Consider the following 144179-nt stretch of genomic DNA (forward strand, 5'->3'; position numbering starts at 1 on the left):
AAATTCCTGGAATGATGGGGCATGCCGACCTCTCTGCTGGTGCCTCTGACGGAGTTCCCAAATTACTTTGTTTGGGTCATCCAGGTCCCTTGCTTGATCCATGAAGCTAAGACATGCTGTAGTTGCTCTGCTTCCCTGAATGCAAATCCGGAAGACAAAATGGCATTTGGAAATGGCCTAACCCTTCGGTATTTGGAAAATGCATTGAGCTATGTTGGAAGTATGGCTATTCAGTGACTGGGAACAGATCAAATGGCACAGATATCAGTCTGTCTATTCAGTCCAGCCAGGCTCAGGCTGGAACTGAGTCTCATGCTACTACAGTAGTAGAAGATCAAAGACTTCTGATTTTTTAAAAAAAATTTCACGGCCCTCGTGCTGGAAAGGTTAAGGAAGCACAGCATTATGTACTATCGGTAGCTGGTAGGGGTGAGTGGGCTGGGGTTCAGGTTGCTAAATCCCAAATTGGGCAGTTTTGACAGTGTCAGGATCCCAGAATTTAGGAAAAAATAGTACATTTTAAGTTAGATAAGAATCAGCTATGGTGGAATAAGCTGCCTTTGAAAAGAGCCATAATTCTGATGAGTTCAGGATCTGGCAGTAAAACCTTAAAGTAACCAGATGAATAAGGAATGAAAAGGAGATGTGAAACAAAACTCAGATAACAAAGTATGTGTTCCCCCCCGCCCCGCCCCCGGGCTCCTGTGATTTTTCTGACCAACTGGCCAGAAAGGGATGCTGGTTGGGTCTTCCTCTCCCTTATCTCACCATTGTTTACTTCTGCTCTTTGTTTTGCTTCCTCCTCGTCCTTCAGTTTGAAACCGCCTTGCTAGTTTGCGCATCTTTACATCCAAAGGCTGCCTTCCCGACTGCCCACAGTGCCCCCTAATGGCAAGATTTTTTTCAGGAAGGAGCCACCTGCAATGACCCAGCATTAAGGGAAATCATGGCTCATCCATGGTCTACTTTCAATCTTCTCTAGTATGCAGTCTGTTAGGCTACCAGAGCAGGGACACGGTGGCTCAGTGGCTAAGATGCTGAGCTGGTTGATCAAAAGGTTGGCAGTTCAGCAGTGCGAATCCCTTGTCCCAGCTTCTGCAACCTAGCAGTTTGAAAGCACGTAAAAAATGCAAGTAGAAAAATAGGGGCCACCTTTGGTGGGAAGGTAAAGCGTTCCATATGCCTTTGGCGTTTAGTCATGCCGGCCACATGACCACGGAGACATCTTCAGACAGCGCTGGCTCTTCGGCTTTGAAACGGAGATGAGCACCGCCCCCTAGAGTCGGGAACAACTAGGACCGTGATGGCGAACCTATGGCACGCATGCCAGAAGTGGCACGCAGCGCTCTCTTTGATGGCACGCAAGCCGTCACCCCAGTTCAGCTCTCCTGCACTCCCGCTGGCTAGCTGGTCTTTGGGTCTCTGCGGAGCATGCAAGGGGAAGCGCAAGCATGCGTGGGGTGGAGTGCATGTGCAGGGACCGCACGCACATTGCATTTTGGGGGTTCAGGCGCGTGCACTTTGGGCACTCAGTCTGGACAAGGTTAGCCATCACTGAACTAGGACATATGTGCGAGGGGAACCTTTACCTTTTAGGCTACCAGACTGTTGCTGCCAGTCTAGATTTTAAGCTTCACATTCATGAATCTCAAACAGAGGAAAAACAAAATTATTTTATGGGCATGTTTTAAAATGAGTTAAAGTAGAGTTGAAAGAGGATCTGCAGCCATTTTAATCTCTGCTTTAAAAAGTTTGTACAAAGATGATAGTTGCACAAAGAATTTATGTGTTGGGCTGCAGCAGCAGAGAATTATAAAAAGCAGTGTTTGAAATACTGTCCATTCTCCAATCAATGATTAAGCCGAAAAGCACCCTTTACAAAAGCACTTTTTAAAAAACAAACATCCTTTTCCCATTCTGTTCCTGGTGAACAGCAAAAGTAAGGCTGAACAAAAATTCAGGGCACAGTATTAGAAGGGACTTGAGACATTTTGGGGCAGTTAGGAAAACCTATATTTATACGTGCAGCAAAGTACTCTGCTCTGAAGATTATTTTATAGATTTTTTTTATTTTGTTTGTTTTGCATAAAGAAAAGCTTCAACAATAGATTGGAGTGATGGCTATTTAGCTTCATAATGAAGCCTTCTGTGCATTTCCTTCTGTATGCAAAGCTTTTATTCCTATTTAATCTTAAGGTTGCTACAGTGATAGTTCAAAGTTTCTCATTTTAGTCTGGGTTTTATGACCCTTCCTGCTTGATAGAAGGCTCTGTAGCAGAAAAACAGGATACTGCCCTTTCAAAATGATATTCAAAATGGACTTGATGTAATGCTTCCAAAACAATCTTTGCCAGAGATAAACAATGGAATGGATATATCTTATGGACTTTGATTTGTCTTGATCACTTGTAGGCATCTGATGTCCTCTAAATCTATTCTGCATAATTAACATCAACATGAGTCAAAATGAATGGTGGGGCAAGGGATTGTGGAACCACCAATGGTTCCCAATCTGTAGAGGACAAAGGTCCTCCAGGATGGGCTGTAAAGTATGCACATGAACATACACACACAGTTCAAATCTAGCGAGATTATAAAACCTTGTGAAAGGGAGCGAGCTATTGCTGACAACCACATAAGATTCTGACATTACTTTGGGTTTTTTATTTTAAGATTAAAACTAATTTTTATTTGGTTTAGGAATCCCATGTACTGTGTGTGTTGGGAGCAGGGGTCACGTACCATGGTGAGTGCAGGCACCACATGGCTGATCTGTGGCTTATGTGGCAGGCCTAAAAAAGAACCTTTCCATTGTTGGGCTTCAAATTAAGGAAAAAATGAGAGTCACTTGGAAGGCACCAGCATGTTTTTGATTCTTGGAACCATCAACTCTGAATCTGCGACTCTCTCAAAATGACTTTAGAGATGGTTATAGTACAAGTAGCTGACTATTTTTGGGCTGTGGGGATTGAGCATTGCTATGCTACTTGCATTGGGATTGTACTTTGGACTTTTTCCCCAAATCTGTAAGGGGACAGGCAGGACCTGGTCTTATTTGGAATGCTTCTGCTATTTTAAAATATATTTTATTCAAAGCTATGCTGATTCTTTGTTTCAATGAAGATAATATGGCTATAATTCTGTACAATGTCATGTCCACGAATGAAGCCAAGTGTCCCAGGATAATGTTGTAGGATCCAATCTAAGTCGGTCACCGGGACTAGAGTTTTAGCCTTCCAAGCTTTCAGACTCTTGCTAGAGCCCATCTATTGTCATGTCCCTCTCCCTGCCCTTTGGTGGAAGATATACAACCCCTTAAAGAAGAAAATTGAGAGAAGTAAAATACTTCTGAATATCTGGAGCAGAGCAAGGAATTCCTGATTCCTTCCTGATAAACCCCTCAGACCTCCCTCATTTTGCGGAAAACATCAACAGGTATTGAATAATTAACTGAGCAATCCCTCAGCATTTGGGAGCACAGCAGCAGAAGGCAGAGGCATAATTGTTGAAACAATGCCCATTTGGAAAAACAAACAAACCTGCTGATGAGTATTGCCAAGTAAAGCAGTCCTCATGAGTTGGAATATTCAAAGGCAACTTTGCATAGTAGTCAGCCAAACCCTGTGCGGAGTTTTGGAAATCAGATTTAAATGTGTTTGTATCAGGGATGCAGGTTCAACCGAGTTTTTTTTTAGATCAGCCCTCAATTTGTGGGACTCATTTTGCTGCATTTCTTAGGTAGGTTCTGCTATGTACTTAGCAGAATGCAGACATGCATGCACATATACATATGTGCTAGTAAAGTAGACCCACAGATCCTATTTCTAAGGAAACATAGTTACCGGTATGTCCTGACGTAGTTAACCGGAGATTAGAAGGATCAATAGTAATAGAGGACACCCCCACCCAACACTATTAATACCACCTGCATACAGTCCCTTCTGTGTTACAATTATCAGAATTCTTCAATCTTTTCTCAATTGTGGAAAAATAATTGGAAAATACTAGGCTGGGGAAGATGTCGTCCACCAAATGTTGTTGAATCAAGATCCTGTCAATTCTAGTCAACACGATAAAAACATAGGAATGAGTTGAGGTTATAACCGGACATCTATTTTTTTTAAAAAAAAATCACAGCAGGATTATTTTGTGCTAAAATCTACAGAGATCAATGTCTCTTTTGTCCCTCTTTGTTCATTTAGTATAATAATTAAACTGTTGGATGAAGATAGAAGTTGGGTGAATAACACTATCTTCACCTCAAAGAGATATTGTGAAGATAATTTCAGAGCAATCCTATGTACTAAATGCAACATAGAAACCGACATGTGTAAATAGATAATGTTTACATGGATAAATCATTTATGAATTGTAATTTTAAATTTAAATTTTTCTTTCACTTTCTTCTTGGGTTAGGAAGAGATTGGGAAAGATGGCATAAATGATTATATTATATAATATACATAATTTTTACTAAAGGAATTTTTAAATAATAAAAGCAATACAAATTTTGAGAGAAAAAAGTAAGGAAAATAAGGAAAAATAATAAGCGAAAATAGAGAAGACAGGAAAGTTATAAAGAAGATGTTTCTGATTTTCTTAACAGCCATTGCAAATACCCTCTCTCTATGATTACAGCAGAATTTGCTTCTACCTTTTCTAATCATCAAGTCCATAAATCACAACTTCATTTTTTCTTGTTTCAGCAAAAAATCCATAAGTGATTTCCAGTCACAAATCAGTATAATTATTGTCCTTTCGTCAGGCAACTAAATTTCTTGATCTCATAAGTCTGTCATCCTCACCAGCCATTCCTGAATTGTGCATATTTCAGAGTCTTTCCATTTTTGTGTATATAATAATCTTCTAGCAGTGGTTGTATGTAAAAGCAACCTTTTTTAAAAAAAATATCTATCCATTAGTCCTAATACAAAAAGTTCTGGTTTCAATTGAACAGCAGATTTATGATCTAGGTACCCAAATACTGTTCTTTGCTAAGTTATCTAAACCAGAGATCTTCAAACTTGTCAGATTTAAGACTTGTGGACTTCGACTCCCAGAATTCTCCAGCCAGCTATCCCAGAGATGTCCTTGACTTTCTGAGAAAGGAATGTTATTATGATTATATATCATCCTAGCTCCATACAATCCCCCCTCCCAGTTTCCCACAGTTGTAAATGTGGCAGGCCTGAAGATCCAATGGAAGAGATGGCTTCCAGGCCTGACACAAATATTTATGATTTTTGTGTGTGGATCTCCATGATCAATCAGGAAAGACAACTTTTAAGTATTCACTCTAGGACTGAGATCTGGTTAAGAGTGCTAGTAGAACTTGTGAAAACTATTTTTTGCTATCAAAACTATCTCAAGAATCATAAAGAGGGAATAAAACAAATGAAAGGCTTTCAGCAAAGTTTTCTCTGTGTTTTGGTAGGCAGCTTCACCTATCATAACACAGAGGCCCCAACTTTCTTTGTCCTGACTTTGCATGCGGAACATTTAGTTTCTTCCCATAACCGCTTCCCCTTCTCCAATTACAACAGGAATTGTAGCATAAAACACATCTTTTATATTATAGTAATTATAATATATTATACCCTGTTACAGTAATACAAATCCTGGGGCTTCACTTCCTGGGATATTGCTCCCTGTCCTTGTAGAGTGAATATCTCAATGATTCTCTTCTTTAAATAGGCTGCAAGAGTTGACAGATTTTTAGGTAAGGATGAAGGACAGTCAGATATAATAATGTTATATTGATATATAACTAGGGGTGAAATCCAGCTGGTTCTATCTGGCTCGGGCAAACCTGAAGCGGCGGCTGTGGGAGGCTCTTTTTTGCGACATTTTAAGCCTCTGCGCAAGTGATGGGTTGCTACTGTTTCGCACTGGATCAGGGGAACCGGTAGCAGCAGCGGTGGGAGGCTCTGCCCACCTGCCCGGATGCTTCTGCACATGCGCAGAAATGCTCTATGCACGCACAAGTGCATGTACGAACTGGTAGTGATGGGATTTGGAACTCGCCCCTGCTCTGCATATGCGCAGAAGGCTTTGCGCATGTGCAGATGACGGCACATGAACATTGGCAAACCAGTAGGGAAGGTAAGTAAATTTCACCCCTGCATATAAAATTATATGTATAACAACAAATATAATGCATATCATGCTTTGGACCTTCTTCCAAACAATGAGATAATTTTAAGAAGCAATTTTGAAAGATATTTTCATTTACTCTTCTATTTTGCCATGTCAATAAAAATAAAAATGTTTATTTTTTACTATCTATATATTACATATAAATATTAATAAATATTGATGTTACGTATAAATATATATTATTTATAAAAGAAGATTGAGATATTTTCTAAGATAAATAAGCAATTGAGCAGCTATTGTAATGTTTAGGCTGCAGGAAACATTTAATGATGGGGAAATGTTCAGCTTAATACAGGACTGTCAAACTCCCGGCCCATGGGCCGGATGTGTCATGCACTGGCCACGCCCACAGGCCGGTTTAGTAAAGGGGGGGAAAGTCCCGATACATCACGTGATGCTGCCATGATGTGAGTTCGACACCCCTGGTTTAGCATTTCTTCCTTTCTGCTAACTTTAAAGAAAGAGAATCATCTTAGCTTCTGGGTTACAAGGATGAGTAATTTCACTCATATTCTGTCAATAGTTAACATGTTTTCTGTTATCTTCTGGTTTCATATCTGCCTCTTTTTCTGCTCATTCGTATTTTCTCTCTTACGTAAATGTTTGCAGTGGGGGGAAAACTAAATTAAAATGATCTGTGAAAAATGAAACATAGGTAATATAAATAAAAATAATCTTGGAACATTTGCAAAACAGTTGAATCTCAGTCCCTTTGGCATTGTTGATATAATTAACCTTATGTGTAATTGTTGAGAAATAGTATTAAATCTGATAAAATTCAAGTTCTGCTTTGAAAGCCCACCTGAAATCAGTGAAAATGCCTTGGAAAGCTCACGGAAAACATGAACCAGTTCAGAAGTGAAAAATTCTATATATGAGTAAGTAAATGTAGACTAGAATAGAAGTAGCAGGTTTACCTTTGCCTTTAAAAAGATAACAACAGGTGGCAGCCCTTAGCCAAATTTGACTAGCTCGGAATAGCATGGCTAGTTTTTGGATGAGAAGCTACCATGAATCTCAGTCAGAGATAGACTTGGAAGCTGAAAATAAAATATTTGGAAGAAGGTACTGGTAAACCATTTCTGTCTCCTGTTGCCAAGATCGTGATATGGTCATTCATGTTCACAAAGTCAACAAGATTTATAGTTTCAGTCAAAGATTCTTTAGTTACAACAAAAACAGGCTAATTAAAATGGTTAATTTTAAGTGATTGCTTCATCATGGATTTCTAACTTGTGCGAATAAAAAAACAAAAAAGCAGGAGGGAAATGGAAGACAGTACAACTCTCTTTCTAAGTTACAGTGGCTTAGTCTTTGTACAGGAAGCTATTGACTTATAAAAATAATCAAGTACAGCTGTTCTTCCCAGATTCTTTCATAGAACTATCAGAGACTAAAAACTATTGCAAGCTAAAGCTGCCTTTCAGCTGGAGGGAATTCTTTTTTTAACCAATTAAATTTATGCAATATTTCATACTTACTACTGTTGGAAGACTTAAGACCAGGTTAGCGACAAATCCTCCCTGAGAATAGCTATGTGGTTGCTAAGAATCAACAACGAATTGATGGAAAATAACCAATCAAATAGTAACCACGCAATTCAGTACTTTTTCCTAGGTTATGCATGCACAGCAGGATTGTAGTAAAGGTAGATCTAAATTTACCTGCGGTTTACGTGGAATGCCTTTGGGGTGGGACACGTCATTTTTCTTACGAGGGGATTTTAAATTAGAGAATTAACTTAGATGAATATATACTAAGAAGAAGAAAAAACAGCAAAGTTTACGCGTGACGGCGCCCCGCAATACCCTGAGGGCGTGGATACAGATTCACCTTAGGATCCCGCCTGGCCTATCCGATGAGCTCGTTGGCCGAAAAAGGAGAGTCTCCTCACGCAGCTCTACCCCTGCAGAGAGGCGGGGATCCAGTTTAACCACTGTGGCCAGTTAATTCTTGGGACTTGCGAAATAGGGACCCACCGCCCCACCCCCCTCGCTTCGCCTCCTCCGTTCCTTTGCAAGGGATCCTGTTCACACTCCCAGCCACAGACGGCCGGGATCTCCCCGGCTGCGTGACCCAGACGTATTTATTACGAGTAGGTTAAGACTCGGTGGTCTCCAACCTTGGCAACTTTAAGCCTGGAGGACTTCAACTCCCAGAATTCTGGGAGTTGAAGTCCTCCAAGGCTTAAAGTTGTCAAGGTTGGAGATCCCTGGGTTAAGCGGTCGTCTCCTAGAACTGCGGCAGCGAAAAGGTTAATGCACTCCCTTCGCTTCTCCCCGTCCCCTTTTTCCCCCCTTCGGCTGAATTGATCTATTAACCAGCTGCCACATTAGCTGGGGCGGGGGGTGGGGCAAGGACGGGGCGGGGGGGTTACAATAGCTGCCTCTCGCAGCCGGAGACAATCGATCAGCTCAGCCCAGCCCTCTTCGCGGGAGTGACATCATCCCTTTCCAAATACCAACCGGCACTGCCATTGGCTGGCCAGGTAACTGAGCTGGGCATTTCTGCTTTTCCCCCCCACCCACCCTCCGCCCAGTGTCTACTTTGCGGCGGCGGCGCTGTTGCTCGTCCTCTACACACGCCCAGTGCGAGCGGCCGCCCGGCACCAGCAAAGCAAAGCGGCACCGGCCGGCCTCTTATTATTAGAGTTCGCTCAGGTCTGCGCTGCACGAACGGTGAAGCGCTGCTCCCCGCCGCAAGGCAAAGCGAGGTAAACAACCGTCCACATGCCCTGGGCTTGGGGAGGGGTGGGATGGGATGGGATGGGGGGGCGATGCGGAAGCCGAAGCTCCGGGGCTGGCGAGGCGGTTCCCGGCCGGGGCCGAAGGAACTGCAAGCAGGAGGGTCGGGGGTGGGGGTGGAGGGAGGGACGCTGGATGACTCTCTCTGTCTCCCCCTGGCTTGGCGCTTTCGGGGGCTTCGCTTGTGAGAAGCGGGGGACGGGCGGGCAGCGTGGTGGAGAGAACTAGGCGGCGGCTGCCGCGCGTCTAGAGGCGCCTCGCTTGCAGGTGCAGCGGGAGACCGAGCCGCGCCTTGTTTGAGTGGATGGGTGGGCTGGGCTGTTGGCTTTGTTAAACTGGGCAGTTTTTGCACGGCTTCTTTGCCTTCCGGCCGAAAGGAAAAAGTCAGGCAATGGATCCGGAGTCTCGAACCACGCTCGCCTTTGTGGCTACCCCGTTGGGGGTGGCTGGATGGGAGGGAGGGAGGGAAGAATCGCGTTTTAACCCCCGTCAGTTTTCCATCCCGCCTTCGTCTGCCTTGGTTGCTGCCCTGCTGAACTTAAAAAAAAAAAAAAAGGATGGTTGTTTGTTTGCCATCTGCGTTTTGCGGCTGGTTTGTTGGGTGGCTTGATCCGGGGTTACTTTTTAGAAACGGAATTCAGACGGTCATCAGGGCTGAAAGGGGATGGGGTCGGTTGGAAGACGCTTGGCGGAGAAATAAAAAAAACAACATAACCGGACCGCCCGAACAGTCCCCATCTCGAAGTCTCCATTTAGAGTAGGGAGGGGGGTCAGAGGCGCGGTCGCCGGTCCGTTTTCTTTGTTAAGGGAGGGGTCTACAGTGGTAATGGGCGGCAGCCTCGCCCTATGCTGCTTTGTTGGAAAGAATAGTTCTTTTTTGTTCCCCTCCTTTTTGAGTAAATCTCTTTTTTAAAAAAATGAGAGTATGTATTCCCACAGTTAAAAAAAAAACACAAGCTGATCAGAATTATTTGCTCATTCACCAGCATCCAATTGATTTTTTTAAAAAATCTTCACATGGGCTCTTGCAGCTTCCATGAAACAAAGGAGTTGTGCTCTTCTGGGAGAGAAATATATAAAGGCACCTCTAGTCTTTGCCCTTAAACTGGCGATAGGTGAACATTTTGTATTAAAAATAGAGTCCCTGCTCCTCTGAGTTGGAGTAAGGGCTGTAGTAGCTAAATTATTGTAATGCTAATAACATGCTGAGTAGAATTGAAGTAAAATGAGGCTCTTAATGAATTAGCAGTTCTTAAAATGATGTGAGCTGTTTTAAAGAAGAAGAAAAACACTCTGATGGTTAAGATAAATGGATGCTTCTTTAACCTCATATTTTCCAGCTGGCACATCTGGAGGGCAGGGAAAAGGTGCCCTAACTCTGTTGCCAAAGAAACAGAATGAAGGATTTTAAAAAAGCGTTGATGAGGTCAAGAAGGTGGGCGATGGAAAAGAGGCAGTGTCCAAACAACTGGTTTTAGATAGTGGTAGAAAAGAGAAAATGGTTTCCAACTTGAACTATTGGCAACAGATGATGGGAAAGGTTATAAAACTTAATTCAAGAAGGTCATGTGAAGAAACACAGATATTGAAATTGATTGTGACTTAAGTGTAAGGAAATGGTGCTGCAGAGAAAGAGATCCACTAAATGCACTCTGTTTGCACTGAACAATCCTTTTACTAGCTCTGTTTTGCATCAGCTCCACTTCTCCCCACCCCCCACCCCCCAAAAAAGACAAGAGCTAATGCTTGGGAGTTGTTCCCACTGCAAGAATCAAACATATGGATGAGATGGTTCAGCTGACTCTTTAGTAGAGGCAAATGCAGACTCTTATTGCCCTTAAGTTCCTTCATGGCATTGAGTAGCTGTGTTCTCCCAAGTGGGCTTTTGGACCCAGTTTGCAAAGCCAATTAACACAGACTAGAGATTAAATGACTTTATTTGTGCAAATAAAGTGTGGCAGGAAAAATGTTCCAAAGCTTGTATACTCTAAGCCTTAAATAAGCTTAGGATGGATTCTTGCAAGGAAACAAAATTAAAACATTTTTTTCCCCCTGTACGGTTTTGTCCATAGACACTCATGCCCGTGTAACCTCTCAGTTGGATTACTGCAATGTGCTCTACAGGGGGCTGCCCTTGAAGAGCATGTAGAAGCATGTGGTGCAGAATGTTGAATGCAGTTGCACGGGTAGTAAATGGTGTCAGATAGTCAACATATGTAACACCCCTGCTGCTTGAGCTGCCTTGGCTGCAGGTCTGCTTCCAGGTGCAATTCACGATGTTGGTTATCACTTTTAAAGCCCTTCATGGCTTGGGAATGGATTACCTAAAGCAGGGGTCTCCAACTTTGGTCCCTTTAAGACTTGTGGACTTCAACTCCCAGAGTCCCTCAGCCAGCAAAGCTGGCTGAGGGACTCTGGGAGTTGAAGTCCACAAGTCTTAAAGGGACCAAGGTTGGAGACCCCTGACCTAAAGATCCATCTTCTCCCAGTGGTTTCTTTCTGTCCAGCTCAGTCTGTTATGGGCCCTGTCAGCCAAGGAATATTTGCTGGCAGAGACCAGGAGACCTGTCTTCTCTGCTGCAGCACCATTCTCCCCTCTGAGATTAGGATAAGCCTGCCTGTCCCTGCTGGCCTTGAAGCCCTGGCTATATGCCAAGCCTGGGGCCTCCAGTGGAGTTGTTTTTAATTATTTTTGTGGCGTATGCTGCCCAGAGTCACTTGCTGAGACTTCATCTATGGAGATTCATCTATGGAGTCATCCACGTCATGGTTGTCCCAAAGGTGCTTTTTTTCAAGAGGCAACTGGCCTTCCTTTGTTTTCCCTTGAAGATGTTTCACTTCTCATTCAAGAGCTGCTTCAATTCTGAAGTTGTTGAGACTATAGAAATAGGACGGATATAGAAATCATACCTATCCTATCCTTCCATTCCCCTCCAGTACCACCTTCACAACCAGTGGAATTTCTTGGATAAGAAACAAAACATTTTGTTGTTCTTCTGCAAGGGGGAAAAAAAAAGTCCAGTTGCTTTTTGAAAAAGCACCTTTGAGACAACTGTGACCTGGGTGGCTTGAGACTCTCCACAGACTATAGAAATAAAATAAAATGCCATAAATTATTAGGTCTTTGATCACAGTGATGTTTGTTTTTGCTGCCTCTCTGTTCTCACCACAAATGTTAATAGGAACCTACAATTAACTTGTTCTCAGCTTATCTCTTTCCTACGGAAATTGTCTGTTCGCTCCCAGTTATCTTGTTCAGTAATGGGCAGAACGATCGTGAGTGTCTTTTCCTCCTCCAATTCCAGCTGCACATGGAACCATAACAGCTTCCTCCCTTTTTATTCCCATGTATTCTATTATCTCTGTTCCCCTTCAGAACTCTTAAGCTACAAGGGCCTCTCGTTGCCCTTTCTGAATCCAATCTGCAAAAAGGTCATGGCTGAAGGATAGCTAAGTAAACTATTTCAACAGCTGGGCAGAGGAGGGAATAAAATACATTCTTGAATCAAGGGGGATGGTGTGGTATCTTGTGACCCTGGTTTACTATGTGTATAAAAAGCTTTATTATGTTAATTAAAATTGCATTTCCACATGATATTCTCTAACTTCTGCATGTACATTCTGTACACTGAGGAGGTTTTCCTGTGAATTTTCTTAAATTTCTGCCTTCTAACTACTTAACCGATTTCCTTCAATCACTGGTACATTTGCCAGATGCCTTCCCACCCACCCACCCACACACACACCCCACAGCAGCTTTCTTCAGTCTTGGCACATCTTATCTCTAGAAGTAGCCAGGTTCGCTGGAAACAGTGGAAGGTGCATTCCCAACACATCTACCCAGCATGAAGATCAGGAAGTCTTCTCTTCTTGTATGCTGTACTAACAGTTGCTATGAATGATCCCAAAATGCTTGGGTGCACAGGTTGACCATGAGGCTGATCACTCAGATGAGAATTGGGGAAAATAAAGAAAACCAGGGATGATGTATTTCTCCTTTGGATAGTCCTAGTTATATAAGTGTTGCCCTTTGGTTACCAGGTTGACTTTGGGTACTTGGGTTGGCATGACAGTTACTAGAGCACATATTAGTAGCTAGCAACTAATGTATTGTAGCTTTATAAAGTAGCTTTGTATTCTTTTTGAAAAGCATTTTACTAGGATGATGGGCCAAAGGAGCCCAGAGATATTCTGGTAAAACTAGACAACAACTTTATTCAACACAATTTCTCGTGAACTAGTAGAGAAGATGACAATGTGGGCTGGACTATGTTAATTGAGACTAGAGTTGTTGAACACTTATACATCAAAGGAAGTACTGAGTGGCATACCACAGGGCTCTGTTTTAGGCACTGTGCTATTGAACATGTTTATTATTTAGATTATTGTTTTAAAAATTGTATTATCTTTGCAGATAATATTAGGGGGGTAGCAATGTCTTTGGAGGACAATTTCAAAACTGAATGGGATCTTGTACAATGGAACATTGGACGAAATAAAAAAAAATTCAGTAGAAACACATTTATTTAAATTTAATGGCTGTGCAATGCTAGTGGACTCTGGGCAACATACAAAATTTAAAAATCATAACAGTGAGAAATGTTAAATCAAAAGGCAGCCCATGATAAAATATTCACAAAACAAAGCCCACAAAACAAAAGAGAAGAGCCATTAACAATGAGAACTGTCAACCCCAGGCCTGGGACCAGTGCCAGGTTTTTAAGGCTTTCCAGACTCCTAGGAGAGAGAAAAGATCCTTATCTCTTGGGGGAGGGGGTGCAAATGCTGTTCCAGCGGGTGGGGGCTGTAACAGAGAAGGCCCACTTGGTAAGTCCCACAAGATAACCATATTTAATGGAGGAGACCTGAGTGCACCTGCTCTGTCCGCTTCAATGCACTGGGCGGGTGGAAACTATTGGAGATAAGTGGTCTCTCAGATATCCAGGCTCTGTGCCATACAATGTGAATGAAAAGTGTTACATTTAGGTAGGAAAATCAGAGTATAGTGAAGGATGACAGAGACAGACATAGAAATATATCTGAATGGCAGTCATGTACCCTGTTTCCCCCAAAATAAGACATCCCCTGATAATAAGCTCAATCGGGATTTTGAGTGCATGGTAATAAGGCCAAGCACTTATTTCAGGGTTCAAAAAAACATAAGACAGGGTCTTATTTTTGGGGAAACACGGTAGACTATGGAACAGGTAAAGTTGATCCAGAAGACATGGCACATGAGAATGGTTTAAATTATATGGGAATAGATTTTGGTTGGACATCAAGAAAAATTTCCTAAGCTGGGAAGGGAAGAGATTGCTTTGGGAGTTTCAGGAAGGGCTGGATAACCTTCTGTTGGGGCTTTTATAGTTGTTGATTCATGCATTGGATGAGAGAGAGCATGGGATAAGGGTGATCTCTTCCAACTCTGACCTTCCATGATTGTGTGATAACTGCAGCCTTGCTTATTATATCCTCAAACCAAATTAGATCAGAGATTAGTTAAGGAAACTTGTCCTGCTAAGCTCTCATTTGGAGTGCTTTGTGTTGAAGGGAAAGATAGGACATAAATGTGGTGTATTCTTGTCTGTCTGTGTATGTATAGTAGTTGGTCCAAGCAGTATATATGCATGTGCTGTGAGTGGTTTGGACTCCTTTCTGCATTAAAGTTAGCCTGAATCTAATAGTTGCTGATTCTTGTTGTAAGTAGTGATGTTTCTGCCTTATTTCATAGATAGCGATTCACAAATTAGCAGAGATACTAGGGGCATAAGTAAGATCAACACTAATCTAGGGAACTTGTGTTGTGGGCCAGTTATTAAATTTGTATGCCTCTCACAGATAAATATGCATCGATGCTTTCTGGGGTAACAATAAGAGAGAAGAAAAGCTCCCATTTTCCCATTCAGTATCGGCAACATTGTAGATTTTGGAGGGGCAAAGCCTCCTGATTCAGAAAGCTATTTTTTTTTAATTTGCATTTATATCCCGCCCTTCTCCGAAGACTCAGGGCGGCTTACAATGTGTTAAGCAATAGTCTTCATCCATTTGTCTATTATATACAAAGTCAACTTTTATTGCCCCCAACAATTTGGGTCCTCATTTTACCTATCTTATAAAGGATGGAATGCTGAATCAACCTTGGGCCTGGTGGGACTTGAACCTGCAGTAATTGCAAGCAGCTGTGTTAATAACAAACTGTCTTAGCAGTCTGAGCCACCAGAGGCCCTAATTGCTTCTGCCTCTACCCACCCACCCGCCCCATATATACACACATTCGTGTTCATATATATCATAGGACAGTTGAGTCAATTTCTTTTGCCATGTTCTTTTTATAGGTAGTAGTACTTAGAGGAGGGCAGAAGTATGAATATGCTTTCGATCAGGGGTCTCCAACCTTGGCAACTTTAAGACTTGTGGACTTCAACTCTTTGCTGGCTGAGGAATTCTGGGAGTTGAAGTCCACAAGTCTTAAAGTTGCCAAGGTTGGAGACCCCTTCTTTAGATAAAAATGAATCGACTGTGTGTATAGGAATCTAATTTCAGTCTTTTAAACTGAACTTTGACCTGGGTCCATCTGTTTTTTTTGGAATGCAGCTCCTGACAGTGTGGCATCTGAATGAGGTTGTTTACCCTTGCCACAGCAAGCTGAAAGTCACTTTGCTCTGACGTGACCTCCCTAGAAGGTGAGTTTTGTGGTACTCTAGCTATTTCAGATATGAATATTATTGTAAAAGTCTGTGACAATAAAGTAAGGATAGTAGTACCGGTGAACAGATGACGGCATATTCGGATTTCCTTGTGTGTTTTGTCAGTACTGACTTCAATCCCATTTGCATCCAGTGTCATCTTCCACAATCAGTAAGGAAGATAGTCACAGTCTCTCTCTCTATGAGTCTTCTTGGGTATCCAGCCAGAGGTGGGTTTCTGACCAGTTCTGGAGAACCGGTAGTGGAAATTTTGAGTAGTTTGGAGAACTGGTAGTAAAAATTCTGACTGGCCCTGCCACCATCTATTCTCTGCCTCCCAATTCCCAGCTGATTGGGAAGAAATGGGGATTTTGCAGTATCCTTCCCCGGAGTGGGGTGGGAATGGAGATTTTACAGTATCCTTCCCTTGCCACGCCCATCAAGCTACACCCACCAAGCTATGCCACACCTACCAAGCCTCACCCACAGAACCGGTAGTAAAATTTTTTGAAACCCACCATTGGATCCAGCAGTGGGTATGGTTTGGGTCACCTTGGTCGTGCTCCTCTTTTTCAGGACCAAAGTGAAAACCGCAACCTGCCAAGCCATTCAGACACATACCACCCGCCTGGAGCCTGTGAATGTGAAGATGGATGACGGTGGAAGAGCTGCTAGCGGAGCCTCAGTTTCGCAGACCAGTGGGGTGGCAACCGCTAGGAAGGGCGTGCCAACTGCTTGTCCCCCTGCTACCAAGCAAAAGGCCAGCAAGTCATCCCATCCACCAAACAAGGTTCCCAACAAGAAGCAGCCAACGGCCCCTGTAGCTGGTTCTTCAATTCCTAGTGGAGCTTCCAGAACACTTGGAAATGGACCTGCTCGGAAGGCCAACATGCAGCAGCCCAAGCAGCCGGCATCCAAGACTAGTAACGTTGACAACTTGTCTGCTAGAGCGACAATGAAAAAGGCAACAGGGGACAAGGCAGGTGGACCGAAGACTTCAGAAAAGACGGCTACAGAGAAGGAAGTGCAGCAGAAACCCCCAAAAGTGACCACACAGCCCATAGGTATGCTTGCCTGTTTTTCAGCATGGAGTAATTAATCCTGGACTTGATTCATTCCTGCATCTTTGGAGGATGCTTTTAGTCATGTTTTTCAAAGTGTACGAAGTGTTCTAAACCAGTGGTCACCAACTGGTGGTCCGCTAGAAATTTTTGATGGTCCACAGAAAGATTATTTGCATTTTTTATACTGCACTAAATACTATTTATCTTTTTAAAAAAAATCATATTAGTGGTCCGCGGGATTTAAAATTATGAATTTGGTGGTCCCTGAGGTCTGAAAGGTTGGTGACCCCTGTTCTAAACTTACTGTTGTTTTTTTATTCGGAAAAAAGCTTTGAGAGCCGTCTAATATTAGTGGTTGGGAAGAATGCAAGAACTATATGGATCTCTTTTCCTAGATCACTAGATACTGGGATGGCAAAAGCGGTATTCCCAGCAATAAACTGTTAGCCATAAGACTAAAATTCTGAGGATGCCGCACCTTCTCTATTTTCTCTGATGCTTCTCTAAAAGCCATGATTACTGTTTAATCCTGTGAAAAAGAAACCCTCCCTTGCCCTACATTCATTAGATAATTCTTGCATGTGTTCATTGCAAGTTGTCAATTAATTGTTAAGCTGTTGCCTTTTTTTTTCTTCCATCAGCATCTAAAGCACCTTCAACAAAGCCCAGCAGAACTGAACAGACTAAAACTTCCAGGTATTGGCTTTGGGTATCAAGTTTAAGATGCACCCGTCAAAGAGTTGGGATTTTAAATGTTCTGTATGAGTGTGCTGATTTGTGCAGAAATGCCAGGATTTGAGGTTCAAAGCAAAGTCTTGGTGGAGGGAATAGTTGTGAAATTATGGTGGGAGCAATTGTTTGTACATCAATATAATGCATTCCTTCAGACAGGTCAGGTTGGATACATGGAAAGCATACGCATGTGTCCTATTAAAGCAATCCTTGTAGTGTATGAGTGTCAAGAGCCGCATGAAAAAGTGCTGCTGAGTTTTGTCCAAACCAGTCCCTTAGATTTTGAAGCCATGATGATGTTCTTCTTCCTGGACCTCATTTGCCTTCAATCTTTCCCTGGAGGATTAAGTGAAGGATGCTGTATTTTTCTGGGTGTCACATCACATGTCCAAAATATTCTAACTTTAGCTTTTTAATGGCTTTGATGATTTCCCTTTGCTTTCCCAGGCGTCTTATCACATCCTCATTTGTGATTTTGTTTTCCAAGTTCCATTTATTAGAGTAGGTATATTGGCACATCTGGGAAAACCTGAATTTGAGAGTTCCGGGTTTTCCGTCAGTAAATCAAAATCCCCAAAACCATCCCCTCACTCATCAGTCCATCACATGGTCCAATCAGCCTCTGTCCCATCTTGAGACATCACTCCAACCATTCCTTCTCCAGATGCAGGATTGTCCTGACCTTGACTGAAAGGAAGAATGCTATTATGTCTAACTATATTCCCTCTACTAAATCCCCCCTCCTACTTTCCCACACACAAGAATGTGGCAGCATGGCAGCGTCTGCTCTATTATGGCTTCCAAAGCTGACAACAGCCGTTTGTAAATCCACATTTCAAATGCTTCTAGTTTCTTCAGCCACAGAGGCTGATTTTTAGGCCCTGCACATGCAGAAGGATAGATATGGTACCCCTTGTTTTACCTCAAAGCAGCTGTCCAGAAGTAGAGGGAATGTATATTATCCCTTTGCCATGATTAGATCACATCCTCGCCCAAATGAAATCGACAGTCACCCTTTTGGATTATACTGCAGTCTTGCCATGTTAGTTGAAATTCCTTTTGGCCTGTGACAATGAAATGGACAGGATGCTTTCCAGGGGATAGCCTCTGCCACTTGGGGTCTGGACCCTTGTCCTTCCTGTGTCTGAGAGTGACTGGGGAAGAGGGGCTTACGTGAATCTAGGAAGTAGTCAACATTATTAGGGGAGTGGGGCTGCCAGTAGTTTGAAAGGTGGGGAGAAAGAGGGGCTGGGGTCAGGAGGCAATAGGTCAGGCAGGAAAACCAGGATTATACCAGGACCACATGTGACGTTCCAATTAAACTGATTTATTGCTCATGCCTATGCACAGGAATCTAGTCAACTAAAGATTAGCACTATTTTGGCACTACAGTAGATAAAAGTTAATGGAATTCAAGGGAGGTTGGATTTAGTTTGAGGCTACCTAGAATCTCTAGGGGTGAGCTCCCATTACTTGGCCCAGCTTCTGCCAACCTAGCAGTTTCGAAAGCACGTAAAACATAGAAAAATAGGGACCACCTTTGGTGGGAAGGTAACAGCGTTCTGTGTTCCTTTGGTGTTGAGTCATGCCAGCCACATGACCACGGAGACGTCTTCGGACAGCGCTGGCTACTCGGCTTTGAAACGGAGATGAGCACCGCCCCCTAGAGTTGGGAATGACTAGCATGACTGTGCGAGGGGAACCTTTACCTATACCATCTCTAGGCTGATTTCTCTTTTGACTTTGCCCCCATGTTCTGCCACTCCTTCTCTTACACAATGCTTCTCAGCACCAGCCTTTTGAAATGGCATCCTGGTTAGAATTCGATTAGCGCTCTCTATAACAGCCTTCTACAAACAGGTTAAAACAGAGTTTTTTTCATATAATGTTTGAGGAGCGACACCACTGATAGTTACGTTTGTTTATATTTGTTTTTCTATTATGTTATTTTTTACTTTGACAGATTTAATCATATATATGTTTAGCTGTGCACCAGTATGAGATCTTAATTAGATTATGTAAGATATAAATGAAATAATTGGCTAAACACTAACTTAGTGGTACGGTATTTAGCCTCATAGTCTCTAAAGTATTACAGTCATTCTGATAAAGAAGGAATATGTAGTTTTGTCACATTTGGATTCCTTAGAGAAGCCCATCAGATTAGCTAATTCAGCCTTCCTGCAACTTGGTGTCTTTCAGAAATGTTTCTGACTATAGCTTAGAATTCTCGATCAGTAAGCAAAACTGGAGTGATAATTAACACATCTAAAGGGCAAGTTAGGAAAGACTGGATTAAACCACACCCTGAACTGTATTTGGGGTTGTGTTAGTTGTGTAGAAGTGAGATGGTTATCTGAAAGAGAATTCTCAGTCCAGCCTTAAATGCCAGTCTCGGAGAATGCAATTGGAAACAAAGGTTTGGGCAGAGATCAAACATTCTGAAATTTTACTTGCTCCAAATTAAAGATAATTGAATATGCACTCTGATTATATTGCTGCCATCTCACATTTTTAGCCTCAGCAAAAATTAGAAGGAGGAGGAGATGGGTGAACAGTAAAGGAATAAGAGTAGGTTAGAATATATGCCAGATGCATGGAATCTGAAATCACTCCAGTTCAGATACTGAAAATAATTGGAGGAAATGGCTCCATTGCTGTTTTGTATTTTTTTTCTCCCTTGCCCCAGTTTATTTGAATACTGGAAGATGCCATCTGATGCAAGAGGGAGGTGGGTAGCTAGAAGGAATATATTTCAAGCTATTAACAAAAATGGAAACATCCTGTCTGGTTCTTGATCTAATGGCTGAGATAATTGAAGGTTGTTGTTTTTTAAAACTGTAGTCCTTTTCTCTTTACTTCAAGTGTTAAAAGCTGGTACTTTTCAGGATAAACTTGGCTCATAGACTGAACTGGCAAAAGTTTCAAGTGCATTTGTATTGAGGCACTAGATTGCTGAGACAATTGTGCCTTCTATGTTTTCTAAAGATTTGGACAAGGTTTTCTGCTGTGCATAATTGTTTGCTGTCTGTTTCAGGACTTGGTTGCCAGGAACAAAGAATTCAACCTCATCCTCTTTAAACAGAACTGCCACTAATGATAAGAATGTGGGCAAATATAAGGCAACACCACCACCTGCTGGTCAGGCCACATCAGCACAGCAGCAGAAAAACACTCTGGCAACACAGAGAGGTACATAGCTTATGGTCACAACACAAATGCCCCATCTGCCTTACCAAAACCTGAACTTTCCATGTCTAAATGGGAAAGGTCATACTTCACAGAAATATTAGATACTACAGGCAGATCATGATATAAATGTTTTTTTCAATATTTTTATAGCGATTTTAGTTTTCAAAACATAGTGCATTATTTTACAATTCAAAGATCATAACTCTCTAAGATCAATCAGAATTATCTACGTTGCAAATGAGTATCAGGGCGGCAAAGGGTAGCTTCACTAAGCACACCTAGTAAGTTCTTGGCAGGGTTGTTCCACCGTTTAGAGAATTAGAACTATGTTTCCATTTCATCATTTTCCCCTAATGCTTTCCAATGTGTTTTACTTCAGCTTCCATAATTTCCAGTCATAGTGGCTTTTGTTGGCACATAGCAGGTTTTGTTGGTTTGGCTTCCGAAGAGATTGTGCTGAATTCTGTGGCAGCCACTTGTTATGGCAATACTGTGCCATAACAAGTGGCTAGCAAAATCACAAGTGATTGGAATAGTTAATATTCCATATCTGGAGAAGTTAGGGAGGTCACACTAAGCATTGAATACTTTAAAAATAGCAGCTTATTCCAGAACAGACTTGGGGCCTGCCAAGTACAAGGAGAAAAAAATTACATCATCGGTAAGCCCATTGAGAAAGGTAAGCCACTGAAGCATGACCACTATATTATTCTTATGATATGATATGATATGATATGATATGATTATGAACGAATCAGTTCTAAAATGGAAGATCGTGTTCAATTGCCAGGGAATATGAACCTTAAAGCAGAAGGGCAGAAATGGGCCTTAGGCTGCTGGAGGGGGTTTCAGGTATTCTGCATAGATTACATGTTAGCTTTCTTAGTCCAAACAAATATGTAAGATGTCTTTTCTTACTCCAGATGCCTCTAGAGCTGCCACAGTTCTAAAGGCCAAGGTTTCAAGCTCCAACTCCTCCGTGAAGATGACACCTGCCTTAAAGCATCCAAAACACTCGGCCTCCAAATCACAATCTGAGCAAAATCTCGGAGAGAAGAATGTGACTGCACCTGTGAACAGCAGGTTTGCAACGAAGAAATTTTCAGAGCCCAGTAAGCCCCAAATTCCAGCCAAGGCAACTGGTGGGAGTCTCCATCCAACCACTGTTCCAAGAGCCTTTGCTGCTTCTCCCAAATCTCTGCCGCCTCCAGGCAAGAAGCTTCTGAAGAAAGATAGTCTTTCCAGTCGTGAGCAGGTCTCCCCGCAAAAGAAGCCTCAAGAGACAATTGCCAAGGAAGGGAATGGCAAGAAAACCATCAAGGAAGCAGAAAGTGCTTCAAACCAGGATACAAAGTTTCTAGAAAAGTTGGAATCTACAGCAGCAGAAGAAACTGTTGACCAGCCACTCTCCCAGGAGACTGCAAACGGTTGCATAAAAGTAGTAGGGATGGAGCAGATGGAACCAGGAGACTTGGAAGAAGGCAGAGCTGAACAGACAAACATTAATGCTTCAGAAGAGCTGCTTCCAGCATTCCTTGAAGCACCTCTGGTCTGCCCTGGACCACAAGATATTGGTATATCCTCTGTTAGTGAGATGCCTCACTTGACCGCTCCTGACGTCCTGGAGGTATATTGTGGTAGTGATGAAACACATAATTTAGAGCCAGAACTCCCCTGTGAAACATCTTCTCCCATTCAGTTGGAACGTTCTCACCAATCTTCTCCAACAGAAACCTTATGGCATGAAGAAGGAGGCATGGACTCTGAGCATCTCAGAAAACAAGCATCTCATTTTGATGCTCCAGTGGCTATTGAGCAGCCCCATTTCTTGTGCAACCCTGACACATCTTCTCTTGATGTACATCGTATTTCAGCAACATCCTTTCCAGCTGAGGATTCCCAGATTTTAATAAATGAGTCTATTCCTATGCTCGAGAGATCTCCTTCTTCTGAGTCCTTGACCTTAGAGTCTGAATTGCTTGAAGAGACTCAAACTATAAAGCTACTAGTTCCAGCAGAGCCACAGGAGGATCCCAGTCTTTCAGCAGAACACTCTCTTTCAGTTAGCCAGTTTGATCCTACCTTAAAAACTGTAACGGAGTCTCTGGCAGCGAGCCACAATGACAGCATTGAATTGGAAATGGTGAACAGGGTATTGAATTTGTGTCAGAACTCGGAGGAAGAACTGCAGAAGGAAGTGGTATCTCTAGAGGTAGGAAATGAAAGCCCCCTAGATCTTGCAACTAAAGATAGTCAGCTTACACAGAAAGTCGTCACTTCTCAGCAGATGGAGGATGTGCATTGTGTCCCTATTCATGCTGAAAATGAAGAACTAATGGAAGTTCTGCAAGTGGCAGATCATTTAATAATGGGAGCCACTACTCAGTACCAAACCCGTCTCCCTGTGTTTGTGGCAGCAACCTCAATTCCTACACAATTGCCTGGAGAGCCTTTTGAAGGCTATGATGATCAGTCTAGCAGCTTAGATGAATATCCCACCATTGGAGAACTTGAGGATGATGCAGTCATTCCAGAAGAATGCATGAGTAATGTGAAGCAAGAAGAGGCCACCCAATACGAAACTCCAGACTTCTTGTTTCATCCTTCAGGGGAGCTCTCACCAAATAGTGGTATTGCTCAGCTGTCAATGCACAAACCTCAGACCTTGCCTTTGAAGAGCTTGGAGTTGTTACAAGAATACCCAACTGAGTTAACTGAAATGCCAGAGTTGCTGTTAAGTAGTGCAGGGCTGAAAGCTCTCTCCCCAGAGAAGGGAGGCTCATCTTCCAAATCCAGCACCTTAAGTGGGCCTGATCTAGCAGGGAAGAGCAGCAGTGAAACTAGCACACCTGAAGAGCTACGGGAGTATGACAGTAGCTCTGGAGTTGAGTCTAAGTCAGATGAGAAACTGGAACAAACTTGTCATCAGCTCCTGAGTCCCTTGGAGGACCTCCCTGGTGAGCTTGATCTGGGCATCCACATGGAAAAGGGAGATGATGAGGCAGAGACCCTGCCAGCCGATGAAGTCCTTGGAGATCCACCTACTGAACCCACTGTATCCTCCGAGGAGGAAGCCGAACTGGATGCAGATCTTCTGAAGGAAGCAGGCTTTCCCAAAACAGTATGCCTCTTGACATCACCTCTCCCAACCAAGTCACATTTGCCCCATTCGGTAGACGAGTCTGATGAGCCAGGTTCTGGTGATGCTGGCACAGAAACCCCAGCCTCAACCAACTCTGCAGCTTCCTGTGATGTTTTTGGTGCCTTCCATCTCCATTCAACTGACAGCTGTGGCAAAAGCCCCGGCCTCTCTTCCCTGGACAGCGAAGAACATTCCACTGAGGGCACTAAGGAGACCTGCAGCAAGATCCCCATGGATTGGGAGCAACACTTGCACCTCACCCCAACGCCCTTGAAGACTGGAGGGCATGAAGAAGAACCGTCACAGCCTTTCCCTGCCGCTCATAGTCTGGCTGCAGGTAATGTATAGAAATCCTGCCCTGTCTGTGTTGGATGGGCCAACCTGTGGTATGTTAATGTGCAATAGTATCCTGTAGGAAATGGAGATGGCTTCCTTCCTCCTTGTGTATCTGTTCCATCTGTGTCTCTAGCCAAACGGGCATTTTCTTGTTTTTGTGTGTCTTAAAATCTTTTCTCTCAACTTCTTACAGACTTCTTTTGGGAAAGTTGTGTATATTTTAGTGCTTTTCTTAGTGGTGGTGGTGATGGTGGGAATAAACTTCTTAGCCTTTCAATATGTAAAATAAAGCATCACTTTGTCTATCTGATGTGGCCTGTATTGTTTTTCCAGGGAATCTGTCTTCTCCACCTACCTGTCCATACCACTTGCAGTTTTTAACTTGGAAAGAAGGGTGCCAAATAAAGTAGCTGTAATGATTGGTTTCTGATGTCCCACCAGGATGCTGTGGGTATTAAGAAAGAAAATAACAAATAGTATCTAGAATGCAAAAAAGAAATCACGGGGTTTGCTGTATATGAACTGGACAAATATATGAGTGGCATATGGGAGAAGCAAACTTTATTTAGAATATATGAATAAGTATCAGGAAAGTTTGATCCATGAGAATAGCCTGAGGTCCTCATCCTGCTCAGCAGCCATGAGCTCCCGGGGGATGTCTTCTTTAATTATCCTTTGGTAAAGGTTCCTTTTTGCAATTTCTTCATGCCATTGGATTTTGCATCTTTTGGTGTATTGGGCTCTGAGAACATTTAGAGAGCAGAACAGAACAGGGACTAAGCAGCATAATAGAGTTAAGAGTTCCACAAAATGCTTTGGCTGCTAGATGTCTTATGGGGCTCACAATTAATTTGAACCAAGTTGTCCAGCAGTCTGAACCTGCCTTTCCTTTGGAATCATGCACGTTCCTGTGTTTAGGCGAATATCCTAACCTGGGGTGGATTCATTAACATACTGAGCCAAAACCATACATGCCATACTGAAGTTTAGGATAACACAAACCCAGCCATAAAAAGCATATTTATTGTCTATACCCTAGAAATCAGGGCTAAATTTAATAGATTTTTGATTGAATGTTAAGAAAAATATTCCCACAACAAAAAGAGATGAGCATAAGAAATAAATAATTGAAACTACCATGATACTACCATTTGTTAAGAATACCCTACTTTCCTGGAATGAATGAAAGATTGATTGGGTTAAAAGTCCCTTGCTAATTAACCAAGGCAGATTTCCTTTAATGAAATCTTAGTCATTACATGTAATAAATGATCACAATTTTTCTATAGGAGATAGATTGCATCTAGATCTTTTCAGGCCATAGATGCATTGGAATAGCAGGAAGGCCATTGAGGAAAACTCACATTGCAATTGCCTATCTTAGCATGTTTGTATGCTGAAAGATTCCTGGATTCAAAAATGATTCAGCTCTGATATCTGCTTTAGTATTCATAATTAGATAAATAATTTCGGTTCACTAATCGGTTTGCTAATAGAAGCTGAGAAACAAATTAAATCCTCAAGTCCTTCAACTTCTCTTTGCTTCATTATTGCTGGTTGATTGATTGAACCTGGACCCAAGCAGTCTATAGATAAATTCGATCTTGATAAAATGAAGTTTTAATCAGTCCCGAGAACCCTTGCATCTCTCTCTGACTCTGAGAAAGTTTGAGGTGATCGATGTGAACAGTTCCTAGGAGGGAAAGTTAGCCCTAGCAGTTCTCATTCATAGCCAGTGGAGCCAACTAGCAGTACACAAGCATGCAAAAATTTATCTAGTACTGGAGACATGCCCCAATACAATCTCTGAACCCATTTTAAAATGAATTAGTTGGGAAGACAACATTTATCAGCCGAGCATTGGCACTAAAACTGCAATGGAATGTATTTCTTGCAAATCTGAGAAGCATCTCCTTTTTTTCCCCCTTTAAAACCTAGCCTCTTTCCACTTTCCCTTTTCTTTTTTGTTCTTGTCTGTCACTTCCTTTCTGTCTGTTGTGACCACTACCAATCCTGAGGGCCATCCTTTCCAACCCAAGCTCCTTGCCCTATTTGTAGGTGACAATGGGGCTGGCTTGCCCTTCCCCTGGGATCCATGTCCATCAGAGATCCTCTCCACTATCTATGAAGTAGAAAGTGGTGCTGAAACACCTGGCCCAGATGAAGAGGATGGGAGCCGTTGCTTGCGTGCCGCCTCCCGAGAACAGGCTCTTCAGCTAGGAAACATCCAGGCTACAGTCGTACAGCAGCTAATCAGCCGAGCCCTGCTCTTCCCAGCAGAAGCACCTCCTGGGGCTGTCAGTGGGAAGGGGGCCGTGAACAGCGAAGCAGAGATTGGCAAGTGGACAGAACTGATCTCCCCTTTGGAAGAATCTCGAGCCAGCATCACTTCTGTGACAAGCTTCTCCCCAGAGGACATGTCATCCCCCCATGGGGATTGGACTGTGGTAGAGGTAGAATCCTTCCATTGATTACTTTCCCCCTCACAAGTTATATATACAAGGCATTTTTTTGGAGGTCATCCAAGTGTATCGATTAAATGTCCAGGAAGGGTCGAGTATTAGCTGACTGGAGATACTGCTCTCCCCTTAGTCTTCAGCAGCTAATAGTATGAATAGTTAAGCACTTGTGAATCATAATTACTTTTGCCCCAGGCAGTTTTAGGCCTTGGATTGTTTTTGGTTCAGCAGACTGACCAACCTTTCATGTTTGGGACTTCCAGGGAATATGTTTATTTCCAGAGGGTAAGGCCCATCTTTATTTAGTCATAATGTGATTGTGCCAATTATTGATATCACTATCTGTCAAACATGATAAAAACTAAATCTCCCCCCCCCCATACTTTGATAAGCACTCCAATATTCTTCATTAATGAAAGCTATCAATAACAGAAGATGCTAGTGGCCCTGATTACTGACACCTCCTCATGGAAAGGTATCAACATTTGGTTGCCAGGCTTCCAATATTTGATTATTATTTTTTTTGGGGTCATAGTAAACTTTGACAAAGTTTACTTTGACCAAAACCGAATTTCCTGGCAAAGGTGTTTTACCTCGAGAAGTTTTTTTAAGGAAGTAGCATCTCAAAATGTTCTGCCCACACAATACACTTAGGATGAGACCTAACAGATGAATTTGTATATTATCAAACAGCCTCAATTTGCACAATATGTTTGGTACAAGGACATGGATTAGTTCAAAAAGTAGCTTAAATGGGTTGTGTGAATGTAGTCAGCATGGAAATTTACAAATGAGGACATCAAGTGTTTTTGAATGATTGGTGTATCTACTATTTAGAATGTGGTTACTCTATGCCTCTTGTCTACTTCTATGAAATGGACAACTCAATAACATATGCAACCTATACAGTGGCCGGAAGATACCTTGGATTCAAAGGGAGATGTACTTTAGCATCCTAAACAAGACTAGGTAAGAAAAGGCTGCTAAAGAATCGGTTTTGGAATTTTTTTTCAAAGATGCAATTTTCAGACCACTTAAATTTATCAGAAATGGAAAAGTTTAGAAAATGTAGCAACCAAGTTTCATTTTGATGCAACAGAGTCTTATACTTGCTGTAGCCCAAGCTCCATGCTAATGTAGCTGTAGGCCACTCTTTTTTTTTTTCTTTGTGCCAGGAGTTATGCCTGGCCAAGTAGAGCTGTATGTGTGTCATTTTGAGGGGTTTCCTGACTTGATTGGGGCCAATGCAGTAGTGGGATGAGGAACGTCTGACACAACTCTTAAGTTGTGAATTTCAATTCCAAGCAGCCTCTGTCAATTTGTGTAACTGTTCAACGTTAAGACATTTTTCAATAGCATCTAGTCATAGATTGGCAGTGAAACCATGCTAGTTTTGCTCTGGCATTTGTTAGTAAGAGTAGTATGAAACTGCAGCAGCATGAATAGATAAACTGATTCCATCACACAACAGTAATTGTTTAACATTCCCTTTAGCCCTGCCATTTTTTTTTGTTACCACATTTGAGTCTACATTAAACTGCCTAAATTCAGAGCAGAGTTCACTATCTAAAAGTTAGGCTGCCCTTCTAACCTACTACCAGATAAACAATGTGAAAAAGCTTTTTCTAATTGCCATATTTAAAAGAGGTACTGTACTCATGAAGCTAATCTGTTGCAATACTGCTTCTCTCCTGAAAACTGAATGTGAAATGTGTTTTTAAAAATGTTAATCTTGGTAACTGCCATCTTCCTATACCTGCCTTCCCAGTAGTTCCACTAGTTAACATTGATATAGAGCCTTATTGTCTGTAACAAAGTATTGATGTGTGCAACTTTTTTTTGTAACGTAGCAAAGTGTGATAAATTAGATTTTTTTAAAAAATAAAAATAAATTTGAGGTTATTCTGCTGGCCCTCTTTGAACATTGTTTGTTTTTTAATAGTCAGAATGCAGTGCAAATTTGGTTACACTTTTAATGGCTCAGGGCCTCTTGAGTCTACCTAAAACGAAATAGTTGATTACTTGACTAATTCTTGAGAAGCCACTCTGCAGATTAAAAGTTCTGCTGCCGAATCATAGCTTTGTTAAAAGATACAGGTCAGGTCTACTTTTGTGTAGAAAACAAATGGCTAAACTGCAATGGCTGTAACTGTGCTTTAAATTCATAAAAATTCTAGGTAGGCTTGAAGAAGTTAACAATCTGAATTTCCAATGCTAGGTACTCATGATTGCACAGACATGTGGAATTAAGTCTTCTTCCATGGCGGAAATCTCTCTCTAGCCCTTTTTCACTTAAGCTGCTGTACAATCGTAACAAATGTCACTTGCCAAACAAAAATAGCTGAGATAGTTCTAATTTTTTAACTGGGATTAGTCCATGAATCAGAGAGTAAGGGTGAGTTTAAAAGATTATACCAAACACACTAAACTTGATACAGCATCTCCCCCTCAGCCTGCTGATAGTAGATGAGTATCTTGAACTGCAGAGGAATGGACAGTACTGATAGTCCTTGACTTGCGAACTTTTGACGTTACAGAGGACTCCACCCAAAGATAAAACCCAGTTCCAAAGTTTCAATGCCCTGCCACATGACTGCATTTTGGCGCTTGGCAACCGATCCATCTTTACAGATGTTCACAGTGCCCCATGGTCACTGCAGATGGTTACAATTTACGTTTTTTGCCATAAAAGGGGGTTTATTTCTGGGTTTTGGAAAAAATGTCCTGTTAGTGAACAAGAGGTCTGCTTCACCACCACCACAAAAAAAGATGGGGTTGATGATATGGGTGTACCGCTCTACAATCATTACAACTTATGACTCTTAATGGACAGAATCCATTACGGTTGTTAAATACAGTACGGAAATATTCCCATCTTTCCTATCCACTTTCCTGTACTAAACTATATTGTGGTAACCTTTGCCTGGGACCGAGAAGTTTTCAGCCTTCCATATGTAAATCATTCAACAGGTGATATTCACATGTAGCTTGCAAAACCTAAGTATTTTTGCATGTTCTGCTACTAATTTTGTGTTCTTTAAAGCATGTAATATGCTATGCATACTTACTACATAACCTTTTAATCAATTGGTATTCTCAGTGAAAAGCTCTCCATAATGAAATAGGAAGTTGTATCATGTTTCCCTATTCCTTGCCTCCCCCCCCACCACAACAAGATTGAGCACTGTTACTTCTGAGCTGAGATACCCAGAAAGTTCGGTTCAGAAAGACTAAATCTATAGTCTGTGAATTACAAGTCAGGCTCTATTAAGGAAGATTGTTGGTTTGTCTGGCTGCTTAAAAACTGAATCCTGTTATGTAAGGAACAAAGAACTGCATAACCAAAAAGTTTATTCTACTCCAGCAAGGGCTCATTATTGCCCACGGTACTGTTCAAACACTTGAAGGCAATTTCTCAAGATGGCTGCAAACACAACCCTACACCTGAAGCTGATTTCCTATGGTAGCTTAACAGGCATATGAGATGAGTTGAAAGCTTGGAGGACGTTTGAGAAATGAATTATATGTTTTGAAGTGGAGTTTACCTTTAGAGGCACAGCAAAGGTATTTATTGGAAATCTTTGCAAGAGATGGCATCAGCCCTATTATTGTCTGCATTGAAAAATAAACTCATGAAAAGGAACATTAAAAAATTCTGCTGGATTATATCATAGATATGCCCAAATCAGCATCCTATTTTTGCAGGCAAATGCTCCAAGACAATCTCCCACCTCGCCCCCAACATCCATGTTCTGCTTCCAAGTTGAAAATTCTTTTAAAGTTATCATGGGGCTAACTACAAGGAAGAGTCCTAGTCTCTCTAAAGGTGGTACATTTTAGGAAAGGAAATTCAACCAATTCATTGTAGCATATGGTAAAGTAGTTCTGAACAGCAGAGACTGTCCATCATTACAATTAGATGCCTCTGTGTAATTTCGGAAAGAAATGCCCATTTTTTTCCATCCCACAGAAAATTAATAATTTTTGTCCTTCTCTAGTTCAACAAAAAGTTGCAATGTTTTCACCTTTCCAACATAAAGGATAACTCTTTGATCAAGTTGGCTACTTAACTGTTTTTGTAATAAGGCATAGCATGGTGCAGGGACATCTCATAGAACCCCCAAGTCAATTACTATATATCCAAAATATTCTTGCTGAAGTAAATACACCATTATATTAATTGGGATAAACTTCTGCTAGTTCTGCATTTATACACAATGCGCACCAGCAACTGAAGTTCTGTAGATACTCATAATTAATATCCAGCACACCTTTTTAAATGTCAGAAAGTGATTTTTTTTAAAGATAAAAGATAGGTTACTTAGGTGGAACCAAAGATGGACACTTAACAGGAACACCCAGATGAACTAGAGATAAAACTATTTTGAGACTAGACCCATGTCCACTTATATGGGAATAAATTCTACTAAACCTGAGATTATCGGGGGCGAGGGAACAGAATGCAACAATAGATGGTCCTAAGGCAATTCCAGCCCTTGTTATTTGCACATGGAATATACCTTATTCAGAAATCGAGCTTAAGCACAGGTGCAGTTTGTTAGATTCATATTCCTAAAGAGCCACCATCCACTTTTATGTAGGAAAGTGAGCTTGGATGGTATCGTGGCTTCACTGTGAGTAGTCACATTCGATCAAGGTAGCCAAGATTCACTTATCAAAGATGACCACCATCCAACCACCACTCCCCAAATACCTCTTTCAGCATTACCCTGAAATGAAAATAGTTCGGATGCAATTGTGCTGACCTGAGACTTAGCCAATGCAAGGAAGAAACCTTTGTAAGATTTTGAGCAGGTAATCTCAAACATTTAAAATTTTCTGCTAATGATTACTATGCCTTCAAAGGTGCTATAATAAAGATTTGCATATATCATAAAGTAGCTTCCTCTGTGGAAAAAAATGGATGAAATGAGTGAAAAAATCAACACGTGCCCAACTCACAATTCAGTAATAGATCTTTGGTCAAATCTATCATTTCATATTTTCAAGATTTTTTACATTATGATTTGAGCACATGAAGAAACCAAAGTCATTTTCATCAGTGTATGATAATCATGAGTATTACATATTAGTCTTAAGTCTGAGAAAAATTCATGTATGTATCAACACAAAGCTGCTACCAGCTTTTTAATCTTTCATTGCAAAGGTATGCCTTAAGTTGCTCCTTAAAACGTTTAAGTTACACCAGTACAATACTCACTTCAATTTGGCCTCACTGAGCTTTCTGTATATATATTTTAATTTACCTACTGCAGTTTAATCTTTCATTTTGTCTGGAACGAGTAAGAGTGAACCAAGAGCTCCATATCTATTACCAAAAGGAGTGAGCAAGATCAAAAGCCATGCGAGCTGCTGCTGGATCAGCCAGTGTTCTACACTGTATTGTGTATTACTTCTTGCACACAGCAAGTTTCTAATAGACAAAATACAAGGGGTTAAGACTGGTTAGAACTTAAAAATTTTGGTTTTTTTATTCCCAGCTCTGGACAAAAAAATAGGGCCTAGTGCAATAGAGAGGAATGTGTCGCCAGTATGTAAGCCCCTGAGGCACTTCTGTGCTAAAACATCAAGAACCTGTGTTATCAAAGTTCAAAGTATAGGTTTCTAGCCCTCGTGGGTTGAAGGAAAATGTTGAGAACGTAAAATTCAATGTGCTCATATCTGCATTCTTCCTTTTAAGCAAATTGAAGTTTCCTTCTCTCTTTGCAGTTACCGGTATGTAGTTTTCTGTTCCTAATGCACAGCTAAACAGAGTAGGTATAAATTTTTCTCTCTCTCTCAGCAAGATCCCCTTTACATTCCTAATTTATACCAGTTAAAGTGATCTGTCATGATTCTCCAATGAGGAGTTTTGGAAATGATGTTCTGTATACAGTCTAAGATCCTATTCTAAAGAATTCCCATTGTTTTTAATGCAAAACCGAAACTGACTTCCAATTGTGAAACAGATGTTTCCTAGCCAACATTAAGTACAATGTGTCTTCAAAACCACTGAGAATCTGAAATGTTGTATAAGGTGCCCACCATAATGCCTCCATCACCTGATTTTTACAAGTTTACCAAGAATAATTCTTCATATTGTACAGTGTCCTCTTGGCATTGCAATCTTTTAGGATTTAGCCTGCTTAAACAGGAAGAAGCCAATCCTAAAGACAGGAAAACCATCACCTGGGTTTTTGATAGAAAAAAAAATGATTCTGACCAATTCCATCCTTTTCTATCTCCCCAAAGCATTAATATTGGTGGTATGGTCTATTATAGTCCTCATATAAGAACACTCACTGCTAATGAAAATACATACACACGCACGCACATAGTTATAACTCTCTGCCCACTGGAAAGAGCCCATCTATAAATCCTACATTTATTTTAGACTTTTTGGTGATTATGTAAAGGTTACCGCGCTTTTATCCCACGGATTACAATACTGAAAATTAAGGTGGAACCCTTAAAGTCTATTCCCATCTATGGACTAGACAGAAGATAATCTATTCCCACTTGCTTTCTTCTTTCCAAAACTTGGTTGCCAGATGACACTTCTCCCTAGAGCAGAACTCAAATCTGGAGCCCTCTTGCACTCTTTTGCCCTTTAAACATACAGTCATTTCAGCTGTTCCGTTACCCTTTGTAGAGGGCTAAGGTATCTGGGAATACTAAATCATTTTTTTCCAGTTTAAATATTTATATTTTTAAAAAACGGGGAAGAAAATAATAATAATAAAAAGCAATCGACTTTGGGCAACAATCATGAAAATTGGAAGAAAAGGCTACCTGAACAGAAAAGAGAATAAAAAGCTATTTGATTAAAACCTCCTGGCACCTCCAGCAAGCTCTTTTTCTTGCCAATCACCAAAAGAAAAGGAGGAGCAATCAGGGCTATCAAATGCTACTGTTGGGGAGAGGGAAGGGAGAAGCCATTTGGGTGCTGAAGCATAAATTATTTCAGCTCAGGTGAAGATTGGGAAGAGGAGGAAAACCATATTGCCTCATCTTTCCCCCAAACAGACAATGCACTATGGTGAGTGAAAAGCTTGGGATCGGGTCAGATAGGCAAGATGAGAGAAGGAAGTGAGCTTTTAGTCCTCTGAGCCCAGTCTTTTGGATCACCAGATAACTGGGATAGGGATGCCACGAAAGCTGGGTCATCATTTCTGCCTCCCTCCTCTCACCAGATATGGTCCAAGCCCTTGCCCTTCCCCACAACGTTGTCTTGTTTTCAGAGGCAAAGGAAGGCTGAAATGGCTGAGACAGTAGCGTTGACAGAGTCCCTCTTCTCTCCCTCCCCCTCACTGGCTTGGCCCGTTCTCCTCAGCCCATGAAGGAGTCGCCCTCGTCTTCTTCGAAGTGGCACTGCTGGAGGACCTTGATGTGATACTCGTAGATCTTGAGGGCCGGTCCCAGGCGGATAGAGAGGCCAGTAAGCACATCAGTGCGCTGCATCAGCAGCAGAGATTTCCCATCAATCTCCTGGGGAGGGGGAGGGATACACAAAAACAGAATGTCATGAGATCAGTGCACCGGCAGCACACTAGGAAGAGGTTTCTTCCTTTCTATAAAGCAGGAGAAGAGTTCCAAGTCTAGTTGATTAAAACAACACTGAGGCATCCATCCATGCGTGCCTACGTACACATGTGCACTGCACATATGCGTTATCTCTCACCAGTCTGTGAGCTGAGAAGAGCCATTACAGAATCACCGCTGCCTAATTGCGAAGGGACTCTCCAAGACATCTAGTCCATTACTCTGCTTAGCACAGGGATCTACTAAAGAAAATGTGTTCTAGAAAATGTTGGATAACCATCTGACTGAGATGGTGAAGGGATCCTGCCTGGGCAGGGGGTTGGACTAGAAGACCTCCAAGGTCCCTTCCAACTCTGTTGTTATGTTATGTTATGTTATGTTATGTTATGTTATGTTATGTTATGTTATGTTATGTTATGTTAGATATGGCTGCAACTACTCTCTCAATAATACAGGTATTTTTAATTAGATTTTTATATCACTTTTATTCATCCTTCTTTAGTGACCACACTTGGGACCAGCACTTTTTATGTTAAACAAAGCAGTTGCTAAGCAAAACTATGACTCTGCTTATAATCTTACCGTATTTCAACCTTCCTGTGCTTTACAGATCTGCAAAGATTGTCAATGAAATCTTAGTTACCGGTACTTTTATCTCTGTCGTGACTGCAAACGGTTGCTAAATGAAAATTATACCTATATTTACATTTACATTTTATTCACTTGCTAATTTCAAACATATTTATAATAAAACTGAAAACAACCAACCCAATTGCATTGGCTTTGCCAATCCACCATTAGGCAAAGTAAGGCAGGTGACTGGGGTCCAATACACTCCCTAGCTGCTTGTTGGTGCTTGTCATATTCCTACCCTCTTAAAGTAACCAGGCACTCCAGGTGTGCTGGTAGATTTTGCCAGTATGGAAGTAAAATTCAATAATCAGGTCTACCGGCTTGTCAAAATGGAACTCAGAAACTATGATTCCTAGGCATCAAAATGATTTAATTGCCCAACACCTAAATGTGAGATTGAAATAAGATCTAAAAGATTTAAAATCTAAGCTTTCAGAAGGCCCAAAGCCTTTATTGCAAATTGAAATTTGTATTTTTGAAGGAGCCAGCAAAAGGTTATCTAACAAAGAGATAATCTCTGGTCCTCTGGTGGCTCAGCAGACTAAGTATGTCTGTTATTAACACAGCTGCTTGCAATTACTGCAAGTTCAAGTCCCACCAGGCCCAAGGTTGACTCAGCCTTCCATCCTTTATAAGGTAGGTAAAATGAGGACCCAGATCGTTGGGGGCAATAAAGTTGACTTTGTATATAATATACAAATGGATGAAGACTATTGCTTAACACAGTGTAAGCCGCCCTGAGTTTTCGGAGAAGGGCGGGATATAAATTCAAATTTAAAAAAAAAAGAGCATAGGCCACAGTAAAGAATTAGGGAGCATGACTGCGGGGGGCTGAAATAGTCAGGAGGTGCAAAAGGGTGGGGGAATCTTTCTGAAAACATATTTTGGTGAGAGGTACCAAAATCTTGTCACAGCCTGAGCTCAAGAAAACTAGTTATAAAAAGGAGGACCACAAATGTCAAATGACATCCAGTGAGGGGCCGCTTTCTCATCTCTGTTTTACCATGTTTTAAAGGGAGGGTTTTTTTTAATGAAATGTAAGACATATATTGTTACCGAAATAAACCAGTGATCACGCAGTATATAATTACTTTTAAGCAGGTGTTCTCTTGAAATACTGAATGAATGAAATACATCATCCTCCATCAAAATAAGAGATCAAAATTTTTAGGACCTATTTCATAAGCACTTTATCTGAAATATAATCTTCCAATCCCTTTTCTTGGGATCCTCAGGTTCTCACCTGCTCCTGAAAGGCTGAAGCTTGCTCAGCAAACCCAGCTTCTGTGAAATAATCCACGACGTCACTGACAGTCCATTCCACAGGGTCAGAAGGCTTCTCTTTCACTGAACTGGAGGAGGGGGGAGAAAGTGAAATTGAGATCAGAGGCATTGCACAGCTTCTTCTCCAAGCCAAGGATTCCTCATCAGCACCAGATCGTAACATCACCAGATATTGTTCATGCGTGCTTATACATGTACACTCATTCTGCACCGAAAGAATTCATCACAAGTGAATTGTATAGCATCTTTCTGTAGAAGTTTAAATCTGCTTTAAAGCATCTACTGCTGACATAGAAAAATGCAGCAATTTAATACCCATGTTTTCAATCACACTTCAGGAGAGATTATAAAATGTAAAAATTAAGAAAATTAAATACCACACATCAGAAAATTGTAAGAGTATCACAAAACTGACAACTAAATGTAATGGCCTTAAAAAATTCAGGAATATAAAAAATTATTGGCCTGAAACTGAAAGCAGGTGTTAAGACAATTCTCTCTCAGGTCAGTGTTCTACAACTAGGAATGACTGAAGATACCCTCTTTGCTCACAACTTTTCATTTTACATTACATTACCCAAAGGAGGCAATGTGAAGTTATATGAGGCAGAATGGCCAAATAGTTTGGTTCTTACCTTCTAATGATATCTAAAATGTAATGCATAAAATAGTTTTACAGTACAGGTGCATCACAATTGTTAATATCCAGCCATGCTTGGTAAGTTTGCAGTTGGCGTTTGCATTAAATGCTGTTTCTGAACAGCAAGCAAAGCCAGTCCAATATAGAGGTCATAAAAACAAATAGACCAGGGCACAGAGAACTGAAGCCAGGATAGTCATGAGTCCCTCCAAAAACTGGAAGCAACCACCACATCAAGAGTTCTAGCATGGTATGACACTTTAAGGATAATAAACAAAACAACCCCAATGTGGATATTTCAACCCCGCAGCTCTTATTTTGCAATCTAAAAGGAAGAGGAGGCTCACTTCCTCTAACAACCATCACAGAGACAGTAGCCAAAGAGTCCTTATATCTTTTCTCCTCTTCAGGCCATCTTCTTCTCATACACCAGTTTCTTTTCCCAAGGCAGAGCATATTAGATCCTTGGTGCTGTTGCCATTAGAACCAGTCAATGTGTGGTGGCAGTGAACATTATAAAAGTACAGAGCAAGTAAGATATGACCAAGCTTTCTGAGATATCTTCAACCTACATTAATTGTTGAAAACATTGCTCTAGATTCTAAAGACAAGTGATAGTAGCAGAAGATGGGTTCAAATGTATCCACTTTTTCTTTATCATAAATAAACCAGGTATAATTGAAGAATAGGTTGTGATCTCTGCACAAAACTTACACGCAACTGAATGGTCTCCCATCTGCCTGGATGCCAGGTCTCCCAGGAGATGAGGGCACAGAGGGATCAGCCCCTGCAACAGCTGGTGACACTGGAGAAAAAGCAGAGAAACAAACAGGGATAGATCTTGTTCTGTATCAGTATAACTGGAATTGGACAGTACTGTGTTTGGGGTCCTTTAAAAGCAATGAAAAATGTTACTATCAATAGAAGATTTTAACTTCCACGACAGTCAATACCACTAACAATATTCTTGCCTTTCACTTGCCCCAGCTCTAGTTCCAACCTACTCTAGAATGCCAGTTAATAATTCTTAAAACTGAATGAGTCTCCATAGTTATTGCAGAGCTACACATATACATTGACATAAAATGCAAGCATGCAATACATTAAATTATCATTCAATCCATGTATTAGCGTTTAAGTGACCCCCAATCTCAGATCTTTTGCCTTACTATCTACTAAGTTTCCTAGAAAAGCCAAGTTTAGCCAACTAATTCCCCATCTTCTGCTATTTATTCTTGCCTAACCCATACCTGCTCTGTCTGGTTGCTGATAGGCACTGCCATCTTTCTTGCTGCCTCCCAGATGGTGACAGGCACTTTCTCCAGGCCAAGAGGCCTTTGTGTGACATTGCTCATTTCCTTCATGCTGAGAATGCTCCAATCCTTTGTTCAAAGATGCTTCCTCTAGGGAGTGCAGGTCTCTGGGGGTGGCACTGCTGGGTGGGATCTCTTTCCCACCATGCTTGCTGTCCTTACAGTCACCATTCACCTGGCCTGTCGCAGGTCTGCTGTAGTTGCTGGCCTCAAAATCTTGTGCCACTTCTGAACCTTCAGACATAGTGGAGACTTCATCCTCTTCTTCGTCTTCGTCCTCGTCTTCTTCACCTTTGATCTCCTCCCCTGCCTTCTATTAATATCACAGAGAATAAATAAGAACAGCAAACACATTTTAATTTAGCATTCTTATGACATATTGGGATTTCATCTATCATGAAGGCAAGTACAATCGCACATGGGAGTAAGGCACAACTACTTTTGAGACACATCATTGCATTGTTAGTTACTTTGCATAAGACATCTCATATCCCAAACCCAGGCAGTTTCTGAGCCATTTTGTTTCACTTTCCCTTACTTGTACACACTCAGATATCTCTGTGGGCAGTTGATGCAATCAGACTAAGTGGTGCTGGGATGGGAAACTTCTTAAACGTCTCCACTGCTCTAGCAATGTGCTTAAAAGCTCCTTGAAGCAGGAACAGGAAACTTTTTTTATCCAGGGAGAATTTCATGCTAGTCAACCACTGCCTCCTCCATCTTCTACCCGCAGCTTTTATGAAAATCTGTGATCATTCTCATCAATTAAAAATTGGAAAAAATAATGAAAGAATAAAAAAAGGGGGCAGGATCCCTCCCCCCTGCTAATCCCTCCTGGGTAATTTCAAGGCTGCTAACTGAACTGGATAACATTTCTGAGGTGGTTACTTCCCGACCCACACTGCATGATATTTTCCTCCCCACCTCCAGCTTACACTCAAGCGTTCATTCACCACTGCTCCCACCACCTCTTGACTTTATTGGAGGTTACCAAATTCTTTAGGTCAAGCACAAACTGACTCTTTGTTCTGTGTTTAGATGGAGCCTGGTACGACTGGAATGGGGGTAGAAGGGGGCGCTGTTCTGGGCCCAATGTACACCAGTGGCAGTTAAACTAAGCTTATGAAAGGACCACACGCACGCACACACATACACACACACGCACAGGTGAGCTAAGAACGCACCCTCCTAGTTGGGAAAAGTGTCGCCCCCCCCACCTTCCCGAGACTCGACCTTGAAGTTCTCTGGGCGCCAAAAGCCTGCCAGAGTCTGTCTTCCTAACCTTGCCACAATACTTCGGAAACGTTCGAGGGAATAGTGCCCCGTTTAAAACCACGCACCAATCCTAGCGCCCCCTCCAGTGCGACACGATTTGATTGGGTGCTGCCCTCAACTCTTCCTTCCAGACACACGCACACCTGCACGAGAGCCCACTGACAACATCTGGGGGTTGGGCGCCGTCCGCCCGCCCCCAAACTGGCGGCTTTCTGGCGCCCACTGGCGCCCCTCCCCTCCCCCCCAGCATTCGGGCACCCCCCCTGCGCGCGCACTCTAATCGGTCCGTTTCCTTCCTGGAGAGCCTCACCTGTTCTCAGCCGGTGCGTCCCCTTCGCCCCACGCCAGACACAGACACGGCCGCCGCCGCCACCCGCTGTTGCCAACCCATCCCCCCAGAGCGCGCCCCGGCGTCTCCTCACCTTGTTCCTGTATGGTCTGGCGTTGGGGGCCCGGGCCTGCGCGCCTCTCTCCGCCCTGGGCAAAGCGACGCTGTTGCTGCTGCTGCCGCCGCCACCGCCGCCGCCACCCAAGCGGGTTCTTTCCAGCCTCTCCTCCTGAAGCAGCCCCTGTGCTCGGCCTCGAGTCACTCGGCCGCCCCCCGGCGCGGCGCCGTCCCCGCCCAAGTAGCGCTCAATCTCTCGCAGACTAACGGGGGAGGATTCCTCCTGGGCTGCGGGCGGCGGCGGTCGCTCCCGTCCGGTCCGACGAGGCGGAGGCGGCGGCGGCGGCGGTGGCGGCGGCGGCGGCGCGACTGGCTCTGCGCGAGGCGCAGCACGCTGGGAGGACCGGGGCGTCGCGGTGGCGGCGGGAGCGCTGGGCGGGGAAGTGCGGGCCGGGCGCTGCGGGGCCGCCGGACTGGCGGCGGGCGCTCCACCTCGCCGGGGAGGCTGGACCCGCGCAGCGTTGCGGTACGAGATGCTTCCCTTGTAGCTGACTCGGAGCACGGCGCGTTGCTGGATGAGCTTTTCCAGCTCGGCGCGGGTGCGCTCCGGCTCCGGGCCGTGCCGCCGGCGCACCATGCGGCAGATGCGCTCCAGGTCCGGGCGCGCCTTGCGTGAGCGCAGCGAGTCGATGGTGTCTAAGATCCACTCTTGGTAGCGGGGTGCCTCCTGGCCCGGGGGCGGCGGCGGGGGGCCGGCCATGGTGTTGCCGCCTCCCCCGGGGCTTTGCTGCCCCCGTGCGCCGCTCCGCCTTGGCCTCAGCCCTTGTCCGCGCGGCGCGAACTGGACCCTCCACCCGGCAGGCGCTGCTGCTTGCTGGAAGCGGCGGCGCGCGGGCTGGTCCGGGCAGCGCGAGCTCCTCCCTCCCCTTCCCCCAGCCGCACGCGCCGCCGCCTCCAACACCGCCCGAGCGGGACCCGCAGCCGCTTAAGGAGGCGCTGTTGCCTCCCGTAGTCTCCCTACACTTGGCGGCTTAAGGTGGAGCAGGAGAATTCTCGGGCTTCCTTAGCGGCCGCACGGAGGGAAAAGGCGCTCTCAGGCCGCCTCCGTCAAAAGTCAATCCCAATCCTACGGGAGAGGTCCAAGTCGGTTCTATTTATAGCAGCAGGAGTTTGCACCGCGTCCTCCAGCGGTCAAGCAGAAGGGAAGTTTTCCTCCTAGCCGTTATTCTGCAGTGCTTTGCTTTCTCGTCCCACGCCCTTCTTCATTAGTCCAAATAACAAATCACAAATCTATCCCCCGCCTCCTCCACAGCGAACCGATTCGGCAGCCCTGATGTCGTCTTACTGTCATAGTTACTTCCTATTCCACGGAAGTTTCTCTTCTGTGATGCCCAAAAGAGTCCACCGCTGGATGTAATGAGATTGAATTTGGAGTAAATGCCGTAGACAAAGAATGGATTTAGAGGGCTGAACATTTGACGCCGGGAACTGCCTTTCTTTTACAGAAAGATCTGCTGCCTTAAGTTTGCATTTTCCCTTCTGGTGAACGTGGCCTTCATTTTCTAGATCTGAAGCATATTTTCTCTCTTGCATTCTGATTACTTTTCCTTAGGACCAAGGCCTAGATGCCTGGTATGAAGGGGAACTAAATAAAAGCAGCGGTTTGTTTCTGATTACAAACGATCATAAAAAGAGGGGTTTCTGGAAAAATATGGATTTTACTGTAGTGCTGAATTTCATATCCTGCTCCTAGCTTCTTGAAAAATATGTGTTCACCCATTACCCATTATTGATTTAACCATGGCTTACTATATTAAGTTACTGAAGTATAAACTACCGATACTAGTTGGGAATCCTACAAAAATTAAGGTAAAATATGGTTGGCTAGTTTGTGATTCAGTGTAATATGTGGACACAGTCAAAGAGTAGAAGTTTAGTGTATCTCAGAAGTGAAACTATACTACAAGCCTTTATAGCTGCTGCATTTGTCAGATATACATCTGTTCTAGCAATCATCACAACACCTTCAAATAAGGAACCTATACATAATTGGTGACGGAAACAAAATCAAGATATTGAGAGATTTGAATTAATATTTTCATATTAGCCACAGAAAGTTGAGTACTCAATCATTTGGCATATCAGGTTGGATACACAAGAGCAATTTCATGTATTAACTCTGTATTCAGTCTATACTTCTTTGTAGCTAGCAATTTTTTTCCAGAGGTTTGTCAGAGGTAAAACTGCTGTTTCTTCTCATCAAATTATACAGTATCTAACACTGATCAAGTTATGTTAGAAGTTGGGGGGGGAGGGAAATTCACAAGTATCTCTTCTTAGAATTTGAAGTACAATTAAAAGACTACAGTATATAAAAACTGATATTCCAACTCAATTGTTCAAATTTCACATGACATAGGTGGCTCATCTTCACGTTAGCATATCAAGAATTGCTCGCAAACTGAATATAAAGACTCAGGGTCATTACTTAGATTCCAGGTTGGGCTATAGCTCCGGCACTGAACTAGAGTTTGCTGGCAACTTTCTAACATGATCAAGATTTAGCAACCAGATGAAAACTGCAAAAATTGGAATTTGGTCGGAATTGCAGATCCAAAACTCCACCAGCCTACAGTAAATTAAAAAGATGCCATATAGGTAGTCTTTGTTTAGTGACTATCTCGTTTAGCGACCATTCACTTACAGTAATAATGAAAAAGTTTTGTTGAAGATTATAAATACAGTCATGGTTTCACTTAGCAAACGCTTAACAACCGACTTGCCAGTCTGACTTGTGGTTGCTGAAGGACTACCTATAATGAAACATTTATTTTCTGAAAGTCTCTCACATTACTACCAATAGATCATGACTATCAGAAAGTAAGATAATTAAAATAATTTGATTTCATGTTGGAAATAATATGACATTCTATGATACTTAGTAATATAGAAGTTTCCTTTGCTGCATGATTATCACCAAATATATCCACTGCAGGATGAATGGCTTCTTCAATGAGTTATAGACCCACACTGAGCTTGTCCAGTGCAGGTTAATTTTTTTTTATTATTATTGTTTCCCAAACTTGGGCTGTGAGACAATGATTAACTCAATGTTACTTTGCCATCTTTCATGCCTAAAAGAGGAGAAGAACCTGAATCTCTTCACTACTAGATTATTTTGGGTTAAGTTAAAAGGCAGATCCAAAGTTTGCTTTCTGAAATATGGATTCTGTGGTACAGACGTTTCCACAATAATTTTAATATATTTATACTACTAGAAGTTGAATTATAATAGTTAGGATTTAGCAGTTATGAGGCTGTGAGCAACAGTGGTTATATACACCTACACACAGGAAAAGGAAATGGGTCCATATTCAAAAGCTGATTCAGTGGCAGGAAGTGGTCAAAGATGGGAATAAATACATTTTTGATTAAATTATCAAAATATCAATTGAATTTGACATTAACAGCAATTGTTCTGAAATTAGGAATTTTTCGCTATTCTAATACCACCATTTTTATTTTTTCTTTAAACTCCAAATTCATACCTTGATGAACATATCTTTTCTTTTATGTACACTGAGAGCATATGCACCAAGACAAATTCCTTGTGTGTCCAATCACACTTGGCCAATAAAAAATTCTATTCTATTCTATACCTAAATATTTGTTAGCAGTAAAAGTTTTCCAAATATAAAGTTTCACATTCCTCTAATATAATGTTCAAATTTGTTTAAACAAATAAAAAAGTTCAACTCAAAGTCTTGTTCACAACACACACATAAAACCCCCATTATAAGAGTTTTGACAATTGTGATATTATAATTTGGACATACCAATTTCTTAGTAGCTGCCCCTCTTAGCTCATTTTACAAAATAGGAAAAGAAAACACTGAAGTTCTCAAAGTGGTCTGAAATCTATATATAATCTATGAGATAATCAGTAGCTTTGAAAAGCTGCTGGAATGCTGGCCAGTTTTAGTTTACAATGCTAGCATCACTGCCTTTCTTTGTAGTTTTTGATCTTTATCAAGAACAATCCATCATCTTTTTCTTTTTGAGCAATCATTGGACTAAGGCGTCATTCTCTAGTCTATCCTATACTCTAGCCCAGCTCTAACAAGGTCTGTACAGCAACAGAATTAAGTGTAAGAAATACTTCGATTTCCAGACATAGGGTGGTGTTCTTGAGCTTGGCACCAACAAAATGTGTTGGGATATAGCTTCCAAATTAGTATGGTCAGTTTCAAAAATCTGTAAGTCACTAGGCTCAGAAAGGTTGACATGTGTCAGCTTCTGTTAAATTATTTTCGTCTCTTTTTAAAATAATACAGTTCCAGAAGCAAAGCAGAATTCGTTTTCCACAGTTTGGGGAAACCAGTTTTCTATTTTAATTTTTTTTAAAAATGAAAGAACTGTGAAGAATCCAGTAGCTATTGTTTTCTCTGATAACTTTTACTTGTATATAAACAGCCAACTTGTTGCATTTACTGGCTGAGATACACTGAAAGTAGTAGTGCATTCAGCTTTTCAGTACACCTCATTCTATCCCATTGAAAACAGTCCCCTCTAAATTACAAAATTCAATTATTTAGCATATACAATTTAGCCTTCAATATGTTGATTCTTTGTAATTTTATTATTGAGATAACTTAACCAATGATAAAGCCTTCTTTCACGGAAAGAAGAGCTCTTCAGATATGATCAGAACCTTAAATGCAGATGTTCAAAGACCTTGTAATAAGAGTTGTATTTCCAGTGATGATTGTGAATTTTCTTATAAACAGTTTTTACTACTAACCCATAGGAACTCAATTACTTTTGTTTTGAAAAGTGATTTCCATTTTGTCTGCCTAGTTTCAAGAGTTTGAGTGGTCTTATATAGTATTTGAATACATTGCACAACAGCATCTTCTTAAGATAGTGCCTGCCAGATGCATTGGCCCACCACTGTCAGGATGTTATAGGAATAGTAGTCCAACATATTTAGAGGGTATTGGGTTGGGGAAAGCTATCATAGAACATTATGTAACTAGATACATGCCTTTATTTGCTCTGTATAAGTTTTTTAAAAAATACAAATAGTGGAAGAGCTTTCCATGCACATTAACATGACAGTGTGTATGAAATTCTAATATAGAAACTCAAGAATCTGACAATTCTGGGTTGCTCACATAAATTTTAGATAATTGACGTGTTGATTTCACAGCCATTTGATAAATTGCCCCTTCCATTATCAATACTCTCCAGATATAATTTAAAAGCTTCAAAATATAACTTATATTTGATTATAAAACAAATGCATTTGTTTTTCAAAAAGCTAATACTTTTCATTGAGTGACAACTTCAAATTAAAACAGAGAGCATTCAATTCACATATCTTCAGTTATGTCAATCAGTTTTAAAGCTTTATACAAAGGGTAGGCTGTATCAATAGTTAACGAAAACTGCATTGTGAATTCCTAAAAGTTCCATACCTTTTTATTTCATGTTATCTTTTAGCACCGGCCATCATTATTGAAAGTCCTTACTGCTGTTTCCCATCTTATACTAAATTTTAGGAATTAAACTTTCTTTTTTTAAACAAAACTTTATTGGTAATAGTTTCAAATATGTTTACAACAAAGCACACTGTTAAAGAGGAAGTAGGGTTTGTTTGTTTTCTCAGTGAAACAAGTTTTGTTGGATTACACAGAAGTGGTTTTTGTTTCTTCCAAGACTGGGAGCAGATGACTTTAAGTCTACTCCTCCCCAACTTCACAAAAATGGGACTAAGGAGCTTCTTGGTGGGAAGGGATGATGAGAAGTTGGGGTGGAGGTAAATAAAGCTTGTCTGATCCTAATAGCACTTCTGTTCAGATTATATCTATCAATCCAAAGACGCCTGCTCTGCTCTCCAGCCATGGAAGGAGAACAAAAGAAACTTAAACTGTGAATTTAGAAAGAGTGTATTTGGAGTCAGGTAGGTGAAGACAGAATACAAGGAGGCATTGCATTGGAAAAGTGAAGGGGAGTATCAGAAAAATTTAGGACAAAACAACAAGCTGCCTTCCCTCCACATCGTTTGAGTCCAACTCCAACTGCTTCTGCTTTTCAGGGAAAAGACTAAACAGATGCCACTTTGTATTTCCAATCTCAACAACAGACCAAAACTGGTCACTCCCTTGTCTGCATGGCACAAGTGAATGGGTTTCGTCTATTTTGTTTGTAAATCTCACCATCTTTATTATCAGGGTTAGGTTTGCCATCCTTCTCTTGTTACCTTAGCATAAAACCAGAGCAGGTGTATAGAGGTCTTAAGGACTGGAGTAATGGAGAGTCCACACCCACAGATCCATGTATCACCAACATTGAGGTTTGGGCTAGAATAGGAAGAATCATATCCAGCCAATGTGTCTTGCCAACATCTTTCACTACGCGTATACTTTATCCCCATTTTAATTGCTACTAAAGGGGACAAACCTCTTCAGACAGTGACAAATAGCTAGATTCTCATCTTTCACAAATCCTGCTTGTTTCTCATCCATTCAAATATTCCAGCAGTTACCTTATGCAGTAGAACTGATCTTGAGATACATTTTGGAGGGGGTGAGGGTAGCTGAGAAGCAAAAAGAATGGATTTTGGAAATACACATTCAAACAGTGTTTCTTCCCATAGTATTCCTGCTCCAGCTGCAGCCAGTCATTGTCTCCCTTCTGCAAGTGTGAATATTATTGCCTCTTTCTTTCCCAAAACTAGGGACAAAGATATGAAATCAAGTGTAGAAAGAACGAAAAGAAAAGAAACCACATATTCTTCATGCTAAAATCCAGCTGTTTTTACAGAATTAAAAATTCCTGCTGAATTTCATTTAACTGTGCTGGAAACAGAGCATATAAAAGCATTGCCCCCACCTAGACTGTTAAAACCTTTTTTAAGCCAGTCAACTATGTCTTTAAACTTTTTCTTTAAAGTTAATAAAATGAGCCTTGGAAAGGGATAGGGGAGGAAAGGGCTATTGATAAAAGGATAGGGTTGTCTCACAGTGGGACGCGAGACAATTGGGTTGGAACCCATTTTATGCTGGTCTAAACACCAAAGTGCTGTTGTGGATGTGTTTACTTTCTGCCTTCCCCTCAATTCCCTTCCCTTTTTTTTCTTTCTTTTTTTTTTTGCAATGCCCCATGAACCAAATCATTAGAGATGGTGATGAATTACAAAGTATTCTCTTTCCCTTTAAAATAAAAAGCCACCAAAAAACCAGGGACTGTCCAGTTAGGGTTTGTGTTATCGATTGGAGTCAATGTGAGCAGGAAGGGAATTTGTTTTAAAAACTGCCTGAGAGTGGCTGGGAGCCACCTTATAGCTTGCAGTGGATGGTGGATGGATGACATTCAGACTACTGTCTTTTCCACAGCTTCAAATGAATTCCCCTTTTCTCTCTTCTGCCCAAACAGATCCAGGTGAACCCCAACACTCTCCCACCTCCCAAAATTAACAAATAGGCAAGGAACTCTGGCCCTTGAGGCTGATCAAATCCAGCCCTTTCTTTTCCCGGGCACACAAAGCAAAGGGGGCTGGCCCTAAAATTCTGAAAACTCCTTGACGCATTTTTCAGTGATAGACACCCGGATCTCCTCTTCCTCATAGTCATCAAAGTTACTTGTGTCGCCAGGTCCTTTGCACTTTGGTATAAAAGGAGCTTCCACCTGTGGAGGAGATAGCACTGTTAAGCATTATTATAATATGGTGACAGTCATCATGTGTCTATAATCAGTTTGGTCAATTATAACATGAGACATGAAATAAGGCTACCAGCTTGGTTATTAATTTAAGTCATTTTCTCATTTTCTCCCTCTTTAAACAGGAACATAAAGGACATAGTGATCCTGACGAGAGAAAGTGCACCACCAGGTCAATTCTGTTGGCATGGTGAGTGTCAGATCCTCAACAACAGGTCTTAACAACTTTTACACTCAGATGAATCCAATGAATACTGGACTAAATGTATAGATCCAACAAAAATGCTTACCTGTTTATCTGTAAAGTGGGGTTAAAGAGGCCCTGCTTCTCTATAGAAGAGAATAAAACACACAGCTGCTTAAAGCTATTTCCTAGCTCACTTCTAATATTAACACAGGACTGGGAAAATTTGCTTAATGTAGCTCCTGCACACACACTCATTGACGTAAGAACGTGCTTTAAGGGTTTTCTTAACCAGGCAAAGTGGTGCACAAACAAGTGCACCATTACTTTGTTTCAGCTTAATCGGAGTTCTACTTTACTCCTTCCATGTCTGCTCCTTAGCCATTTCTTCCCAAATAGAGGTTTATCAGTTGAGTTATCAGCTCCCGTTTCTTGTTTCTAATTTAGGAAAAGTCAAATTAAAAATTATCCAGAATTACTTGGTGTATATGCTTTGTTTTAACCAGTGGTGAAATCTGAACCGGTTTACTACTAGTTCGCTGGCTGCGCATGCGCAGTGCACACCACACACCAAATACAAGGTGTGCACGCACATGTGCAGTGCACGCCAAAAGGAGGCATGGGGTAAGTAGAACAGCACACACGGGGGTGGTGGTGGCTATCAGCTGTGGTGCGAAATCTTTTTTTTTTACTTTTAAAAGCATTTTTTTGCAACCTATTCTGCCAAAAAGGTTGTAAAAAATGCTTTAAAAAGTAAAAAAAAGGCTCTGACGATCGCGCGGCTCAGCTGAGATAGTCAGAGCCTCCATTTTTTAACCTTTTAAAAGCATTTTTTAAAAGAAGTGGGAAGTGGGGAAGCGGGCACTGGGTGGACATGGGGGGGGGCAGGGATTTTTGCTACCAGTTCTCCGAACCACCCACCGCCATTGCTACCAGATCGATCGATCTGGGAGCATTTCACCCCTGGTTTTAACTAACCACAATATGCCGTTTAAGATACTGTGCTTGGTAAACTGTAGATTTGGGTTAATTTAATGTAAAAAAACAATAAAGCAAAATAGGCTACTATGTCTTGCTTAGAAAGCTCTGGTTAATAGAACACAATGTATAAACCAAGCCATTGTTTATAAATCAACCCAGCAGAAAACAGAATAACTTGGAAGGGACTTTGGAGGTCTTCTAGTCCAACCCCCTGCTTAGGCAGGAAACCCTTCAGACAAATGGTTATCCGGTATCTTCTTAAAAACTTCCAGTGTTGGAGCATTCACAACTTCTGGAGACAAGTTGTTCCACTGATAAATTGTTCTAACTGTCAGGAAATTTCTCCTTAGTTCTAGGTTATTTCTCTCCTTGATTAATTTCCACCCATTGCGTCTTGTCCTGCCTTCAGGTGCTTTGGAGAATAGCTTGATTCCCTCTTTGTTGCAGCCCCTGAGATATTGGAACACTGCTAACATGTCTCTCCTAGTCCTTCTTTTCATTAAACCAGACATACTCAGTTCCTGCAGCCATTTTTCATGTTTTATCCTCAAGTCCCCTAATCATCTTTGTTGCTCTTCTATACACTCTTTCTAGAGTCTCCATATTTTTTTACATTGTGGCGACCAAAACTGGATGCAGTATTCCAAGTGTTGCCTTACCAAGGCATTATAAAGTGGTATTAACACTTCACGTGATCTTTATTCTATCCCTCTGTTTATGCAGCCTAGAACTGTGCTGGCTTTTTTGGCAGCTGCTGCACACTGCTGGCTCATATTTAAATGGTTGTCCACTAGGACTTCAAGATCCCTCTCAGAATTACTACTATTGAATGAGGTACCACATATACTCTACCTGTTCATTTTGTTTTTCTTGCCTAAATGTAGAACCTTACTTTTTTCACCATTGAATTTCATTTTGTTAGATAGCACCCAATGTTCAAGTCTGTCAAGATCCTTCTGTAACTTGAGTCTATCTTCCATAGTGTTGGCTATTCCTGCTAGCTTGGTCTAGTCTGCAAATTTGATGAGTTCCCCATCTATCCCCTCGTCCAAATCATTGATAAAGATGTTGAAGGGTACTGGGCCTAAAACAGAGCCTTGGGGTACCCCACTGCATAATTCCCGCAATATAGATGCAATATAGATTCCCTCAATATAGATGCAATATAGATGCAGTGCAGTTGGTCGGCCAGTTACAAATCCATCTGGTGATGATGCTGCCTAACCCACATTTTTCTATTTTATCTAGTAGCAGGTTATGGTCTACTTTATCCAATGCCTTACTGAAGTCCAAGTAAATTATATCGACAGCATTCCTCTGGTCCAGCAAATCTGAGGAGGGTCAGAAGTGCAATAGCAAATACAAGAACCCATTTATATGTATCTAAAATAGTTCATCTTTTTTCACAATCTTGTTGTGTCTTATATCACATTCAGAACCTTCCAGCCCCATTTTACCTTACTAGAACAACCAGTGATAATTGTTTGGCAAATAATTTTCAAAAGGCATTGTCATTGCTTCCATTATTCTCCTCTCCTTCAAATAATTCACTTCACATAAATAACCATACAACGTTTAGCAGTGATGGTGAATCTTTTGGGCTTGGTATGTCAGAAATTTGGCATATGGCCTAACTTGACTCTGCTGGCATATCACGTCTCCCCCAAACAAAAGGGAAACAATTCTCTATTTCTTTATCTATTTGTATCCCACTTTTATGATTTTTACAAATAACTCAAGTTAGTGAATGTATCCAACACACCTTCCTCCTATTTTCCCCACAACCACAACCTTGTGAGGTGTGTTAGGCTAAGAGTGTGTGACTGGCCCAGCTGCCTTTTGTGGATAAGGTGGGACTAAAAGTCATAGTCCCAACTTGGTGCCTTAGCCATTAGACCAAACTGGCTCCCATTTAGGTCATCCTGAACTGTGGCACTTGGTGACAGCACTTAGGCGGGTTCTAAATAAAAGACTGGGCTTCGACTTCAGTCCCATTGCCACTGGTACCACTCAAAAAGGCCACTTCATGCCATTCTCCAATGAAGGCAAGCCTTGGGGAATAGCAAAATTGTCGCTACAGCCCAGTGCTTCCCAGGATCTGTCACGTCCTAATAGGCGGTGTTCTCTTTTGACAGGCTTTTGGGTCTTCTTGAGGCTGTTCTGGGTTCATGAAGCCTTCGCTCTGAAGGCTTCTGCATTTCTGCGATCTCCAAAAACCATATGAAAGTATGCCCTGTCCTCAAGTGATTTTTGGAGATTCCAGAAGGAACGCAAGAGCAGAGCCCTCTTATGTGACTTCCACAAGATGCGGAGGCCACACCAAAGCACAATCCATTCTCACACAACCTCCACAGCCTCACACAAAAGTATGTCCCATTTTTACAAGAGTTTTGGAGGCTCTGAAGGCCTCCATGGTTGTCTCACATAACATTTGTAGCCTCTGAAATAGGCACAGAATAGGGTATGCTTCCAAAAATACCACAGTTATCAGGTGAATTCTGGAATTTCACTCAAAACATTGCAGTCTGTCACCTTTGACATAGTGTCATAGGTTCACCATCACATAGCAATAAATAATTTAGCTGCATGCTTAAAATTTTCTGTCAAATTTTCTGTCAAAAGGACAAGTCTCATAGTAGCTACTTGATATAACATGATACAGCACTAACAACTTTGCACAATTAACTGACCTAGTCCAAATCATGCACAATTAATTTACTGCAAATGCAAATTCAGGAAAAGCTGATTCACATCCATATTTACTAAACAAAAGGATAATGATTTTGTTGTATTACCACATCCATAGTGGTAATGAAAATTATATTATGAGCATTATAATACAAGCTGTATTATGAGCTCTACTCCAAATCCCACAAATGTGCTCATTTTTCATTTTAAAATAGCAGCAACTTATTTGCATTAAGTCTCTAAATTCCTAAACTTTGAAGATAAAAAGAGTCAGATGTTTGGTCCCCACTCTCTCAGCATTGGAATCATGCCACTGACTTCCCTCTTTTGGCCTTTAGTGATTGACAAGTAGTCAAAAATTGCACTGGCCCTGCTGCCAAAAGACTGCCTTCTATGTCCTAAGTGGCAATTTGTGGAGGAAACTAAACTCAGATATGAAGATGAACAGTCATTAATTGTTTAGTCTGTTCCTAGCTTATTTTCCCACTCCTGCTCTTGTGCCTTGTATCTCTAAAGCCTGATCAAAGACTTTATCAAAGCATACAAGCAAACCACAAACCACCCATTTTGACATCACAATTGAGACATCTCAGAAAGCCATAACTGTAAATAAGTAAAAAATAAAGTTTAAGGTTCGGTGGTCTAGAACAAGATTCACTTTTTGTGAAGTACTATGGAAGCACTTGTACTGTTGCTAACTTGGTGCTTTAAGAAACTGCTCGATGCATCCTATTTTGTATATGTGCAAATGGCAGCCTTAAGCCTAGTAGGCAATTGACATTAATGCCTGATAATAATATGTACTCTTTATTTTAAAAAAGCTTGTTGGCTTCAGTTGTTTACCTTCCGTTGGTAGATGGCAATCCAATCGGTGGTTGCAAACCACTTGTGATTCTTGATGTCGTTGACTCCATTTTTGAGGTTGCCAAAGCGTTTGGTGAGGTCTACCTGTAGCAGGTTACGCAACAGGTCCTTCAGATCTGAGCTGAAGTGGGATGGGAAGCGGACCTGGATGCAAAAAATCCAATATTTTTTTCTGTCTCTAGAAAGAAATCTCAAAGCTATAGGAATAGGGTAGGCAGTATGATGTCTCATATACTATAGCAATCTATTCCCAAATTTGTACCCTCCAGGAATATTTGGAATGACTAGGCTGGTGGAGAGCACTCTATAGCTCGAAGACATTAACACACTTTTGAAATTAGAACATTTACCACGTAACTACAGTTCCACATAGGTTTTCCAGTACATCTTGTATTTGAAGTCCCAAGACCTTATTTTTACAAGAATTTCTACCTCTCGGGAACTTGAAGATGGGAAAAGTACAGATGGTAAAATAAGAATTACTGACACAAGAGAAGCAGAAGGATTAAAAAAGAAACTAGCAAAAATATTCCTGCATAAAACTTATAGATTGCCAAACTACTTTACAAAGTAGAATTTAGTATTTAGCTTTCCCTCGGGTAAGTAGAGGGCGGATTGTGTGTCTTGCATTATTCCTGACTCCCACTTGACTGATAATAATAATCTGAAAAAAATAATTTATTTGCCTGAAACTATACAAGCTCTGTTAATATTCAAAAAACAAAAGAAAGTAAATATTTTGAATTCAGAGTTTTAAAATGTAAATGTGTGTTTTTAACATTTAGATCTTGGATACCAGAAAAGTAAAGCAAGATAAAGCAAAAGTAGATTGTTTAGATTTGAGTTTGGCCCATCTTTTCTCTTTTTCAAGTGGACAGACTCTATGGAGAAAGTTGCACCAAGGCTAGAAAGCTAAATGTCTTAAGCCAAATCTAATGTATGCAAGTCATTAAATTATTTGCCTAATGCATATAGCTAGAATATTTTTAAGAGATATCTGTCATACTTGCAGAAGTTGGTTACTTGATTCATTTAACTTAATTTGCTTCTGCAATAAACTAAGGTGTCAAACGTAAGTATCTGAGCAGAATAAAAAGGTGTTTTTTTCCCAACCGACTGGGGTTGTGGCAAGAAACTGAGAGAATAATATTGACAAACAAGCTATTGAAAGATAAGTATGGTTTATATCATATGCACCACCTACTGCACATCTGCACTTTCTCCAAAATATATTTTGTTTTAAATTGAGAATATAAAATGCAATTCAGAGGCGATGACAGATAGGCGACTCTAACATAAAAAAGAAACTCTTTCACTGATTAAATTGAGCTGTTACAGTTCAAAAGTGCAGCACAAAGTTCTGATATATTTTATATTGACCCAAAAAGTTAAAAATAATATCACATGTCCAGCCACAATGTTAATGTTGTTATTGGGAAAAACTACTAAAATTATTTCTAAAATTTTGGACACTGCTTTGCTGAATGATACTGTAGGAACTTGTAATACCTGCATGAATTTCAAATCAAAAGCAAATCAAGACACTGGTCCACACTAAATGAAGCAATAAAACATTATCCTTGATTGTTTATCAATAAAGGTAAGTTTCCTTATAATAAGAGTTGTATGGAAAGGTTGAAACAGTTTAACTTTTGACTTATATTCTGCCTCATACGGCAGGTGGTATCAGAGGTAATTTTTTGAAGAACAATTTGCACAAGCAAAGCCCTTTGAAACTTTTCCAGGAAAGTAGTAAAGGAGGGAGAAGGCAAAAAAAGAGGCAGATGAACAAAAAATTAGCATATGAATTTTGTTGAGTATAGATTTTTTGCCTAGGATTGGAGTTTTTTTTTTATTTAGTCCTTCCCAAATGAGATCCTGAAAACTCACACCTTCATGGTTACAGTTCAATAAGACTACCCTTTGCCTGGTTTTATTCTCTTAAACATTATGCAGAAAAAAGGGAGCCATGCAGATTTCCATGGATTTTGTTACTACAGTGAAAGCTGTGAGTAATGCCAAAAAGATAAGTTCAAAATGTTGTCAAAAGAATAGTTTAAAGGTGTCCACTTGCAATCTACAGAACTATAATTACTCTAGCATTTACTTGGCAGGGTAAAGTTATATCCAAATTTTAGCGAGTATTACAGGTAGTCCTTGAGTTATGAATGGAATGGAGCCTGCCCATTCCATTCGTAACCCGAGGATTCGGGGGAGTGAATCTCGTACCTTGAATGGGATCACTCCTTCCTTTCGCTCATGCATTCGCTAATCAAATGCAAGGCTCGTTAAGTGCATGAGGTATTTCAGGGGTGGGGAAGGCCATCGGGGGCCCAATGATGAAACAGGTCACCTGCCTAAGACCACCCAAGGCTTCCCCGGCCCACTGAAATACCTCATGCTCCCGAACAATTGCTTTCCTGCCTACCCAACCTGCTGCGCCAGGTCACTTACCATGCAAACACCTAGCAAGCAGTCTCCTCTCCAGCTTCTCAGCCATGTGCACCTCTCCGATGCTCCATTTGGGCCTCCACAGGCCTCCCCCAGCATGTTGCAGGCCAAAGCAGAACGTTGGAGGGGTGGATCTCCATTTTGGCCTGCAATTGCCAGGGGAGGCCTGTGGAGGCCCAAATGGAACATCAAAGGGACAGATCCGCCCCTCCGGAGCTCCATTTCGACCAGGGGAGGCCTGCGGAGGCCCGAAGGAATATTTTTGCCTGCAACATGCCGGGAGAGGCCTCAAGAGGCCCAAGTGGAGTGTCAGAGGGATGGATCCGCCCCTCCGCAGCCCCATTTCGGTCTGCAGAGGCCTAAATGGAGCATCACAGGGGCAGATCTGCCTCTCTGAACTCCATTTTGCCCGGCAACATGCAGAACGAATGTTGCAGAGCCTCTGTGATTGTTCATAAGGGCAAACAACTGCCATGATGCTGCAAAATTTGTATTTTTGGGACTTATTCGTAAATGCGAATTAGTTATTGCGTAACTTTGAACGATCATTAAGTGAACACTCATAACCTGGAGATTACCTGTATAAATGTGTTTTTTTAAAAAAAATATTTAATGTGCACTCAAGGTAAAGTCTGGATTCTATTCCATGAAAAAAATGACCAATAATGTACAACAAGCAGATGTAATATCTTGCATCTGTTAAAGGCATGCAGAAAATAAGGCACCAGCTGAAATATTACCTTCCCAGAGACAATTTTCTCATAGATCTGAATGGGCTGGTCTGCAAAGAATGGAGGATAGCCAGCTGCCATCTCGTAGATGAGGACACCAAGAGCCCACCAATCCACTGCTTTGTTATAACCCTGCAACAGGAATAAAAACTCAGATCACAACCAGAAGAAGTGGAATATTCAAAGAGCTGGGGGGCTCCCCCAGCCCTCCCCCAATTTGACCAGGCACAGAACCACAACATACTGTCCATGGAGAATGCAGATCACTCACCTTACTCAAAATGATTTCAGGAGCCAAATATTCTGGAGTCCCGCAAAGGGTCCATGTTCGGCCTTTCACTCGTTTGGCAAAGCCAAAATCTGTGACCTAAAGGTCAATTTTAAAAATGAGAATTGTCAACAATAAAGGTGATGGGAATGAATGTTAAACACAAATCCAACTTGGGTATAGGGAATATTTAAGGTCAGAACAGGTAGATTAAAGAGATTTATTTTGCGAAGATCTCTTAAGAGCAATACCAAGATCCGTAGTATTTTCCAGGATAAGAAAAATGCTATACAGTATTATTCAGAGTACATTCAATTAGACAGACTGTTGTTGGACTGATATGTTTCTATTAATCAAATACAAATAATTGGAGGACATGTATCTGTTTTTTGCCAGCAATTCTATTACATTCATACAAAATTGTTTTTGTATAGCAATATTCATTTACTTATACAGTAGTTCCTGCTTACTGACTATTTAGAGACTGCTTGATGTGATGACAATTGTGCAAAAATAACTTTACAGTCCATTTATAATCTTTATAGTTGTCTCTGTCAGCTGAAAAGACCAGGACCACATGTGACGTTCCAATTAAACTGATTTATTATTACGCATGCCTAGGTATAGGAATGTACTCAATTAACCAGCATTATTTTGGCACTAAATAAGGATCAATGGAATTCAAGAGGGTTTGGGTTTGTGGCTACATAGATTCTAGGCTTATTCCTCTTTTGACTCTGCCGCCAGGTTCTGCCATTCCTGCTCCTTCCCTTAGTCACATGATCGTTATTACAATCACTGCATGTTCTGTGCCTGACTTATGGTGCTTTTTTCTCTTTCCCCCTTGTTTGTTTGGAGAGAAAGGGTTTTGCTCTGTGACATGGTGGGGAAAAAAAAGCAAGTGATTTGTGTAGTAATCTCTCCTTTGCCTGATCCTTCCCCACTTCCAGTGTGATCATATTGCGGTTGATGTGTAGAAAAGCAAACAGTTTATTTTCTTGTAATCAAACAGCAGGGTTAGGCGAAGGAGACATTGCCTACAGAAATCACTTGCTTTTTTTTTCTCCCCATCCTCTTCATCAAACAAGGAGGCTGGAAAGAAGGAGATTTAAAGAGAGTACTCTAGCCTGCCCACAGTTGCCAGTCCCAGGCTCTGGCACGATTGCATTCCTTTCAATGTGTACAAGACAATAAGCAGGCACTTGAGCATTCCAAAGGACGGGATGGTTTGGAGGCAAACAAAACCAAAAGGAGTAGTCCTGTCTCTTTCCAGCAAGAAAGGACTCTTGCAGTCACACAATTTCCCACTTAGAAACCCCTTCACTTAGCAATAAGGTTACTTATCCCAATTGGGGTTATATATTTGTTTTTTTAGAAAATTTATTGGCTACCCTGAGTTACCTCAGGGTAACTCTGGGTGGCTTACGATCATAAAAAAATTAAAACTGTACAAAGATAAAAGCATAAGTAAAATACATATAAAATAAAACACATACAGCAGCCCAATTAAAAGATGGGAGCAGGATAGGGGCAAGGTGGGATCTGGTTTTAATCGATCAACCCCTTCCACTGTGATGTTATTAAGGAAGCACACTACCTAAAGCACCAAATAGTCAGATGCAGAAGCTTAATTCACATATGCTGAGTCAGTTTATTTTATTGTTTATTTATTTTATTTTAGAAAATTTATATTGCTGTCTGCTCACACATGGCAACTTTGTTCAATCATGGCCTGTTAATATAATCTAGTGGTCAGATTTGCACATAATGTTCACTGTGCCAGACTACTGACATGGATAACAATTCTTAAGAATGCTGAATGTGAGTATGAATTTGATAGAAATAGTGCTACCTCAATATAGCCCTGCTGGTCAATGAGGAGATTTTCAGGCTTCAAGTCTCGGTAGATAAGATCTAGTGAGTGCAGGTACTCAAAAGTCAACACAATCTGAGCGGCATAGAACCGGGCATGAGGTTCACTGTAAAAAACAACAACAGGAAAACAGAGAAATTTTTTTTTTATTACTGATTTCCAAACAATGTCAGTTAGGCTTTCATTCTACACTGTTTGCCCGGCACTAACAAGGAGCCAGATGTTTCTTTCTCCTTTTTCAACTTTTCAACTTAATATTTCCATCAATTGTCTTACAAGAGCAACTCTAGACTAAACCTGTGCTAGAAATTTTAAAAATAAATTTTTAGCAGTTTTAAGATTTTGATTTAATTTGGGGTTTTTTATGTTTTAATAGTTTTAATCTGGCCTGATTTCTAATAAGATTTTTATTATTGTTTTTATTGTATATATTGTGTGGTTTTTACTTTGGCTGTGAACCGCCCTGAGTCCTTCGGGAGAAGGGCGGTATAAAAGTCTAAATAAACTAAACTAAACTAAACTAAAGCGTTTTTCTTGCTCTGACTTTGCCAATGTTACGCCCAAATCAATCGATAATCATTTGATGAAAAGTGTTAAGCTCCAGTGACCCTACCAGGTTTGGTCATCTGGCCATAAGACAGTTTCCATCCTATCTTTTGACTTTATCTCAAAATCCATAACTCTGTATCAGAGATTAGCAGGATATGCAAAAAAATATGTATAGATTTTTCCCAGATATACTTAAATAGAAGGTGAAAGAAACTGGAAAAACGATTACTGGGTTAGCTCCCTCCTTTAATACCTGGGAATCAAATACAAGAACTACAGTACCCAGTTCTTCTATTCCCACTAGCATAATTGAGTCCTTGCAGCGATGAGGGAACACACCTACCTGAACCTGCCAATCCGTCGTAAGTGAGAAAACATCTCACCACCTGGGATGTATTCCATCACCATGTACAGATTTGAATTATCCTGTAATTGAATTCAGAAATAAACTAAGAGTAATAATAACAAGCAGTGCTTTATTCCCCTCTTCACCTCTGATGATTCCAGGTACACAACTAATCAATTATTACAAAAAGACAACCGCTTTTCTAAAGTAATGCAGTAATGTGCAGAAAGAGGAAGGAAGAAGAATTTCTTGTAAACAGAATTAGTTATCTTGCAAACTGGTGCAAGAAATTAATCCAAGTATCTTGCTTTATAATTGCAAAGGAATCTCCCCCTCCATTATTTTGACAATGCCTATGGATCTGAGCTGGCTACAGAGCATATTTTACTGCTTAGAATTCAATATCAATATGTTTTACCTCTTTTGTCATGACTAATTTACTAGAGATATGACAGACAATTCAATCTTACAAATGTTCCAATTCATGAACTAGATCAATCCGATTTTTCCAGAAATATTCCAAGCTAGTTTACAGAGTACTCCAACCTTCATATTGCTGTTGGAATAGCAAATTGTTCCAAAAGTGGAACATTTTGCATTGTTTACTTTTCTCCAATCTTTATACTTATTTAATTTTTCTTTACTTATTTCCATCTATTCCCTTTGTGTATAAGTGCATTGTTCCTTCCCCACGAGCAACGTCTATACTTGAAAACCTGAAATACACACACACACACATACACACACCCACCCACCAAAAACATCTGTTTAATTTGTTTAACTTATACGGCCACACAATTCAAAAACAAGTCTGGGCAACTTACAAACAACTTAAAAACAATAATAAAAATGCATGAGAGAAACAGAAAAAAAATTGCCAGAGGACACCAATCAATATACTACAGTGCTTTAGAGATGGATTCATTTAACACTCTGGCCCATCATGCATAGTTTTTCTACAACCTTAATAAAAGCCAACAGGGCTATCCAATTTTGGGAGGTTGGGGGAGGGGGAAGACATGCTGTTCCATAGGGCAGGTACCATATCAGAGAAAGCATTGTTCCTGGATTTCATTAGTTGACATTGCTTGATGGAAGGCATCCAGAGCATGTCAATTTAGTTGGATCTGGTGGACTGAACATAAATAATAACAGATAGTGTATTGTGTACTGTGCCATGAAGGGCTTTCAGAGTAATAACCAGCACTTTGAATTGCTCCAGAGACTTCTGGGGTATGTAGTTTGCATACTATGTAGTTTGCATATGGTGGTGTAATATGGATACATTGGGACATGTCCAGTCTCTAATTACCCACTATCCAAATTCTGAACCAATTGCAGCTTCTAAATACAGTTCAAGGACAGCCCCATGTAGAGTATATTACAGTACTCCAAGCAGGAGGTGACTAAACCATGAGGGCTAAAGCTATCTTAGATCTCAGTTGTGCTGATTCCTGGATTGGGAGGTATCCCAATCCAGGAATTAGCACATCTGAGACATAAGATAAAATTTGCGAAGATTCTCCTGTCCACAGTTGCCACTTGCTCTTCCAGGAGGAACTGAGAGTTCTCAAACTGGACATCACTTACGCCTGGGGGAATGCCACTCACCCCTAATGAAAGATGGAAAAATCTGCATAAAACGTCTAGCCACTGAATCTTACTGGAGTTAAACCAAAGCCTGTTTCTTTCTATCCAGACCACTATAGCTTCTAATACTGAGTCAAACCTTGATAGCATCCCTTATTGACCAGAGGTAGAGATGAATAATCAAGTATTATCAGCATACAGATATGGTGTTCTTACTTCATGCCAGCAGATGAGTTTGGCCAGTAAATTAATGTAGATGTTAAATAGGAGCAAGACTCCACGGAGCAGGAGACTAGGGCACTAGAATCAATCTTGGGGAAAGAAACAGAATTACAGTAACTTAAATCTGTCCATAAGGATACCATGACGAATGGTTGCCAAAGCTGCTAAGAGATCAAGGAAGGTCAGGATGAATGCACTATCCCCATCCCTCCTGAAGTTATTCACAAGTATGATCAATGCCATCTCATTATTAAGCTCAGACTTGAAACAGGACCTGAATCCATATCATCCAAAATTCTCTGAAGTTGCAGCCTAATCACCTTCTTCACAATCTTGCCTAAAAAGGGGAAATTGGAAACAAGATTGGAAAGTATTATTGGGCCCAATGATTGTTTTTTGAGAAGGGGACAGGTCACTGCCTCTTTAATGGCAGATGTACCACTATCTACTTCATCCCACGGGTGAAAACCAGCACTTGGACTCAACAACACAACACCTTCAAGCAGCCTTGGCCACCTAGGAATGACACAGATGTTAATACACAGATGGCCAAACTCACAGTCCTGAAGACTCTGTCCACTTTCTCGGGACCAACAGGCTCAATCTCTTCCCAAATCACAGTCAGACCATGACTTAGTCAACTTCATAAGAACTGCACTACTAGTATTCAATTTAGAGCAGGCAACTTCACCCATTGGATGCTTAGAATGCTCTTCACAGCAGCCCTGCAAACTGTTATTTGTCCTTATTCATTTATACCACATATGTGCACAAACTAAATTCTGGCTTGACAGCAGATTGTATTTAAAAGCAGACATTTTACCTTCATTTTCTATGAAAGGATTTTCATACTATTACAAGAGTTCTAGAAGAATCTCTTTAAAATGAATGACTAATTAACCAAACGGCAAACTCAGTTCTATTTAAATAGTGTAAAGTGGGGTGCATTACCCCCAAAACCAGTAAATTTTCTTATATAGAAATTGGATCTGAGCTGTATGCAACAAACAAACAAACAAACAAACAAAAAAGACTCTAGAGGTTGCAGATAAATGAAGGTCAACTAAGTCGGTCGCAGACGGTGTTGACGGGGGGGCAGAGGTCGGCTCCGAGGCACCTCACTTGTGGGGTGCCGCAGGGGTCGATTCTCTCGCCCCTTTTGTTCAACATCTATATGAAGCCGCTGGGTGAGATCATCAGTGGCTTCGGTGTGAGGTACCAGCTGTACGCTGATGACACCCAGCTGTACTTTTCCACACCGGGCCACCCCAATGAAGCTATTGAAGTGCTGTCCCGGTGTCTGGAAGCCGTAGGGGTCTGGATGGGGAGAAACAGGCTCAAGCTCAATCCCTCCAAGACAGAGTGGCTGTGGATGCCGGCATCCCGGTACAGTCAGCTGCAACCGCGGCTGACTGTTGGGGGCGAGTCATTGGCCCCGACGGAGAGGGTGCGTAACTTGGGCGTCCTCCTGGACGAGCGGCTGTCCTTTGAAGATCATTTGGCGGCCGTCTCCAGGAGAGCTTTTACCAGGTTCGCCTGGTACGCCAGTTGCGCCTTTCTGGACGGGATGCCCTATGCACGGTCACTCACGCCCTCGTGACGTCTCGCCTGGATTACTGCAATGCTCTCTACATGGGGCTCCCCTTGAAGGGCATCCGGAGACTGCAGTTAGTCAGAATGCGGCTGCGGGTGATAGAAGGAGCCCTCGTGGCTCCCGGGTGACACCTATCCTGCGCAGACTGCACTGGCTACCTGTGGCCTTCCGGTGCGCTTCAAGGTGTTGGTGACCACCTTTAAAGCGCTCCATGGCATAGGGCCGGGCTATTTACGGGACCGCCTTCTGCTACGAATACCTCTCACCGACCCGTGCGCTCTCACAGAGAGGGACTCCTCAGGGTGCCGTCAGCTAGGCAGTGCCGTCTGGCGACGCCCAGGGGAAGGGCCTTCTCTGTGGGGGCTCCCGCCCTCTGGAACGAGCTCCCCCCAGGACTTCGCCAACTCTCGGACCTTAGAACCTTCCGTCGTGAGCTTAAAACACACTTATTTAGGTGCGCAGGACTGGACTAGGTTTTTTAGATTTTTAAATTTTTGAAATTTTAAATTTTATATTGATTTTAATTGGTTTTGGTAATCAGGCTGGTTAGAATAAGTTTTTTATTAGTGTTTTAATCTGTATTTATATGTTCTTTTTATATGCCTGTTAACCGCCCTGAGTCCCTCGGGAGATAGGGCGGTATACAAATGTGATCAATAAATAAAATAAATAAATAAATAAGTCTGTGGCAGCTGTGAAAAATGCAAATTTTCTACTAGGAATCATTAGAAATGATACGGAAAATAAAACTGGCAACAATTGGGATATTGCTAGAGTCAAGCAGCATATAAATTTAATAACAATAGTAATATTATATTTTACAATTACAGCTGCTATGTTTAAAAAAAGTGATATAACAGAGTTGGAATAAGTACAAATGAGGATAACTAAATGATCAGAGAATTGAAATATCTTCCCTTCAAAGGCTAAAATCAATTGAAAAGAAAAACAACTATATTAGATTATGTAAAATCAGGCATGGCATAGACAAAGCAGACAGGATTTTCCTCACATTCTCAAAATGCTAGAGCTAGAGGTAATCTAACAAAGCTGACTTAGAAAATGACTAGAACGGACAAAATAAATACTTCTTTTGATCAATTGATCTCTGGAATTAAATATTATAAGACATGATCATGGCCACCAAGAACACAAATAAATAAATAGACAATAGCATGGGCTATCAAATACCAGTTGTAGGAAAACAATGAAGAGGTAATGTTGCTCTCAATTGTCTATGTCACATCAGCGATATCTGGAGGTCATTATGAAAAATAGAATGTTGGACTAGAATAGACCTTGGCTTGATAACTACAGGTAGTCCTCAACTTACAACCGTTCATTCAGTGACCATTTGAAGTTTCAACAACACTGAAAAAAGTGACTTATGACCATTTTTCCCATTTATGAGTGTTGCACAATCCCCATGGTCACATGATCAAAATTCAGACGCTTGGCAACTGAATTTTGTTTATAACAGTTGCGGGAATCCCTAGGTCACATGATCACCTTTTGCAATCTTCTGACAAGCAAAGTCAATGGGGAAGCCAGATTCATTTAACAAACATGTTACTAACTTAACAACTGAAGTGATTCACTCAACAACCATGGCAAGAAAGTTTGTAAAATAGGACAAAATTCATTATCTTGCTTAGGGATGGAAATTTTGGTCAGTTGTGGTTGTAAGTTAAAGACTACCTGTATTCTATGTCCTTAATGCTATTGCAACCTTAAGAAGTAACATAAGAACCCATTGATTACCACCTCTATTTCAGTTTTACCAGGGGTGAAATCTACTTACCTTCCTTACTGGTTTGGAAAACCTTCTGTGCATGTGCGGAAGGTAAAAAACACATTACTTCCTGGTTAAAACCAGGAAGTAATGACACCTGGGCAGGTGGGCGGAGTTTTGCTCTGCTACCGCTACCAGATCACTGAACTACCAGCCACGACTGCTACTGGATCACGCGATCCGGTCCGATCTAGGAGCATTTCATCCCTGATTTCTACACATTACTACACAGTTCAGTTCTACACATTATTCTCACCCGCAATGGGACGAATTAGATATGCACAGATATGTTTTAACATAAGACTTCAGTCCTAAATATTACTGTTAGGAAGTCACTGCCATAAATTTAAAAGTGACAAATTACTAAATAAACAATTGTTTAGAATCAACTTTCAATCCTTATCTCTAGAGTCAACAGATATTATACAAGATACAAGGCTTGTACATCATGTGTCTCACCACGGAGTTTTGTGCAGCCTGGAGGGTGTTTTTAACAAAGTAATAAATTCACTATTACCCACTGCCCCAAAAGATGCACTGCCTAGTATCTCTACGCCTTATCACCACCTCCAGCATTGCCATTACTTCGTTAGCTATGGAAAAGCAGATTGGCAGGAAGCCAACCTTTAGATTTCATGGTGATTTTTAATATATAATGTTGCCCTTTCCCCTCTACAAGTTGTACAGTTCTGATACTGCATAAACTACGTACAAAACGTCTCAGGCAGATTGAGTCATTAACACTGGTATTTTATTGTCAAGGACTGGAATGCTTGGGGAAATAACTAGCATAGATCTCAACTGGGCATGTTTTTAGACAAGTATTAAGCTCATAATTTTAGCTCAAGGTTGTGCAGAAGGTAGATCAGGATTTCTAGTAAGCCTTTTGGTGATTTCCAATAGATAAAGATGACTCGTTGCTCCTAGATGTTTAACAACAGTAACAACTCTTCTTCAATCATAAATTAAAATATTGGAATAAAACTAAATTTGGACACAGGAAGTGACTAACCCAGAAAGGATTTTTGTGTGGGAAGGGCATTAGCTTGTTATTCCAGTGCTCAGGACACATTCTTGGACTCATAAGTCTTTTATGTTAAATCTATTCTTCTGCATCTGGTGGACTTCAAGTTTTTTTTTAGCAAAACCAGACACAATATCAACAGTTTAACCCGTCATGTTATAAACATGGAGAATACCAGAAGGATTTTAAAACTCATTTTGCACTTTACAGCGAAGATAGGTTGAGCTTAATGGCTTTTTATAATCTGATCGGACAGGTTTGTTAACTAACAGAAACCCTTAGAGCAGGCCTGTCAAACTGGCGGCCCGCGGGCCAGATGCATCATGCGCAGGCCACGCCCACCTTGGCTCCACAAAGGCATGATACATCACACGATGCGATCAAGTTAGAGCATTTGGAATGGTCAAGCCTTTAAAGCATACAATCTCGTGTTACGTATCCTGAACTTATGTGCTCACTATGGCAGTTTCATATTGGTCATTTCAAAGTATTTTTTCTAGGCTGCCCCTATGAAATTGTCACTAAGACATTTTATGCACATTTCAAATGTTGCACATTCATTTCAAGGGCAGACTTATTTCCAAGACTGGTATTTCAACACTGAGAGCTGTTCTTTCCCTTCTACTACATGCAGAAAATTTATGATCAGTATAAGTTTTGGTAAGTGTTTGTATGTGTTTTAATTGCAAAAGACACTACATGAAGATACCTACTCTGTTCATCTGCTCATTGCCTCTAGAAAGAAAAATTCTTCCTTGGAGCCAAATTTCTGATCACTTTGGAGTAACAGATGTTCAGAGAATTAGGAATTAGGAGAGAAAGATTGTTACTTGACATCACTTACCTTGAAAGAATACTCTAGCCTGACAAGGAATGGGAAATTCACAGCCTGAAGAATGCGTTTTTCATTGAGGGTGTGCTCAATCTGCTTCAGTTTAACAACCTACCATACAGAAAAGAGATCAAGTCAGATACAACTTCCTCTTCAAACTTGCTTTGCAAAGCAAAGATCATCATCAGACTCACTTTCTGCTTATCAAGGATTTTCATGGCAAAATAATTTCCAGAGTCCTTGTGCTTCACAAGCATCACCCGCCCGAAAGAGCCTGTACCCAGGGTCTTGAGCCGGTCGAAATGATCCAAACTGGATGTGTTCTGCAAAAGGAGAAAGAAGCGGGGGAGAGAGAAATGGCTTCATAAAACAGGCTATAGTTATTACATTTGGAGAAACAAGGCTTCAAGTTGTGGGATGATTAGGTTTTGTCTGATTGATAGCCCTCTTCCTTTGCTATATCATAGGTGATTTCAAAGGCTTCCACTTCTATTTCGGGCCAAGCTTTCAACTATTACTTTCATCTATTATCAATATCTTATGTAGGATTTGGAAGAGTTAGGATTCCACCACTAGAGGGCATAAGATGTAAATCCTTTCAATAGGTTAGTAGCAAATACAGTACAAGCAAACTTAATCCACCAAGAGTAGATTAAATATATTTTAAATATATTTAAATATATATTTAAATATATTTTATCTCTAGCCAACAACACTTATCAAATAGTAAAATAACACCACCAAAACCTGGAGTTTGTAGTCTAACAGCATAATAAATCCCCAATGAACTAGTCAGGCAACCAGACATAAAGCAGATAGTGGAAAAGAAAGAGAAAAGAATACAGCCTATCTTAGACTCTGAGGTTGAGAACTACTTTTTGCTACTTAAACATGGTCTGCAGGCAACTGAATATTTTTGAACAGTTTGTATCATTTGTCCAGTCCTGGTACATACAACCATCCTGATAAACATTGCTGATTCTTAGTGACAGATAGCTTCCACAAACTAAATTTATGGAAAATAATGTCCTTCAAAGAAAAAAAAGGTGTTATATATTTCAAGATTATTTACATATAAAACACTAAACAAACTTTAAATCACAAGATCAGGAATCTGAACCATGGGTAAATTTCTAATTATACAGTAGGTGATGGAACATTTAACACTGATTCAAAGCTGATTTTCCTATTTTTGAATTTTATGTTTTCAGCTTATACCCCATGGTCTGCTCTCTCACATTACAGCTATAATCAGTATTCAGATCATTTCCTTTGTTGGTTAATTACTGAAATAAAGTTTTTCAATTCATTTCCAAAAAAATAGCAAACCTGAAACAAACTAAAAACCCTAAACTTCCCCCCCAATCTCTATTTCCCTGGATAGAGCAATTTAGTGTTCATATTAACATCAAAACATCTGCATCTGGTGTAAGTACTAGTAATCGAGGTTTCTGACAAGCTCTTTGAAAACAACAATGGCCACAGTTAAAGAGTCAAAGCAAAAAGTTTCTATACCTCTAGAATTATAATTTTGTAAAAAACTATTTGCCACCTTTCATATTTTCTGAAAATATGCTAAGTACCAGTATGAAAAAATAATCAATGTCCTACATTCAATAACTGCATTACAATATCTTTACTTTCTATAACTGCATTCAAATGTTTCTTGTAATTGATCATTAAGGGTATCCCATTCCTGGGTTTATTTCTTCATGGCAAATTGCTTCTATTTAACAACATTAGAGGATTTTCTAGCATAAAATGTTTCTTTTAAGTGTTGTCACAACAGTTCGCTGGGGTTTACGTCTTTTATTTGACCATTCTAAAATTGAATTCTCCTTCAATCCATTATCTTGCATAGTTGCTTGGCAAATTTAGGATTACTATCTTCCTGATCTATTTGTATTTCAGTTTTCAGACAGAAGACTTGATGTTCTCATGTGGAATTCTGAAATACAAACAGAATTCATGCATCCTCCATGGGTGCAACTTATCCTAGTCCCAGGACAACAAAACACTACAAAGCACCCTACCACTCTAGGTCACGGTTGGCATGAGATTCATGAGATAACCATGAATGCAATGAATAGTAATCACCATACTTACTGGCACTTAAATAGCCTGAAAAGTCTCACTTTTGACTTATTTGTGCGTAGAAGGGGCGTTGGTCTTACCTGAGATGCACCTTCTTTTTGGGTGGAGACAGCATTAAGTGTGGACAGTTATCCAAATGATTTTTTTTTGGGCAAAACTAAAACAAATACTGATGTTCTTCTTAGTGATCAATGATTTCTGCCATGTTACATTCCCATTTGTACTTAGTGTTTTCTGATGGTGAACATGAATTCTAATCTTAGACAAGAGAGAGAGAAGCCTCTAAATCCCTTAATGTTCTTCTAAGCATTTTTGTGACTTCTTACTGACTTTATCTTACACTCACTCTTGCTAAGATTTCACTATTATCTCAAATCCAGTCTTCAAGACTATGTTTCCTTCTGTGATTTGGTGAAACTTCAGAGTTTGAAAATGGTTTTGTAACTTCTTCCAAACTGGTTAGGTAAATAAATAACTACATTTTACAGAGAATTTTGAAAATGTGAGCATATTATGATGTATCTCAAAATCTGTATAGTGAAAACTTCATAGGGTGATGGAAGTCAAAGTTTGTCAGATTTATATTGGACAGAGCTGCCCCCAAATAGCCTCAATTATTTAATGTAGTAGTCACTTAGGAAATTTATTTGGCCACCCATCTCATATACACAATTCTGGACAGCTAACAATTAAAGCAGAATAAAAACAATAAATAGCATAAAATAGCAGCCAAGAACTCTCAGACTAACCAGAAAACAGGCTCACTCCTAAACACTCAGCATAAACACAAAACAGGCTTACCCATATTTATCAGGGCCCTAGGCCAGGGGTCCACAAGTCTTAAAGTGGCCAAGGTTGGAGACCCCTGCCCTAGGCTTAATAACAGAACTGTGTTTTTAGTGACTTGTGAAAGGCCAGGAGGATTATTTCTGAGTGGGTGATGTCCCAAGGGATGAGTCCCAAAGCAGAAAAAGCTTCTGGGTCTCAACAGATGACTTTTTCTCATGGATGGGACCCAAAGTACACCTCTCTTGCTAGATCTAACAGGATGCATAGGTCCCAGTGGAGAGACATGGTCTGGTAACTAGCCTGGCTCCAAGCCTGGAAGGGTTTTTTTTAATAGGTAACCTACCAGAAACTTGAAATGCATACTGGTATTCTTTCAGCTGAACTGACTGATGGGGGCAGGATAATTATTTTTTCATATTGACAATATTACATGTTGGATGATTCTGCTGTGAAATAAATGAAACCATTTCCAAACTTTGGTGGGTCTTGTTTCCTTTATATATCCGTTGAACCCATATGAAGCTCTCATGAAGATAATGCAAAGATTCAAAATATCTTAAAGAAGATGAGTACCTTTTCATCAAAGTGTACAACTACATCATGGCACAGGTTTTAGGTGTGCCAGCGTTTTACAAGGCATTAGAATTCTTGACTAACTTGTTTAAATGCAGTTTCAGCCCACTGAAAATTTAAAAATTTGTGGTTCCCTTTTACACACCCATTGTCATTTTAAAATTGGGCTGAAGAACCATTTTCATTTCATTATTCCTACAGGGGGAAAAAAAGAGAACAGTTGACTATGAGAAATGCAAGGGTATCACCATACCTGTGCTGGATTCTCCCATTTCTTAAGGAATTCTTCTTTGGCTTTTGCAAGAAACTCCTTCACTGTAAGAAAGCAGAGGGGAAGAAACAATGTTGAAAAGGAAGAAAGATGCTTGAAGACCTCAACGGTTGAATAATATAAATTGAGGAGGCTTCAATGGGAAGCACGAGTCCCTTTTTAACAAGGATCTCTCTCTCTCTCACACACTCCTTTGAGTGGCATATTGATGAATACTAGATTCATTCATTAGACCTGAAGAAGCCTCTTTTAACAAGTCTGACTTGTAAGGAGTCATTGTTTCCAGGACTGTAGAAAATAGCACACACACACATCTCTCCAGGATTCAGCTATTACAGTCTAGATCAGAAATGATCAATGATTGATCAATGGCTGAACACATGATAAAGACTTACCTATTAAATCCATACTGCTCTAAGAGCCCCAAATCCAATCCAAATAATTTAAAAAGCTACTGTAACCAGCTGTTCTAAATTACAATTGCTCATCTATAGGCCTATCAGCATAATACTGAATGTTGAATTATATGTGTTGCATATATGGATGGCCATTAGATGGCAAGAAAAAGCTACAGAAAACATTAACCCTTTGGCACTGATTTTTGCAGATCCAAAGTAATGTCCTAATTTTGGGGAGGTATCAGTATTTATTTATTAGAAACTTCTCCCAGAGATGCTACCAAGATGATAAATAAACCAAAGTACAGGTAGTCCTTGACTTATAACCACAATTGTCCCAAATTTTTTGTTGCATTATGAAGACATTTGTTAAATGTGAATTTTGCCCCCTTTCACGACCTTTTTTGCCACAGTTGTTAAATGAATCACTGCAGTTGATAAGTTAGTAACCTGATTGTTAAGTGAATCGGGCTTCCCCATTGACTTTGCTTATCAGAAGGTTGCAAAAGGTGATCACTTGATCCCGGGATACTGCAACTGTTATAAACAAAAGTCAGTTGCCAAGCATCCAAATTCTTATCATATGACCATGGGGATGCTGCAGTGGTCATAAGTGTGAAAAATGGTCATAGGTCACTTTTTCAGTGCCTTGTAACTGTGAACGGTCACTAAACGAACTGCTGTAGGTCAAGGACTACCTGTACATTAAAATTACAAACAAACTTTAAAAAAAAATAGGATTGCCTTACTTGGTTTTCAAAATGCTGAGAGAACAAAGACCAATCTTATCTCTTCTTACATGCCACATACAGTTTCAGGGATCCCAGCCACTTAATTGAGAGCAAGCAACTACTACAGTATGACCAAGTGAGGTACAGGCATTTTGAACTCTCATTCAGATTTCAGAAAACAAACGAATAAATAGAATTAAAGATGCAGCGGTGAACTCACTACTAGCTATTAAGAGTAAAAAGCTTTTTTTCCCAGATGGCAATTGCCAAATTCAAAACCTGGAATTTGGTGCAACTGCTTTTATGACTGGAAGTTTCATGCATACCTTCCTTCTTTAAAATTTTCATGAAAGATCCTAACATTTATTTTTTTTGAACTTGCAGTTATGGGACATTTTCCAGAAATGAAATTCTCAGAAAAATCTGGGCATACACAGATTCTTCCGGAATACATTCAATACTTCCAAACTGTTGAGAAAAATGGAGGTATTTGCAACTAAGATACTCCTTTTAAGCATTCTGCAGTCTCCACAAATTTATGGAAAATAGCAACTGCAGCGATGTTTATATGTTTAAAGCAATAATTAGATATCGTATCATATAATGTGTGTGTGGAAATACACATTTTCTTTCTCTCTCTAGTAGCTGCATACCACAAACCAGATTATATGCAAGATTTCAGGGCTAAGCATAGCACATGGGAAAAAGAAAACATCATGCCTTGCATATGTTCCTTGGCATCAAGTAGTGTATACTTCCTCCAAGTAGTAGTAGCACTTCTCGTGTGCAGTTTGGAGATTATACTGAACTCATAGCCCCTGTTCAAAGAGCAGGTGGCAGCTGTGGCCAAAAAGGCCTTTGCACATCTCTATCTGGTATGTCAGATACACTTCTTCCTAGATCAGGAGGTCTTTCAGGCAGAAGGATGCCCTGGTAACCTCATAGCTTGAATATCACATGTTTCTCACGTGGCTCTTCTCAAAGACCATTCAGAAGCTTCAACTAATCCAGATGTAAAACATGCCCACCATGTCATCGCGTGCCAAAAGGGGGGGGGAGTGTGTGTGGGGGTTTGCGTGCGCATGCTTGGGGCATATTGAATTATGAGTGTGGCATGCATGGGCGCGACCCTCCTGTGCTCCCCCTGCTTTCGGCACGCAATGGCAAAAAGGTTAGCTATCACTGGCCTATTCATACAGAAAGATGAACTCCCAATAAAACAGAATCCTGGAAGAATCAGGACAGACAAAAGGATTTTTTTTTTATACTGCACATAATTAAACTTTGGAATCTGCGACCATAAGCTTGACTGGGTGCAAAAATAGTTTGGACCAATGGATAGAAGTCATGGGAATCAATGTATATTAGCCCTGATAGCAGTGGGACTGCTTCTGAAGGCCATCTGTTGGAAGACTAGTGAGCTTCCTTAGTGGCAGATGGATGGCCACTGAGTACAGAAAGCTGGACTAGTTGAGCCAGAGATCTCATCTAGCAAGCTATTGGTTATGCACTTATGTTTCTAAGGCAATGTCTACAGTAGTGGGAATTCCAGAGTTAGACAGGCTTTCCAAAAACCATTTCAGGGTATGATGGAGTGGAGAGATCTTTCTTCCTAAATAATAGGAATCCAAATATCCCAGTCCCTTTTCTCTGCTGTAATTACACCACAGTAAAATAAACATAATTAATGTTGTTACTTTGTGCAAATCTGGAAGAGAAATAGAGCCCACAACTTAATTACTTAAATTACTGAAAACTACTACTTAAACAATTTGGGTTGGTTATAAGACAAATAATCATATCCTCATTCTGTCCATTATGTAAGCTTTATATTGTTCTTGATTATAAAGTTTTGGGTTTTGCCATGAAACAGCTCAAAGTTTATGGAGATCTGCCAACATAAGAAGAATAAGCTTTAGAAAGCAAAGGGTGTAGCTCTAGGCTGAATCTGTACAGCTTAAGCGATCAGGCAAGTAACTCCTCATGCCAAAATCTCCATCTGAGTGATGGCATCTTGCCAATGTTACAATTAGGAGATGGAAGACAAATTTTACAAGACTAAACTAAGTAGTACTGCTTGAATAGTAAGGGATGCGTGTCTATTTACACTCACACTGCTGAATTAGGGAAGTCTCCAAACTGTAGTTATTCTAAATGTATTAACTGAAAAGGTGAATCCCCAGGAGCTCACTATTAGGGACAAGCATATCACAGTTTACTTAAAATGGGATGGAGCAGTAAAAAAAAGGCCCTTCCCAGTTCTATACTGGATAAAGAAACGTGACCTGGAAGTACATTCCCAGAACCCTTAAGCTCTTTTTCACACACATACATTTTCTCTTTGCTTACTGAAAGAGGTTTGTGCTGCAATTATTTGCTAGGAAAAAAGGCTTTTCTTTCTTTCCTATATCACAGAACTGCACTTTCTTCCAATATGAAATCCAGAAGGCAAAATAAATAAATAAATAAATAAATAAATCCTAAAATACCTGGTTTTGCAAGAATTGCACTAAGCCACCTGGCTGCCTTGAGAACAATGCTGCTGAGCACAATCAGCGATGTTTCCACCCCAGTCCTCTCAATTCCTTCACAATGCAGCACAGAAGTTTTCCTGAGACATGCAGACATGTAGCTGCAGTTCACAGCCTGTCTGACCTACTTTTATCTTTTTTTTTACTTACAGAGAGACACTAGCCTACACTTTCTTGCAGCCTTTTTCCCCACCCCTCACAGTAATTTCTTCTGCTACAGAGAAAAATCAGGCATTTCGTTCTCTTGTGCGTCCTCTCTCCGTAATATGCTTAGGCTCCATATGGCCCATCCAGATTAGTTGTTCCCTTCTCTACCTCAGGTCATTCGCTTCTTGTATAACCGGAGGGGGTCTGAGTTTATGGAAAAATATCACAAGCCTTAAGGCAGTGGTGAAATCCAATTTTTTTTACTACTGGTTCTGTGGGCATGGCTTGGTGGATGTGGTTTGGGTTGGTGGGTGTGGCTTGGTGGGCGTGGCAGAGGAAGGATACTGCAAAATCTCCATTCCCACCCCACTCCAGGGGAAGGATACTGCAAAATCCCCCTTCTCTGCCAACTCCCGGGGGAAGGATATTGCAAAATTTCGATTTCCACCCCACTCTGGGGTCAGCCAGAGGTGGTATTTGCCAGTTCTCCAAACTACTCAAATTTTCCGCTGGTGGTTCTCCAAACTGCTCAAAATTTCCATTACCGGTTCTCCAGAACCTGCTGGATTTCACACAATTTAACCTCCAAATCCCTTCATGTTTTACACACACACACACACACTATATATATCAGGGGTGAAATGTAAAATTTGTTACTACCAGTTCTGTGAGTGTGGTTTGGTGGGGGAGGTAATGTGACTGGGTGGGCGTGGCCAACTTTTTTTTTAACTTTTAAAAGCATTTTTTCTACAACCTCTTCGGCCAGAGGCTGTAGAAAAAATGCTTCTAAAGGGTTCTGACAATCCCAGCTGAGCCGCGCGATCTTCAAAGGCTTTTTTTTAACTTTTAAAAGCGTTTTTTCGGCCAAAGAAAAAATGCTTTTAAAAGTAAAAAAAACAACCCTCTGATGATCGCGTGGCTCAGCTGGGCATGGGGTGTGTGTGTGCAGGGATTTTTGCTACCGGTTCTCCGAACCACCCGCTGCCATTGCTACCGGATCGAGTGATCCGGTCCGAACCAGCAGCATTTCACCCCTGCCTTAAGGCCAGACTCAACATTGGGTCTAATTTGACTACCACCTTAGGCAGGCAGTCATGCTGGCACAACATGAAACAATTTCCAACGAAACCCTGACATATATTCCCTTATTATCTTAGTAGGGGAAGAATTGAACCATTGTGAATCATAAGATGCAACAGTATATAAGTTTTCAATGGTAGTTGGACAGAGTGGGAATGTTGGGGTGAAAGACAAACTCCTCATATTTGAGTTCAGTCCATGACAAAGTTCATGCTACTTGCTCAAAACAGCTTCCAGATTAGAGAAAATTAAAAGTTCACAAACATTATTGTATACAAATATGTCTTCATTAATGAATGTGTGTCTATATTAATAAAGATGAAATGCTTAAGAGTCATATATTCCTTTTTTCCTCCCTTATACATGAGTCTGAATTCTTAAAATTCAGATGGCCAACCAGGACAAAATAAAATTGTCCCAGAAATTTGATGTGAGCGACTGACCCGCTGCTGTTCATTTGTAATTTATTTTTTCTTTTATTTTGGAACACAATCTAACCGTAAGACATTGTGATCACATAACCCTCTTAAGCTGGTTCCTGAAAAATCACTTTTCTTAGTTTGCACATTTGATTGAATCACAGACCACCTAAAGAGGCTGGTTTTGCAGAACTGTCTACTCCTCACCCGCACAATACTGAGAAAAACAAAGCAATGATCACACATAAGGTTAATAATAAGCAAGCTTCACACATTGTGAAGGCATTAGTCATTTGTTAACTAATCTGGGTAAGCATGTTGTATAAACCATGTCAAGATTTATTTCCTATGGTCCAAGAAACTATTTAATAACAGGGGGCTTTCTACTTAATCCATATTTTATGCAATGTTCTCCCCTAGTTTTCATCACAATCGTTGTTGACACAGTTCAACTTGGACCAAGAATATTTACACCTATGCACAACCATATTCTCAGCCTAAGGCACTTGTTAAACCTACAGCCTTATCCTAACTTCTGAGTTTTGGATGACTCTGGACAGGATAAACATATTTATACCCTTATTATACTGCACCTGGGAAAATGGGAGTCTTCTCCCAAATGAAATATGCATTGCAGTTAAACATGTAATGTATAGTATTATTCTATGTGACTACAATGCATTCCTAGTACTCAAGACACTAATATGTTAAGGATTGCCTCTGCAATATTAAAAATCCAAGGGCCACAGCTGATTGTCAAGTAAAGCGCTGCGAGATTCAAATAATAATGGACAAGGCCAGAACAACAATTATATTTTATTGTGACTCACAACTGTACACTCTGATCTAATCCGGTATTGTCTTTCCAACAATGGCAAACCAAAGAAGATAGACTCAATAACTATTTCATACTGTTTGTCCACAGCATCTGGCAAGCAGAGATATAATCTGTTTGTTTACAATCTTATAATATACAGCTATTAATAGTTCTACCTGCAATACATGATACTGTTTTAAAGCCTTTGGGGAAACAGCTAGCCAAATTTCCTGCAGTGAATCTCTTGAGTTCACTATCCATTGCATAAAATAGTAATTAACTAAAATTTGCCCTGAATTAATTTGCTGTCGGCCTCAAGTGATAATGTTCTGAAACAGGAATGCTTACTACTCTCTCTTCACAACATTTTTAAATATGCAAGACTTTCTTTAAAGGCAGTTCCTACCAAAATGCATGGTATATATATTCTATATTTTCTTGTATCTATGCATTTCTTTATTTTTCCCTATACATTCTTCTACAATATATATTCTGAAATTGCATGGGTATTCTGAGTAAGCAGACTACCAAAGTATAATGTTAGTTTCATTTGCAACCCCTTTCATAATCAGTCCACTGTTGGGTGTGTCCTTTTCAGCAGCACAAGGAGCTGACCCGCAGGTCCTACCTCTCTGTAATTTAGATCCCATAAACTTATGTACAGAGGTAGGGGTTTTTTTTTGTCCTATCAGGGAATACTATGCATTTGCTCACTTTGAATCTCACTTACCACTAAGGAGCATGTGTGAATTATCCAGTGTGAAGACTGCTTTGCAGAAACATTCAAACAGGCTCTCTTCGACTTATGACTGGTTGCTTAGCGACTGTTCCAAGTTATGAGGGACTCCCAAAAGGTACTTATGACCTGGATTCTAACTTCGTAATTCTGCCCCCCCCTCCACATTACATCATCACATTTTGGGTGCTCAGCAATCAGCCCACAGAAACCATTATTTACAGTATCCTGCTGCCATGTGACAGCGATTTATGACTCTCCCTCAGAAAGTAGCATTTACGGCCGGTTTCCAGCAAAAAATACTCACTGTGGCAATGAGTTTGATTACAACCACTGCAAAAAATGTCATAAAATTGTGTTGGTAGCATGAGTGCTTTGACTTATGACCATTATGACATTTGACAGAAATTCCAGGCTCCATTACAGCAGGAAGTGGACCTGTACTCTTTTGTGACCTTTTCCCTAAATGGTTTAGAACCCCAACAGTCCATGCAACAATACAATAATATTCATCTTTTTTTCTCTTAATCTAACAGATTCAACCTTAATTCCTTTTATTTCCCTAATTAATATCCTAAGGTTTTATAATGTTTATTTTTGACACATCTGTTTTAAACAATTTGTTTACTAAGTGATTATTACCTTCTATGATAGTATCTTATAAATATTTTCTGAATAGCGGAACACAGGCCACACTTTCTATCACAAAAATCAGAGCCCTGGTCCATCTAACACAGTACTGTAGCTAACTAGTGCAAAACTCTGCAATTTTTTATATTAGTCTTTCTTGGTCTATCTGGAGATGCATAAGATGAAAGAGACATCCTACGTGCAAAAAATGGGATCTATTACTCAGTCTTCCCTACAGGCAGCCATAGTCTTTCCTTCTATTAAGGAGTGAGAGAGAGAGAGAGAGAGAGAGAGAGAGAGACAGCCTGCAGACACAGACATCCTAGAGAACAGAGTTGTCATTAGCAAACAAATGTAACTCATCTGTTTAGATATTGTTTCAAGAGAGCCCATATTCCTTGCAAGTTGTTACTTGACTAAAATTTCTAAAATTCTTAGTTAACATCAAAATCTTCATAAATCTAGGTGTCCATTTGCAAGAAGGCCAGTGGTGACATCATATAAAAACCACATAAGTCCTTATAAAACAAATTTTGCATTGTATTTCTAGCTGTAACAGATAAAACTGCTGTGGTTTTCTAACCTACGCCAAATAATCCTCCATTCTATTAAAGACAGGGTGATTGGGACTGTTTCCAACTTGGAATGCAAGGTTTTGGATTCCTACAGGGATCATTTAATCATTGCCAGTAACCCGATTGCTTTATATGTTTGTATGTGTTAAATTTCAGATAGTCTACTAATTCTAGGTGTGACTCCTTTCTTTCGTCCCCAAGGGAAGAGAAAACAATGATTTAAATTTTGGAGGAGGTTAATACGGCTTATCCCATATTAAATGTGCAAAGTCCTGTTATTATTATTATTATTTATTATATTTGTATACCGCCCTTCTCCCGAAGGACAGTTGATGGATTTCCACCCATATTTAAAATATAGATGGTTCTGGATAGTAGAAAGCAACAAACAAGGTAACTTGATAGCATTTATATGCTTAATAAATACATATCTTTAAAACTAGATATATTTTAAAAACTAATTATAGAACAACACCAATACATTTTTAATTATAGAAGTCTAATACCCAAATCAGTTGCAAAGGCACTGGTGCTCTTAGAGGCATAGTAATGCTTTCGGGGTCCTACCAGAGACTGACATAATATGCCTGTGGAAATAAAATGTATCTGACCACCAGAGGGCTCTTGTGCTTTTTCAGCTAACTGTTGTTATCGCTATCCAGTGATGGGAGGGCCCTGAGTAGGATCTGCCGGCCATTTCAGTTCTAACACACACCACACATTTTCAACCACTGCCAGAATTGCAAGCATTACAAAGGAATAACAATACAACAAATGTTTCAAGAAGAGATTCAGCAAGGAAAAGAGCAGAAACATATAACATATGTCTCATTTCAACAAAGTTGCAAATGAAACTTTCCATAACACAATGTTCCCTTGCCCCAGTGAAGTTGGTGGCGCTCCATAAATCAAGGAAACAAACCTATTTCTGTTTCCTTGGCGAGACTCAACATATGGATTAAGCTGATCCTGTATTAATCTCACCAGAGCCTAATATAGTGACTTACCCTAAATAAGCATCGGGGATAGTAATAGTAATCCTTCAAAGCCACTGCTATCTACTTCATGTATCTAAACACAATAACTAGTCCATATACGGCTAGACAATGTAATCTAAATAAAAATACCAAGCAATAAAATAGAATTATCACCTTTATCGCATTGATGACCACACAATCCTCTGAGTTCATGTTATTCCCCATGTATATATATATATATATAATATAATATAATATAATATAATATAATATAATATAATATAATATAATATAATATAACATAACATAACAACAGAGTTGGAAGGGACCTTGGAGGCCTTCTAGTCCAACCCCCTGCCCAGGCAGGAAACCCTACACCATCTCAGTCAGATGGTTATCCAACATTTTCTTAAAAATTTCCAGTGTTGGAGCATTCACAACTTCTGCAGGCAAGTCGTTCCACTTATTAATTGTTCTAACTGTCAGGAAATTTCTCCTTAGTTCTAAGTTGCTTCTTTCTTTGATCAGTTTCCACCCATTGCTTCTTGTTCTACCCTCAGGTGCTTTGGAGAACAGCCCGACTCCCTCTTCTTTGTGGCAGCCCCTGAGATATTGGAACACAGCTATCATGTCTCCCCTGGTCCTTCTTTTTATTAAACTAGACATACCCAGTTCCTGCAACCGTTCTTCATATGTTTTAGCCTCCAGTCCCCTAATCATCTTTGTTGCTCTTCTCTGCACTCTTTCTAGAGTCTCAACATCTTTTTTACATCGTGGCGACCAAAACTGGATGCAATATTCCAAGTGTGGCCTTACCAAGGCATTATAAAGTGGCACTAACACTTCACGTGATCTTGATTCTATCCCTCTGTTTATGCAGCCCAGAACTGTGTTGGCTTTTTTAACAGCTGCTGCACACTGTTGGCTCATATCTAAATGGTTATCCACTAGGACTCCAAGATCCCTCTCACAGGTACTACTATTGAGCAAGGTACCACATATACGGTACCGGTGCATTTTGTTTTTTTGGCCTAAATGTAGAACCTTACTTTTTTCACTGTTGAATTTCATTTTGTTAGATAGCGCCCAATGTTCAAGTCTGTCAAGATCTTTCTGTAACTTGAGCCTATCTTCTGGAGTGTTGGCTATTCCTGCCAGCTTGGTGTCATCTGCAAATTTGATGAGTTCCCCATCTATCCCCTCGTCCAAGTCATTGATGAAGATGTTGAAGAGTACTGGGCCTAAAACAGAGCCTTGGGGTACTCCACTGCATACTTCCCTCCATGTGGATGTAGTTCCGTTGAGGACTACACATTGAGTGCAGTTGGTCAGCCAGTTACGAATCCATCTGGTGGTGGTGCTGTCTAACCCACATTTTTCTACTTTATCTAGTAGTAGGTTATGGTCTACTTTATCAAATGCTTTACTGAAGTCCAAGTAAATTATATCGACAGCATTCCTCTGGTCTACTAATTTTGTCATTTTGTCAAAGAATATGATAAGATTAGTCTGGCATGATCTGTTTTTGACAAACCCATGTTGGCTTTTGGTTATTACTTTGTTTGCTTCTAGGTGTTCGGTGATTCGTTGCTTGATTATCTTTTCCAGAATCTTCCCCGGTATTGAGGTCAGGCTGATAGGTCTGTAGTTTCCTGGATCTGTTTTTTTTCCTTTTTTGAAGATGGGAACTACATCAGCTCTTTTCCAGTCCTCTGGCAGCTCCACTATGCTCCAGGATCTTTGAAAGATATAGTTCAGTGGTTCTCTCACTGCACAGAAACTGTGGTAATTAGATATATCATTTCATCCATTCTTCCCTTTCCTTCAGCAAAAACAACAACAACAACAAAGCAGGTGGTTTTCATCAAGAGAGAGAGTATATTGTTCAGAATGCAGGGCTACTCCAAGAAAGCTGCTGGTAAATCACCAATAATTCACATGTAATCTGAATGTGATTTTCATGAACCTGATCAATCAAAAGCTTAATTTACAGATTTACTTTATTTTCTTGCACCTCAGTTTGGAAGAACATCTTTGAGGATTGAGGAGCAACCTATCATACATTCATCAATTTATGAAACCTGCTGTCCATCTCGCTATAAGGCGACTCTCGGCAGCTTACAACAGTAAAATAAAATTATACATATGTGTATGTCAATATGTATATGTGTATGCATATTTATAGGTACACTATACCTATACAAACCACATTAAAACTGCAATAAAATACAAGTTATAATTAAAGAAGGGGAGAAAGGGGCAGTATAAATTGGGTGGGGAGTGGGAACTGCTATTACGTCAGTCAACCACCTCCAGTGTGATATTCCCCCACTGGGGCGTCAAGCCAACTGGCAGAGCCAGGTCTCTAGTTCTTGTGGAAAGTCAGGAGGTGTTGTGGCTCCAGCCCCCACCCCCCCATCCCCCGGTCCTGGCACCCTGCCTGAAAGTGACTCAGAGAGAGAGGGGGAAGGGCTGTCAGGGCTCCCTTCTGCAGGGCCGGCCTCTCTGGCTCAGCTCCAGGAGCCAGAGGCAGGCCAGGTGGAGGAGGTGCCGAGGCCTCCGTCTCCTGTATCTCCCCCCACCCAGGAAACACTTCCAAACCCAGCTGTGGACAATCAGCCCTGGTTAGATCCCAGGTTTCGTAGACAAAAGAGGTGGGAACAACAGAAGCAGGGGTGGGGCAGGCCTAGAAAGTGCTGAGTCACGGAGCCAAACCCCACAGGGTATAAAAGCAGGAGGGGCTGCTATACTACTTTGTGACGAACAAATCAACTGACTGGAGAATACTTGAGCTGAACTATCTGACTGAGCATTTGGCCTGAATTGCTGTTTGCTCCTGACTTCCTGGTTGCTCCGGTAACGAGCTCTGCAACGCCGGCATCAAGGAGATAAGAAAACCTTGGCAGATGAACACTGGTTCGCTGCCAGAGCTGATAGTTGCCGTGGATTAAATTGCTGGCTAATTGAGTCAGTTTGCGTGCCTCCCGGACTGAGGTGGGGGACAGAACAGGAAGGTGGGAGCCAATCTCACCTCAGGTAGCACCATGTTCCAAAGAGCAAGGGCCAAGGTAGAGAAGGTTCTTCTCCTGGACTCTGCCAGTTGGAATTTCTTGATGGGACCCGTAGCATTCCTCGTCCGTCAGCATGGGTGGGGTGGGCTTGTCCCATAGGGGTGAAAAGGTTGGTCAAGTAACCTGGACCCATACCATGCAAGGCTTTATAGGTAATAACCAACACCTTAAATTGCACCTGGAAGCAAGCCAACAGTCAGTGAAGCCATTGGAACAGTGGTATAACATGGGCCGCTTTAGGGGCCTCAAAGACTACCCATGGTGCTTCGGTCTGCACTGGTTGAAGCTTCCGAATGCTCTTCAATGGTAGCCCCATGTAAAATGCATTGCCAATAGTCCAAGTGTGAAATGACTAGGACTTCAAAGTCTGGAAATTTATGTTCTTGCACTTAAGCTGATGTACAGCTTAAAAGCTGTAATGTTCTAGATAGCATGCTGTATTTGGTTAAAAAATCAAAAAAGAAACCAGCAAACAAAATGAACCTTGCACTATTAATAAAAGTCTTAGAAAAAATAATTTTGTAACAGAGAAGCAGCTGACATCTATATATCAAAGGAAAACATCTCAGCTTATTCTGTGCAAACACATCTCCTGATTATTATGGTATTTAAGTTCATGTTGTAGTTTGAATCTAGTCACCATAAAACTAAACTAGAGCATTAATTATCTGCAATGAAACCCCAGAACAGATGCAACAGTACAATACAATGCATCTGAAAAAAAAGAAAGAATGTTGTTTTTATTTCTGCTGGTCTGTTGCCTATTTTTGAGATGGGAATGTTCTTTATCCAATGCTGATTTATAAATTCAACTACATTTATTAAACACTTTGCTCATTCCACTTCAAAAGTAGGATTCCTTCAAGGGTGAAATGCTCCTGGTTCGGACCGGATCACCCGATCCAGTAGCGATGGCGGTGGGTGGTTCAGAGAACTGATAGCAAAAATCCCTGCCCCCTCCCATGCCCAGCTGAGCCGCGTGATCATCAGAGGTTGTTTTTTTTTTACTTTTAAAAGCATTTTTTCTTGGGCTGAAAAAATGCTTTTAAAAGTAAAAAAAAAAGCTTCTGATGATCGCGCGGCTCAGCTGCGATCATCACAGGCTTTTAAAAGCATTTTTTACAACCTCTTTGGCCGAAAAGGTTGTAGAAAAAATGCTTTTAAAAGTAAAAAAGTAAAAGTAAAAAAAAAAAAAGTTGACCATGCCCACCCAGTCACATTACCCCCTACCAAGCCACGTCCACAGTAACAAATTTTACATTTCACCCCTGTATTCATTTCCAAGGAAGCTCTTATTGTGTGACTACTTCTAAATTTGTGGCCATTTTTCTTCTTCAGGTTTTTCCTGTGACCATCTATTTCCTTTCAGTCCGGTTTAAAAACTATTTAGATAAAAATCCAGGAGGAAAGATTGTAATAAATACCCATCTGAATCCTATTTTCTATCACTGAAGTATGCCACAGGCTAGTCCATGCTCATCACCTGGCAAAGGTGCAATTTGTACAATCCCCAAGGAAAAAACCCGATTTGCAAAAATTCTGAAGTCAATTCTAATAATTCAGCGTTAAGTGACATTACTCTTGATGTAGCATTACTCTGGAACAGAAATAAGAACTTAACATTACTTCTCTACTATTGGTACCTGGAGGGTTAAATGAAGATACAATTCAGCACTGGGGAACATCTCCAACAAGGTTTCCAAAACAACACCTATAGAAAGTCAACATTTTGGCTAACAAGTCTCTTGAGGGGCAAATAATGGCAATGGTGTATAACTATTGTTTGATCTCAGAGGGGTGTTTAAACAGCTAAAGAGCTTCAGCTCAAAGCAAGCAAAAGTCAGCCTTAGCATTTACAAATACTCTTAGGATTTTTTTCTTCCATTCAACTGGGTCCGATTCTAAGACTGCCTAAACCAGGGGTCGGCAATCTTAAACACTCAAAGAGCCACTTGGACCTGTTTCCTACAGGAAAAAAACACACTGGGAGCCACAAAACCTGGGTAGGCGTGACCAACTCAATGTCACTCACTCCCACCCAGTCACATGACCACCTAGCCACGCCTACCCAGCCACAAAACTATTCTCTCCCTCTCCCCCCTCTCTCCCCACTCTGTCTCTCTCCCTCTCCCCCTCTCTCCCCCATCTCAATGTATCACTCTGTATGTTTCTCTCTATGTCTCTCTCACCTCTTCTCTGTATATCACTCTATATGTGTCTGTCTCTCTCTCTCTCTCTGTATATGTATGTGTGTGTGTGTGTCTCTCTCTCCCCCCTCCCTTCGGGTGACTGTCCTCCTCCTCCCCTCCTCGTGTAACTCCCTGGCTGGCTGTAGCTGAGCCAGGAGCGTGCGGACACACAGAGAGACTCCAGCCTGAAGTGGCAGGAAGCGAAGGTTGCCTTATGTTTAAATGTGGCGCGAAGACAGCCACAGGGCAGCTTCACTCCTGCACTCTACGGTGACCCTCTTCCCCGTCTTCCTCTCAGGACACTTGGGACAGCTGTGGCTGAGCCAGGAGTGTGTGCACATGCAGGGAGACCCTCCTCAAGAAAGTGCCAAAGCTCAGGAAAGGCGCTTGCAAGGCAGGCAGCGGCTCACTTATGGAGGGTCTCTCCATGCATGCACATGTTCCCACAGCCAGCCCGAGGGTTTCGAGAGGAGGGGCGGGGGGAGGAGAGCGCAGGAGCGAAGCTGCCCTGTACCTGCCTTCATGACACATTTACGCATAAGGCAGCCTTCGCTTGCTGCCGCTTCGGGCTGGAGTCCAAAAAAGAAATAAGCGAGGCGGGGCAAACCACTGATGTGACAGGGAGCCACGTCAGAGGGTCCAAAGAGCTGCTTGTGGCTCCGGAGCCATAGGTTGCCGATCCTTGGCCTAAACAACTCCCTCATTTCATGATTTGAACCAGTGTTTGCAGTTCCAATCAAATTATGTTAAAAACCATTTCTATTTGCAGACTTCATTTTGGAAGTTGTGGATATTTTTAAAAAGTAGCATATAAGTGTAGAACTTAAATTTTTCAATATCACTGATCTCACTATTCCTGTCAAAGAACTAAAAGTACCATACCTGATTCAATTCACCTATACAAAAAAAAAATGTATTGTAAGGTAGTTTTGACTAAATATGCAGCTAATATCATGGGTAAGGGCGTACAGGTAGTCCTCAACCTATGACTACAATTGAGCCCAAAATTTCTGTTGCTAAATGAGACAGTTGTTAAGTGAATTTTGCCACATTTTATGACCTTTCATGCCATAGTTGTTAAGTGAATCACTGCAGTGGTTAAGTCAGTAACAGGTTGTTAAGTGAATCTGGCTTCCCCATTGACTTCATTGTCAGAAGGTCGCCAAAGATGATCACATGATTCCATGACACTGCAACTTTCATAAACACGAGTCAGTTGCCAAGGTGTGAATTTTGATCACATGACCATGGGGATGCTGCATTGGTCATAAGTGTGAAAAAATGCCATAAGTCACTTTTATCAATGCTGTTGTAACTTCAAACGGTCACTAAATGAACTGTTGTAAATTGAGGACTACCTGTATTTGAGTATGTCAGTCCTCATCCAATGCTCTAACCAGTGCTAAATAAAGCAAATACTGGCTTTATTTTTAAATGAGACTGGTACAAGAAGCTGGAATTGTTTAACATGAATTTGATCTTAGTCATTAGATTTTTGAACACAGGCCCAACGGGTTAGGAGATAGTACCTAGCAGTTTCCTCACTGCTGAATATACATAGATTACTTCAGAGAACTGTTATTGTGTTCCAAGGCCAGAAGATGCAACTTTCAGATAAACATAAGCAGATATTATTAGCAACCTAAAAAAGCTTTCCTAAAAACCAGGACAGAGATATTCATCACCAAAGGCCAAAATAGATGCAGTGCTAAATACAAATTTAAAAGATAGACAATATTAATAGTAGACAGAGACAGGAGTGATTTTTAACCCTTCTCGTTCCACTATTATCTCAAATAAGATTTTTGCCCACTACTTTTACCTTTGGGGAGTGGGAGAAAAGTACTCTACGCACCTGAAATAAGTGACAAATATTAGAACTTTAAAAAGCCGAACCTGCTTCATTACAAAAAGAACTCCTTTTAAATGCAAAAACTCAATGCATTAATTATTATTGACACTATCTTCTTTAGGAAATAAAGGAGATAAAGTCAAGGATAAGTCCTACAAAGGGGAAGATTTAAATAACTCAACTATGTATGACAGTGTACCTGCTGCAGGCAAGGAGTAAAGATCCCTTTATTTCCAACAATCTCCTGTTCCAGATTCAGCATCATAAATGGGATTATAAACACGCATGCTGTTTTAGTGATCCTTGCTTTTCAGCATATTCTGCAAGAAGAAGAACTGGTCTGGGGGTGGGGGAGAGAGGCGGGGCAGGGAGGAGAAGCAGAAGCCAATGCACTTTCATCCCATCTGGAAACCCATTATTCCTTACCATCCATTTGATAGGCTTCAATCCCAGGATCCCATCAGGTGACCCTGCTGTTTTCGAAGTCACCACCATATAGTTCACAGTGGGTTTTGAGAAGGGCTGACCTGATGGCTCACGAAGGACTTTGCTCTCGGAGGCAAAAGCAAACAGGGCCCTTGCCTGCAACATAGTTATTCCGCAAGCCAAACGGAGCACCTTGTCAGCTCAGAGCTAAGCACAGCAAAGGAGATCTGTTGTGCCTTCCTTCTTTTCCTCTGACCGCACCAGTATGGACTTCCATGTAAGAAAAGGGAGGAATCCACTATCATGGTTGTAAAACCACTTTGCAAAGGACAGCTGGTTCCTTGAACCTGGTAGGTTCTTCCTGGAAGATACACCATGTTTCCTATTCTATGGCTTCAGCTTGGAAAGCCGATATAACATGGCATCATGGTCTCAATTTAAACTTTAGATAGATCCACTGTGATTGCTGTACAATCATCTATATATCAATGCAAAGCTGTACATCAATATCACTCTTTCACACAAGTTCTGAAAACAACTCTTCTGCAAGTGGGGCACAGTTAGTTAAAAAGAAGGATGGCTGCCATTAGCATATCTGCAGAGGTGGTGGGAAAGGGAATTGCATGATGACAATTCAAAGGGGAGAGTTTTGTTGCCAATCACAGGCAGTTCATTCACTGGCCTATCACAATAGTTGTCATAGATCCTCCCACACTCCCTTCAGATTCACCAAGCCAAGAGTAGCTGGCATTGTTAGACAATCGACATTTGCTTGTTTTCAAGTAATGTAATACACATCCCTTTGTATTCCCCAAAAACAGAGCAACAATAACAAAAGCACGAAGAGAAAGACAAGCTTCATGCTGGTGCTGGACCTGGTTTTTTTCCCCTTTAAATGAAAATAGCAAGAAATCTGGACTGTAAAAGCGCCTTAAATCTTTTTTTTTTTCCTATAGAAATTGTTCTGGAACCATCTTGTCTCTTTGGTTTTTGAATACTGTCACTAAGGTTTTTGTTTTTATATATCAAGTGGATTATAACTGGCCATTACTCCGATAAGAAGCCCTTGAAAATTAAAAATGAAAATAGAAGAATCCTCCACAGAAGCAACGCTATCAAAGACAGCTAACTTTAAACCTCATTTTGGGAAAAGAAAAAGAATAGCACAGACTTAAGATTAATGTCTTTAGGATCAATTCATAAGAAAATGCCAAGGAATAGGTATAGCAACTTGTTTAAACCTTCTTCAACAAAGGCCAACAAGATAACAAGGCATGACAGATATGTCTTGACAGACAGATGCAATTGCCAATTTACTATAAACTTCAATGCTTGCAATACTCACAGCCCAAGTTGGTAAAGCAAGATCTTATCATGTGGTAGAAGTACAATGTAAATGCAGCTAAATTATGGAAATGAGAAAAACTTTAATTAGCTTCAATACATCCTACAGGTAGTCCTTGTTTAGTAATTATAATTGAGACCAGCAACTCAGGTGTTTAAATGAAGTGGTCACTAAGTGAAACTCTGACCGTGCTTACCTTATTTCAGCTTTCCTTTCCTTTCCAGACCTGTGAAGATCATGAATGCAAGGGTTGATTGCAAAGTCACTTTTTCAAGCCTGTTTTAACTGTGAATAGCTACTAAGTAAGGATTACCTGTGCTATCTTGGAATAATACAAAAGCATGAACTTACACCAACCAGGAAATTCTGTATTATACTACAATTTGAGAGATGAAATATTTTAGCCTTTTCTGAAGTTAAAAATTGAAGACTCCTTTCTGAACAATAAATGCTGAACTGTACTTAGTGGCTCTAACTGTTTGACCTGGTAGTTCAGATAACCAGAGAATGCAACCAACCTCTTGTTCTGAGAAAAGTGTTTAGAATATTAGCTGACAAGTCTCTGCTAGAATGGCAATCAATATTTGTTTATCTGTAGCACATAGGAAGTAGAGATGACACGATCAGGGACTAAGTTCAGAAGGCATATAAGCAAGTGAGTGAGTAAACTCCATCAGTGATTAAGATGGACAATTCACACAGCCATAAAAGTTGACAAGGCTACAAGAAAGAAAGAATATTTACCATATGTGATGGTTTTGAAAAAAAAAGACTCAAAAGTACTAGAAATAAATATACCAAAGCATCCAGAAAATTAGAATTAAAACCACAAATATTTTATTAGGTAGAATCCCAGAGAATATAAACAGAAAGTATGACCATTTATTAAGATATCTGCTGAAGTGACAAAAATCAATCTGGCATAATGAAAGATTGCTGACAATATAAGATTGGAAAGCTAAAGTTGGAAAATACGTAGAAATGACTGTTATCTTCACAGAAGGCTTTCCAAATTAAGTAAGAACAGTTCTCACATGTACAACAAATCACACAAGGCAAGCTAAGGCCTTTAGAATACCTTTATTATTTAGAATATAAAAGTTTTTGAAGAAAAAGAGAAAAATTTAAAAATAATTAAAACAATACAAATAGAAATGAACAATAATTGCAAATATTGAGTGCACAGTATAAAAATATTTAAGCAGCAATTAGCAAGTAAGCTAGGTGTATCTGAAGCAAGATAAAAGTGATGAAATATTGGTTAGTGAGTTCTAAGGAAGAGGGAAAGTATATAAGTACTAGTTGATACAATTATTAATTATTTGATAGATTATTTGATAGTATCTTACTTTGGTACTTTAGCAACCGAAGATGAGCACGATGACAATTTTCATCATCTCAGTTCATTATCATCATTGCATTCTTTGACAAAGTGACAAAATCAGTGGACCACAGGAATACTGTCAATATAATTTACTTGGACTTTAGTAAAGCATTTGATAAAGTAGACCATAACCTATTATTAGATAAAGTAGAAAAATGCGGGTTAGATAGCATCGCCACCAGATGGATTCGTAACTGACTGACCAACTGCACTCAATGTGTAGTCCTCAATGGAACTGCATCTATATGGAAGGAACTATACAGTGGGGTACCCCAAGGCTCTGTTTTAGGGCCAGTATTCTTCAACATCTTCATCAATGACTTGGACAAAGGGATAGATGGGGAACTCATCAAATTTGCAGATGACACCAAGCTGGCAGGAATAGCACTCTCCAGAAGATAGGCTCAAGATACAGAAGGATCTTGACAGACTTGAACATTGGGTGCTATCTAACAAAATGAAATTCAACAGTGAAAAAAGTAAGGTTCTACATTTAGGCAAAAAAACAAAATGCACAGGTACAGTATAAGTGGTACCTTGCTCAATAGTAGTACCTGTGAGAGGGATCTTGGAGTCCTAGTGGACAACCATTTAGATATGAGCCAGCAGTGTGCAGCAGCTGCCCAAAAAGCCAACACAATTCTGGGCTGCAGAAACAGAGGGATAGAATGAAGATCACACGAAGTGTTAATACCACTTTATAATGCCTTGGTAAGGCCACACTTGGAACACTGATCCAGTTTTGGTCGCCACAACATATGAAGAATGGTTGCAGGAACTGGGTATGTCTATTTAATGAAAAAAAGGACTAGGGAGACATGATAGCAATGTTCCAATATCTCAGAGGTTGCAACAAAGAAGAGGGAGTCAAACTATTCTCCAAAGCACCTGATGATAGAACAAGAAGCAATGGGTGGAAACTAATCAAGGAGAGAAGCAACTTAGAACGAAGGATAAATTTCCTGACAGAACAATAAATAACTTGCCAGCAGAAGTTGTGAATGCTCCAACACTGGAAATTTTTAAGAAGATGTTGGATAACCATTTGTCTGAAGTGGTGTAGGGTTTCCTGCCTAGGCAAGGGGTTGGACTACAAGACCTCCAAGGTCCCTTCCAACTCTGTCTGTTCTGTTCTGTTCAATTATGTTATGTTCTACTCTACTCTACCTCTTCACAGACAGTAAGCACCTCTGTGGTCTTCTGATACCAATATCAACACCCAGGCCCACCATCCGCTGCTACTTTTTGTTGGATGTCAGTATCTTCAGGAGGGCCGTCCAGCCTTCCACCTACCCACTTATAGATGACAATACTAGCTTTCCAATATAGTTGTATTAGTTGTATGCTTTGTCTAACTCCCTAAAAATGTGATACAAAATTGTCAGACAATCTATGCTGATCAAAGCATAGTGCCGTAGTATATAGGTGGTCCTTGCACTTATGACTGTTTGATAACTGTTAAGTTACAAGAGCCTTGGGAAAAAAAGTGTTTTATGGCCTATCCTTGCACTTATGACCATCACACCCCTTCCCATGGTCATGTGGTCCCAAATTTGGCACTTGGCATCTGGCTCATATTTGCAACCAGCAGCCTGTCATATGAATTTGATAAGTGATCTTCTTTGCTGATTTCTGGCAAAAAAAAAAAGCCTATTGGAAAGGCTGGAATTGCAACTACTATGATTTGCTTAAAGACCAAGGTAAGTTGTAATAAAATCGGATCTGATTTGACTTACAACCATTAGGACTTCTGATAGAAATTCCAGTCCCAATTGTGATCATAAGTCAAGGACTACCTGTACTTCTTGAAAGAAACAAGGCATATATGAAGACCAATGTAAATCAGCCCTGACCGCTTACAACTTTAAGGGCACATATATAATCCACCCACCTACCCACCCCCATTTTTGCATATTTTTAAAGTCTTGTATACAGTCTCATCATGATTTCAAATTACAGATAGCTCTTGCTTAACAACCACTCATTCAGCAATGACACTGAACAAGGGGTGCTTACAATTGGTCTTTGGAATTCCAGCCATAGTAGCATTCCCAGAGTCATGTGATTCTGATCCAGGTGCTCATTCTCAGTTCATGATTATGACATTGCACTGTCAAGCACTTGCTATTTGTTGACTTCTTTGCCAGCTTCCAACAAACAACCAATGGGGAATCTGGCGGGAGGCTGCAAGTGGTGACCATGTGACATCATCACTTAAAGATCTGCAGTAATTTGTTTAATGATGGCAACAGGAGTGCTGAAATTGCCATCTTGCTTAATAACTGCATTGCTTAATGATGGCAATTCTAGTACCAATTACAGTCTTTAATTGAGGACTACCTGTAAAATTGTTAGGGCCAGCCCCATGACACATCAGGGTGAAGCCATCTATTGGCCACCATTTGAGAGGTGGTGTTGAAGTGTGTTGGCTCATAATTATAGAGGGGAAGGAGACACATTTGGACTCTACTTCAGGCAGCAAAATATCTTAGATTTGCATTACATAGGTTTCTTGCTGGCCAAGTAGTCTTTCCTTGTGCCAACTAAATACAGATATTCTGGGCAGCTATGTGTTGTCATGGTGGAAATTCTTTGTTGACAGTCACGAAGCTTTTTTTTTTTTTACAAACAACACAAAATGCCTCTGTTTGCATTCCTATTTGGTAATCAAAATCAAATTAGTTGGATTTTTTTTCCCAATTTTGTTTTAAGGATTCTATTTTCTGTCCTGATCATTTTGAGAAAAAATGTCAGGTTTTATTTTTGTCATGTTTTCTTCTCTCAACATTTTTTTTCAAACCCAGTAAAATTTGACTGTCTAGTTTTTATAATTTTTAAGAAAAAACATTTGCTTTTATTTAGCTGCTCTTCTTCCTACTTTTGCCATCATAGTTCATGATGCTAACAGTTCATAATTACTTTCTCATAACTTGGTATAGTTTTTACAGTCTCAAACATTTCCTTCCTATTAGTCAGATTTTGATTTAAAATAGCACACTCCAATTATTTCCTTAACTTTTTGAAGAATACATTTGTTCAGAACAAATAAGAGCTGTATTTATGCTCCATTAAAGAGAATTTCCAACAGATAAATCATTTCTGAGAACAGATAAATCCTTTGTCTGAAATAGTATGGGGTTTCCTGCCTAAGCAGAGGGTTGCACTAGAAGATCTCCAAGATCCCTTCCAACTCGGTTATTATATTCTAGTCCATTCTGCCCTAATGTTGTGCGTTCTTAATATTTGTTTATAAGACTACTTTATCCCCAATGGGAAGAGATGTCAAATGGCTGGACACTATACATTTTGCAGTGACAATAGGAAGAATTTATTTCCTAGTGACCATTTCTAGTTTCATGAACAGAATGAAGGCCAGCCAGATTACCCTAACACATTACAATTTCCACAATTCATTCTGGCCCATCTAATTTGACTGAATGACTAAATGTTATTCAGAGCACAAGAACATTATGATCCGATTCCTATAATGTTATTTATTTCGCTTATAATCAAGTTAAATTCCTACTTCCTACTGAACACTGCAGAAATCTACTTACCGTATTTTTCGGAGTATAAGATGCACCAGAGTATAAGACGCACCTTCATTTTTGGGGAGGAAAACAAGAAAAAAAGAATTCTGCTTCTGCCTACCAGCATCAAGATCAGCCATGTCCAGACTTCCACTTTATTTTGGTAATGAGCAGCACAGATCTTTTTATCTGTTTAAAACACACCCTATCACTCTACGTGCATTTAACTGGAATGAGTGGGGTAGGGGATGATTCCCCCGACAAACTGTCCTAAAGAGGTTTGTTCCTCAGGCTGTGGCCCGACCCAGATCCCTGCCGCCTGGAACTGCCCGAAAATGTCCAAAAGGTGGGGGCCGGCTGACTACATTCGGAGTATAAAACGCACCCAGATTTTCACCCTCTTTTTGGGGGTAAAAAGGTGCGTTTTATACTTCAAAAAATATGGTAATTTTACTTCAGTGCTTATGCAGTTGTCCAGTTGTCTTTAAATATATTCTTTGTAGAAATCTCAAATTATCAAAATATTTTTCATCTTGTAATTTATCTTTGTTTCAGTAAATTCCATTTCTAGTACTGTTGCCAAGGGACAGTTGCAACTTGGAAGGAATTATATTATCTAGTCTCCATTTCAGTGTTCTTCTCAATCAAGCAAACTAGCGTATTTTTCAGAGTATAAGACACACCTTAGTTTTTGGGGAGGAAAATAAGAAAAAAGATGATTGGCAGGTGGATCGGCCTCCCAGAATAGCCTCAATCAGCTGTTCCCAGAGGTGAATTTTAGCAACAGGTTCCTTGGTTGTGAGCTCTGTGCCTTGCTTTTTTTGGCTTTTGTTTTCTGCCTCTGAAACTCCGTTTCAGAAAAAACTTTTATTTCTGCCTCTGAAAGCCTCCGAAAACAGAGCTTCAGAAAAAAAAGCCTCTGAAGCTCTGTTTGGGGACTTCTTTTCTGAAGCTTCGTTTCTGATTCTTTTTTCAGCCTCTGAAACCTCCGTTTGAGAAGCTGGGCAGGTCTACATTTGGAATTTAAGACGCACCCAGATTTTCACCCTCTTTTGGGGTGGGGGGAAAGGTGCATCCTATACTCCGAAAAATACGGTAACATTTTTATAGAATGAGAATCATATAGTTGGAAAGGATTTAAGAAGTCAACAAGTCTAACTCCTTGCACACAGCAGGATTCACTACATCATGCCTCATAGATAACTACCCAGCCTCTGTTTGAAACTTCAAATGAAGGGAAAGAAATCACAGTATGCAGTAACCTATTCCACTATATCTAGGATACAATTCCGAATAGGAGCTATTGTTACCATATAACTTCTCAGACTGTATTTCTTTAACAGCTCTAGTGATACATTTGATAATGGTGATAGCGGTATTAAAAAGTAATCCAGCAGTGATGAACTTCTATAATTTCTCCAGGACTTCATATCTGAGCTCAGAATACAATCTATAAATGTTAAATGGTTTTCTTCTACCCAGATTTACTCACATCATCTTATTACTTCTTCCACAGTAGCGACAGTGTTGTCTTACTCCTTCTTTTTTCTCTCTTAAGCGTTGCCCAAATTTTTGTCCTTGCCAGTCTCCTCTCTTACCTTTTCACATTTCTTTCATATACATTATGCATACCATTACAGATAGTGTTGTAATGCTATGGGGCTTTCAAGTGGCCAAATGCAAAAACTAGGTTGGTTTGCTCAGTTTTGTAAACAGTTTGTCAATTGCAAGAATCTTTGAGTCAAAGACTGAAGCAATTTATTTTTTTCACTTCACTTTTATGTTATGTGCTGAGCTGCAGTAAAAATATTGCTGTTGCTTATCACAGTTCTGTAGCTGTTTGTGAAAGCAGGATGCAAACAATCTATTTAAATATATCTTGCATTGTTTGCAATATGAAATCTTATTTTTTTTAAAAAAATACGTCCAATTTTTGACCAATTTTTTGTATATAGTATTCAGATTGCCACACATCCGTTTTTGTGGTCCCGGGGAGCGAGGATTCATTTCAAATGTCCATTGTTCTTATGGTGGAATAGTTTCATATGAATACAACCTGCTCAAACTTATTCTGTTGGAAAATTCTGAGTGTGGCTGTTTTGTTTTTGTTTCAAATTCGTAACCAAATGATTCTTTCATGCATTTTCTATTAAATACTGTTTTCAGTGTAAACATAAACAGCAACAAGCAAAGAAACCATACTATAAAGTATGGGCTTTATAGATGCAGAAAAGCACATGCTGGATTTGTTATTTTGTTCACATGGAGCTAATGATTGGAAAAGTTAATGTCTCTACTATTATTGACAGATCACTCTCTGGTCAGTTTGAGATTAGTGGTGAATATAAGACTTTGCAGAAAATGGCTAAAATACTCCAGCACCAAACAGAGAGGTTCAAATGCCTTCTGACAGTAGTCAGAGATACTACTGTCATTCTAGCTAATCTATGAAATACAAAATTAACCCAAAAGATGAATCCAGAAAGTTTCCTAACAAAAAGCTTGACGTTTCTCTTGAAACTCTAATTTTTAAAAATTCTGCAACTCCAAATGCTTTGACCAAATTGCTTAATTTCTTTGTCCGTTACAGTGGTTTTCAATACCATCTATCATCATTCTTAGTATTAGAATAGTATTCTTCTGGATTACTGGGTAATCTTTTTTTTGATATTTTTACTGTTATTTCAATCATTTCTGCTAAGCTTTGTTCAGAAGATAATACTGGGAGGCTACTGTTCAGTGCAAGGCCACTGATCTACAGTGTCTCGTATTTCTATGAAACTATTCAGAAAGGTATTCTATTGAGAGTATCGTCAGAATAATCATGATACTCAGTTCTGCTGCTCTTTACCATTTGATTTCAAAAATGTATTCTGAAATTCAGTAACAGCCATCTAAAACTCTGAATAAGATTAAATTAAAAGAGGTAGTTAAGAAACTAGAACCAGGGATAGAGAGTTTATAGCCAAGTTTATGCAATGCTCCCTGAAAAAAACAATTCAGTGGACTGAGAGTGCTCCATGATCTTCAGCTGCCAGTGAAAACTAGGGAACTCATACTTCCTCAGAAGTTGCATCTAGACTTAAGAGCATTTAGAAAATCTGTAACATGTCTTTCCTACCCTTTTAAATATTAATTTAACTTACAGTAGTATTTTTAAAATGTTTCCATTGTTTCCTAATTTTCTCTGCTGATCAAGATCTTATCTCAGCAGAAAGGAAGGTATATTTCAAATAAGTATATGAACAAATGCTGTAAATAAAAGTTTAACATTATTTTGAAAGAATTCAGCTCATGAACCAGGAACAGCCCCTTCTTGTTACAATTTTCCATGCTTGATGCAAATCTAATATATTACGTAAGAGGCTAGTATTTATAAACTTTAGCTGGTTTCATACCCAGTGACAAGTTCTCTAAACCTGTTTTGTTTGTGATAAAAGTCTGTCAAAACTGACGTCCAGTTTGTTTCCAAGTGCAAAGGTCATATAAAGAAAGGAAAATGCATAAAGTGAAGCAATGCCATTTAATACAGATGAAAACTGCAATAACTTCAGATTTGTTGTGTTAAAACAATCATTGAAAATTTGCCAGGAATAGTTAATACTTGAATATGTACCTTAGTTAATTATATAATTAATATATATTAAATATAATTTATATTATACTATATATATATATATATATATATATATATATATATATATATATATATATATATATATATATCACCTAGTATAATTTATATTATACTAGGTTTTCACGGGTGTTTGTATATAGGTCTTTGGTTGTTCGGGTTTTCTCCCGTGTAAAATTGGAAGTGTTTTGGCGACGTTTCGACGAAGTCTCATTCGTCATCTTCAGGCTTCAGCTTCGTGCTTCTGGGAGCAATGTGTGATCGCAGCTGTTTCTTCCTTTTAACTGCTAGTGGGGGTTTGAACTGATTGGGTGGGAGCTTGGCTGTGCTCTGATTGGATGGGGTTTTCTGTGCTCTGATTGGCTGGGGGTGTGTCCTGTGTTGGTGGGGGCTTGGTTGTGCTCAGTCTAGTCTGTGCTGCAGGGGGATTTGAGCTGGTGAGCTGCATAGCTGTTGTTTGGCTTTGTGGTTGTGCTACATCTTCATAGTGGGTGTCAGTCTGCTGCATGAATGGATTGGTGGGGTTTGAAATGGCTAATGTTGCAGCTGCGGTCTGGCTTCTGGTCCTTGGTCGTGCTTCATGATCAGTGTGGGTTTGGGTCTGCTTTCTGGGTGGATGTGCGGTGGTGACATCCTGTGTGGACCTTGTGAGTGTGGGTCTGGTGTCATTCCTCGTGTTAGGGACTCGTTTGTCAATAAGGCGGGTTTCCAAATGGCTGGTAGGCGGAGGTGTCATCTCGTTTGTTCATGCTGTGTGGGCGTTTTTCTATCTCAATGGCTTCTCTGATTATTCTGTTGTTAAAGTGTTCAGTTTTGGCGATAGTTCTGGTCTTTTTAAAGTCAATATCATGTCCTGTGACTTTAAAGTGTTGGACCAGGGAAGAAGTTGGTTCCTCTTTTTTGAATGAGTTCTTGTGTTCTTCAATGCGTGCACTTATTCTTCTGTTGGTTTGTCCAATGTATGTGGTGGGGCAGGCGGTGCATGGGATTTCATATACTCCTTGATTTTCTAACTCAATTTTGTCTTTGGGGTTTCTTAGGATGGTGGATATCTTCTGGTTTGTGCAGAATGCTGTCTTGATGTTGTGTTTGTGGAGGATCTTGCTGATTCTGTCTGTGGTGCCTTTTATATATGGGAGGAGGGCTGTGCCGTTTTCTTGTTCTCTGTCTTGGATTTTAGTGGGGGGTTCTTTTTGGATTAGCTTGGTAATCTTATTTCTTTGGAATCCATTGGATGTTAGTACGTTAGTGAGAGTGTCTAGTTCGGGTTTTAGGTGTTGTTCATCAGCTAAGCATTTTGTTCTGGAGATGAGTGTCTTGGCTACGGAGTTGATCTGTGCTGGGTGGTGGTGTGAGAGTGCGTGCAGATAGCGGTTTGTGTGTGTTTTCTTCTGGTAGATGGTGTGTCCTAGGGAGCCATTGGGTTTTCTGTAGACTAAGACATCCAGGAAGGGAAGTTGGTTATTAACTTCTGTTTCCATGGTGAACTGTATTTTGGGGTGTAGGCTATTGAGGTGTGTGAGGAAGTTGTCAAGTTTTTCTTTCCCGTGTGGCCAGATTATGAAGGTGTCATCTATATATCTGAGCCAGAGTTTGGGTTTGTGATCAGATTTTTCTAGAGCTTGGGTTTCAAAGTGTTCCATGTAGAGATTGGCAATGACAGGTGAGAGGGGTGATCCCATGGGTGCTCCTTCTACTTGTTTGTATTTTTGTCCATTATACATGAAGTATGTGTTGGATAGGCAGTGGTTGGTCAGATCTAGGATGTGCTTGGGGGGGTTATATTTGTTTTGGATAGCTGTCAAGGCTTCTTTGATTGGCACTTGGGTGAAGAGGGATATGACATCAAAGCTCACGAGTAGGTCGCTGGGCTGTAAGTTTTGTTTCTTTATGATCTCTATGAACTGGAATGAGTTTTTTACGTGTGAGGTGATGGATTCTGCATAGGGCTGTAGTTGTTTGGCGAGAAATTTGGCTAGGTTTTGTAGAGGTGAGCCTATGGAGCTGACTATGGGTCTGAGGGGGGGTTCCTTCTTTGTGTATCTTGGGGAGGCCATAGAGCTTAAGCTCTATGTGTATCCCCAAGATACATGTGTATCCCCAAGATACACAACTATGTGTATCCCCAAGATACACAAAGAAGGAACCCCACTCAGACCCGAACAACCAAAGACCTATATATATATTTAAATATATAAATATTTATATAAATATTTATATAAATATATAAATGTCTTTGGTTGTTCGGGTTTTCTCCCGTGTAAAATTGGAAGTGTCTTGGCGACGTTTCGACGAAGTCTCATTCGTCATCTTCAGGCTTCAGCTTCGTGCTTCTGGGAGCAATGTGTGATCGCAGCTGTTTCTTCCTTTTAACTGCTAGTGGGGGTTTGAACTGATTGGGTGGGAGCTTGGCTGTGCTCTGATTGGATGGGGGTTTTTCTGTGCTCTGATTGGCTGGGGGTGTGTCCTGTGTTGGTGGGGGCTTGGTTGTGCTCAGTCTGGTCTGTGCTGCAGGGGGATTTGAGCTGGTGAGCTGCATAGCTGTTGTTTGGCTTTGTGGTCGTGCTACATCTTCATAGTGGGTCTGCTGCATGAATGGATTGGAGGGGTTTGAAATGGCTAATGTTGCAGCTGCGGTCTGGCTTCTGGTCCTTGGTCATGCTTCATGATCAGTGTGGGTTTGGGTCTGCTTTCTGGGTGGATGTGCGGTGGTGACATCCTGTGTGGACCTTGTGAGTGTGGGTCTGGTGTCATTCCTCATGTTAGGGACTCGTTTGTCAATAAAGTGGGTTTCCAAATGGCTGGTAGGCGGGAGGTGTCATCTCGTTTGTTCATGCTGTGTGGGCGTTTATCTATCTCAATGGCTTCTCTGATTATTCTGTTGTTAAAGTGTTCAGTTTTGGCGATAGTTCTGGTCTTTTTAAAGTCAATATCATGTCCTGTGACTTTAAAGTGTTGGACCAGGGAAGAAGTTGGTTCCTCTTTTTTGAATGAATTCTTGTGTTCTTCAATGCGTGCACTTATTCTTCTGTTGGTTTGTCCAATGTATGTGGTGGGGCAGGCGGTGCATGGGATTTCATATACTCCTTGATTTTCTAACTCAATTTTGTCTTTGGGGTTTCTTAGGATGGTGGATATTTTTCTGTTTGTGCAGAATGCTGTCTTGATGTTGTGTTTGTGGAGGATCTTGCTGATTCTGTCTGTGGTGCCTTTTATATATGGGAGGAGGGCTGTGCCGTTTTCTTGTTCTCTGTCTTGGATTTTAGTGGGGGGTTCTTTTTGGATTAGCTTGGTAATCTTATTTCTTTGGAATCCATTGGATGTTAGTACGTTAGTGAGAGTGTCTAGTTCGGGTTTTAGGTGTTGTTCATCAGCTAAGCATTTTGTTCTGGAGATGAGTGTCTTGGCTACGGAGTTGATCTGTGCTGGGTGGTGGTGTGAGAGTGCGTGCAGATAGCGGTTTGTGTGTGTTTTCTTCTGGTAGATGGTGTGTCCTAGGGAGCCATTGGGTTTCTTGTAGACTAAGACATCCAGGAAGGGAAGTTGGTTATTAACTTCTGTTTCCATGGTGAACTGTATTTTGGGGTGTAGGCTATTGAGGTGTGTGAGGAAGTTGTCAAGTTTTTCTTTCCCGTGTGGCCAGATTATGAAGGTGTCATCTATATATCTGAGCCAGAGTTTGGGTTTGTGATCAGATTTTTCTAGAGCTTGGGTTTCAAAGTGTTCCATGTAGAGATTGGCAATGACAGGTGAGAGGGGTGATCCCATGGGTGCTCCTTCTACTTGTTTGTATTTTTGTCCATTATACATGAAGTATGTGTTGGATAGGCAGTGGTTGGTCAGATCTAGGATGTGCTTGGGGGGGTTATATTTGTTTTGGATAGCTGTCAAGGCTTCTTTGATTGGCACTTGGGTGAAGAGGGATATGACATCAAAGCTCACGAGTAGGTCGCTGGGCTGTAAGTTTTGTTTCTTTATGATCTCTATGAACTGGAATGAGTTTTTTACGTGTGAGGTGATGGATTCTGCATAGGGCTGTAGTTGTTTGGCGAGAAATTTGGCTAGGTTTTGTAGAGGTGAGCCTATGGAGCTGACTATGGGTCTGAGTGGGGTTCCTTCTTTGTGTATCTTGGGGAGGCCATAGAGCTTAAGCTCTATGTGTATCCCCAAGATACATGTGTATCCCCAAGATACACAACTATGTGTATCCCCAAGATACACAAAGAAGGAACCCCACTCAGACCCGAACAACCAAAGACCTATATATATATTTAAATATATAAATATTTATATAAATATTTATATAAATATATAAATGTCTTTGGTTGTTCGGGTTTTCTCCCGTGTAAAATTGGAAGTGTCTTGGCGACGTTTCGACGAAGTCTCATTCGTCATCTTCAGGCTTCAGCTTCGTGCTTCTGGGAGCAATGTGTGATCGCAGCTGTTTCTTCCTTTTAACTGCTAGTGGGGGTTTGAACTGATTGGGTGGGAGCTTGGCTGTGCTCTGATTGGATGGGGGGTTTTCTGTGCTCTGATTGGCTGGGGGTGTGTCCTGTGTTGGTGGGGGCTTGGTTGTGCTCAGTCTGGTCTGTGCTGCAGGGGGATTTGAGCTGGTGAGCTGCATAGCTGTTGTTTGGCTTTGTGGTCGTGCTACATCTTCATAGTGGGTCTGCTGCATGAATGGATTGGAGGGGTTTGAAATGGCTAATGTTGCAGCTGCGGTCTGGCTTCTGGTCCTTGGTCATGCTTCATGATCAGTGTGGGTTTGGGTCTGCTTTCTGGGTGGATGTGCGGTGATGACATCCTGTGTGGACCTTGTGAGTGTGGGTCTGGTGTCATTCCTCGTGTTAGGGACTCATTTGTCAATAAGAGCGGGTTTCCAAATGGCTGGTAGGCGGGAGGTGTCATCTCGTTTGTTCATGCTGTGTGGGCGTTTTTCTATCTCAATGGCTTCTCTGATTATTCTGTTGCTCATTGCTCCCAGAAGCACGAAGCTGAAGCCTGAAGATGACGAATGAGACTTCGTCGAAACGTCGCCAAGACACTTCCAATTTTACACGGGAGAAAACCCGAACAACCAAAGACCTATATACAAACACCCGTGAAAACCTCAGAAAACAAATATATAAATATATAAATATTTATATTATATTAAATATAATATAAATATACATATTAAATATAATTAATATGTACCTTACTTAATTTTGTCAGTATATTTGGAAGTTCATCTGCAAGCAGAGAAGATTGCATACAACTGCCAACTTGCCCAGGGCCAGTTTTGGCCAGCAGGCTCAGCCCAAGAACAGAAGTACTGATTCTGAAATAAATCTCTTAAGAATCCCAGAATTTTGTCATATGACCAACAAGACAGTTCTTGTCACTATTGGTGAGAAAGAACATTGAATCTACCTTTAGAAAGAAGTTAGATATCACATCCTCTTCAGACAACTATTGCTTAAAAATTGTAGACCTAGCTATATCATTTCCCTGACTGCTTCTTTTTAAAAGTCACTTTTTGATTTATATAATCATAGTTTACATTAGAACTAACGAACAGTGTCATAAAAGTATCACCTAAACCAGTATGTCAAGATTATCACAATAAAGTAATTCATGGAAGCCCAACAGCCACTCTAAAGATTAATTTTATGATCCTGTGAATCCATAGGCCCAGAGCGCGGGAAAAAACCAGCTCCGGCCTTGCCTACCACTTAGGAAGCCGCACCAGGCTAGGAGAGGCTGGCGTGGTCCTGACAGCACTGCCACTTGCTCTGCACCTCAGCGCAACTAAAAGGCAGGCAAAGAAATGGCCCATGCCCAAGGTGCAAGAGGCTGGCACGGCCAAAAGAGCTCCACAAGTTGCCAGCGGCGAGGGACTGAGTCTGCTGCACAGCTGACAGGCGGTAATTAAAGTGGAGCAATGAAACCGCACCAAGGTTCCAGGAGGCTGGCACAGACCTGGTGGCTCTCCAGACAATCCGCCGTAGTGGAGAATGGCTGCAACAATTGGGGAAGTCAGCCCTCTACACAGCCCCCCCAAGTCCAGCGAAGTTCCCGGTGGAAGGGGGTGGGTGGGAGGCGCCGATGTGGGCCACCCCCCGGCTCCAATTCATAGGCACGGACAGCCCTCCCCAGCTGCAAAAGAAAGTAGTCCAGCACAATAATAAAAGCCACACACAAGAAGAAAATAAAAATAAAAATAAAATAAAATGACCAGAAGTCCTGGGATTTCCAAGGCTTAGCTCACAAGCTCTGGAGCTAAGCCAAAGGTGTCCATAAGCTGAGACTGAGTTGAAAAAACTGGGGAACGTCACTAGGGAGGTGGAACCTCAGAAAATTCAACTCAGTCCATAGAGCAAGAGCCTAGAATAACCCATCCTGGCACCTCCCGTCAATACACTATGGAGAATGATAGGTTATTTAATTTCAAATATTTTTGTTGTCTATGAAACTACTGTACACTCAATTTCTAACAGTGAATTACTACTACCTTTGAAACCCTCAGCCATGATACAGCAGCTTCATAAAAAATGAAGGACAGGGCAATAGATTTAAGAATAAAATTAGTGTCCAAGTTCTCAACACTATAGTCTCAATTGGAATCAGAAACTGATTTGGCTCAGAATCAGCTAGTAGAGTAAATTATCACTTTTATGTGGTTTTAATGAGAGAACTTCCTTAAGCTAAGCTCAACTCTTGGTGATTAAATGAACTTCTCAATATTGTTTCTTGGTACCAGATGGGAAAGGTTCACCATCATTTTTAATGAGGTTTTTTTTAGGACTAATTAAAGTATTAACTAAATCCAATTCTGCTCATCCTTTCAAATATTTGAAGTTGAACAGATACTGTTAAATGCTGTGACCCCCTAGCTTACTTCTAGCTACAAAAGACCCTTGAATACTATAGCCACTTGGGTTAGAACTTAGTTATCTTCATTATTCAGTACTATGAACATACTATAGTATAAGATGATTGGAAAAGATGTGGCAAAAATGGAGGGAAAGAGACTGAGCTAGTGACCCATTACAAAGTTAAGAATGAAAATCCAAAGTCTTCTCAGTTGAAACATTTCAATATACAGTATATATTTACAGATGTGAAGGTGTGATTAAACAACATAGAATAAAGAAACTCTAGACTTTTCCATTTTTTCCTCCAAGGCTTTTTATCTTATTTCTAAAACATGGAAAAACTAAATTTTTGAAAAAAAAAATCTCCAATGAAATATTTATTTGTAGAATTAAGACAAGGTGCTCAAATACTACTACCCTTTACTCACCCAAAATATTTTTTATTCAATTGTAACAGGAAGTCTTTTACCTAGGTTTCTGCTGCCAGCATCATGAGGCATACTACCTTATTGCAAAAGAAAGGAAGAAGCTTTCAGGGTCTGGTTTTGATCTAATGCCGATTTTTACTAGAGGTTGGTAGATCTGTTGGGTGAACAGGTGAAATAAGGAGTCCCCAAAGAAAGTTTTTGAAATGGCTTAAAATAAATTCAGTTAGTAAATTCAATTACTAACACAGCAAAGCGAACTTACACCAGGAAAGAGAAGTATAAAAATGAATGCAATAGATTTCTTCCACCCACCCAAAGGTCTGCAATTTTTTTGGAAAAAACTATCAGGAAAATATAATTTTATATTTCTATAATTTTATATTTTTATTCTATACATTTCCTTGCAATGGGAGACTCAGGCCTATTATCATTGACACAATCTGTTTACCTCAACCAAAGCACAATAAGGAAAGGGATGGTGGAGTTCTTTGCTTTCAAAGAAAAGAAAAACTATACCTATAAATATGCAGGACAAAATTGACTGAGGGAAAGTACATTATTGATCTCCAACAAGACAGCAGCTTGAAATAAAGTGAGGAAGCCAGTGGGATTCTTTCTTCTAAATAAGGCAGCAACAATCTAATAAAATCAGTTCTCCAACCAGATGTCCTTTAGTATGTTGATTACAATTCCCATACATTCTAATCAGCACAGCTATTAAAGATAAAGGTTCCCCTCACACATATGTGCTAGTCGTTCCCGACTCTAGGGGGCGGTGCTCATCTCCGTTTCAAAGCTGAGGAGCCAGCGCTGTTTGAAGACATTTCCGTAGTCATGTGGCTGGCATGACTCAACGCTAAAGGTGCACGGAACACTGCTACCTTCCAACCAAAGGTGGTCCCTATTTTTCTACTTGCATTTTTTGCGTGCTTTCGAACTGCTAGGTTGGCAGAAGCTGGGACAAGTAACGGGAGCTCACCCCGTAACACGGCAGCACTAGGGATTCGAACCGTTGAACTGCTGACCTTTCGATCGACAAGCTCAGAGTCTTAGCCAACTGAGCCACCACGTCCCTCTGCACAGCTATTAGGCTGGGGGATTATACCAGACTGAATATGACATATCTGATGAGCATCCAGGTTGGGGAAGGTTAAGAAATTTCAAATACACTAAATGATATGGAGTTTGTCTGGATGTGTACAAAATATTTCATGAACCTATATTAAAGTGGTCAAGTTGATTTTATTAAGCAACAGATGATATTAGAGAAGTTAAATGAATTTAAAATCTTTTAAAACAATCATTAGATGATTTAATTCTATATTTGTTAAATAATTTAAAAAGTCTGAGGAGTATCTATGATCTTGTTTCTTTGAAAGTTACCTCTTAATTCTTTAAAAACTAGGAATCATATGTTTAACTTAAAAGCATGCAGGTTTTAAACAACATAGAACGTACCTGCTCACATTTTCCCTCACTTAACAGATCTCCAATAGAATAGATACTTAATTGGCCGAATGTGATTAGACACACAAAGGATTTGTCCAGTGGTGGGCTCCAACTTTTTTAACAACTGGTTCTCTGCCCTAATGACTGGCTGGGTAGGCATGTGACTGAGTGGGCATGGCCAACTCTATGTCACTTGTGTGGGTGGTACCTGTTTGGGACAGGCAAGTTTGGGGAGGGAATCCAGGGGTCTTGTGGGGGAGAGGAGGAAAAAATATCCTGTGTGTGTGTGTGTGTGAGAGAGAGAGAAAGAGAGACTGCGTCAAGCTAGACTGGGAAAGCTGGCCGCGAGAGGAAAAGAAGCTCAGTAAACTGGATCTAGATACTTCCCGGGTCCCCTCATCCCAGAAGCAGCAACCTTGCACTCTCACCTCTCTGCTAGCCCCTTCTTCGCATGGGATCACCTAGTAGCAGAGACGGAGAGGGAGAAGGGGGCAGCAGTGGCCGCTAGCATTGAGGGGAGAGTCCACACGAAACGCCGCCCCTTCTCCCTCTCCATTGCTGGGCAATCCCGTGCGAAGAAGGGGGCTAGGAAAGAGGGGAGAGCGCGAGGTTGCTCCTTCTGGGAGAAGGGGACCCAGACATATCTGGGTCTGGCTCATCCGGCTTCCCTGCCTTTCACAGCCAGCTTTTTTGGGCTGTTTTCAGGCCATTTTTTGGGCTGTTTTCAGACTGTTAATTGGACTGTTTTCAGTCTGATTTTGGACTGAATTTTGGCCCAAAAATGGCCTGGTTTTTTAGCATTTTTCAGGCTGTTTTCAGGCGGTTTTTGGAGCCAATTTTGGATGGAGAAATGTCCTGAAATGGCCCGAAAAACAGTCGGGGGCAGGGCCAGCTGGCGGTCCAATTTGCCAGTTCTCTGAACCATGCAGAATCGGAACAACCGGTTCAGGCAAACTAGTCTGAAACAGCAGCAGCCGACTTCTGAATTTGTCTCTGTATTACTACATTACCCTGCAAATTACATGGGATTTTTCCCCCTTCCCATCTGAAGAGACCTGCTAAATTATAAAATTTAGGAGAAGGGGGGGGAGGGCTTTACAATGGCTATATTTTTCCCAGTCAGATATTTTTCTAGCTCTCTCTTTGCTCTCTGTATTTCCAAGCAAATACATTTTTATTTAGACTAGACTTTATCAAAATTTGTCTTTTTATTGCTCAGCCTATTTTATCTGTTTTACCCTCTGACTTTTTGACTTATTTTCATATCTTTTTATATTGTAATTTTATGTACTTGTCATTTTCATTTCATTGCTAGTTAGCTTAAGTTTATACATAGAATACAAAACGGGAATAAAAAGTATGAAAGTACATTGAAAACATTTTGGAAGCAGTAGAATGCAACCTCCAAGATCTGCAAGTGGCATTGCATATCGCCCAGAGGCTACCATATGAGGAAAAATTATGCACTGTAAAGATTGCTTGGAGGTGGGAGATACTTCCAATATAGTGTACTGGATTCCCTGTATGGATTGCCAGTGACTATGTAGGACAGACGTGGAAGAAGCTAACCACCAGACTGCAAGAACACAAAGGAGCGGTCAGATGAGGAGACCCAAACTCACTGAACTCACATTGCAATGAACAAGGACATATATTCAATGTTGCAACTACTAAGATTGTTGAACAAGCAGGTACAAAAACAGCCAGGGAAGTGATTGAAGCCTGGGAAACGGGCCCCTCATCGGTCAACAGGAATGCTGATTTACCACCAGATTATCAAATACTTAGGCAGTGAGAGCTTGGAAGCAGAAGAAAACAGCCAATGACTTAATAGCCTGCCATCAACCCACCCAATCAACAACTAAAAAGCCACATACAACCAGGCACCATATAAATACCACATACAGAGTAGTCCAAAGCACATACTCTATTAGAGAGAAATTCCCTGAGGATGGGCTCCCGCACGAGTTCGAAAGCTCGGAAAACTAAACCTCTGGTACCAGTGACTGAACCAGATTGGATCCTGCAACATCATCCATGTATATTTGCCTTCATTTGTAATAAAAAATACATTTTGGGATTGTAGAAAATCCATACTGCACCAAAACAATGATGTACCATAAGCCTTTACAAAGGCAAAGATAGACTGACTATCCATTTAGTCACAAGGGGGCTAATGAAACCTACAGTTCAATGGGAAAAGGTTCTAGGAAAGAAAGGACTTAGAAAAGATGTGAATTGCTTATATTCATGTCCCCTAATGCTGCCAATCATGAACTTCAATTTTCAGAACGCCTATGCAACTATTCTCTACACATCTAGAAGTTACCAAGTTTGGGAAACAAGGGTAGCTTAAACATTGGAACATAAATTATATTACGAGTTATTGAGAAAACAGATCATACTTCATTGTGATGACTTTTCATAAAAGTGTTGTATTATTTGCTTCGTGCAACTTTCTCCTATAATCTTCTTAAAAGATTGTGGCATATACAGTAGTTCTCATTTAACATCCACTTGTTCAGTGATAGCGCCAAACAAGGAGATACTTACAATACTTTTTTATAGTTGTGACCAGTACTTTCTCCTATGGTCATGTGATTGTTATTTATAACATTCAGTGCTGGCTTCCAGTAGGTAAAATCAATGGGGAAGCTGGCAGGAGATTGCAAATGGCAATCATGTGCCTGCAGGAAGCTGTGACCATGTGGTATTCATCTAACAATGGCAACTGCGTGACCAGAACTGCCACTATAAATCAGCGCCATCACATCATTTATTTATTTATTTATTTATTTATTATTCGAATTTATATACCGCCCTATCTCCCAAAGGACTCAGGGCGGTTCACAGGCATATAAAACATCAATATACAAATTAAAATAATCATTAAAAAACTTATTCTAATGCCCAATTATTAAAATAGAAATATAAATATTAAAACCAGTTTAAAACCCCTATAAATTTAAAATCTAAGCCAGTCCTGCACAGATGAATAAATGTGTCTTGAGCTCGCGACGGAAGGTTCGGAGGTCCGGAAGTTGACGGAGTCCTGGGGGGAGTTCGTTCCAGAGGGCGGGAGCCCCCACAGAGAAGGCCCTCCCCCTGGGCGCCGCCAGACGACACTGCCTAGCTGACGGCACCCTGAGGAGTCCCTCTCTGTGAGAGCGCACGGGTCGGTGAGAGGTATCTGGTCGCAATAGGCGGTCCCGTAGATAACCCGGCCCTATGCCATGGAGCGCTTTGAAGGTGGTCACCAAAACCTTGAAGCGCACTCGGAAGGCCACAGGTAGCCAGTGCAGCCTCGCAGGATGGGTGTTATGCGGAGCCACGAGGCTCCATCTATGACCCGGGCAGCCGCTTTCTGGCCAAACTGTAGCCTCCGGATGCCCTTCAAGGGGAGCCCCATGTAGAGAGCGTTGCAGTAATCCAGGCGAGACGTCACGAGAGCGTGAGTGACCGTGCACAGGGCATCCCGGTCCAGAAAGGCGCAACTGGCGCACCAGGCGAACCTGGTGAACGCTCTCCTGGAGCGGCCGTCAAATGATCTTCTAGAGACAGCCGTTCATCCAGGAGGACGCCTAAGTTGCGCACCCTCTCCATCGGGCCAATGACTCGCCACCGATGGTCAGCCGCGGATTTAGCTGACTGTACCGGGTGCCGGCATCCACAGCCACTCTGTCTTGGAGGATTGAGCTTGAGCCTGTTTCTCCCCATCCAGACCCGTCGGCCTCCAGACACCGGGACAGCACTTGATAGCTTCATTGGGGTGGTCCGGTGTGGAAAAGTACAGCTGGGTGTCATCCGCGTACAGCTGGTACCTCACACGAACCCACTGATGATCTCACCCAGCAGCTTCATGTAGATGTTGAACAGAAGGCGAGAGGATCGATCCCCGCGGCACCCCACAAGTGAGGCGCCTCGGGGCCGACCTCTGCCCCTGTCAACACCGACTGCGACCGGTCGGAGAGATAGGAGGAGAACCACCGATAAACGGTGCCTCCCACTCCCAATCCCTCCAACCGGCGCAGCAGGATACCATGGTCGATGGTATCGAAAGCCGCTGAGAGGTCTAATAGGACCAGGGCAGAGGAACAACCCCTATCCCTGGCCCTCCAGAAATCATCCACCAACGCGACCAAAGCCGTCTCCGTGCTGTAACCGGGCCGGAAACCGGACTGGAACGGGTCTAGATAGACAGTTTCATCCAGGTGCAAGGGAAACTGATATGCCACCATACTCTCTACAACCTTCGCCGCGAAGCGAAGGTTGGAGACCGGACGGTAATTACCTAAAACAGCCGGGTCAGGAAGGCTTCTTGAGGAGGGGCCTCACCACCGCCTCTTTCAAGGCGGCCGGAAAGACACCCTCCACCAAAGAAGCGCTCGTAATCGCCTGGAGCCAGCCTCGTGTCACCTCCTGCGTGGCCAGCACCAACCAGGAGGGGCACGGGTCCAGTAAACACGTGGTGGCATTTAGCCTCCCCAACAACCTGTCCATGTCCTCGGGAGCGACAGGGTCAAACTCATCCCATAAAATGTCACCAAGACCACCCTCAGCCGTCTCACCCGTATCACTGCAATCTTGGTCCAAACCATCCCGAAGCTGAATGATTTTATCGTATAGATAACCGTTAAACTCCTCAGCACGTCCCTGCAACGGGTCATCCCGCTCCCCCTGGTGTAGGAGGGAGCGGGTCACCCGAAACAGGGCGGCTGGGCGGTTATCTGCCGATGCAATGAGGGAGGAGGCGTAGCTACGCCTCGCTTCCCTCAGTGCCACTAGGTAAGCCCTAGTATAGGACTTCACTAGTGTCCGATCAGCTTCTGAACGGCTAGACCTCCAGGAACTCTCTAGGCGTCTTCTCCGGCGCTTCATCCCTCTCAGCTCCTCGGAGAACCAAGGAGCCGGTTGGGACCTGCGCCGGGTCAGAGGCCGCAAAGGCACGACACGGTCTAAGGCCCCCGCCGCGGCCCGTTCCCAGGCCGCAACAAGTTCCTCAGCCGAACCGTGAGCCAGACCCTCAGGAAATGGCCCAAGCTCCGTCCGGAACCCCTCCGGGTCCATCAGGCGCCTGGGACGGAACCAACGTGTCGGCTCCGTCTCCCTGCGGTGGTGAATGGCGGTCAGAAAGTCCAGATGAAGAAGAGAGTGATCTGACCATGACAAAGGTTCAGTGACTATTTCCTTTAAGTCCAGATCTCTCGACCACTGACCAGAGACAAAAATCAGGTCCAGAGTGCCACCCCCAATGTGAGTAGGGCCATCAACTACTTGGGTCAGGTCCAAGGCCGTCATGGAAGTGATGAACTCCCGAGCTGCCGTCGATGACGAGCCGGACGATGGCAAGTTAAAGTCCCCCATGACTAAAAGTCTGGGGGTCTCAACTGCCACCCCGGCCAGCACCTCCAGGAGCTCGGGCAGGGCAGCTGTCACACAGCAAGGAGCCAGGTACGTGATCAGCACACCCATCTGATACCTATGACCCCATCTCACAAAGAGGGATTCGCACCCGGCAATCTGAGGTACAGTGGTCTCCCTCGGCTCTAGACTCTCTCTAATCACAACCGCCACCCCCCCACCCCTACCCTGAGCCCTCGGCTGATGGAATGCACGGAAACCCGGCGGGCACATCTCGACAAGGGGCACTCCCCCTTCCGTGCCCAGCCAGGTTTCCGTAACGCCTATAAGGTCCGCAGCGCCCCCCTGAATAAGATCGTATATTAGGGGGGCCTTATTAACTACGGACCGTGCGTTTCAATGTCATGCTTTATGACTTTGTCACTTAGCAACATAGTTCTTGGTTCCAAATACCGTACAGGGCAACCTCTACAGGGCTACCTATACAATCTTATTCTCTGTCCCATAGTAACTGACTATTAGGTGGATGACAGACTGTTTATTGTTGCTTAGCCTTTAACTGTCTTAGGTCACACGACAATATTATTTGAGGCATTGTCTCCCACAATTATATCTACCCACCTCATTACCATACATCTGGCAGGAAAGGCATACTCTGCTTCTCATTTATTAGGCCAGGGGTCCCCAGTCCATGGATTGGCACCAAGCTGCAGCATGCCAGAAACTGGGTGGCATAAACAAACGAAGCCCCATCCGCGGGATACAGGCAGCATGCAAAACAATACGCCCTGTGGTCCATGGATAAACCTTTCTCCACAGAACCAGTCCCTAATGCCCAAAAGATTGGGGGCTGTTTTATTAGGCAATGTCATCCGGTGGGGCCCAGAAAGGTATTTTTTTCTGTCATGATACCCATCTTTGGAACATCAATCCAACGGAAAATTGGATTGGCCCCAACCTTGCTGGCGTTTTGTAAGGTCTTAAAGACATGATTATGTTAAATGTATAGCACACACTGTAATAGTTACATTGAGTTGTTGGCTGTTTTATTTTCTACCTAGGCTGTCAATTATGTGTATATTGTTTTAATTGATATATGCTTTATGGTGTTTTAACTGTTGTTACCCATCCAGGAGTGCATTAGAGATGGGCAGCCATACAAATTAATCAAATAATAAATAAATAAAATTGAAGCTAGATTTATAGAGTGCAAGATGTGCAAAGAAAAAAAATTCAAGCTCACTGAATGGACATCTGAAAAACCAACATATTTCCACAAGGCTTATCAGAACCAATCAGACAGAGTATCACATTTTCTCAAGAGAGAATAATAGACTCAGTTGAGGGAACTTCAGTGAATTTAAGAACCAAAAAGAAAAAAAAGTATCGTACTTGTAAACTGTCTAATTGTTAAACATCAAAGAAATTACACAATTTGTCAAGTCTTAGCCCTATAAATGAGCAATGAAGAGAAAAATTATCTCAGAAGGCACACAGAAATCACCTTTTCAATTCATATCCCTAGATTCAATAAGATTTTATTCCTGGATCTTTTGCCTCATATGACCTCCTCCCTTTCTGAACCTGCTCTTCATGTACAACAGGCTCAAATGCAGGAAGAAGTAGGTACCAATGCCAAAAGATTAAAGGACAAGACATCTGGCGGCAGATGTTCTACAAGCTTTATTTTAAACTAGGTGGCAATAAAAAAATCTTAGTGACAATTTTGTTTTAGCATGTTTAAGCATCGAAGTTTGCATTCACTCCCTTACTACTTAAAGGAGTCAATGAATAAGGCATAGGCATTGGAAGGCCTTGTACACTTAGAAACTAACAACCTACTCTCCAACAAACAATTTGGTTTCAGGAAAAAGTTATCATGTAACTTACAACTTCTCCACTGCAAAAACATATGGACTTCAAATCTAGATCAAGGCAAATCAATAGATGCAATCTACATAGACTTCTGCAAAGCTTTTGACTCAGTAGTACACGATAAACTTCTCCTTAAACTAACATCCTATGGCATCTCAGGACCCCTCCACAAATGGATATCTGCTTTTCTGTCTAACAGACAACAAGTGGTCAAAATTGGCAATGCTTTATCAAATCCTGTTCCTGTCAAGAGTGGCGTTCCTCAAGGCAGCGTCCTTGGACCAACACTCTTTATTCTATACATTAATGATCTTTGTGACCATATCTCAAGTAATTGTGTTCTCTTTGCTGACGATGTCAAACTATTTAACACCACAGACAACACTTCTATCATTCAAAACGACCTTGACCATCTAACCGCTTGGTCTAAAAATTGGCAGCTCCAAATTTCAACCAGCAAATGCTCAGTCTTACATATAGGAAAAAGAACCCTAAAACTAAGTACATACTAGATGGACATTACCTTACAGACGACCCCATCCCGTTAAAGACCTTGGAGTTTTCATGTCAAATGATCTAAGTGCCAAAGCCCACTGCAACTACATAGCAAAAAAGCTCTAAGAGTTGTAAACCTAATTTTGCGTAGCTTCTTTTCCAAAACACCACACTACTAACCAGAGCATATAAAACATTTGCTAGACCAATTCTAGAATACAGCTCACCTGTTTGGAACCCTCACCACATCTCTGACATCAATACAATTGAACGTGTCCAGAAATATTTTACAAGAAGAGTTCTCCATTCCTCTGAAAACAACAAAATACCTTATCCCACCAGACTTGAAATCCTAGGCTTAGAAAACTTGGAACTCCGTCGCCTTCGACAAGACCTAAGTTTAACTCACAGAATCATCTATTGTAATGTCCTTCCTGTCAAAGACTACTTCAGCTTTAATTGCAATAATACAAGGGCAACCAATAGATTTAAACTTAATGTAAACCGCTTTAATCTAGATTGCAGAAAATATGACTTCTGCAACAGAATCATCAGTGCTTGGAATACTTTACCTGACTCTGTGGTCTCTTCCCATAATCCTAAAAGCTTTAACCAAAAACTTTCTACTATTGACCTCACCCCATTCCTAAGAGGACCATAAGGGGCGTGCATAAGCGCACAAACGTGCCTACCGTTCCTGTCCTATTGTTTTTCTTTTCTTCTTCCTATATATGTTTATATGTGTATATACTATATAATCTTTTTGTATGATGTTGTGACAAAAATAAATAAATAAATAAATAAATACCTACTACTATCCCATCGTATTTGAGAGCATATGCACCAAAACAAATTCCTTGTGTGTCCAATCACACTTGGCCAATAAATTCTATTCTATTCTATTCTATTCTATTCTATTCTATTCTATTCTATTCTATTCTATTCTATTCTCTGAGATAGGCTACTCTAGAAATCAAGACTGAGCCAATGAGATAAATGAAGGAAAATTTCAAACCAAATTAAATAAAAATGGTAACCTAAGTCACGGATGACAAAGGAAACCATAAAAACACCATCAAGATTATGTCTCTATGGTGTTTCATCTGCCTTGAACTGAAATTGCTATATCAAAAGTCAGAATAGGTACTCAGATTGAAACACAATGAAGTGTTTACAAGGCAGGCGAGAAGAAGCCAAAGATTAGTTATCAAGGTGGGAAACAACGCTCGAGATATTAAAGGGTAAAAAGAATTTGCTACTTTTTGCTACTTAAAAGTGGTCTGTCTGCCAATGAATGGAAAATAACCAGAAACACGCATTATTCTCAGATACATATTAAGATAAGCCAGAGGCCATTATAGAATTGCTAAATCGTTGATTGGGAGCAAGTGGAAGTAGAAATACGAAAAACAAATATACTTTTTCACCCATATGCCCATTCTCCAAAGCATTACTACCACAGAAAAAATTTAGGTTAGAAAACGGTATATGAAACAGAGTTCCATCTTTGTTTTCTTTTTCATAGCAACGCATAAGCGGCTTATCACCTTTGCATGGAAACACGTATTTGGGGCCTGTCTTCCGTTTTCTACGTGGCAAGTTATTTATATATTTATCTGAATCACATTTTCATATTCCATGCAGATTACACGTAGAGTATTGGATCAATAACAGTTAGCTTCTAGTAACAGGATGGCCAAATTTGAGCAAACAAATCCTGTGGATTTTAGAATAAAATGCTACACAACAGTAAGCTCTAGTGTTATTAAGTAACCTACCTACCTTTAAAAACTGGGTAATTTGATATAATGAGGTGGTTCCGTATTTAAATCCAGAATGGCCTCCACAGTAGTGGTATCCATATTTATGGGCTAGACTGGGAGAGATCAGAGGCCTGTTTTAATGTTCTGCTCCATACTCAGGCATTAATACCTTCACATGTCATTATTAAAGAGCAGCAACATCTCTAAAGCTTCATTTGAGGAGCGGAGCTGTTGGAAACTCTGCATCAATTCCCACTCCCTTGGAAATCATGCTCAGTTTGTCAACTCACTTTGCTTATTCCAGGCAGCAGTATGCTCTGATTCAAAGACAGCCTCTCCAGAGCTTGGTGCTCCTGCATCACTCCATGGCCCCCAGTAAAAGATCCGCCCTGCAAGATTCTCCAGTTTCTGTAGCGCTGACATGTTACTCCCGTTGTTCTTGTTGGAGTCTTGACTATTTATTTCAGCTCCATAGCTCATGTTTCTCTTAATTTTATCAGTAATTCTTTTGTCATTCCCGGTCTGCTCTCAGAGCAAACACAATCAGGCAAGCTCAGTCAGGATTTAGGAGAGCACTTTCTTTGATCATTGCTATTTACCCACTGGTAGAGGCAAGCAGGGTGTTTTTCCTGTCCCAAAATGTGAAGTGGAGGCTAAAGGAAGCAACTGGAGAGCAGACACACTTCCAGCAAAGCTCTTTACATTCCCCTTCAGCTGACTGATACAGACATTTGGCTTGAACCGATCGCTCTCAACTTCTAACCAGGACAGAATTTCCAACAAACCCACCTCCCTGGACAAAAGCACTCATGTCAGTTCAGCAACAGCTACATTGCTCTCCAGGGCAGTCATCCATAAACATGCTAGATTTTCCCAACCCCCACTATGCCCACAAAGGCTCCACGATAGTCCATTCCATACTGAAAGCTTGATCAGTTATACAGCTGGTTAGAAGGAGAGTGGCAGACAGATCTGATTAATACAGAAAAAGGGAGGTCTGCCAGATCGAGGGTAGCAAAGGCCATGTAATAAGGCTTAAAATAGCTCCGAGATTCTTTGTATCTCATTTGCTCTCAGAGTTGAAGGCAGGGCAAATAAGGATCTCATCAGGTAGGGAAGTACTATTTTAAAAAAATATACATTAATTCTTTAACAGGAACTAGTTTCACAGAGGTATTTAAATAATAATAGCAGCCTCAAACAAAGAACTGGTGCAGTAGATGGGACAAAAACTGGGGCAGCCCATAAGATACAAGTACAAATTAAGAGACTGCCCAAGGTCATATTTCTCTAGGGCTCTCTACATTCTAGAGGTGGAAATTTCCTTTTCTAAATACTAAATTTAAATGTAAACAGCTTAACTGCAGTAGTGCTAACCACAACCTTTGGCGTATCTAAGCAATTCCAAAGAAATTACAAGGAATTAAATAGAAGTATGTATCTCTAATGTATGTACCGTATGTATCTCTAATCCAGAATACGCCAACAACTAATCAAATATAAGCCACTATCCTACTTTTGAAATCAATCTGCTGCTTTGATCATATCCCCAAGCTTTAAAAATCATGCTTAAATAAAGTCATCCATAAAAGAGAAAAATGGGTGGGAGAGGAAGGGAGAGAAAAAGATAAAGTATAAGACAGGTGTCCCTTTCTAAAAAAACGGCTTACCAATAAGATTCAGATTAAAGATGATAATTAAATATGACAGTAGAAATCTGAAGACCAAACTGATTAAAGGGCCAGGAAGAAGTCATTACTTTAGCCCTCTGAAGTTACGCAAGATATAACTGACCAGCCGACCAAACAAATATATCCACAGAAAAAGTTGGGTCCAAAACTGGAAACTGAATTCAGAGTCACCTTCCCATGTATTTTGAGGACTGCTGGGTTTAGAATCCATATTACCACCTCCAGATTACAGAGAGTAATCTACAGTTGATCCAGATTCAGGCTGCAAGAACAGTTCTTCCAATATTGGATAGCCCCATCATCGCCAACACAGAATTAGTTTGTAATTTTAAAAAACTGCATGGCAAGGCTGCACTTCTTGACAAGGATAGCATGCAGAATGGCAGAGTAGTTTTGCTCTACTGTTTCAGAAAAAAACCCCCAAAGGAACAGCCTTGAAGCAAGAAGTGGCTGGGCATGGTGCCAACTTTGTTAAAAGAGTTTAAAGGAACAGACACCCAATTTCAGATCTTTACAAACAGACTTAGTTTACAACTGCAAGAGGAAATTTTATACAGTACATCTCAATCACTTTACTATAGGGAATAGGCAAACTGCAGAACGCAAGTCTCCCCAGCAATATCTACACAGCCACATGCCAAACTACAGATCACACTAACAAATTCTGACAGGAGATAGACAGTTGCAAAATTTTGTTTATGGACTAGTGATTAGAGTAACCAAGTAAGATGATCAAAGAATATGACGTGGCTAGAAAAAGGTTATATGTGTTAGCAAGCAGTTTCTGGAATTCTTTGTGGCTTATTTCAACATTGACAGAAATATTAAAATTTCATAATATTATTAATATCAATTAGATTATAAGGTAATGAAGTATCTTGATAAAATTATAATAAACTGCAAAGCAAATTTAAGATACATGTAGTTAAGTATGTAAAATAAGGGAACAATCAATTTCTTTCTTAGAATTTGATGTACATGCAGGAATAGAATTCAAGTGTGGATAAACAGAAGATACATGTTTCTTAGCTGAAAGAATTAGAAATCTTAATTGGTTGGTTGAAAACAAATGGATTCTCATTTCCAAAAAAAAAAGGGTTAAAATTGTACAGGTGAAGTTTCATTAGTTTTTTTTAAAAAATTCTATATATTCTTGGAAGGTAAATCTTTGGTGGATTCAGCACAAAAGCTCAAAAGTATTTTTCTAATGATCATGCTGGAATGAATATATTGAGCTAGAACAGCAGAAAGGAAAGGTTGTATAAGTCAAGAAGTGGGACACAAGTAGGACAAACAGAATAATAATCCTTAAAAAGCTTTGCTTTCTCAGCAAGTCTCTGATTTCCCATGCTTCTAGAGGGTTATTTTATTTTATCACTCTAGCTATGGAAGAAGATTAGCAAGAATCTACCTAGAGAAAGGCTACTTAAACTGGAATAACTATAATCAGTTAGGGAGGAAATATAAAAATATCCCTTTCCTATACCATTACCAAGTATTGGTACATGCAATCTGTAATCTTAGGCTCTCCCACAAAAATCCTATGAAGAAGAGAATTATGCTAAATATTTTCTAAATTTAGTAAACTGTTGAAGAACACCACTAATTACTAATTAAGAACATAATGTTACTTTCATATATTCTGATGAGATAAATATGGATATTATAAAATTTTAAACATACAAAGTTGTTTAAAGAAATGATTATACAAATAAATTAAAATTATGCCCTAATGTATACAAAATTAATCCACAACTATACAGCAGGTCTTTTTTTATAGATGGTACAGAAATTATAGTTGGAATTCTGCAAGAGTAAAAATATGCATTAAACTTACCTTCATGAATCTCAATACAAATTTTTAAGAACAAAATACTTGCTACTGCTAGTAAACAGAAATTTCCAGATTTCATAGGAATTAGTTCAGTTGGTAAAATGTTATCAGAAAGAGTCAGTTCTACACCAACTATTAACCCTACAGAACCATTTTACCTTATCTGTTGCTTGCTAGATACCCAAGTTTAAACTCCCATAATTTCTCAACTTCTACAATCATATAGGGTAGGAAGCTGTGGAAATTTATGACTGTAAAATTTATGAGCTGTAAAAACTCTTCATATACCATAAAGAAAACATTAACTTATCTAGGAGCATGGCATCCCAAGGCACAATTATTGCATTTTAAATTTAAAAAGTCATCTTCAACATTTTTCTCATTGGTGTAAATCTTCTAATTCAACCAATAATCAATAAAACATTTTAGTTATGTAAACTGAGTATTACAGTTCCTCCAAATTTGTTTTTTCTTTAAAACAAAACAATGACAGGCAGAAAATGGCAAAAACAATCAACTTGGAATACTCTAAGAATTAATATGGTTAGAGGTTTGCAGCCTCTATGGTAGAAGTTACCAATGTAACATTGAAAAACTTTACGTAAGTTAATAAGGTGGTCCAGACATTATAAATCACCATTAGTAGAAGCAACAGAATAAATAATAAGCATTAAATAAAAATCAAATAAACACTAGCGTTAAATTACGTTAAAAACAGCAGGGAAAGACATATATTTACAAAGCCTTGCTGAGAGAAGACATAGCCAATATTTTCCTTTCATTTATTTAAGCATAATAGTAATTAGTATGACATAAATTGATACAACTACCAAGAGTTATCTCATTGAAACTTTGCTGTTGGCTTCATCAGTGGAACGTGATGAAACAGGATACATTTGGAAGAACAGCAATCTTCCATATATCAAGTCATGAGTATCCACGTGTACCATTAACTGCAGAGGTGGCAAAATCAGCCACTTGTTTTTAGATTTCATGCATGACAAAACTAAGTTTAAGAAAATATCTTTAAAGAAAATTTAAGAAACTATCTTTTGAATTTGTTACCCACTAATGTCCAGCGATTGAACAAGACTGAAGTACAGAGCTATAAATTTAATCTTAAAATACTATGATATTCCAAATAAAGGTTTCTGCGCAACATATCAAACTTACTTTCAGAAACATGTGAAGTGTTACTGGAAGCTTTAACAGTAGGAGATATATAAATTTTCTCAATTTAGTTTTAAAAATGCTAACTTACATGTAAGCACCACAGTCAAGTGTAGAAATGGTTTTATCAATATTTCATACCATTGCCACCATTACAAGAGAAGAGTTGTCAATGTTCTGTAGAGGATTGTTATAGATTTTCAGCAAACTTTGCTTATTGCATTACTATATATATGTTTACTTTAGCAAATAAACTAACAAGTAATACCGTATTGCTTACAATTCAGAGATTTGGTGAAAACACATGAAACTCCAATTCTAAACTAACACTTTAAACATTTTTAAAGATACCTAAAACAGATAACAATTTAAGAATGAATACTTACCCTGAAACTTTTTAGAAATACATATCCAAAACATACATTTGCAATATCAAGTGCTGCAGTGATTCAACATAAAAGAAACCTGAGATGAAAATTTAGAAGTCGGGGTGCTTTGCCTTCTATTCAATTATTTAAATCTGATTTTATAATATCACTAGTGTACTAGTATTAAAGGTAATCTAGCTTCAAAGAGCTGATAATGAGAAGCATATTCAATACTAGTTAGAACACCACAAACCAAATACTGTTTATGGCACCTGGTTTACTGATATGCATTCCTTTAAAGATGTGTTGTTCTGTAAGAAGTAGCATACTGTAGTTTATCTGCTTTTCTATGAATATTTGGAATCATTATTATAAGTTAGACTATACCGCACCTAACCATTACTGTTGCTTAACTGCAAACCTAAATGATAAATTTTGCATAGCTAATTTAGAGTTGCAAATACATCAATAAACAGCTGTACCAAGCTGTATCCTTTCCTGGAGTAGGTCTGCAAAGTATTTAGAACTTGTCAGAATCTAAACAAACTATTTACAGCATAAGGCAGAACAGTAATAATGAAAATACATTTACACTTAATATATTACAATAATTTGCAACTAAGAAATCAGAAAATGTATGTTTTGCTTTTGTGGTACATTTCTGTATGTTGTATCTTTTCTCCTTATGATTCTGAAGTATAGGAAGGAGCAGGAAACTATTATTTTTGCTGACTGATGAGGGAGGGTTCAATTCTAAGCTGGACTAATCCAATTTGTAGCCCCACCCACATTCAATATCTACATAGCTTTGTCAAGTTTACATATTAAACAAAACCATTATTTGTTCTTAAAAGTAAAAAATCAGCGTGCCAGGTTGCAATGCTAACCAATAGCTTACTTACTGAACTTTCTGTTCCTTGTTTGCACGTCACCTTTTTTCAAAGAATATACTTGTAAGATTATATATTGGCCCTCACAGTCACAGTTTATTTACTTTTCTCAGCGTGAATATTTTCTAATTTATCAGCATATTTGACATTTTTGGAATGAACATTTTCACTAACTGTAAATGTCTGAAATCACTCCGTATTTAATACAAATGTTTTTATTCTTTCAATGCTTCTACTGTGCTAATGACTGATGATATGTGTTATTTATATACCGGCAAAGGGAATCATCACTAATTTTCTCTCTGTCTCCAATAACTATGTTAAGATTAAGCAAAGTGCAACAACAAAAATAAATATCTGCTCCAAAGCTTGTCTCATTAAGAGGGAAGGAAAGAGGGTTGAGTGAAGAGAGTCTAGGACTGGAAAAGCAATCTTCAATAGAATAGCATGTTTGGAAATAATATATAATATCTCCCTCTAGTGGCTGGACTATACAGAACAAGACCAAAGTATAATACAGTTTTTAACTATATAGTAAGAGCAACATATATTCCTACAAACTTTTAAGTACACCAAATGTTTTAATCTTTTCATTAAAGATGCTGGATCAAAACTTGGGAGAAACACAGTTTGTATTTAATAGTGTTCTGGATTAATAAGTTTAATTACCAATATATTTAATAATTAATTAAAGCTTTTAATAAAGGTTATAGTATAGTGTTATGTACACATCAGATAATGTAGTGAAAGGACTATGTTTCACTCTTTCCATGTATTTAACACGGAAAGACTAGTTGTAGTGTAATGCATTAACCATTTACACCATATTGCCTCCCCAATCTTCTATTTCAGCACTCCCCAACCTTTTTGGCACCAGGGACCAGCTTTGTGGAAAAACATTTTTCCATGGACTGAGGGGGTGGGGTGGGGAAATGATTTCGGTTTCACTTGCTTGCCCGCCACTCACCTCCAGCTGTGTGAACCGGTTCCTAACAGGCCACAAACTGATACCAGTCCATGGTCCAGGGGTTGTAGTCTATATGAATACTGAAGTACATAAATTCTTCAACTGTTTAACATTCTGCAATACTTCCTCATATATTTGTATTTATTCTAGCATTACATTGACAATTACAAGGTAACATAATTATATTAAACAGTTTAAAAATCCACATTAGTTATTCTTTATATAATAAATGTTCCTTAATTAGTTTATAACCTTAAGTTAAACAAGGTATTTTCTGTGGACCTTGGTGCCAGAAAACTTGCCTGTGTAGTATTTGTTGCATAATATATTTATATACACTAAAAATAATCTGCACTATATTGCATTAGTATAGAGAAAAAAAGTCAAGAGTTGTATAAGGCAGCTTCAATTCTTCTGGAGGTAATATATACCTATCTTTTCATTTATTCCATCTGTTTTCTAAGTATGCTGGGTAGCTGAGGGGGGAGTTGGGGAGAGCTGTTTGTTTTGAACTCACATGAAAATATATTGAACAGAGATGATCCACAATAAAGGAAGCACTTCCCAAAAACTCACTGAAAGATAAAACATTTGTTTTAGGAAAGTAGCACCTTTTCCCCTCTTTGAATTGTTATTATCTTAATGCCATTGCTTCTTTAATTATGTAATTTCTGTTTCAGTTTGCTAATACTGTAATACTGTAACTACTCCTTTTTCCAGAGAAATTGGATTTAATGTCATATGTTTCTGAATAAAACTAAAATTTTACAGTCTATTCCTTTACTGCAATATTTTTGCAATCACAATGGAACTGCTCCTGCATTCCATGTTCAAATCTGAACATTGTTAATTCCTGGTTTGTAGAAAAGAGATTGCCTCATAATAGTATTAAAATTCAAATGGGACATCGCAAATAAAAATATTTAGATTTTCACAATATACTACAGAAAGATCTCTATTAAAATTATTTAATCCAGAGAACGGGAGATGCAGAGAAAATAGATAACTTCTATGGATAGATATCCGATAGCTTGCAGCAGCTCTGAAAATTTATAAACTCAGCTGTTTTAACTACTTCCAACAAAATATCTTCCCCTCCAAATTTCGGAAATGAAAAAGTACAGATGACACTGGTAACCAAATTGGTTTTTCACTGTGGAAGGATAATTCAGCAATCCAGGTTGACCTCTAGACTCAAAATACTTTAATGTTAAGTCTTTTACACTAACTTTAGCTAGTGAATCTCAGGGTTACTAAAAACAATGGCAGATCCACATGAAAATGAAGTCTGGGCCTAATGAAGTCTCCAGAGCCATTAGCACTTGCCTCCCAATCATCTGTATCGATATACTAAAAAAGTGGGATTAAGATTTTGAATTCCTTTGTTTGCTGTGCTCCACTTTCAGAAAGTAATACCCAGAGAACAGTTCACTGCTGTAAAGTTTTAGCTCCTTAAGCAGGTTGTTGCAAAACAATTAACGTCCCATATCTTCCTTAAAGAACATAAAGCCGAATTAGTATAATTTCCAACCTAGCACAAGAGCGAGTCCATAGAGGCCAACAAGATAAGAAAGAATAAGATGACAATATATAGTAAACTGAACTGAGTGGCACTGTATAAATCAAGAGGCCTACCTTTTTTAAAAAAACGAGTCTGTAGAAACCAGAAGGCAGCCAGTTCCCCAAAACCATTCTTCACCTTCCTAAACTCCTCTGCTGGGCCCTGATTAGATCCACCTCATGGTAATGTGGAAATTTCCAATCAAACCTCCCTCCCAGGACATTATGATCACGATTACCCATTACTAGATAATACTACGATACACTTCCTTTGGCCTCCTCACAAACATCAGGCCTACCCTCACATGACCAGGCAACCTGTTACTCCTCCTCACCTCCAGCATCCATCTTGCCAGCCTGGAATGTGGCTTCTCTGCACTTGCCTACGGCTCCCCTGAAGGGTCAATCCAATTAACTGCTTGCTGGGGCTGTTAAGAAACCAACTTCAGGAGCAAGATGGGAAACACACACACACACAAAGAGAGCGAGAGTGAGCTATGGGCACACAATATGAGATGGACCGTTTCCCCTTAGACCATATTTGTTTGCTTCATCACATATTTCTGTGAAATTTAAGCTAAAAACACACTGACTTCTAGCTCTCACTCATCTCTGTAGATTAGAAAGAAGGGTGTGACCCAAATGGGCAACTCGTCATACATTTACATTTACATTTACGCACTTTTAACAGAATTTTTCCCATTTGGATGAGAAAACGGGATGGATTTCTTCATAATTAGTGGCACCTGTAATTGCTGAGCATGTTAGCTACGGTATTTAATTTGGCCAGCTAAAGCCGGGGTCCCCAATCCCTGGTCCGTGGACTGGCACTGGGCTGCAGCATGCCAGAAACTGGGCCATGCAAACAAACGAAGTCCCATCTGCAGGATGCAAGCAGCATGTGAAATCACACCCCCTCTGGTCCACAGAAAAACTTCTGTCTTCAGAACCGGTCCCTGGTGCCCAAAAGATTGGGAGCCACTGACATAAAGGACCGATTATAGCAATGTTTTTCAGTAGTATCAGGAATTTCAACTGCACAGAGAACAAATGCAGTGACTTAGGGAAACCAGGTTCTAATTTTCATGAAGATATATAAGCTAGACATAATTCACATAATTATTGTAAAGATACATGCCAGCTATAGTGGAAGAACCATGCTCTAGATCTTTAGTGCTTGAAGAAAAGGAGAAAGATATGGCTTTAGCTAGCTTTGATAAGGTTGCTTAAAGGAGTCATGTTTCACTGTTTATTGTGAAGTTGCGACTTCTTTGGGACAAAACTTTGGAAGATCTTTAATGAACTCTCAAGTTATTTGTTTAGAATCTTCATTCTTACATGTTTGAATTGGCATTGGAATACCCAAAGATTGCATTCTCTTTATTCTTAATGTTCTGATTTTGCATTTTGTCAATATATACATTCCTTTTAAAGCCAAACAAACCATAAGACACCTGAATGTTGCCTCAATGGTGCTGCTAAAAGCAGCATCAATTTTTATCTTAAATACTCACAATGACCCCATTATAAAATTGATATTTCATGCTTTGATCAGCATCTGTCATAACAAGATAATAGGTTAGGTGAATTTGATAAATAAAACAAAATCACCAGCTGTGAGTCTCTTTTTGTATTTGACACTTTCTCCAAAAAGTGGCATATATAGTATTGTCCACCATTTTATTTGTGCAATCATATGAGATGAGTATTATGAGATTGGAAATTGTCCTAACATGGAGGTTCACTCCATAGCTCTGAAGTCCTATTCTAACACTAATAATACTGGCTCTGGTTTCCTCATATTTTAAGGAAATATTCCTTATCCCACATAAAAGACCATAAATGGCTAACGGAAGACTAATTTTGTGTTTTCTTCAGGCAAGAATTTTCTACCAACTTTCCACAAATATACAACTATTTAATCATCCTATTATAAATGAAGGAAGCACGTGATCTAATCCACATATCACCAGAACATTTCCCACTCCTTTTAATACAGGGCCATTTTTATTATTGCATGTCTAGAAGTTTGAAAAAGATGGGTACACAATACATTTCATTTAGATACTTCCTGTCATAATTTAATAATTATGATAAAAGGAATTAAGGTCATGTCTGATTCTATGCAAAACAACATTTGTCACACAGAGATATACTCTGCAAGTCATAGCCTGCTGTTGATCTACCTGTTTTAGAAAACAAGGAAAAAGTGATGCTAAACATATTGGTGAAAAGCCTAAATTGTATTAATAAATGTTTGATTCCAAAGTGTTAATTACCAAGAAAATCAATCTCAATATTGTCTTAATTCTATACCACAGTTAATGAAATTATGTTGGAAAAAAATGGTGTAGTTTCTATTTTAGTGTTACATTTCTTTGAAATAAAGTTTAATACTTTCAAATTTACTTTTAATAGCATATTGAAATTGCTGAGAATATTGCAACGATTTAATATTAAAAGAGCATCTTCCCTATTCAGGTTTTTCTTCCTTTTGGGTAAATATAGGAATTGTATCTCGAATTTTCTATTATATACAATATCTTAAAACAATACATTTTAGCAATATCTGGAGAGCAACAACTTTTCACAATTAAGCATTTTGTTAATTGTTCCAGCAATTTAGTAGGAATGTGAAAATGTTGATGTGAGCTACTTTGACAATATCTACATATCTTTGGAAAGTGAACTCTAAGTATTATTTGAGAAGAGGAACATGGAACTTCTAGTAATAGCACCCAGCTTAGTCAACTAGTAATAAGGCAGGAGGGGGAATTGAAAAGAGGATTTTCTCAGTTATATTACAAAAGGTCTGGCAGCAAGGAGAAAAATAGAAATATGGTTTCAATCTCTTCCTATCAATTGGCACCTAGTGTAACCAGTAATAGGCTGGAAGGAGGCCTCTGAAAGGGGGAAGTAATGAGCACTGTTTTATATTCACATAATCATCCTGGAGGATGATGTAGAATGAAACATTGGGCTTTCCTAAGACATTCAAATATTTTCCTTACCAGGAATTTGAACCTGGATCTCCACTGTGTCACAGGTAGGTAATATCATAGCTAGCTAGTATCAAATAAAAAGCTGGGTTGATGAAAAAACAGGAGGCAGTGTTTGCTGTGTCCTGCATCTTCTTTCTGGTACATTTGAACCTATTCAGGAAACAGTTAAAAATATGTGGCCCGATTTCATATTTGCAGCATAGCATAAAACAACATTGTGAGGAAAGACAGAAGGAGAAAGTTATTTTTGTGTGCAAGAAGAGATGCACTTACTTTTCGTAAGATATTTGTGTCTCTACTGCCCAGGCTCACTATGCTACGAGAGCACTAAGATCCACCAAATAGACTGAATATAAAGACTAGTAACCCAGGAATATAAAGACTAGTAATCCATCCTCTAAATTTAAAATCCAATTTTCACCCCACAGGTTCTAAAGTCATGTTTAAAATCTGATCTCAGAAGCTTGGAGAATAAAGCATGCTGAAGCTATAAAAAGTATAAGCATATTGTAAATTTTACTGCACTATCAACAGACCTATGAAAATGACATAAAATGAATGGCAATTAAATCTGCATAATTTGTAAACACTGTGAAATATGATTGTATGCAACAAATATAGATTATCTTTCAGGAATACTGGATATGCGAAGAATTTTATAATATGCATAAATCAATCACAAACAATTCTTTCAAGCTGCATTTATTATTACTTGTATTAAGATAATCACATATGCCCTAAAGTTTAAATGGTGCCAAACTTTAAGGAATACTTCCCTCAGGAAGATTTGATTGCAACTTGGGTCTTCAGATGGCAAATTAAAAGCTCTCTTGGGTACATCACTAGTGGTTAGATGATTTAACTGCTAGGAAACGTGAACGTGAATGTTTTATATTTATTACCTGTTCGTTTAATTCAATAATATTGATATTTATTTTTAACACAATGTAGTTGGATTTAACTTCCTAAATCCATTCTACATTGAACTGCAACTCCCATGCGTCCTTGACTGCATAACCAAAGTTCATGCCAACTGGGAACAATCACAGTTGACTTCCAGTGAATTTGACAGATAAGAGGTCTCATCCAGAATAAAATACACTTTTTACAGTGACTCGATGTGCTAGCAATTTCATTAAAAAAAGCTACTATCAACTCAATCATAAAATGCACATTTTTCTGACCAATATATTTTGTTGAAGAGATTGTCTGTGGTTGCTGTTTTACATTAGCAGGCAAAACTGCAGACATCTGGATGTTCCATTTAATTATAATAGTACTGAAACAATTTAAGCTCTGAAAAGCTTCAGGCACATCATCTATATTTAGCTGTTTAAAAGGCAAAAGATTATTAGTACAGATCCTTCCTGGATCAGATAGCACATCTGTAAGGAAGTTCTACGCAACAACAACAACAAAGAAGGGGCTAATTCTTTTTTCTTTACTCAAATTTACTGAGAGCAGAATTGGATGTACTGAGTTAATAAAGGAGCCTATTTTGTACTGCTGCAAATAAAACAGAAATCCAGACAGACCAACATATATAAGCATTTTCCTGTCTAGCCCAGAACCTAATTCTTCCTACTTTGATTTTTAATTTTAAACAAATAATGCTAAATTTTACATGCAATTCATAAACTATATTTTATTTAGTTATACCTTGCCTTTTTTCTGTTTTCTCACGTAACAGTTTGAAAGCATGCAAATGTGAATAGATAAATAGGTACCACTTCTGTGGGAAGGTAACAGCACTCGGTGCATTTCGGCTTATAGTCATACTGGCCACATGACCATGGAAATGTCTTTGGATGATGTTGGCTCTTTTGGCTAAGAAACAGAGATGAGCACTGTCCCCCAGAATCAGACACAACTGGACAGGGGAAAAAATTACCTTTATCCTGCCTTTAATTTTCCAAATAACTCAAGGCAGTTAAGGTATCTAATGCTCCTTCATCCTATTTTCCCCATTTGTACAACTAGCTGTAAAAAATATAATCCAGATTTTTTTTCTTGGTGTCCAATCTACTGAATAGAGTTCTATAACAGCAATATATAGAACAGTGAAAGCAACCTAACAATGTAAAGTACCCAACTGTGATTTGCTGTTTCTGGAGTCCAGTTTAACCACACTTAATGATTACTGGTGTGGTTGTTTGCTATTTGAAACAGCAAACACAAAAAACAATATATGCTCTAAGCTAGAGCTAACGTATTAGTATAATAACCGTCTTAAACTATTCCTAAACAAATCCAAGAAAATAAAGAAAGCTGATTTCACATATGCATGACATTTCCTCCGCCTAGTATATAATCATTTCCCCTATACTGGGCATTAATTATATTGCTTGGCATGTAATGTAACTCAGAGCAAGGCAAAAATTGTTCATTTATCATGCAGAAGTTTTGAAGCGCTCATATTTTGCAAACTTCGTGTAATAACTTCCAAAGGAGATTTGTAAAAATGTAGATTTGATTGCATAGATTACGAAATGGTTATCAGAATATGAAAACTAGAGGACATGTATTTTGTGTAAACATACACACAAACGCACGCACACATATTCACACATACATACACACTAAATTAAAAGACAATTAATCTAACAGGCATATAGGATTCAGTTAAAATAACCCAAATGCATTTTAAATTAAAATGCGTACTTTGTTTCTCTAATTAAAAAATTCTGCTGCTGAGCACTGTAGTCAAAATGGAAAAATTGTGATGTGTTTTTTTCTTAAATACACAAAATAGCCAAGCTACTATCTATCCATATTCTACAATTCTACACATAAAATACAAAATGATTTATAAAATGATTTGTAAATCATTTTTCTATTAAAACATTTGAATTTAACATATTCAAATTCAGAATTGTGATATATACTTTGCAAATTTAACTGTAACTAAACATACCACTGAACTGTACAATTTATTTCTAATAGATTTGTTATTTTGCTCTGGAAACTTTGCTTGAGCTTAATAAGAGAAATATGAATCAGGATATTGATATTTAGAAACTTTTAAAATATGAACTCAACTTGGTTTATGGCAGTGAATAAGTGCTGAATAGGGTAAAAGCAAAATATTGTGTACATTCCAATTCCATAGTAATAAATAGTATGGTTTTCTTAAAACAATGACTAAGGATAGCAAATAACATTTGTGACTTATGTAGCTGCTCCTTGAACAAGGTTTGCTTCAGTCTCAGCACCCTTAGGTAAATTGAGTAAGTTAGAAAGTTTATTCCTAGACAAATAGCCAGATATCTGAACTCCACCCATAATTCTGGGAAGAATTCTGAGATGATATACTCAAGCAAACACTGAGTCAACATCTGCTTAGGAGCAGCAAGCAATAGGCAGAGCTATTACTGCACTGCATAGAGAGATGTAATTTAGTACTACTTTACAAGCTCATTCACAAAGTTTTGATCATCTTCGCATGTGAGGAGTGATGGGCTCTTCTATTCTGATTGATCTTCTAGAGCAGAGGTGGGGAAACGATGGCCCTTTTATGACTTTTGGACTTCAACTTTCAGAATTCCTGAGCCAGCCAGAATTGTTCCACACCTGTTCTAAAGCAAAGTTCCTCAACCTTTCTGGATTTGCGAACTGGAGTGGGGGGGAGAAGGGGATAGTTCCACATGAGCAGCTATTAAACATGTTTGTGTGCCCAGCTCCATTTGCCCACTGCTTCCACAATCTGGTTCCAAATAGCTCATGGCCTAGTAGTGGGCTACAGCCTGGGGGTTGGGGACCCCCGTTCTAGAGTTCATAGACTTCAGGCAAAAAATTGCTTGTTATTCTTTCACTTGTTCTTTCCAGATACTTTAAATCAGGCGTGTCCAAACTACAGCCCATGAGCCGCATGCAGTCTGGGACAGCTAGCATTATGTCCCACAAAATGATATAAAAATGAAGTTTGTTATCTATATAAACTATGTATTTCATATGCAGCCAATCCTCTTCACTCAATGCAGCGCAGGCAAGCTAAAAAGTTAAGACAACCATGCTTTAAATTAAACCTAGTTTTAAGGATATCAATTTAGTAATTGTACAGAGAAGGATCAGCTGTATTTGTATTAAAGACATTTTTATTATTAATCTAGTTTGCTTCCAGATGAACAGCTCTTGGTGCTAACAGTCAAAAGATATTCATCTGTTCATGTAGCATAGCAAGCTATGATTTATTAGGTTTGGGTTCAATGTGTTGTGTGAAGCCAGCCAAGGTGATTTGTAAACTATAGCTGATGATTTAAAATACTGCGAGAACATTAGCAGTGAGAATGCAAACAGCTGTGGCTTACTCATATAATACAACTATTATTTAGCTGTTTTGTCTTTCCTCCTTAAATAACATTTTCCAGTCAGAAAGGAGAAAGGAAAACTGACAGAAAAAATAAGGTGAAAAGTAAAAAATGATTTTTGAACCCCTGTAAAATTCCATGATTGAAGTGATAAGCATGCAATATAAGTTTTATCTGGAACATCCTGATAAAAACAAAAAGGCAAATTTGCATGCATGAACAGCACACATGCCACTAGTTTCTTAAAATACAGATAAAAGAAGTCAATCAAAAGGAAAAGGGGGACAGAACAATTTTTTAAAAAGTTTTTGAGTTCTGGTCATCATCCTGTGAATATACTCTTGGCTAAAAGATTCTGTCTTCTGCTTCCAGTATAAAACTTACGCTGAACTCTCTGCCTTCCATCTAGATATGCTACACACATTGCTTGTTGTTGTTAATACTTCCATCTGAGGGCTATTTTCCTTCCTTCCTGCCTGCCTGCTCAATTTGCAAGTCCAGTTCTGCATCTTCCTTTAGGGGTGGGAGGAACACTTCCGTCTGTCTTTCCTGAATTAAGTAGCCTTCATTTGCGTTTTAACAGAGCCAGCTGTCTACAAACAGGAACCTCTCATACCTGCCTAGAAGCAACAGCAAAAAGTGTTAGCAAGAGTATGCAATGTATATCCTTAATCAGAAAAACTGAGCTAAGCAACCTGAATAAAACATTATACACAAATGTTTCTATACACTTGTCGCCTTAGGGCAAGGTAATTAACAAAGGATAGCAAAAAAAGCCATTAAGAGTTTTAGGGGCAGAAATATGACCAAAGGAAATCGGATTTCGGGAAGGCATGAAAAATAAATAAATAAATCGCATAGACTGGCTGTCCTTTCCCGCGAGCCAACCCGGGCGCAGACAGAGCCAGACAAAGCATCCCGGGGAGACGAAGGGCTTGCTTTGCGCCGAGAAGCTCAAGAGCGGCTCCATGTGGGAAAGCTACTCCAGCTGAATCCCAAAAGGAACTGAAAGGACCGGGAAGCCTAAAAACACAGAAGCCGGGCCGGTCGGTTTGCACGGCTGCGTTAGCCAGGCAGGTAATTCCGGGGAGGCCACGAATTAGATGCGAAGGAAGCGGCCAAGATATCCTTGGAAGGGCTTCGGCAAAGGCCCTAAAGGGGATTCGATGGCAACTTAGGCTGGCTGTCCCCTCCTCGTCTGTTCTCCCCGCAGCTGCCAGCCAGGGAGACCCTCCCTCCCTCCCTGCTTCTCCGCACCCCCGTATTCTTCTCCCCTCTCCGAGCCCGATTTCCCCAGAGAGAGAGAGCGCATCCCGCTTGGCAGTCACTGCCGGACACGGGCTCGCCCCCGACAGCAAAAGCCTTTCGGGCCCGGCTTCCCCGGTGGTTCCTACCTCGCCCAAACCCGGCTTGCAGCAATCGCTATCCTCCCCCCCCTCCATAACACACACTCACCGCTCTCAATCTCGCCGCCTTTCTTGGCCGTGGCCGCGTTGCCCATGGCCAGGCGGGGCCGGGCTTGGGCTGGGCCCACGGGGAGGGGGCGTTCTCCCCGCACAGACGGTCCAGGCTGCAGGAGGCTCCGGCTGGGCCCAGCCAGGCCCAATCCCCCCCTCCCCGGCAGACCCGGTGTTGCCTCCGCCCCCTCTCCCCCCTGGCAGCTGTGGCTGCGCAGGCACCGCCCCGACCTCGCATGCTATTGGCTACCCAGCCTCGCTCACCTTCGCTCACTGGTCTCGCCGGCATGGCCCGAGCTGTTATTGGCCCTCAGATCGTGACGGGTTTCTCATATACGGTCGCCTCCTTCCTGCGCAAACGTGCCGGGTTGAAGCGATTACGTTTCTGCGATTGGCTAAGTGACGCTGTAGAGACCCGCCCATTCCCTGGAGATCCGCTCGTTGGCTGGGCTGGGGAGTTGAGGGTCTCAGCTGAGCGCTCAGGCTCTCGAGATTGTCCGCGTTCCAAAGTATAAAGGGTGGAGCTGGAGGTGGGGGTTGGAATGTATTTTAGGAAGGCGCAGGAAGGGGGCGGAGCGTCCGCGCTCTAGATTCGGAACGGATTATTGAGCAGAAATAAATGCAGGGTTCCATTGTACTGCAAGGGAAAAGGGATTCAGGAATTATTTTTTTTTTTTTGCTTTAAGCTCTTCTCGTGTCCTCAGTTGACCAGTACAGTACGGTCATTTTTCAAATGGTGGTCAAAGCGATCGGCGTTCGGAGTAATAACAATTGATCTTCGGTTGAGCCATGTGCTTTCAACTCGCCTTGTACCTATTAACGGCTAGCACGCTTAATTCGTGCAGTTAAGAGGACAGAGGAAGGGATTTTCGGAACAGTCTTTGAAAGCTTGTATCACATGTACAGCTTGTTTACTCATCCAATCTTGTGCTTATAGTCTAAAAACCGGTCGGGAGTCGGTCTCCTTCGCCATAGCTGAAGAACTGTGGAGATCAGGGGTCTCCAAAAAGCTGGCTGGGGAATTCTGGGAGTTGAAGTCCGCCAGGCTTAAAGTTGCCAAGGTTGGAGACCCCTGATGTAGATCATGGGAAGAGAAGGGGTTAAAAGTAAATCCAGACATTTCTGCAGGATTATAGCATTAAAAAAAAAATATTGGTAAAGTGGGAGAACCGGATCCAGGGTTTATGTAAGGAGGCTTTTTTATGTATGTAATGCAATACGTAGATTTTGCAGCATATCACTGGATATTGTTGGCATCTTATTTACAGATGTAAAGGTTATGGAGAGTTCTGGCTTTCACATTTCTACTGATCTGTGCTTGATTGTTGTGAATTCTTTAACAGACAACCGTGTATCATTTGTCATAAAAATAAATGAATCGATCAAAATCTGCCTTGTGACACCTTAAACACTAATATATTTATTATTTAAAATTTATAATTGGATTGTTCTCATTGGTATCAAACTCATCCAATGTAGCTAAATATAGACAGACTGAGTAATAAAAGGAAGTATTTCTTTAAACAATACATAAAGTATAAAACTTCCAGATGTAATTTAGGTGGCTTTAAAAAGGAACTAGACAAGACAGTTTAATGGAGAGAACTGTTGAAAGGCTGAGGTCTTCATAGCTACCTAATTTCACACAGTACTTGAAGTCCCATTTGTCAGTAGAATACAGATAGTCATTGACTTATGACCACAATTGAGCCCCAAATTTGTTATTAAATGAGACATTTGTTAAGTGAATTTTGCTCCATTTTACGACCTTTCTTGCCTCAAGTGTTTAAGTGAATCATTGAAGTTAAGTTAGTGACATAATTGTTAAGTGACTGCTTGTCAGACGATTGCAAAAAGTGATCACATGACCCTGGGACACTGCAACCGTCATAAATAGGAACCAGCTGCCAACCAGCATCTGAATTCTGATCACATGGCCTCAGGCACACTACAACGGTTGTAAGTGAAAAACAGTCATAAGTCACTTTTATCAAAGCCAGTCTAACTTTGAACGGTCACTAAATGAACTGTTACAAGTGGAGGACTACCTTTAGGACTATTACTTCTTGTTGACTCATTAGCTGGGGTATAAATTAGCACACTATCTTATGGTCCTGTGAGGACACATAAAAAGCTAATGTTGCAACCAAAATTATAAATTTATGAAGTATGCAGAATATATAAAGATCAGACAATATAATTTCTGTTTTCTTGTGGTCCCAGGAGAGGCAGAAAGATGCCATAGACAGCTATAAACATTCTCTGGAAGTTAGTTAAAGCTAAAGATAAGCAAGTGATTATAGAGCAAGAGTAACGTATACATTTTATGGAAAATGCATCCAGGTTCAAATACTCTGGTTGTATTTAGCTTGTTTTGTGTTATATCCTGATTGATTTCTCCTCAGTTCTCATGTTTATTTCTGAAATGTTTTACAGAAGGTGGCCTTGTTTTTATTTGCCTCCTGCTTCTCCAAGAGAATGTCAGAAAGCAGCATGACAAATCTATATTCACATGAAAAACTTGTGTTGCAATAATGTGCATATTTACTTAGGAGGGCCAGGGAGGTTAGTTCAGTAGAACATACTGTATATGAAATCTGGTAAAACAGCTGCTTGAAGTTTATCACATTAGGTTCTTAGAATAGCTATGTAATGACATTTCTTCTTTCCTTCAAAAACCTTACTTTGCTGCAGAACTTTCTTGAGCAACTTGTTTCCTTTATATATTATATTTCAGCATATAACTATTGTACAGTTACCTCCCCTTTTATTATTTACCTTACCTTGAATTTTAGATTTTGATCTCTTTGGAGCATAGAGCTGACTTTTCATATTTTGTTTAGCATACTTTACTGTCATATAAATAAGGCATTTTACTGCTGATCATACAAAATCTTAGCTGGTAAACATATTTGCTTTTATTTTTATACAGAGTTCTGACAAAGAATGGAATTTATAGGGAATGTGCAGTACCACTGATATGCCAGACTATTCAGTGGGATTCAATCTTAGTTGTGGTGGTTCAAAACTCAACTATAAAGGTAACTAATGTTCTAGCATGTGTTATTTGACAATTCAGTGTCCTACCTTTTTATTTTAAGCTCTCAAGACAATTCAGTAAAATAATTTCTACAAATATAAGAAAAGGCAGATAAGACCAATGCTAGTTTATTCAGTATCCTATGGATTGGGGTATAGTGTGAATAGGGAGAATTCCTGGATGGATTTGATCTGGGAATTGGTTATTGCAATGACAGGGGAAAGAATATTGCATTTAATGCCATGCCACCAGTGGTGGGTTCTAACTGGTCTTACCACCGGTTCACTTCCCGCATGCGCTTTGCGTGTGATCAGCGCGCACGTGCTCACTTCACTCATACGCATGCCAAACTTGCACTTCACACAAGCGCATTTAATTGCTGAATAGCTGAGGCATTGCAATCTGCTCTGCCGCGTCTTTCAGCTGGGCTAAAAACAAAAGAATAAAGGTTGGTATAGCGCAAGGGCGGGCGAAAGGGTCCAGATGACGGTCAGAGTGAACCGGTTTGCTGTCACATCAACATCTCCACTACCGGCTCTCCCCAACTGGGGAGAACCGGTAGCAACCCACCACTGGATGCCACCCCCACTGATTAGGCTGGCTCATAAGTATTAAATGGAACTCCCTGACCCAGATCCCATCTCTTCCTCCCATCTGTTTCTTGTGCTCAGAAATAACCCATGCTACATTGCTGTGTGTTACAGTAAAAAATGTTTTGCTGCTATAGATTAGGTAGATTCATTTTTCTTTGTTTTTTTAAGGATGGTAATTTTTATGTAGATGTATGCTTGCTGGAATTAGGCCATGTGTATCCAAAACACTTAAGAGGTTTTTGTCAAAGGCCTTTCATGCAGGGTCTCAGTTTCTGGGCAATAGACCACATTTCTGCTGGTTGCCCCCCAACTCAGTCATTAGATGTATTAGTTTAGTTTAGTTTTATTTTTATTTAGATTTTTATATCGCCCTTCTCCCGAAGGACTCAGGGCGGTGTACAGCCAAGTAATAAAACCATACAATATACACATTAAAACAAAAAACTTAAAACCAAGCATAATTATATAAATGGCCGAAATTTAAAACAGTCAATTTTAAAACCCTAAAATTCATACATAGCCCCAATAAAATTTAATAAAACTTTTAAGCCAGTCCCGCTTGAATAAATAAATGTGTTTTCAGCTCACGGCGAAAGGTCCGAAGATCAGGCAATTGGCGTAAACCAGGGGGAAGTTCGTTCCAAAGAGTTGGAGCTCCAACAGAAAAGGCCCTACCCCTGGGGGCCGCCAGCCGACATTGTTTGGCGGACGGCACCCTGAGTAGACCCTCTCTGTGTGAGCATACGGGTCGGTGGGAGGCATAAGGTAACAGCAAGCGGTCCCGTAAGTACCCGGGTCCTAAGCCATGGAGCGCTTTAAAGGTGGTAACCAAAATCTTAAAGCGCACCCGAAAGACCACAGGAAGCCAGTGCAGGCTGCGCAGGAGTGGTGTTACATGGGAGCAACGTATGGCTCCCTCTATTACCCGTGCAGCTGCATTCTGAACTAGCTGAAGCCTCCGGGTGCACTTCAAGGGCAGCCCCATATAGAGAGCATTGCAATAATCCAAACGATAAATGACAAGAGCGTGAGTGACCGTGCATAAGGCATCCCGGTCAAGGAAGGGGCGCAACTGGCGGACCAAGCGTACTTGGTAAAAGGCCCTCCTGGAGCCGTCCGCCAGATGGTCTTCAAACGACAGCCGTCCATCCAGGAGGACAGCCAAGTTGCGCACCCTTTCCATTGGGGCCAATAACGGGGTGCCGGCATCCACAGCCACTCCGTCTTGGAGGGATTGAGCTTGAGTCTGTTTCTCCACATCCAGACCCATATTACTAAAGGAATAAGATGGTTCAGGACTCTCAAGGAAGCATGGCATGAATTGAAATGTAGTTGCGCTGCACAGTAAGGCCAACTTTAAAAGCCCCCACCCCAAAGTCACTGAATGAATGATTGGTGTAATTCAGTTCCTTCTGGCTGATTTCAGAGAGAAAAATAAATTCAGGTTAACACTGCCCTCTCCTTTATTGCCACCCTACCCAGTGGTGAAATTAAAAAATCTGGAGAGCCTGCCGCATCCAATCATAGAATGCCACCATCAATACATAAATTCATCATAAGTAGGATTAAACAGGTTACAGCGAATATTGAAAGTGAAACACTGATATGGCTTGACTATGGTGAAACACTGATATGGCTTGACTATGGTGAAAAGGCATTTTGCCCTTTGTATAGCCTGGAAGTTCACTGCATCACAAAAGGGAGACTTTGCAAAAAGAAAAACCTACACAATGTTTTATCTCTTCTCATACCTGTGCTTCGAAATTTACTAGTTTCTGGTACTAGTATTATAGCTGCATTTTATGCAGTATTATAGCTGCATTAACAACTCGCTCTAGAATCTAGGGTTGTATTCCCACATAATTGCTCAATGAAATCAGGCACGTGAAGTGAGAAACCAGCTTCATCAGGATTAATTGGTCTTATTTTTCCTGCTGCAACTGACTTTATTTAATAGAGAGCATTACTGGAAATGTATTGACTCAATGCATGAGTTTACTATATTTTCCTTATCTACCAGTAGCCAAGGGCTGTTAAATCACAGTGTAAGTTTCCCAATTCCACTCACCAGTCAATGTTCATCGTTTTGCGGCTATTTTTCACTACAAGTTTGGGACTGGAGCTGAACAGAGGAACAAGGGTAAGGTACCCTGAAAATGATATCATCTTTAACTTTCTAAGTGCAGAAGTTTGCTTTATCTATTTTTGTTTGCTAGATATGAAATTTAAATAGAATACAAGTAATGGATATAAAAAGGGGAAAAAATTGCAAGGATGTTATTTTTTCCCAACAAATAGTGGCTAATTAAGAAATTAGGCAGTAAATAACAATTTATTTTAACTGGTGATTTATATTAAAAAAAGCCAATGAGATTGAGCTGATATATAATATAGTGCTAAAAATAATACTGTAATATTTTATTGATTAGCCATTAGGCCACATTAGAATATAAAATATAAAATACAGAATAAAAGATCACATATACAAAATAGAGTACAAGGCATAATTAAAAAATGCAGATCATATTTCTATTTCATCTCTACAATTCACTCCTATCAGGTTCACATAGGCAATTCTCAATTGTTGTCTTTTGTTCAGGTAAAGAGCTGTATTATTTGTAAAATTGTTGGATTTACCTAGTATGTTAGGCAGGTGGGTAGATGGATGGGCTTACAAATTGTAGGTTTTGAAAGTGAGAAAGAAAGATTAGGAATTTCTATGGGGTAAAGAAATTCTGCATGTTCCCTGATTTTTAGTCCCTTTTTTATTCTTATTAGAAAGCCCTTACTTTATTTACCTCAACTAGAGAAGAAAAAATATATTACAAAGTACACATATTGACTCTGACGTAAATCTCACCACCTTCAGTGGGTTTACCACCTAATTAATGTGCTGGGAATAGTAGTTTTGGGGCCATTTTCGAAGTTTCTTAACAATTACTCATGCTAACTCTTGGCCTCCGTTCACTCCTGATACTAAACTGCCCCTGAATAGGTAACATATTGTACTCCAGGGCTTCTCAAACAATCTGTGATGAAGAACCAGTTTTTAAAATAATTTCCAACATACTGTGTACCGATTCTTTTGTAAAAATACAATAATATGAATTATTAGAAAAATGAAATAAAACTCCCCAATGACATATAAAATACAAACCTGTCCAAATTGCCCTTCAAGAAAATAACTTTTCAGAGATTTAAAGTGAGGTGATATCAAGAGCTGGTAGAGCTGAATGCTATTTCATGAAGTTCAGAGGGGAAAGAAATCAGATACAACTGCCCTTGCTATTTCCCGTTCTGCCGCCCTGAGATGACCAAGCTTAGGATGTGGATGTAAATCAGCCCTTTGCCATGGCAGACCACTATCCATATATAAGTTTCATGCGGGCAGGGCATGACTTTAGATGATGAGTCACGCCACAGGTGGTCTCAATCATGTCGTGCTTTTAAGAGCTCACAAAGGGGAAGCTTTGGTGATGGGAGCCTGTGGAGAAAGGGTACTTTGCACACCACAGGAGAGCACTCCACATTTAAAAACCAGCCTCTTTGGGGAAAGGGGTTCGGAGAATATTAATCCTCTTCACTTGAAAAAGTGTGTGTTCACCTGCTCTACTAAAACCCCTACAGGTTAGCCTCACCAGGACTGTGGCAAGAAGACCTAAATACCCTCTCCAGGAACAAGGTTATCTTGACCACGATATCCACACCAGTAAACCAGGGAAGAGGGAAGGAAAATTCTGTCTGCATGAATGGCCAAAGCAGTCTTCCTTGGCTTACCTTACATACACTTCATATTAACACTGTGTACTGCTTGTGTGGTATAAGCGAAAGTATAGTGACTTATATTATCATTAGCTTCTAAGACAGTGGTTCTCAACCTTTATAGTGCTGCGACCCCTTTAATACAATTCTCCACGATGTGGCAACCCCAACCGTAAAATTATTTTTTTTTAGGCAGCGATCTCAGAGGCAGCGATAACTTAGGCAGCAGTCTCAGAAGGGGGGAAAAAGCGGCAAACTGTTTTTTTGAATTTATCGCGCCTGAAGCCGTATTGTCTAGCGATCTGAACTGCTTGCGATTGCCTTGAGGATGGAGGCATTAAAGCGGAGACTCCTCCCCTATTAAGTTTATCGTACCTGAAGCCAGATTAGGCTAGCGATTGGGAGTGATTGCAGCTGGCTTGAGAGGGAGACATCAGAGCAAAGATTTCTCTCTTTTTTAATTCATCGTGCCTGAAGCCGAATACGTGATTCTTCGACTTGCAAGTATACTTTCCATATTTCCAATGGTCTTAGGCGACCCCTAGAAAATCGTCATTCGACCCCCAACGGGGTCGCGACCCACAGGTTGAGAACCGCTGTTCTAAGAGAAGGCTTGGTACAGTCTTCTCCCATTCCTGGAGGAAGGAAGGTATGGGTGTGATCAGGAAGGGAAAAATGGACTATCGGGGTTTCCCAAACTGCTATCACTCTGTGCTTCAGTTCCTCAAAATTCACCACTGATGCTGTTGAAATGCAGATGGCTAACACAATTAGTTTTTAATTTGATGATTGTTCCCAACATTAGGCTGTTGGTTTGAGCTCCGAGCTTGGCAATTTGGTTGCAAACATTTTGTCACCATTCGAGGAGACAAATTTCAATTGTTCAAAACGCACTGACGATGTCTCCTCGAATGGTGACAAAACGTTTGCAACTAAATTGCCAAGCTCAGAACTCAAACCAACAGCCTAACTACCAACCCGAGCTACTAATATTCTAACACATTGTTCCCAAGATGTTGTGCATCTCTGCAGAAGCTGCAATTAACTATGATGCATTTACATAGGTGTCTGATACCGCATCTATCATAACACATTAAAGAACAGGAGCCACAGTGCTCCCATTTCATTTCTCCCGCAATAGAATGCAGAAGCCACAAGTAGCACTGTATTCATATACCATAGATTTAAACACATACTTTGTTGCTATTAGTTCTCTTATAAAACGGCAGATGACTTCAGTTGTCTTTTCCTCCATTTTCCTTTGCAGACTCAAATATAGATATTAGCCATTTTATTGTGGCACTAAAACCAGAGCTAGCTATGTTGAAATATCCAGATGAATCTTTTAATCCTCTCCCTTTAGCCAGGCTTCTATGTTCATACAACCTAACAGACACGCCAAAGATGTAGTATTAGATATCAAACTGTCGCCCCTGACCATTATTCAAATGATGGGATGCATGTTACATAAAATCAAACCACATTTTTTCCTCTTGGTGAGATTATTAAAGAAAGAAATATTTTAATGTTCTATACAAGCTGCTCACATATGAATTTGAATTATTAACTATATATATAAAAAGGCTTAGGGATGCAGTGGCTAAGTTGCTGAGCTTGTTGATCAGAATGTCGGCAGTTCAGTGGTTTGAATCCCTAGCGCCGAGTAATGGAGTGAGCTCCCGTTACTTGTCCCAGCTTCTGCCAACCTAGCAGTTTGAAAGCACGTAAAAAATGCAAGTAAAAAAATAGGGACCACCTTTGGTGGGAAGGTTACAGTGCTCCATGCGCCTTTGGCATTAGTCATGCCGGCCACATGACCATGGAGATGTCTTTGGACAGCACTGGCTTTTCAGCTTAGAAACAGAGATGAGCACTGCCCCAGAGCCAGAAACGACTAGCATGCATGTGCGGAGGAACCTTTACCTTATATAAAGGCTAAAGTATTGGACTTGGATGACTTATTTGACCAAGGAATTCATCAGCTGCCTTTGGGCCAATTGTTTTCACCCTAATACCTTCTCAGAATTATTTTTATTGCGAGATAAATGCAATTAAGTATTTGCAATCACAGCCTAGCTAGAAACTTTTGTGTTTCCTCCCTCACCTCAGTTTCTTAACAGATAGTTTCAATTATAGTTTGACCATTGAATATACCAACCAGATGGATTGTGTAATGTAAGCCATCTGGCCCTGCCAGAAAATAGAAGATTTTCCTGGCCAGGGCTGTTTCCTGAGGGTAGAAACTGTCTCATTGCTAAAATGTGGGCATTGCATATGTTGACACAATGAGAGATACTTGTATCATGTAGGCTGTACCAAACTCATCCTCTCAGCATGGTCTTACTTATCTTTCCTCCGTTTGTCTGATAGAGCATGTCTAGAGCTGTTGGCTTAATATTTCGCCCATGGATATCCTACTTCCCTGACTTGTTCTAGTGGGCTAACACTCTACCCCAGGGGTGGGATTCAACTGGTGTAACAACTGGTTCGCTGAATGCTTCGCGCGCGTGCAGTGCATTTGAAAACAGCTCTAAAACTTACCTTCTACTGCAGCCCCGGTGAGTAAAACAGCTGAGGTGCAACAATCCGCTCTGCTGTGCCTATCAGCTGAGCTTCAAAAAACGAAAATATAGGTCGGTATAGCAAAGGGGCTGACGGGCCCAGCTGATTGTCGGAGTGAACTGGTTCGTTCTCAGCTGATCGTCAGAGCTACATGTTCGCCCGAACTGGCTGAATCCCACTCCTGCTCTACCCCCCACCTAAGAAGACTGTCTCTGTTGTCTCACAGGACAGACACAGTAATACATGTACAATCGTGGAAGTAGATACCTATGTTGACACTAATTCAACATAGCAGTCTGATTAGGCTTGAAATATAGTTTGGAATACCATTGGTACGAAGATTATAATGATAAAAGCTGTTATAAAATATCTGAATCTTAGAAATAGCACAAAGTTCTAGTTATTATTACTCATAGTTATTATTACTGAAAATTTTTTGAATCAGAATAATTTTGATGATTTCAGCTTCCGTTTCAAATAGTGCAGACCTCCATTTCTTGTTAAAATAAATACTGTGAAGAATATTTGAACCCACTTCTCTTTTATGGATAAAGACTTAACAATAAAATTAATTGCCAACTTTCTTTTTTCTTTTTGCAATGTTAGAATTTCAAGATTAATTAGGAATTTCAGCAAAGATCAGAATGATAACAAAATAGTAGAAACACAGGACTCACCTGAGCCATAAAATATCTCAATCTAACTGAATGCAGCAACATAGAGGCAATGAAGGGCATCGTTCATTTTTAGAGCCACAGCACGATGCCTTGGTGCACCTACCAAGCACCCCATCCTGATTGGTTTTTTTTAAAATTTTTAAATTATAAACAGGAATAGAAAGCTAGCATAATGCAAAAGCCCCACCTAAAGATGCCCAAAACATTTACAGTGATTGCAGAGTTTTGTTTTCCGGTCTGTGGATATTTTGTGATTGACTATATCCAGAGTAGCCTATAAGGTGCTTTCAGTATTTTAAATCTGTCAATTGGTTAAGAAATGTTGAGTTTCCTGGAGTATTTGAGCCCCATTTCTATCATATCTTTCAAAAATCCCAAAACAGGAATATTGATAACAATGGTCCTGAAGGAATTTGCACCAATAGCATCAAAGCAAGAGAGCTCTGTTACATCACAGACATCTGCAACATAAAAAGAGGATTGCTATTGAAATACTGTAAAATATAGTGCATACAGGAAACAAAGAGACAATCAACAGTTACATTACTTGGTGATCAGGGGCAAATAAGAACTGTCTCTGGGTACCCAAATGCTTGTAAAAGTGATTGCACTGCTGCTACTTCTTGTTTAATAATAAAGTGGATGGGCTAATAAAAAACAGGTATGGGAAGTAATTGTTTTGAGAAAACACTAAAAGAAAACAAACAGAAAACAGTTGTAGCAGAAGAATAGCAGAGCACCAAAGGCAAACATTCAGATGCCAAGCGAGAATTCCGTATCTCTATTGAAAAGGTATTACAGGTAGTCCTTGACTTAACGACTAAAATTGAACCCAAATTTTCTGTTGCTAAGTGAAACATTTCTTAAGTGAATTTTGCCCCATTTTATGACCTTTTGTGCCACTTAAGTATATCACTGCAGTTGTTAAGTTAGTAACAGTTGTTAAGTGAATCTGGGTTCCCCATTGACTTTGCTTGTAAGGTCACAAAAGGTGATCGCATGATCCCCATATCAATCAAGTTGCCAAGCTTCTGTATTTTGATTATATAACTGTAGGGACGCTGCAAAAATTGTAAGCATGAAAAATAGTCATATCACTTTTTTCAGTGCCGTTGTAACTTTGAATGGTCACTAAATGAACTGTTGTAAACCAAGGACTACCTGTACTTTTGCCTAATGCCCAGTGGCTAAAAGGCAGAACAATACAGTCATAGATGCTGGGTTTCTGAACTGTTTCCTTTATTCAGACCACTGAAATCATGTAGGAATCATCTGTCACATAAAGTAGGAATCAGCAATGTGGTGTTTGCAGGCAGCATAATACAATTAACTGCTTCAGATAGTATCCACAAGATCCAGTCCTTAAATTAAAAAATTTGAACAAATGGTTAAAATGGCTAAAATCATTTAGTGTAACCTCAACGGTCATAATTTTACTATTTGCAGCTGAAATCTAGTAGGATTTGAGATGATCTGCAATTTTAGTTAACTTCCTTAAAAAAAAATTAATGTCCTCTCTAGGGATACCTCCAGTAGCTTCTTGGAACACAGATTAGGATTTATGGCTTTGCTGTAAAGAAATTTAAAAAGACCTGTGACAATTTCAGTGTAGTTTACATTATAAAAGAGAAGATAATCATGAGAGGTCCTGAAGGCCAGCTAGAAAAAAAAAATCAGAACTTTGAATTGGGCTCAGAAAACAATTAGAAATATTTATCTTACAAACACTGTCATCTTTCTCAAACCTTGAGTCTTTTCCTCTATTAAGTTTGTGAACTGAAGCGAGATTATTGATTATGAAGAATTATCACGAAATCTGAAATACAATACGGTGAATATCCACTTATAAGTCAGAGTTAGCAGCAGAAGACATTTTCTTATTTGATCAAAGTTTTCAAATTAGAATTTTGCTAACAGATTTTGATGAAAATAAAATCGGGTACCTAAGATATATGCAAATGATTAAAGATCACAAAACCTCTGGGGCTCTGCCACCGAGAGTCACCTTATAGGGGAGATGAGAGGCATACAAATTTAATAAACAAATAAAATTCGATGTCGCAAAATAAAAACCAAACCTGGCAGTTAAAGACTAAGTTTCCAAATTATGCTTTATATCTTTTTTAGAAAAAATAATAGTAAATTTATTTAATATTGCATTACATTTAAAAAGATTAAAAACTAATGCAAACTAAAAAATAGTGCAGAAAATAAAAGTAGAAAAAATAAAAATAGTTAAAAAAAAGAAATAAATTATTTCCCCCTTATCACAAATATAAATTATTTTCGTAATTTAGCACTTCTCTTAACTTACAACAAATTATCTCTTCTTCCCATATCTCCTCTCTTATCTATAAACAATTCCTGATCATCAAAAATCCATTAAGAATTACTTCTTGTGGCCCGCCAGCCGCCACCTGAGGTGGTGGCAGATTCGGATGAGGTTGGGGAAGAACTTGGGCCAGTTCTGGAGCCTGGGGAAGGCTCTGATGGATGCTCATCATTGTACTCAGAGATAGAGCCAGGGCTGTCCAGCATTTCCCAGCCACCGGAAAGGCAGCTGCCTTTGGAGTTGGAG

General features: G+C 40.3%; 4 protein-coding genes across 5 annotated transcripts in view; 2 read left to right on the forward strand and 2 right to left on the reverse strand.

The window, feature by feature from the left end:
• Positions 1-3089, forward strand: part of LOC131191482 (CCN family member 1-like) — a 13298-nt gene extending 10209 nt beyond the window's left edge. The window contains exon 5 of the mRNA XM_058169668.1: positions 1-3089. This exon is cut by the window's left edge and continues 294 nt beyond it. Coding sequence (XP_058025651.1) covers positions 1-15 — 15 coding nt within the window. The 3' untranslated portion in view covers positions 16-3089.
• A 5641-nt stretch (positions 3090-8730) lies between these two features.
• Positions 8731-31326, forward strand: LOC131191479 (uncharacterized). Of its 2 annotated transcripts, XM_058169665.1 has the most exons (7): positions 8731-8869; positions 15495-15583; positions 16163-16650; positions 17292-17346; positions 20420-20574; positions 21498-24053; positions 26111-31326. In XM_058169665.1, the coding sequence occupies exons 3-7, from the start codon at positions 16236-16238 to the stop codon at positions 26521-26523; spliced, it is 3594 nt and encodes a 1197-aa protein (XP_058025648.1). In that variant the 5' UTR covers positions 8731-8869; positions 15495-15583; positions 16163-16235; the 3' UTR covers positions 26524-31326. The 2 variants fall into 2 exon arrangements, with proteins under 2 accessions (XP_058025648.1, XP_058025649.1); XM_058169666.1 differs by lacking the exon at positions 26111-31326 and having other exon boundaries at positions 21498-24434.
• A 1551-nt stretch (positions 31327-32877) lies between these two features.
• On the reverse strand, positions 32878-40700 carry SAMD1 (sterile alpha motif domain containing 1). Its single transcript, XM_058169667.1, has 5 exons — positions 39621-40700; positions 37861-38236; positions 37325-37415; positions 35930-36038; positions 32878-33999 (listed from the first exon to the last, which is right to left on the reverse strand). The coding sequence occupies exons 1-5, from the start codon at positions 40341-40343 to the stop codon at positions 33841-33843; spliced, it is 1458 nt and encodes a 485-aa protein (XP_058025650.1). The 5' UTR covers positions 40344-40700; the 3' UTR covers positions 32878-33840.
• A 6311-nt stretch (positions 40701-47011) lies between these two features.
• On the reverse strand, positions 47012-114565 carry LOC131189981 (cAMP-dependent protein kinase catalytic subunit alpha-like). The gene is made up of 10 exons (XM_058166708.1): positions 114012-114565; positions 69004-69065; positions 65489-65617; positions 65307-65405; positions 58238-58320; positions 57325-57451; positions 55476-55571; positions 55214-55336; positions 52002-52166; positions 47012-47272 (listed from the first exon to the last, which is right to left on the reverse strand). The coding sequence occupies exons 1-10, from the start codon at positions 114199-114201 to the stop codon at positions 47147-47149; spliced, it is 1200 nt and encodes a 399-aa protein (XP_058022691.1). The 5' UTR covers positions 114202-114565; the 3' UTR covers positions 47012-47146.
• Between the last annotated feature and the right edge of the window lie 29614 nt (positions 114566-144179).

Source organism: Ahaetulla prasina, chromosome 2, assembly GCF_028640845.1.
Source record: "Ahaetulla prasina isolate Xishuangbanna chromosome 2, ASM2864084v1, whole genome shotgun sequence".
Classification (NCBI taxonomy): Eukaryota; Metazoa; Chordata; class Lepidosauria; order Squamata; family Colubridae; genus Ahaetulla; species Ahaetulla prasina.

What these genes read in the sequence shown, in the direction of transcription:
- LOC131189981 (XM_058166708.1), bottom strand. Translation starts at nt 114,201, where the DNA reads ATGAGCTATGGAGCTGAAATAAATAGTCAAGACTCCAACAAGAACAAC. An exon ending in ACCAGCAGGGCTATATTGAG is followed by an intron (nt 55,572 to 57,324) that starts GTAGCACTATTT and finishes ATTGACCTTTAG; the next exon opens with GTCACAGATTTTGGCTTTGC. An exon ending in CTGAAATCATTTTGAGTAAG is followed by an intron (nt 55,337 to 55,475) that starts GTGAGTGATCTG and finishes TTCCTGTTGCAG; the next exon opens with GGTTATAACAAAGCAGTGGA.
- LOC131191479 (XM_058169665.1), top strand. Translation starts at nt 16,236, where the DNA reads ATGGATGACGGTGGAAGAGCTGCTAGCGGAGCCTCAGTTTCGCAGACC. An exon ending in AGTGACCACACAGCCCATAG is followed by an intron (nt 16,651 to 17,291) that starts GTATGCTTGCCT and finishes TTCTTCCATCAG; the next exon opens with CATCTAAAGCACCTTCAACA. An exon ending in CGCTCATAGTCTGGCTGCAG is followed by an intron (nt 24,054 to 26,110) that starts GTAATGTATAGA and finishes CCCTATTTGTAG; the next exon opens with GTGACAATGGGGCTGGCTTG.
- SAMD1 (XM_058169667.1), bottom strand. Translation starts at nt 40,343, where the DNA reads ATGGCCGGCCCCCCGCCGCCGCCCCCGGGCCAGGAGGCACCCCGCTAC. An exon ending in CCAGACCATACAGGAACAAG is followed by an intron (nt 38,237 to 39,620) that starts GTGAGGAGACGC and finishes TGATATTAATAG; the next exon opens with AAGGCAGGGGAGGAGATCAA. An exon ending in TCAGCAACCAGACAGAGCAG is followed by an intron (nt 37,416 to 37,860) that starts GTATGGGTTAGG and finishes CTTTTTCTCCAG; the next exon opens with TGTCACCAGCTGTTGCAGGG.